Source organism: Neovison vison, chromosome 4, assembly GCF_020171115.1.
Source record: "Neovison vison isolate M4711 chromosome 4, ASM_NN_V1, whole genome shotgun sequence".
NCBI lineage: Eukaryota > Metazoa > Chordata > Mammalia > Carnivora > Mustelidae > Neogale > Neogale vison.
In genome coordinates this window covers 391978-495826 of record NC_058094.1, presented here as the reverse complement: position 1 = coordinate 495826, position 103849 = coordinate 391978, and the positions used below count along the sequence as shown (strand labels likewise).

The 103849-nt window shown below is 61.9% G+C and overlaps 9 protein-coding genes across 27 annotated transcripts; 3 read left to right on the top strand and 6 right to left on the bottom strand.

Moving 5' to 3' along the window:
* Nucleotides 1-2767: 2767 nt before the first annotated feature.
* SLC39A4 (solute carrier family 39 member 4) lies at nucleotides 2768-7611 on the bottom strand. 2 transcript variants are annotated; one of them, XM_044244749.1, is made up of 12 exons: nucleotides 6851-7611; nucleotides 6089-6373; nucleotides 5457-5652; nucleotides 5189-5340; nucleotides 4927-5098; nucleotides 4375-4547; nucleotides 4081-4215; nucleotides 3877-3999; nucleotides 3637-3688; nucleotides 3356-3508; nucleotides 3061-3248; nucleotides 2768-2968 (listed from the first exon to the last, which is right to left on the bottom strand). In XM_044244749.1, exons 1-12 carry the CDS (start codon nucleotides 7040-7042, stop codon nucleotides 2840-2842), a joined length of 1950 nt encoding a protein of 649 aa, XP_044100684.1. In that variant the 5' UTR covers nucleotides 7043-7611; the 3' UTR covers nucleotides 2768-2839. The 2 variants fall into 2 exon arrangements, with proteins under 2 accessions (XP_044100684.1, XP_044100685.1); XM_044244750.1 differs by lacking the exon at nucleotides 3061-3248 and having other exon boundaries at nucleotides 2788-2968.
* A 5633-nt stretch (nucleotides 7612-13244) lies between these two features.
* Nucleotides 13245-18390, bottom strand: VPS28 (VPS28 subunit of ESCRT-I). Of its 3 annotated transcripts, none has more exons than XM_044244747.1 (11): nucleotides 18265-18390; nucleotides 16516-16710; nucleotides 16050-16116; nucleotides 15410-15438; nucleotides 15263-15300; nucleotides 14973-15062; nucleotides 14514-14619; nucleotides 14313-14414; nucleotides 13811-13864; nucleotides 13624-13715; nucleotides 13245-13532 (listed from the first exon to the last, which is right to left on the bottom strand). In XM_044244747.1, the coding sequence occupies exons 3-11, from the start codon at nucleotides 16084-16086 to the stop codon at nucleotides 13415-13417; spliced, it is 666 nt and encodes a 221-aa protein (XP_044100682.1). In that variant the 5' UTR covers nucleotides 16087-16116; nucleotides 16516-16710; nucleotides 18265-18390; the 3' UTR covers nucleotides 13245-13414. The 3 variants fall into 3 exon arrangements, with proteins under 3 accessions (XP_044100682.1, XP_044100681.1, XP_044100683.1); XM_044244746.1 differs by having other exon boundaries at nucleotides 16516-16541; nucleotides 18265-18389; XM_044244748.1 differs by lacking the exon at nucleotides 16516-16710.
* A 295-nt stretch (nucleotides 18391-18685) lies between these two features.
* Nucleotides 18686-31015, bottom strand: TONSL (tonsoku like, DNA repair protein). Of its 4 annotated transcripts, none has more exons than XM_044244741.1 (26): nucleotides 30961-31015; nucleotides 30770-30865; nucleotides 30434-30576; nucleotides 29656-29839; nucleotides 29195-29324; nucleotides 28810-28981; nucleotides 28607-28721; nucleotides 28223-28368; nucleotides 27976-28128; nucleotides 27636-27761; nucleotides 27336-27516; nucleotides 26177-26259; nucleotides 25988-26077; nucleotides 25606-25678; nucleotides 25366-25529; nucleotides 24858-24996; nucleotides 23974-24722; nucleotides 23805-23881; nucleotides 23259-23415; nucleotides 23096-23174; nucleotides 22297-22598; nucleotides 21983-22154; nucleotides 21137-21312; nucleotides 20542-20615; nucleotides 20009-20142; nucleotides 18686-18938 (listed from the first exon to the last, which is right to left on the bottom strand). In XM_044244741.1, exons 1-26 carry the CDS (start codon nucleotides 30983-30985, stop codon nucleotides 18745-18747), a joined length of 4134 nt encoding a protein of 1377 aa, XP_044100676.1. In that variant the 5' UTR covers nucleotides 30986-31015; the 3' UTR covers nucleotides 18686-18744. The 4 variants fall into 4 exon arrangements, with proteins under 4 accessions (XP_044100676.1, XP_044100677.1, XP_044100678.1 ...); XM_044244742.1 differs by having other exon boundaries at nucleotides 23259-23412; XM_044244743.1 differs by having other exon boundaries at nucleotides 24858-24981.
* A 1499-nt stretch (nucleotides 31016-32514) lies between these two features.
* LOC122904212 (cysteine and histidine-rich protein 1) lies at nucleotides 32515-46687 on the bottom strand. The gene is made up of 4 exons (XM_044244739.1): nucleotides 46322-46687; nucleotides 37969-38207; nucleotides 37031-37242; nucleotides 32515-35439 (listed from the first exon to the last, which is right to left on the bottom strand). Exons 1-4 carry the CDS (start codon nucleotides 46685-46687, stop codon nucleotides 35048-35050), a joined length of 1209 nt encoding a protein of 402 aa, XP_044100674.1. The 3' UTR covers nucleotides 32515-35047.
* Nucleotides 46688-47820: 1133 nt separating this feature from the next.
* CYHR1 (cysteine and histidine rich 1) lies at nucleotides 47821-49792 on the bottom strand. The gene is made up of 3 exons (XM_044244740.1): nucleotides 49269-49792; nucleotides 48845-49133; nucleotides 47821-48626 (listed from the first exon to the last, which is right to left on the bottom strand). Exons 2-3 carry the CDS (start codon nucleotides 48935-48937, stop codon nucleotides 48141-48143), a joined length of 579 nt encoding a protein of 192 aa, XP_044100675.1. The 5' UTR covers nucleotides 48938-49133; nucleotides 49269-49792; the 3' UTR covers nucleotides 47821-48140.
* Nucleotides 49793-50311: 519 nt separating this feature from the next.
* KIFC2 (kinesin family member C2) lies at nucleotides 50312-57467 on the top strand. 6 transcript variants are annotated; one of them, XM_044244734.1, is made up of 18 exons: nucleotides 50312-50446; nucleotides 50685-50766; nucleotides 50947-51107; nucleotides 51225-51363; nucleotides 51508-51632; nucleotides 51714-51779; nucleotides 51863-51991; nucleotides 52351-52428; nucleotides 52545-52659; nucleotides 52736-52845; nucleotides 53244-53352; nucleotides 53441-53598; nucleotides 55321-55425; nucleotides 55505-55626; nucleotides 55717-55840; nucleotides 55970-56099; nucleotides 56194-56450; nucleotides 56531-57467. In XM_044244734.1, exons 1-18 carry the CDS (start codon nucleotides 50348-50350, stop codon nucleotides 56783-56785), a joined length of 2364 nt encoding a protein of 787 aa, XP_044100669.1. In that variant the 5' UTR covers nucleotides 50312-50347; the 3' UTR covers nucleotides 56786-57467. The 6 variants fall into 6 exon arrangements, with proteins under 6 accessions (XP_044100669.1, XP_044100668.1, XP_044100666.1 ...); XM_044244733.1 differs by having other exon boundaries at nucleotides 51845-51991; XM_044244731.1 differs by having other exon boundaries at nucleotides 55970-56450.
* On the bottom strand, nucleotides 57395-59263 carry FOXH1 (forkhead box H1). 2 transcript variants are annotated; one of them, XM_044244738.1, is made up of 3 exons: nucleotides 58952-59263; nucleotides 58500-58565; nucleotides 57395-58411 (listed from the first exon to the last, which is right to left on the bottom strand). In XM_044244738.1, exons 1-3 carry the CDS (start codon nucleotides 59246-59248, stop codon nucleotides 57578-57580), a joined length of 1197 nt encoding a protein of 398 aa, XP_044100673.1. In that variant the 5' UTR covers nucleotides 59249-59263; the 3' UTR covers nucleotides 57395-57577. The 2 variants fall into 2 exon arrangements, with proteins under 2 accessions (XP_044100673.1, XP_044100672.1); XM_044244737.1 differs by having other exon boundaries at nucleotides 57396-58411; nucleotides 58500-58604.
* A 2472-nt stretch (nucleotides 59264-61735) lies between these two features.
* PPP1R16A (protein phosphatase 1 regulatory subunit 16A) lies at nucleotides 61736-98767 on the top strand. Of its 5 annotated transcripts, none has more exons than XM_044244724.1 (11): nucleotides 61736-61812; nucleotides 93064-94120; nucleotides 95334-95404; nucleotides 95487-95632; nucleotides 96675-96778; nucleotides 96846-96970; nucleotides 97061-97186; nucleotides 97305-97380; nucleotides 97456-97585; nucleotides 97681-97846; nucleotides 98126-98767. In XM_044244724.1, the coding sequence occupies exons 2-11, from the start codon at nucleotides 93862-93864 to the stop codon at nucleotides 98504-98506; spliced, it is 1584 nt and encodes a 527-aa protein (XP_044100659.1). In that variant the 5' UTR covers nucleotides 61736-61812; nucleotides 93064-93861; the 3' UTR covers nucleotides 98507-98767. The 5 variants fall into 5 exon arrangements, with proteins under 5 accessions (XP_044100659.1, XP_044100663.1, XP_044100660.1 ...); XM_044244728.1 differs by having other exon boundaries at nucleotides 98129-98766; XM_044244725.1 differs by lacking the exon at nucleotides 61736-61812 and adding an exon at nucleotides 62172-63236.
* On the top strand, nucleotides 97799-103545 carry GPT (glutamic--pyruvic transaminase). Of its 3 annotated transcripts, none has more exons than XM_044244723.1 (12): nucleotides 97799-97846; nucleotides 100825-100970; nucleotides 101095-101184; nucleotides 101258-101366; nucleotides 101532-101665; nucleotides 101818-102061; nucleotides 102183-102262; nucleotides 102350-102486; nucleotides 102568-102742; nucleotides 102827-102982; nucleotides 103084-103196; nucleotides 103268-103545. In XM_044244723.1, the coding sequence occupies exons 2-12, from the start codon at nucleotides 100845-100847 to the stop codon at nucleotides 103356-103358; spliced, it is 1455 nt and encodes a 484-aa protein (XP_044100658.1). In that variant the 5' UTR covers nucleotides 97799-97846; nucleotides 100825-100844; the 3' UTR covers nucleotides 103359-103545. The 3 variants fall into 3 exon arrangements, with proteins under 3 accessions (XP_044100658.1, XP_044100657.1, XP_044100656.1); XM_044244722.1 differs by lacking the exon at nucleotides 97799-97846 and adding an exon at nucleotides 100008-100331; XM_044244721.1 differs by lacking the exon at nucleotides 97799-97846 and having other exon boundaries at nucleotides 100342-100970.
* The last annotated feature ends 304 nt before the right edge of the window (nucleotides 103546-103849 follow it).

Here is a 103849-nt window from a genome sequence, read left to right as displayed (position 1 = left end):
GCCCGCGTGGGCGAGGCGCCGTGCGGGGAGCTGGCGGGCGCCGGGAGGGACGGGGCGCCCGGAGGCGGACACGCGCCGCATGACGCCCCGGCAAGGGCCGCTGGCAGGGAGGAGGCCCGACGAGTCCGAGTCGGGGCCCGAGAGCTTACGGGGAGGACCCCCGCGGTTCGTGCGTCCGCCCTCTAGGACGCGAGGGCTCGCCCCAGGGCCGCCGCTCTGCCCTTCTTGCCCCCCGCTCCCTCCCCAGGCCGAGCACAGCGCACGGACCTCTCCTCGCTCGGCGGGGACGCGCCCTAGGGGCCCGCGCACGGACCCCGGACTTGGAAATGGAATCATAAATAAAACGGGGGAGAGAGCGTAGTGACACCCAAGGAAAGGGCGGGTCGGCAGCCCCAGGCGGTGCTCAAGGGTTCGCTGGCGGCCCAGGCCGGTGTCTGACCCCTGAGCCACGCCAAAGCCTTTGAAGGTAAGGAAAACGGTAACCAGGACTATGAGATGTGCTGCAGGAGACGCAGGGGCGGAACTGGGGCCCCAGTCGGACACTAACTGTTGGGGTCTCTCTCAGATGGGCACCGTCAGAGGTGAGCACATCATAGGGTGTCTTTGATGACTGAAAGAATCAGTGCCCAGGGAGCTCTTGGGCTGGAGCTTGGCACGTGGCAAATGCCTCACCCAACGAACCCGAGCTCATCTGTGGGACAGAGGTGGTCAGTGTGGAGAGGGCTGGAGATGCTGACGGAGCACAGTCCCTGGGAGCACAGCGGTGGGCCGGATGAGGGGAAGGAGAAGGTGGGGGGAGGGGAAGCACACAGGAGAGCCTACCAGGTGGATCCAGTCTCTCGGTGGGAGATGAAAGTGGGGGCCTGTCAGTGGAGGTGGGGGTTGAAGTTGCTGGGGAGGGGTAGTGTGGGCAGGAAGATGGTCCAAGGCTTGGGGTGTGGGTGGGGAATGCCGGTACACGCCCCGGGCAGCTGGGGCTTTCAGCTCCCCACCTCCAGAAGGCGGGGCCTCTTCCGGCTCTCCTCCTCCTCTTTGCCCCCCAAATGTAATTGTTCTCCCCCATACCCTGAAGCTTGGTCCCTGTGGCTAGTGGACACTATAGTCCAGACCACGCTCTTCATGTTCCCCTGGGGCAACATTGTTCCTTCCATGCCAGGAGGCCATCTTTACGTTCAGTATTATAGATTGAGTTTAGGAGGGAAGTGGTAATGCTCACACCTCTCTTCTGTGGGCTTGCTGAAGATTCTTGGAGAATCAATAGCTCTTGGAGAGGCTGGAGCATCTGCCTACCTGTGTCAGGACAGGGAGCTCTCAGATACGGCCCTTCCTGCCCAGTTTGCTACAGATTACTGGGGTGCAGCATACACCTCCTCTAGCACAAATGGACCCATGGAGCATAGCATGAGACTTCCACTCTCCTACTTTTGTGTCTGTGTATTGGGTAAACGACAGGCTGAATCTGATATCCCCTGGACCCCTTCCTCTTTTTGCTCTTTCTTCCTACCTCCTTTCTGCTCCCTGGAGACTGCGTTTAATGGCTGGCGCTCTGGCAGCCATTTCGGACCATGAAGGGTGTTATGGATTGAATTGTGTCCCCCCAAAAAGATACGTTAGAAACGTAACCCCTAGTACCTCAGAATGTGACTTTTGTTTGGAAATAGGATCATTCCAGATGGAACTAGTTGAGATGAGGGCATACTGGAGTAGGGCGAGCTGGTAATCCAACAGGACTGGTGTCCTCATAAGAAGAGAAGAGACACAAGAAGGAAGATCATAAGGCAGAGCAAGACACTGGACTTATCTGCCACAAGACACGGAACTCTTGGGCCCACTAGAAGCCAGTAAACTCTCATGTGACAACTTCTTCCTGCAGAGCTGAGAAAGAACACAGCTTACTGACACCTTGATTTTAGACTTCTGCCTCCAGAACTGTAAGGAAATAAATTTTAAGGTACCCAGTTATGGTGGACTGTGTGACAGCCCCAGGAGACTCAGAAGATGAACACTCTGGAGCAGAGTCAGAAAAAGCCCAGGTGGGGCGCCCAGGTGGCTCAGTGGGTTAAGCCTCTGCCTTGGGCTCAGGTCATGATCTCAGGCTCCTGGGATTGAGCCCAGCATTGGGCTCTCTGCTCTGCAGGGAGCCTGCTTCCCTCTCTCTCTCTCTTTCTCTGCCTGCTTCTCTGCCTACTTGTGATCTCTCTCTGTCAAATAAATAAATATTAAAAAAAAAAAAAAGAAGAAGAAGAAGACGACGACGAAGAAAAGGAGGCCCAGGCCCCAGGACGGTGAACTGCCACACTCCGGTCTGCCTGGCCCCAGGCTCTGGGCCAGGTTTCATCCGCGAGTAACTAGCCTCGTGTGTGAGCACTGCTGGCTGTCTGGGTCTTTCCGCAAGGAGCAAACAAGTCAGAGTCCTGACTGGAGACCAGGTCCCACCCGCTACCTGCAGACCCTGGCTAGTTTCCCTGACTCCACTCCCGACCCAGGGATTCCACCTCACAGAGGGACCGGGGCTAGCTGCCTGGAGGGTCCCTAACCCAGTTCTCCTGGCTACTCATCAGAGCTCCAGGGCGGGAGAGAGGTACTGCCCCATCTCTCTGCCCTTCTCCGGGGGAGACACTTCCCTAACAGCAAGGAAAGTGCGGCTGGGCTCCAAGGACAAGAACGTCTTTATTGAAGGATGCTAGGGCGAGTGGGAGGGATACTCCAAAAGCCCGGGTCTCTCTGGGTACCCCACTGCAGGCGCCACACTGGCCGGCAGGTGCAAGGAGCCCAGAGAGCTGTGGGCCGGCAGCGAGCAGCCAGGGCCCGAGAGTAGGGCGAGGGGATGGGAAGGCCATCAGAGGGTGATGTTGTCCTCATACAGCGACAGCAGCAGCAGGACGGTCCAGCCGCCCAGCAGGCCCATGTTGTGCAGCAGGAAGAGGAGCCAGGGCCGCTGGTCCCGCACGTGCAGCATGGCCGGGAGCTGAGAAAGAGGCAGGCCCTGGGTCAATCACCAGCTCCCAGACCCTGCTCAGCTCACCCCCAGGACAGCCGACTCCTGCCCTCCGCCCTGACCATGTCACAGAGCGCCACGTAGAGGAAGAGGCCGGTGGCCACCGCCAGGATCCAGGCCTCGCTGTCCTCGCCGACGTCGACAGCGAGCGCCACGTAGAGGCCGGCGAAGGCCGTCAGCGCGGAGGCCAAGTTCAGCAGCAACGCCTGGCGCACCGACAGCCCCGCGTGCAGCAGGGCCGCGAAATCCCCTGCGTCGGGTGGGGCGGGGTCAGGCCGAGCGCCCCGCCCCCACCCACGCAGGCCCCGCCCCCGGCGCGGCAGCACCCCCCCCCCGGGGTGGGCGCGCGCAGCTCACCCAGCTCGTGCGGCAGCTCGTGGCAGAACACGGCCAGCGAGGTGGCCAGCCCGGTCTTCCAGGAGGACGCGAAGGCGGCGCCCATGGCCAGCCCGTCGGCGAAGTTGTGCAGGGCGTCGCCCAGCGTGATCACGTAGGGCAGCAGCCTCAGCTCTGCGGGCGCGGTGGGCGAGGGTCGGCGCCGGCCCGGCCCCCGACCCCGGCGCCCCCGGACCCCCCGGGCCCCGGCCTCCGGCCCAATCCGTGGCCCCTCATCCCCTCTGGGGCTTCCCTGGGCTCACCTCGGCTCAGGCTCCGGGGCGAGCTCAGCAGCTCCGGACTCCCCTCGGCCACCTGTGGGGGTGGGGGGGTCCATGTGGATGAGCCTCTGGGCGGGCAGGTGAGGAGGGGCGGGGTCCCGTGACTAGCATCCGAGGCCAGGGACAAAAGCCCTGGGGTGGGAGCAGGGGTGGGGGCAGGAAGGGGTCCTTGGCGTCATTGTGGGATGTGGTGTGGGGTCGCTGGAGGAAGGGCCATCTCACCAGGTCGGTGCGCGAGCCTTCCTGGGGCTGCTTCGTGGGCCGGAGCTCCCTGGGTGCCAGCTGCAGGGACACTCCGTGGCTGTGGCCACCATGGCTGTGGCTGCAGGCCCCATCCTTTGAGTCCTGTGGGAACAGTGGCTCAGGGCCTGCCAGGCCTCCACACCTGGGTCCCATCCACCCACCCACATCCAGCTCCCACCTGACCTCTGGGTCCAGGGGCAGCAAGAGATTAAAGAGGTTCTCAAACAGGAAGAAGGTGTAGAGGCCACCCAGCATGGCCACAAGCCGCCAGGTGGTCTGGCCAGGGCCCTCTCCGTGGTGGGTGTGCAGCCCCAGCACCTGGGGGGAGAAGGGAGCTGAGAAGGGTGCGTTAAGGCCTCCCCAGAGCCCTTTCACCACCACCACCCCACCCCCGCCAGAGGCCAGGCCAGGGAGGCCTCCGGGAGGACTAGGCAGGGGAATTCCTGGCCGGGGAGGGAGCCGAAGGCGGAGGCTGACTTTGGGTGTCAGGTGCAGGATGGCGTCCCCCGTGAGAGCGCCCACGGCCATGCTCAGGAAGGTCTGGATGATGTAGTGCGAGGCCATGCGGTGGCTGGAGCAGCTCAGAAGCAGGAGGCCAGAAACCGCACAGAGGCAGACGAGCAGCGTGGCCAGGGAGCCGTACAGATACCCTGGGGAGGAAGCCGAGGTCATGAGCTGGGCTGAGAGCCCCTCCCTCAGCCTGTCCCCCACCCCTACTTCCCAGGGGAGGGGGTCCAGGTGGGGTCCAGGAGTGAGCAGAAGCTCACCAGGGAGGCAGGGGGCCAGGTTCGGGCCCGACCTCGGCTTACACTGACCCTTACAGCCTCACTCCCTTCCCACCTGGGCTCCCCCCACATTTCCCTGCGACCCCTCTACTCCTAGGCCACTTCCCCTTGCCAGCCCTAGTCAAGCTTTCCCCACCCCCGCCCTGGCCCAGTGGCCACTCTCCTCCCTGTGAGGTCATCCCTCTGCACCCCCAACACCCATGGACACAGCCAGGCGGGCACTGCTGGGGAGACAGGCACTCACTCTCTGCCTGGCTGAGCTCGTCCCGGGGGGGGGCCCTGGGCTGGGGGCTGCAGGCCCCACTCAGTTGCTGCTGGAGCAGGGCAGGGCTCAGCTGGGCCCAGGACTCTGGGGTCACACCAGCCTGGTCAGACAGCCCGTACACAGCCATCACTTCCTCAGCACTCAGGCACACCTGGGGGGTGGCAGCACAGGGGATCAGGGGCCTGAGCAGATCCCGGGGGACCCCATCTCTCCCCAGGACTATGGTGCAGGGGCTGCTCACTGTGTCCCACAGGCTGGAGCTGCTGTTCAGGGTGGCAAGGGACACAGGGTCCTGGTGGTTGGCCCCATTTCTCAAATGGCTGTGGTCACTGTGGTCGTCAGGTGTCTCAGCCACTCTGCCTACCCCCAGGCGCTGCATCAAGGCCTCCAGCTCTGGCCGGGAGAACAGAATCACAATGTCTATATGGGCTCCAGGCCTGCCCTCCCCAGGGACATGGCGGCTGGGGACTCGGGGCACTGCCCACTCTCGGGCCCAGCTGAGGCCTCACCCGCCAGTGTGATGTTGGGAGTCTCGCCGCTGTGCTGCCGGAACACGAAGTCTACAAAGTACTGGGGCGTCGGCAGGGCGCGGAGACAGGACCCGCTGCTGACATGGTCCACTAGGGCGGCCAGCACCAGGCCAGGGCTGCTGGGAGCCCCTGCCCCTTCTGCCTCCTCCAGCAACTGAGGCAGGTCCACGCAGGCCTGGGGGAGGAGCCGGGGCTCAGCCCTCCCCTGCACCATGGCTTTCCTGGCCTCCAGCTCTTCGTGTTCCCAGTGTCACTGACCCCAAGATCTGCCCCAACCTGGACCCAGATCGGCCTTCTCAGAACACCACCACCAACTCCCACCTGCTTTAGGGCCTGCACTGGGCCCGACCCCTCCCTGTGGCCCCTGTCTGATGAGGCCCCCCCTGGGGCTCCCCAGGTTTCTGCCCTGACTGATGGTGGACGTCCACGTGTGATCCCTCAGCCTAACCCAGCTTCCCAAGCCCCTCCCTAGACTCCCCCAGGTACCCTGAGAAGCTTTAAGGGATGTCCTGCCCACTGCAGCCTGGCCCAGCCCCCTAAGTGGAATCCTTCCCTGCTGATCCCTTTAGAACCTTCTCGCCCACTCCTGGCCGGCCTGCCTGGGCCCTCACCTTCTCTGCAGCGGGCCAGCCAGCAGCCTGGGCCTGAATCTTCTGCAGCAACCTGCTCAGGCCTGGGGTGAGGGCCTTGGGGCCCTCCAAAAGGGCCAGGAGATGGTCAGCACGAGTTGCCCAGTGGCCAGCCCGCACATCCGTACACGTGCCCTTGGGGTCACTGAGGTAGAGGGCAGCAGCAGCACTGAGGCGGGCAATGTGTCTGTGCTCTAGGACGGGCTCCGAAGCAAGTCCTGGCTTCTCGGGCCTGCCCAGGGCCAGGGCAGCATCCACAGACAGGCACTGGGGGCACACAGGGGTGTCTGTGCTCGGGAGGCTGCCCGCTTCCGTGTGGGGTCCACGCACACCGGTCTCGCCCTCCCCCTCGCCCGCCCTCCCCGGCCTCATGGCTCCTTCTCATGCTCCCACTGCCATCCCCTCGATCACGCGAGGTCACGGGCGCACACGGAGGCCTTAGGCAGGGGCCCCTCTATCCCCGGGTGGCTTCTTCCTGGAACCGCGGCCAATCTGATGGCCTGGGGGTGACGGGGGAGGCTGTCCTAGAGCCTGGAGCTGTCTGTGCGTAGCACAGCCCCCAACCGCAGGAGGGTCTGTCTGAACCCAGAGCAGACGAAGGTGGGCTCTGGCCGGCAGGCAGGGCCTGGGAGCTTGGCCACCCAGCCTCCCCTCGACCCGCCTCCTGGAGTTTGCCCAGGGCCCTTTGCTTCCAGCCCTGGGGTGGAGCGGGCCAGCTGGGGACCCGTCGGGTGGGGCAGTTACCTTTCCACACGGCCCTTCGGCGCAGTGCACACGGTCCGCTAGTGTATTTAACAGGCTGCCCAGCGTCGCCCGGCCCAGAGCACCCCTGCCGGAGGACAGCAAGGGCAGCAGGCGGGGAGGCCGAGCGGCTGTCTCGGTGCCCAGCATTGAGCCAAGCAGCAGCCCCAGCCGGAGCCAGACCAGGCCAGACATGCTGAGCCCCCCCCCCCGCCGCCGACGCGCTCCGAGCTCTGGGCCCGACTGGGGCTGGGCTCGGACCCGCCCGCACCCACGGGACCTCTCCCCGGTATTTGCTGCCGGGCTCTGTGATTGGCTGCCTGAGGTGGTGCGGGTTAACCATTCCAGCAGTGGGTCCTCCCCACCGTGGCCGTCCGTTGGAGGTCAGAGGCGCTGCTTGTGGGGGGCGAGGATGGGTCTCCTTGGGGCAGCCTTGGCACCTGCTCGCTGGGCTGCGGCTCCTGGGAGCAAAGGGGCAGAGACGACGGTCGTGGCCAGCGCGACGAATGGACCAGGGTAACCGTGGGGGCTAAGAGGATGATGAAGAAAAGTTAAGAAACAGAGATGGGGGCAACAGGGACACTGAAGAGGGTGTCCATCAGTGCCACATGTAGTCCACATCTTACAAGCATTTATATGGCAGACCGCAGTAGCAGCGATACATCAGTACCTAGTCAGATGACCGCAAGTTTCTATAACAAGTCTTTAACTACAAACAAACCTCGTGATGCCGGTATTCTCGGCTAAAGCCATTAGCAAGACAATCAACCAGGGAGCCGCCCTGGGAGGTACAGAACAACAAGGACCACTAAGAACTCATGACCCTGGCCGCATTGTCCCTTACTGGAGGCAGAGCGTGTGAGAAGTCACGTAGGCGAGCACATGACGTGTAGCTCAGACCCTTTCTGTGTTCCTCAACTTTTCCCGTCCTTAAGCTTGTCAAGGTGTCCGGACTTGGAAGGAGACACAAGTCAGGGCCTGGTTGGATCCTCGACTCCGGCCATGCCATGGCCTCCAACAGTTGACCCTCTCTCCCGCGGCTGCTGCCAGCAAGGGGGGCCTGGAGCAGAGGTGCAGGCTGCCCCCCAGCCCCACAGGGCCCCATCCCCAGCCTTCTGCCTCTCAGGCCCTGAACTCAGCTCTGCCCCACTCCCCTCCCAGCCACTTCCCTGCTTGGCTTCCTTGGCTTGGCCCCCACCCCTAGCCTTGGAGGCCCCAGCTGGGGGTGGGGAGGTGGGGCTTTCTCCTCCCAGGCCTGGGCTGCGGTATCCCTGTTGGGGGTTGGATTCTGAAGGAACCGAAAAGGTGCTGGCTGAGCCACGCTCCCCTTCCCAAACCCTCCAGGGGAGATTTCCCGAGGAGATAGTCAAAGCCCCACAGCCCAAACGGGGAACCTGGGCCTTCTGCTCGCTGCCACCAGGCAAGGGTGTCTTGGGCTGGGTAGGCGGGAGCCCAGCCTTCAGGCCCAGGAGCTGGCAGAAGGGCTGTGACTCCCCGTTCTGCACCTGCCCCTCCCTTTTGGCTCCCTCCCTGGTCTTTGAACCCTTTGGCTTATCTCTGTCTGGTTGGCAATGTTGGGGGAGGGGCCGGCCCCTCCTGGAGCCCATGGGTCCCCTTCCCCACCTGGTGCAGCCGACCAGTGACCCTGAGCCCTGTGAGGTGTGGCTGGGAGCTGCAGGGCTTCTGGGAGCCTAGACCTGAGGACTCTGTCCCCAGAGTCGTGTGGTGCCCAGGGCAGGGCATCACGCTGAGCGCAGTGTCTTGGGCCTGAGGTCACCCCACCCACACGCGTGCTGGAAGGCGCCACAGCCGGACCACACAGCAGTCTGAGGTCTCTGGGTCCGGAGAGGGAGCTGGGCCAGAGAAGGGGACAGGAACATCCTGCAGGGGTGTACAGGGCTCTTGGTGCTCTGGGTCAACAAGCCGACTCGGGCACAGTTCTGAGGACCAGGGGCCCAGAGTGGCCTCTTTCCTACCCCACTGCTCTGGGGTCCCTGGAACGGTGGAGCAGGAGTCTGGCACCTGTCTGCTGCCTCGGGCCATCCACCGGTCAGCCTGGGAGCTGTGGGCAAAGAGCGCAGACCAGCTGTGCAGGCCGCCCTCCTGGGTCCCGGGGCCGAGTGGTGGAACTGAGGAGCCCTTGAGGGGCAGGCATGTGGCTTGTCCTTCGCAGCCCCTCTGACCTCAGTAACGTTCGTGCTGGACCACGTTCCTTTGCTTTGTGCGGCTTTCCTGACGCGTGGGAGAATGACCCACAAAGAAGTCAGCTGTCGGAGAACGGGAGCCAGGGAGGACACTGGACTGTGGCCCGGGAGCCGGGGAGGCCACGGGAAGGATGGTGGCCCGGGACAGCTCCTCAGTCCCGTATTTGTTAGATACAGGACAGCAACAAAGGAGGAGAAACGAAGGTGGTAACAGCCGAGGGTTGGTAGGAAGCAGGAAGGAGCGTGAGTCATGTTGGTCGTGGTCTTAGAGGTGAAGGAGGGAAACGGGGGTGGGGGGCGTCCGGTCCAGCGGACGATCCGTCGTCTCCCAACGCACTTAAAGGGACTCCCGGAACAGGCATTCTTGGAGGCAGGGGAGACAATGAAAAGGGGAAGTGGGCGGCGTTCCCAGCCGCTGGGCTTCAAGGACGCCCCAGCCGGTCCAGGTTCTTCTCAAGGTCATGTTTCGGCGGCGACCAGCACGACGCCGTCAGTTCAAGTTCCAGTTGAAGCCGTGTGCTGCTCTGGGGGACACTTACAGCGTCGTGTCCCCCACCTCTCCCCGCGGATGGCTTCCTGCCCGGCCCAGAGCAGCCAGAGAGCCCGTCACCAGGCCCCCCACACCTCGGACAGCTGCCTGTGCCGCCCGGTCCCAGCACCGTCCCCGCAGGGTCCCATCACCCGGCGAGCACACGGCGGCCACCGCTCTCCAAACACACCCTGAGTCACCGTGTTCACAACCCCAGCAGCAGCAACCTGGGGCGCCCGCTGAAGGACCACGGGAGCAGATGTGGCCTGAGCTCGCAAGCGGCTGTCATTCAGCCTTCAAAAGGACGGACACTTCTGGGTGCCCAGCTGGCAGAGTCTGTCACTCTTCATCTCAGGGTCATGAATTCAAGCTCCACGTTGGGCGCTTAAAAAAAACGGGGGAGGGGGAGGCAATTGTGACACCTACACAACAGTGAGAAATACACCAACCACCGAAAGACACACCTGTGTGACCCGTTTGTGTGAGGGGCTGGTGGAGCCCGAGGGCCTGGAAGAGGGCGGGGGCTGCGAGGGGCTGGGGGCCGGGGAATGGGGAGCTAGTGTTTGATTTCTGGAGACAGACTTTCCGTCCGGGAAGATGGAGAAGCTCTGGGCTTGGGGGAGACGGGACCCGTGGCAGTGGACTGTACCACAGCGGTTCACACCGTTGGGCCCCTGGCAGGCTGCAGCGGAGGAGCCTGGGTCTCAGGGTTTTGAGTTCAAGCTCTACGTTGGGTGTAGAGACGCCTTAAAAATAAAATCTTCGGGGCGCCTGGGGGGCTCCGTGGGTTAAAGCCTCTGCCTTCGGCTCGGGTCGTGAGCCCAGGGTCCTGGGATCGAGCCCCGCACCGGGCTCTCTGCTCAGCGGGGAGCCTGCTTCCCTTCCTCTGGGGTGACCTCTCTGCCTGCTTGTGATCTCTGTCAAATAAATACATACAATCTTTCAAAGACAAATCAGGCATGGAGTGTTTCGGATGGAGTTCAAGTGCGGGTAGAGGTTGCTGTTCCACATGGGACAGTCAGGACAGCGGAGCAGGCCGAGTGGGGCGGCCAGGGGAGGCCTTGGGATTGTACCTGGAGCCCCGGGCGCCAGCAGGGTGCTCCCAGCAGTGGCGGGCACATTCCTTGGGTCTTACCAGACAAAGACGGTAGGGAGGAGACTGGTGGGGGTTGAGGGCAGGATCAACAGCCGGCAAAGAGGGGCCCTGGGGTTGTGGGTGTGGACTTGGCCGTGTGTTGCACACATGCTGTTGCCACAGGCTGGACGCATGGGGCACGGGGCAGCGAATAACCTGGCCCAGCACCGAACAGCCGGCTGGAGGGGGTCCTGGCGACACGCGGACACCTGTGGGAACAGGCTCTGGGGAGAGGGCAGCCGGCGAGGTTGGCCGAGGCCGACTCAGACTTGGGCCAGCTGGTCAGGGGACTTGTCAAGCGGGTGGCTGGACATCAGAAGCGGGACTTCCGGAAGGAAGACGAAGGCTTGGCCTCTCCAGGGCAGAAAACCAGGAATTCTATCCCAGAGGCCCAAGGACCAGCTCTGTCACGCTCGCAGGCTGGGCAGAGACCGGCAGAGGAGCCCAAGAAAGGGTGTCCGCGGCCCAGGAAGCCCGGAGAGGCCAGAGGCAATGAGGAGCCCGTGGGTCCAGGGCCGGGAGGAGGAGGAGAAGCTCCACTGGGGTCTGGCCCGCAGAGCTTCGGGGAACTTTGGGACCGTGACAAGACTGGGGGCCAGGAGCAAGGGTTTAGGGGAGCCTGGCACAGACCACCAGACCTAGAAACCGCAGTTCCCACAGTTGCGGCTGAAGAGGCAGGGAGGGTTGTTTTGCTCTATTTTTTTAAGATTTTATTTATTTATTTGACAGAGAGAGATCACCAGTAGGCACAGAGGCAGGCAGAGAGAGGGGGGAAGCAGGCTCCCCGCTGAGCAGAGAGCCCGATGCGGGGGTCGATCCCAGGACTCCGAGATCATGACCTGAGCCGAAGGCAGCAGCTTCACCACTGAGCCACCCAGGCGCCCTGCTCTATTTTTTTTTTTTTTTTTCCCAAAGATTTTAGTTGCCAGAAAGAGACACAGCAAGAGAGGAAGCACAAGCAGGGGGAGCAGAAGGAGCAGCAGGCATCCCACTGGGGCTCCATCCCAGGACCCCGAGACCATGAGCTGAGCTGAAGGCAGAGGCTTAACTCACTGAGGCCACCCAGGCTCCCCTTTTTTAAAAAATTGTAATAATATGTAATATAAAATTTGCCATTTTAAATACCTTTTTTGAGGATTTTATTTTTTTTATTTTTTATTTTTTTAAAAGATTTTATTTATTTATTTGAGAGAGACAGTGAGAGAGAGCGTGAGCGAGGAGAAGGTCAGAGAGCGAAGCAGACTCCCCATGGAGCTGGGAGCCCGATGCGGGGCTCGATCCCGGGACTCCAGGATCACGCCCTGAGCCGAAGGCAGTCGTCCAACCAACTGAGCCACCCAGGCGTCCCTATTTTTATTTTTTAAAAGATTTTATTTAGGGGCGCCTGGGTGGCTCAGTGGGTTAAAGCCTCTGCCTTCGGCTCAGGTCATGATCCCAGCGTCCTGGGATCGAGTCCGGCATCGGGCTCTCTGCTCTGCGGGGAGCCTGCTTCCTCCTCTCTCTCTGCCTGCCTCTCCGCCTACTTGTGATCTCTCTCTGTCAAATAAATAAAATCTTTAAAAAATATATTTTTAAAAAAAAATTATTTATTTATTTATTTATTTGACATACAGAGATCACAAGCAGGCGGAAGCAAGCAGAGAGAGAGGAGGAAGCAGGCTCCCCGCTGAGCAGAGAGCCCGATGCGGGACTCGATCCCAGGACGCTGGGATCATGACCTGAGCCGAAGGCAGAGGCTTTAACCCACTGAGCCACCCAGGCGCCCGTCTACGCCTGATTTCGATGCCACGGACACCCAGAAACACAACTAGGAAAAGGAAAACTGAGCTCTGGCAGGTCCCTTAGCCCATGCCAAGGTCTGGAGCCTTGGTCTTGTGGTCTGTGGCTGCCCATCCGTGGGGATGTGGGCGGATGCAGCGCTGCAGGTAAGGGCGGCCTGTGGAGCTGGTATGACGAGCGTGAGTAAGTGAACCAGCTTCGGCCTTTGAACGCCCACGTCCTCAGTGGCAGACTGCAGCTCCCCCCGGTCCGGGCAAGATAGGCCGAAGGGGTCCTGGGGTACCCACCACCCCAGCCTTGCTCCTGACGGAGGAACACCCTCTTCGGGGGCAGGACAAACTGCCTCCCCCATCTGCTATGTACTGGGGCCCTGGTCACCCAGTAGGAGGACAAAGCCCTGCGCTGGCCTGTGGCGTCTCCCAAGGTGAGGAGAGAGAGGAGGGGCAGCACAGCAGCCTCCGTCTGCAGCCAGCTGGGCCCCCCAATGCCCAGAGCTCTCAGATGAAGGGGGGGGTGCAGATGTGGCGGGCAGCTTCCCGCGTGGTCAGAGTCAAGCCATACATGGCCAGGTGAAGTCTCGCCTCTCTCCCGTTCGCCGAGTGCCCACTGGGGAGGCTGCGGGCCCTAACCTGGGGCTCAGAACCTGCCCCGACGAACGGGCTCCAGTGAGACAGGATGCCACCCCGCGGCCCAGAGGGAGCACAAGCGGGCCGCGCAGACCCGGTCGGGGGAGAGCAGTTCACAGAGCAGGGCGGTCAGAAAGGGTCTTTATTGTAGGGAGGGTGGGAGGAGACAGGGTTGAGACACCGGGACGGGCATCCAGATGGAGCCACTGTGGGTGGCAGGACACAGGAGGACTATCCGGGGGACAGGCACGCGGCGTGCTGCAGAGCCCTCCCGGGGACCCCGGGCCGGGCGGCTCAGGCGTGCAGGAAGCGGTTGAAGGCGTTGTAGGCCGACTCCAGGTCGAAGAGCATCTGGCGCACCTGGGAATCGTCCAGCTCGTCGGAGGCCGACATGCCGCTCAGGGTCTGCAGCCTGGGGGAGCACAGCGCTGAGGGCATGCAGGGGAGGGCCTCACGGTCCCCTACAGAGGACAGGGGTCAGGGGTCAGGGCAGGGCTCCTCACCACTGGCTCACAGTCTGGCGGCCCTCGAAGTCCGGGGGCAGGTGGCTCATGCGATGCATGGTCTCCATCAGCTCCCGCAGGTCAGGCTGGATCTGTGGACGGGACGGCGGGCTTCCTGCACCGGGAGCCCTCCCCTCCCCACCGCCATGCCACCCCTCTGTCCCCCGGTCCCCGCCGGGGGCCCCACCTCGTCCATGGCACGGATCTCCAGGCGCAGCTTGTCCATCACTGTGATGAAGAGCTGGGGACGGGTGCGGGGGTGAGCCTGGGGCCGAGGGTGGGGGCCGTCTGCAGGCCCAGGCCGGCCCCCACCTAGCCCGTCTCGGGCCTCGAGAAGCCCCTGGCTCCCTCCTCAACGCTCTGGTTACTTGGGTCCCTGCTGCACCCGTTCCCACAGCCTGTGAGGTCCTCCACGTGCCACCTGGCCCACCTGCTGCTGTCCGTGGCCCCGCTTTGGCTGTGCCCCCCAGGGCAGTGGGTGCATGGGAGCCCTGGCTGGGCTGACCCTGGGTGCGTCCAGGGAGGAAGACCTCCCCACCCCTTTTGTTCCGGGCTGTGGAGAGCCCTGCCCGATGGGTGTGAGCGCTGTGCAGCTCTAGGAGCCCTGGGCTTCCGTGGCCACGTGTGGCCGCAGCGGGCGGCAGGGGCCCTCCTGACCACCCCAGCCCCCGCAGGCCCCGAGGCCGCACCGAGACCACATCCGCGATGCAGCGGTTCAAGTTGCCCTTGTCGTCCTTAATGGTGATGGGCCGGTCCTCCCGGATCCTCTCCATGGCGAGCGGGCAGTCCAGCTGTGGGGCAGAGCTGCCGTGGGCACTGGGGCTCCCAGGCCCGGCACCCTCCCAACAGCTCCCCTCCCGACCCCCTGCTCCCTCGACCTGCTCACTCACACGGAACTTGCGGCAGAATTCATCAATGGAGCTGATTTCTGCGCCCTGAACCTGCCGGAAGGCGGCTTTGTACTGGACCAAGAGCCGGGAACACGCGGCGGTGTATCTAGGGAGAGGGCCAGGCTGCTGCCCTCAGCACCAGGCCGGCCCAGCCCGGCAGCCCTGCTCACCCTCGGCCCATCCAGACACAGGACAGCTCTCCCGGAGGGCTGAGTGGCAGAGCAGAGACGGGCCACCGAAGGCTGCAGCGTCCCGAGGGACCTAGACAAGCGCGCTGGAGAGGAGGAAGCAGAAAGGAGCGGGCGGCCCCCGCACGGCCCCCACACTGAAGTGAAACCGCATGAACCCCCAGCCCCGGCCTCAGTGCCCTGTTCTTGCTTCCCACTGAGCACCCGGGCCCCGGGCAGAACACGCCTCCCACAACCGGTGCTCAGGACCAGCGCAGGGACAGAGGCTCACTCGTTGGGGGTGACGCAGTCCTTGATGTACGCCTTCTCCAGGGCCTGCACGGTCTTCACTACGGCGAACAGCTCGGCCATGTTGTCGTACCTGAGGGCAGCGTGTCCATCAGGCCGTAGCTGCAAAGCCCCTGGCGCCCGCCGTTGCCAGGGTGAGGCTGTACTTGGGCACACCTGGCAGAGGCTCCCTGGGGACTTTCTGCAGCCTGACCCCATGTCCTCCTGACCTCAGTGCGGGGGTGGTTTGGAGGCTACGGGACATGATGTGCATGGGGTGGGGGCTGGACTCACTTCTCCCGCTCCCGGGCATTCTTGTACAGCTTCACTTCCTGTCGGCGAGAGGAGGCAGTGTGTCGGCAGGACCGCGTGGCCGCAGGCCACAGCTCACACAGGCTCTGCTCTTGGCCGCTGCTGGCCAGGCGGGCGTCCGCGGCTCACCTCGTAGAGCTCCGGCTTGTTTCCAGGCGCTGCAACAGAGCAGAGAGTAGGCTGACCGCCACGGCGACGCCAGGGGGCTGGTGCACTGGCCCCGGCCCCGACCCCATTCCAGCGGCCCACACAAGGGCTCACCCCATGAAAGGTCCCGAGGAGCCCAGAGGGAACCGAGGGTGGGACTCTAATTTCCGCACGCCCCGTCTGTGGGCAGGGAGCTCCGAGCAGAAGACGATCCACTGAGGTCAGGAGGCCACACGTCGGGCCTGCCCACCCCCCCCCACGCCCCCCTGCGCCTCAGCGACCTCCCGCTGAAGCGAAGGGACCACACCTTGCTTATGGTATAGTGAAAGGACACATATGACATCTGTCACATGCTTTGTGACCTTTCCCCTGGCTTGACTCCAGGATGCCCCCCCCACCACCCCGAGGTTCCTAGTGCAGTGAAGTCATTATCTCTGCTCCCAGCTGGCATCGCCTGGAGGTCTCCTCTGGCACCCCTGGGGATGAACGGCACCAGAGCCCGGCCGCCCACTGAGGCTGCGCGGGGGAGACACTTATAGACCTCCCCACGACCCCTGGCCTCTGCAGCAGGGGTGAAAGCTTGGCCCTTTGGGTCCCTGGGCTCACCCCGGGCCCCACTCACCTCCGATGCCCGGAGTGGCTGGGATCCCATGAAACATCCTGCAGGCTCCGGTGGCCACAGCAAAGACCTAAGGAGTACAGCCAGCGCCAACTTGAAGGTGACCTCGGACACTCCCGGACCTCACGAAGACTCTCCCAGCCCACAGCAGTCAGATGAGAAACACGGGCCACAGGAAACTGAGAGTCCCAGGAAGAACTGCTTTTTTGCTCTTTGTCTCGCTCTTCCCTTGCTAGGCTCTGCACCCCCCTTTGCACATGCCTTACAGTGCAAATAACATCTGTCCTCACTGGTCAAGGTCAAGGAGTTAATGATTTCTTTGTGGTCTCCCAGCATAGTAGGTAACTTCCCAGGAGTGACTGGGTGAGGCTGTCCTGTGCCTGTTCCATCCACAGACTCCAGACGCCGTGACGCCAAGACCCCCTGGTCCGGGGACTAATTGATTTATGGAGAACACCTGGACACTTACCTTTGTTCTAGGCGGTTCCTGGATACCTGAGAGGAGATAAACAGCAGACCCCAGTCCTCAGTAAAACTTCAGACACAAGCACAGAGACTCACTCTTCTCGCCTGTCTGAGTTTCCCAGAGGCTCCGTACGGCCTCTCACTTACACACTCGGTAAACTGCTCTCACTTCCTCCTGCCTCATGTCTGGTTCTGCGCCCTGTGTGAAGGCAAGGACCCTTTAGGCGAGTCCTGCAGGACCCCTCTGGGCCCTCAGACCTGGCTGGCCTACATCATAGTGATGAACACACAGGGCACTACCCACGGTGGTGGGAACACGGGCTCTGCCTGAGACTGTCAGGACAAAGCGGGCGCAAAAGCGCATCTCAGGACAGCAGGGCAGTGGCGGCAAGGGGTCAGGGCTCCCTGACCACTACTGGGAGCCAGGAGAAAGATGAGAAGGCGGCAGCTACCAGAAGACCTGGGGAGGAGCCCTTGGGCAGAGAGAACAGCACACGTAACTCGTAACTCAAGGCCTTTACAGAGAAACAGGTAGAGGAGCAGACCCGTGGGGAAGACGGAGAGACGGGATGAGAGCCCACAGCCCCACAGGTCAAGAGCGGGCGTGTGAGGTTCACACCAACAGGGCAGAAGCTACGGATGGCCTGAAGTCAAGCTCTTGAGGCTCCCAGCCAGGCAGTGGGCCGAGAAAGAGAAGGCAGGAGGCCCCTGGGAGGGTCCTGCCCGCTCAGGAAGCTGATGCAGGGGCTGGAGCCAGTTTGACACGCGCTGGACTCACGAACCCACCGCCCACTGAAGTATCTGAAAGGGGACGTTAGTTAAAAAGGAATCAAGAGCGGGACGCCTGGGTGGCTCAGTTGGTTAAGCAGCTGCCTTCGGCTCAGGTCATGGTCCCAGGGTCCTGGGATCGAGTCCCGCATCGGGCTCCTTGCTCAGCTGGGAGCCTGCTTCCCCCTCTGCCTCTGCCTGCCATTCTGTCTGCCTGTGCTCGCTCGCTCTCCCTCTCTCTCTCTGATAAATAAATAAAATCTTAAAAAAAAAAAAAAAAAAAGGAATCAAGAGCGATACCCCTGTGCCTGGCCCGACCACCATAGGGTGCCCCTACTGCCCACTCCCAGGGAGCTGGAGAAGCGGGAAGAGGAAGCGGCCGCAGCAAAGCGCCCGCCGGGGTGGGTGTGTGCAGGCAGCCGAAGTCGGCGGAGAGGCCCAGGCCAGCCGGGCTGACCCGGGACCCTGGGGCTGGGCGGGTCACAGGCGGGGCGACCAACAGGGAACGGAGAGAGCGTGGCGCCCCGCGGTGGCCGGAAACGGAGGCTGGGAGGGGGCGGTGCGGTGCAGCCAAGGAGCGCGCGTGCGAGGCAGGGTGTCGTCTGGGAACGCGGATGAGGGGCAACAGCCCCCTGGGCGGCGGCAGGGACTGTCCAGCCGTCGTCCGGGAACTCGGGAGGACCGGGCCGCCAAGAGCGGGGGCGCGCAGCGAGTTCCACGGGGGACTCCACTCGGGCGCGGAAACCGTGCGGCCCGCGGGCCCGAGAAGCGAGTTTCCCCACGATGCCCACGCCTGGTCGCGATCCACCGCCTGGCGGCTCCCGGGTCCGCGCGAGCGAGGAGGCGCCCCGAGCGCGGCGCACCCCGGGAGCCCGGCCTGGGACCGGGACGCGGGAGTCACCCCGGATGGCTGCGGACGGGCCCTCCGCGGCATGACGGCGCCCGCGACCCTTTCCCCGCCCCACGCCCCCCACCAGCCCGGTACCTGGGCCGACTCGGCCGGTCGGGGACACGGCGCCGCGGTGCGCGCCCCGGATCGACCGCTCGGCGCTCCCTTGTACGTCTGCGCCTGCGCACGCACGGCCCGCCGCCCCCACCCAGCCCCGGCAATCTGCGCTCGATCCCCAAGGTCTGCGTCTGAGCGCGCCTCTCCCCCAATCGACGATCGCCCGACGAGCGCGCATGCGCGCGTCCCAACCGGCTGGGCCCCGCCCATGCCCGACGAGCGCGCATGCGCGCGTTCCAACCGGCTGGGCCCCGCCCCCTGCGGGAAGAGGCTCGGGCAGGGGAAGGCGTGGGCTTCGTGGCGCCGCCGCCTCCAAGTGACCGGAGCTGCCCTCCCGTCCCTGCCGCAAAACGAACCCCGCCTTCCGCCTCCCACCCGTCTTTCAGGCAGCAACAGGGGCGGCAGCAGAGTCCGTTTATTTGAGGCGTTGGGGGAGGGGGCCAGGCAGCGCCCCCGGGGTCACAGGCGCCTGAAAAAGAGCTTGGACCCTCGGTCCAGTGTGCACGCGCCGGGGCCCGGCCGGCCGGGCAGCAGCTGGCGCAGGGCGGCCCGGTCGTCGGGGGAGAGGCGGCGGCTGCACAGCTCCAGCTCCTGCACCCGTGCGGTGATCTCGCGCCAGAGGCCCAGGCTCAGGGGGCCCTGGACAGCACAGCCTGCAGAGGGGAGGCAGGAGCGGGGTCTCAGGGAGCTGGAAGCCTCTGCGACTGCCGCGCCTGTGTTCTCTTCTCTGTACCCGGGCGGCCCCCCGGAAAAAACGCACTTCCTCTGAGGCCAGGAGGGCCACAGCACAGTGCGTGGGCAGAAGCCCAGGCGAGGCCCAGAAACACTCTAGGAAGGGGTTCGTGGGCCCTTGTCGGAGCCAGGGGTCGCGCAGGGCGGTCCCTGGCTCAAACACACAGGCAGTCACATGCATGCCACTTTCTAGGACAATGCCTGGATTTCCGTCCATAAATGGGCACAACAGCGGTGCCTGTGGGTCTCCAGAGGCCACTGAGCTGTCAAGGTCTAAGCTCCAGGGAGCCCAGAGTGCCCAGTGGGCTCAGGACCCTAGGGAGCTAGGGGAGAGGATGGGTCCAGATGCTGGTGTGCAGGGAGCAGCCCCTCAGCCGTGAGCAGTGGGGGGTGAGGAGCAGGAAGAAGCCAGGGGTTGCCTGTGTGGATACCCACTCCCGGTCCCTGTCCTCCTGGAGGGCAAAGCCTAGACTCTCTCGCCCCAGGCCCTAGCTGGATGTGCAGGCTACCAGGAAGGCCGTTCACCAAACAAGCATCCCCTGGCATCATCTTCAAGCCAGCACGGTAGGGCACTGTGCCTGGGCGTGGCCAGAATGAGAACAAGCTAAGACACCACAGGCTGGGAAAGTCAGGGTCCCAGCAGCCCCTGCCAGGAAGTGGGAAGGTCCCTCGGTGGCAAGGTTTTGCCATCCTGACCTAGAGCTCCTTCCTCTTGCCAAGGTAGTGAGGAAATCCTCTTGGAAGGGGATCCAGCCCTCCAGCCACCATGGTCTCTTGAGGGTCAGGCTGAGCAGGTTAAAACCAGAGATCCCATGTTCCTCCTGCCTCACTGTTTTAGGAGCTGGGCTCACACCCACTTTGAGTCACATGGGTCACTGTCCCCCACTGTGTCAATCTCAGGGGACCCAGTCCCCCCCTTGCCATCTGGCTGGTGGCAATAACAGCCCATTTAGAGGAGGCACCTGGACCTTAGGTAGGTTCCCAAGCTCACCTGACAGGCCAAGGAAGCTGAGGCCTTGGGGCCGCATCTGGAGTGCAGACAGGAGCTCCTCCAGACCCACACAGCTGACGTCAGGGTTGGCAGACAGGTCCAGTGACACGAGTGAGGGGCAACAAGGAAGGCACCTGCAGTGACGGGAGGGAGGGGGCCCCCAGTGCCGGAGAAAGCTGCCCCAGACAAATCGCAGCCCTGGGAGCCACAGGCCAGGCCCCACAGGCGCAAGTACTTCTCCCACGCTAGCTGCACAATGCCAAGGCCCAGGCCTGGGAAGGCCTGTCTGGCTCGAGGGCCCAGCACTCCCGGGAGCCAGTTGAAGCTGGAGGGTCAGGAGTTGCCCTTGTGTGGGTTGTTGCACAAAGGGTGATGGGAAGGCTCTCGGAGCCTCAGGGGCGTGACAAGAACAGGAGGCAGGGCTGAAGCGGGAAGGAGCTGGGTCCTGGGACACATTTGGGGGAGAGCTGGTGCCCTTTCCTTGCCCGACCCAGCTCCCCCCCGGGTTTGGGCTTGAGATCAGACCCTATTACCTGCTCAGGTCTCTCACTGCCTTGTCGCCCAGATGGTTTGCAGACAGGCTCAGGTGAGCTAGAGTGCAGCCTTCCTAGACAGAGCAGAGATCCGAGGGGGGCTGGGGTGAGTGGGGTGCCTGCCCTCCCTGTTTCCCAGTAGAGGCCCCACATGCAGGTCAGATAGCTTCCTTCATCCTTGGGAACAAGGGGGCAAAGTCTGCCTGACTGCCCGTGCATCAGAGGGGGCCCTCCAATTTACAGATCACAAGGACACACCTCCCCTTCCAGGGGTAAGCCACACTTGCCCGTGAAAATCACGGGCACCAGACCCACAGGGAGGAGCCAGGGAAGAGAGCCCTGGGAGGCCTGGCAAGACGTTGGGACCTGCCTGGGGCAAGGAGGCTGCCCTGGGTCCCGGGCACCCTCGCTGGCCAGGAATTCAAAGCCTGAGGCAGGCAGCTAGCTCTCCAGACAGGTTCTCAAACAGATTTTCCTTCTGAAGGCACCACCCCCTTCCCAGGCCACTCCCACCCCTGCCTGGTATCTGCTGTGGGACCGCAGGCTGGATGGCCCAGGGCTATCTGCTTCAGCCAACCCCCTCAACCAGACATACTTTGGCCAGGTATCCGACCACCGGCTCCACGAGGTCCGAGTCACTCTTGCCGGCTGCCACAGAGCTCAGCTCCAGGCGCTGGAGGGTACGGGCAGGCAGGTTCTGCAGGGCGTGAGCCAGGGCGTCGGGACCCAGGATGTTGTAGGACAGAGACAGTGTCTTCAGGTGCTTGGCATCTGCACAGGGGACCAGAACCTGTCAGCCACACATGACGGCCACCCCAGCTCAGCTGCAGTCCCGGGCCCCACGCCCTCACGACCCCCAGATGAAACTATCATCCCTGAGATTTCAGTGCGCGCGGAACTGGAGGAACTTCTGTCCAGGGTGTCCCAGGCAAGGAGAGACGGGGCCATTCCTCAGCCCATCTTCTCCCCGACATCCCTGGGCCACCTGCCTCCCCATACCTGAGACAAGAGGGGCAACCCAAGACAGGCCCTGGGCCTGGAGGTCTGTGCACCATCGGACGGGGGCTGGGAACGCCATCTGCTGCCCAACCCCACGTCTCCTCTGCTGTTGTGCTCATGTTCCTGAGCCCTACCTCCTGGCCCATCACCTCTGCAGAAAGGCCCCTAGAGGACTACCAGTTCCCAGTTTCTCTGTACTGGGACTGGGGTTCTCTGCAGCCTCAGTGTGTCTACAAGAACACTCAGGGCTGGCGAGAACAGCAGGACTACGACGGTGGCCCATGGCATGTCCTAGGGGAATGCCCGAGCCCAGGCAGGCCCAGCACGTCTAGCGATGTGCTCCTAGACAGCAGGGCCTCTGGCTCAAGGCCCTCTGTGCCCCTGGACGTGCCCTTCTGATGACAACCGGAACCCTGGGACGCGGACGAGCCCGTCAGCTTACCTTGGAAGGCACTACCTAGGGCTGCCTGGTGGCTCAGGAAGAAGCTGGGGCCGAAGCCACAGGCCTGGAGATGCAAGGTACTGAGAGAGGGGCAGCCCTGCAGGATGGACGCCAGGGCCCAGCCACAGCCGTCCCCGAGGGGGTTCATGCTTAAGTCCAGCTCCTGCAAGTTCTGTGGAAGACACAGGCCCCTCTGGAGGATCTGGTCTCCTTGGCGTCCCCGAGCAGGCCAGCGGCTCTCTCCCAAGTGCACCTTTCCAACCGATGATAGGCCAAATGCCAGCCCTAGTACCCGCTGCTCCCCACGCCTCTACCTGCAAGGTGGTCTTCCCCTGGAGGCCTGCGGCAAGCTGGCGCAGGCCTTCGGATCCCAGGTGATTGGAGGACAGATCCAGGAGCATCAGGCTGGGCATGGTGCCCAGGGCGGCCAGCAGCTCGGCGGCACATCCATCCCCCAGCCGGTTCCCTGCCAGGTGCAGCTCCCGGAGCGCTGCGTGAAGCTTGAGGGCCCGCAGCAGCGGGGTGAGCTGGGTCTGACGCAGGGCCAGGGAGCCCACGCTGAACGAGGGGCCGGAGCCCTGGCGGTCCATGGCCTGCAGCACCTGTGGGTGCTCCTCTGGGCGGGGAGGGAGGGGGTGTCACCAGCGCCAGAATCTACTGCTCTGCCCTGGGAGTCCTGGGGACCCCATCAAACATCCCTCTGACTTGTGAGCCCGCGGACACCCACCAAAGGGACCACAGAGGCCACTCCCACATGCCCGGAGACCCAGCATTGCAGGAGACCCAATGCGTGGCCGGTGGGTGCCACTGACCCCTCTCTGCATTCTCACGCCCTCCTGGGCAGGGCCCTAACCTCTGCCAGGCACCCCCACATCTCACAGCGCCCAAGCCAGGTGGGTCTAGCCTCCGGTGGCTCTGGTGACTCCACCGTGCACTGCCGGCAGGACCGACCTTCCTCCACCTGCCACCCACAGTGTGGGCACTGCGTAGAGGAGGAGGGAGTATGCCTCGCTGGCTAGCCATCTGGGGCTCTGGATGGTAGGCCCCAGACCTGAGAGGGCGCAGGGATGCGCCCATCCGCCCAGGCCACCTCGAGCTCTCTTGGGCCCTTACCTTGTTCCAGGCTCCGGCAGGCCCTGCGGTAGCGGTCAGTCAGTGGGGGGAGGTCCCACGAAGTGACTTCTGCCAACACCTGCAGAGCACTAGCAGTAAGCAGCCAGAGGGGCCCCTGGGGCCGGGGCACGCTCCGCGTGGGGCCCAGGCCCCGACTGCTCACCTCCTCGTTGCTCTGCAGCACATCAGGTATGGGGTCCTGCGGGGCCAGCAAGGCTCCCTCCTTTCGCAAGACGAGCCTTGGCAGCAGCCCACAGGCCTGGCAGTAGCGCTGGGCAGCCTGCTCGGTTAGCCAGGCCACAGAGTGGGTCTCCCCGCTGCTGGCACAGAGGGAAAGCAGAGCTGGCTGGGACACTGGGCACACTGAAGAAGGCCCCCACAGTCCTGCCGTCCCCGCTCTGGGTCTATGGTTCCTTCATCAGTGTCCGCCCTCCTCCTGGCCCTGCTCGGACGTGCCCGCGCCCCCAGCAGCCTGACACACTTCCAGGCTTTCCCTAGGGGCCACAGGGCTTGAGACAACCGCTCTAGGGCCCTGCCTGTGCATCTTCAAGTCCCCCTGGCCCTGGTCTGCCACCTCTCCCCAGCCACAGCAGCGGTGACACACCCAGTCTGAGAGGGCCCTCGCGGCCCCCGCCATCCGATATGCAAACACAAGGCTTCTCCCAGGGGCACAAGGGGAACAGGGACTTGGAGGGCAGGTACTGCTCACCCATGTGGGACGGGAATGAGGAAGAGACTGTCCTGCACGCGCACTCGCACGCGGATGGGAGGGGGCAAAGATGGACCCTGGTGGGTGGGGACAAGGGGCGGCAACAGGCTGAGTCAGAAAACAGTCACCATCCTCACCGCCCACACTTCCGCCTGAGGTGTGCACCCACCGGAGGCTGGCCTGCCGCTGGGCTGTCCCCACTGGGCCCTGAGGTCCTGGAGAGGTCAGGGCTCCGTGGAGGCTCTGCTGCTGGGCTGCCGTCTCCCCCCGCCCCGCCCAGTGCATTCCAGCTCCTGAGACGGGGCAGCCGGCTCTGCCTGGCCCGGGCCCGGAGCCCGTCGGGGCTCTTACTGCGGCCTGAGCCCGAGCCACGGGGCCTGGGGCTGTTCCCACTGCCCTGGGGGTGGGGCCGAGAGCCATCCTGGCGGCTGCGGGTCAACGGGGAGTCGTCCTCCAGCCAGTCCCCGGCCAGACACTCCTCCTCGGGCATGAGCGCCGCCCGGGGCGTGGTGGGCTCCCCTGGGCCCCGCAGTAGGCTGGGCCCAGGGCGGCAGATCTGGGCACCAGCCACACCTCGGATGGCTGCCCGGGCAGCACTTGCTGCCACTGCCTCGCTGCCGCAGAGGTAGCCAGGCACCCTGGCTTTGGCCTGCTGTATGGGCACACGATGCCGGGGCCTCTTGTGGACGGGCCGGCAGGGGCCCGGGGAGTCCTCGCCCTCCGAGCTGCTGCTGCTGGCCAGCTTGGGCCTGTTCCTCCGAGGCCTGGCCACAGCTGGAACTGTGTGCCCTGGGGAAACCCTGGCATGGGCCTGAGAGGGCTCTGAGGGTCCCGGGCTGGGGCTCAAGGGAGGAGAGAGCTCAGGGTCGAACAGATGGTTCCGAGGAGGGGTGTGGGGGGCCGCAGAGCTGTGGGGAGCTGCGGAGAGACAGAACATAGCATGACGCCGTGCCCAATCCTGGCCACCCAGGCTGGAATGTCTGAGAAGCAGGGGCTAGGGGACTCGCAGGCCGGGGATGGGTGTCCCCGGGGGAACAAGAGGCCTCTACTTGCCTTGGCCTGAGGAGGCCACTCGGAGCAGCTGCTCCATGGCAGCGGCCTTCGCTCGGGTCTCGCTGTCCAGATCCTTGCCGTACAGCTTCACCCACTGCTGCAGCGTCTCCCGTGGGCTGTGCCCCTGCATGGCCGCCAGCTGAGTGGGGTTGGCGGGGGCAATGCTCCGCAGCCTGAGCCCGCCCGGACCACAGCCCCCCGCAGCCGGAGCCCGCCCGGACCACAGACCCCCCGCTACAGCCTGAGCCCGCCCGGACCACAGCCCCCCGCAGCCTGAGCCCGCCCGGAGCACAGCCCCCCGCAGCCGGAGCCCGCCCGGACCACAGCCCCCCGCAGCCGGAGCCCACCCGGACCACAGACCCCCCACTACAGTCTGAGCCCGCCCGGACCACAGCCCCCCACAGCCTGAGCCCGCCCGGACCACAGACCCCCCGCTACAGTCTGAGCCCGCCCGGACCACAGCCCCCCGCAGCCTGAGCCCGCCCGGCCCGCGCTCCCCTCCACTCACCTTTGTGGTTCGGAGCGTGACAGACGCTCCCCGTTCGACGAGGAGTTGAGCCACCTCAAAGTGACCGCAGTGGAGGGCATCATGAAGGGGAGTGATGCCCTCACAGCCCGGGCCGCCCGGGTCATCAAGCCGAGCCCCGTGGTCCAGCAGGAAGCGCACGATGTCTGTGGGCCAGGGGACACGAGCTAGCTCCCAGTCCTGGTCGGCCCCCTCCCTAGGACGTCCTGGCCCCGTACTCACCCACGTGCCCATAGTTGCAGGCCTCGTGCAGGGGCGTCCAGCCACAGTAGTCCCGAGGGTTCAGAGGGTGGCCCTGTGAACGAGGATGAGAAGTCCAGCCTTGCCGCAGGGCCCTGAGGCTCCAGGAGGGCCAGGCCTGGGTCTGGGTCTCAGAGCCCAGAACGGGCCCCACGCCAGCCCTGGCCCAGATCCCAGCAGAGAGAGCTGGTCTGCATAGAAGACACAGCATCTCAGGGAGGCCTCTGTAGGGGCTTGTGCAGGGCTGGCGCTCCCTCCAGCCCCCCTGCCCTATGCCACCCCCTTTGCGGGGAGGGGGGACTCTATACCCCAGGGCAGAGTCCCCGCTATGGCCCACAGGGGACGTAGGAGACGGCAGGCCGACCTGTCTTACGAGGTCCCGGACACGGCCCAGACGGCCCTCGATGCAAGCGCGGTGCAGCAAGGTCTCCCCAACGTCATTGCGCCGGTTCCACTGCGGGCCGTGGTGCCAGGACAAGGAGCAGAGGTGTGAGGGGACCGGGCGGCCCTGGCAAGCACGGGGGACCCCACGCCACCCCCACACCATCCTCACCTTGTTCACCCTCGGCGGGCCCAAACAGCCCTGCAACTCCTCATCCTCCTCCAGCCGCTGGGCCTCGCTCTCGGCCTCCCCCTCTGGAACAGAGCCAAGACCACTCCAGGTAAGCCAAGCCCCAGAGCCCTCTGCCCTTCCGGGCCTGGAGGATGATGGAGGTCCGGTGCCCACAGCCACCCCACTGCCAGCCCTGCCTGTGGCTGTGCCCACCCACCACCCTCCTGCCCACAGGGATGCTCCTGTCCACCACGTGCTGACCTCTCACCCCGCGCTCAGACCCTGCTCTGGGTCGTCCCAGCCCACATGCCTGTCCCCGTCCTGGGAAGCAGCTTTGTCAGCTGAAGTCAGGTTCACGTTAGGAACAGCGTGTCGCGTGAGCCCAGGTGCCTTCCGCCTGTCCATACCCAGCCTTCCCCCCGTACCTGCCTCCAGCTCACACCGCCTGACCCCTCTCCTCCTGTGCCTCTGGTCCTTGTAAGAAGCTTCTTCTCCTTCATGCACTCCTGAGTGGTGTCACTTGAAGCTCCTGCTTTGGTCTCGGACTCCTGTGGCTCCCCACCCCTGCACGGCAGGACACCCAGCCTAACCCGCTTCTAAAGCACGGCACAGCCTTCCCACCACCCTTGGCTTCTCGCGGAGAGGTTCTGGAAGCCACTCAGGTTCAAAACTGAAATGATTCCTCCTGGCCTGAGGGACAGGTCTCCAGCCCCGCCTCTCAGCCAGAAGCCAGGGGCCTGCCTGCACCCACCACCTGGGCTCCCAGCCCCAGCCTGCTCAAGGCCACCCCTCGAAGCCACTTTCCACGGGGCAGCCCACGCCAGCCTGGGCACGGCAGCCCATGTGTTGTCTCCAGCCCCATCTTGCCTGCCCTGTGCCCCCGTCTCATGGTGCCATTTCTCCAGGTCTGACCCTGCATATCCCTCACTCACAGACGCCCACTAGCCTTCCCATCACCTGCTCCTCCAGGAGCCGCTCCAGCCTCTCTGCACACAGCCGTCTTCCGTCTATCAGCGCTGAACACCCCTTCCGCGCGGGGTTGAACCCTCCTGTCCCCAGCCGGTGAGCAGCCCCCACAAGGGCCCCAGCCTAGGGCCCAGCCCGGAGGGCATCAGGGAGGAGGGGCCAGGGTGGCTGGCTCGGCTGCCCCGGGCCTCACCGCTCTCTGAGAGCTCCACGTCACTGAGCTCGGGAGTGGCCTCGTCCTCCTCTTCCTCTTCCTCGTCATCCACCTCCTGCTCTCGGGGCGTGCTCAGCTCCTGCAGGCTGGCTGCGGTGGCCGGGGCCTCCTGGGGCCGCAGCCTCAGCTGCACGGCATGGAGGTGCTGTAAGATCTGCCTCTGAAGGGCAGGGGACACCCGGCTCAGGGCCACAGGGCCACCAGACCCCCGCAGCAGGGGAAGGGGGGTGCAGAGCAAGGGCTGCGGGGACACCGTGCTTGGGGGTCGTCGCTTCGTACCTGGAGCTGGGGCCGCTGGGCCTGCCGGGCGCAGCTGAGAGCCTTCTGGAAGCACGGGGCCAGCTGCTCGTAGGCGTCTCCGGCCTCCTCCCGGGACAGCGCGATGTTTAACCAGGTCTGGGCCTCCTGGAGCAGGAGGAGGAAGGATGAACTTGGTGGCTGCCGCCCACCCCACTGAAGCCCAGCCAGCGCTCCAGCTCCCCACCGCGGCACACACGGAACAGCCCAGGGAAGAGAATGCTTGTCCTGCCCAGCACTCGAGGGTGGCAGTGCTAAGGCAGAGCTGTGGGGGCCGACTCGGAGCCCCCTGCAGCCTGGGCCGGGTGCCATCGCCGCTCACCTCCAGAGCGTCCCCACCGCGCAGGCTCAGCTCCTGCTCATAGTGGGACACGGCCCGGTGGTGGTCCTTCATGTCTCCCAAGGTGGTGGCCAGGGACACGTGGATGACGGCCAGCTCGGGCCCTGGCCGGCCCAGCAGCTCTGCGAGGTGCAGCTACAGAGAGCAAGGGCGAGGCCAGGCCTGCCTGAATCGTGCCAGCCGGGGCCGTCACCACCCTCTTCCTCCCGCCTGGGCAGGGGAGGCACACCTGCTTCTGGTAGGCCTCAGCCGCCTTGGGGAAGTCCCCCGCCTTGGAGAACAGGTCCCCCAGCTGCTCACAGATGTCCATGGCGCCCTGGGGGTCGCTGCCCTCGGCCTCCCGCAGCTGCTGCTGCAGCCGCACCACGGCCAGCACTGCAGGCAAGAGCTCCACATGACGAGGGGCACAGTGTGCCTCTGCCCGAACTGCCCCTTGTCAGCTGTGTGCCCGTCGGGGGGCCATCCACCCTCTCCGTGCCCCCGCTCTCCCCTCAGTAACGGGGGGTGGCAAGAAGACCGCAGCCCATGGGGTCGGGGGGGGGCAGGGAAAGCCTCCACACTGGTGCTGCCAGCTCCCCACCCCTTCTGGGGGACTTCAGGTCCCCGGGCTCACCGTATTTGAGGGTCCGGCAGACTGCCGCCTTCTGCAAAGGCGTCTGGAAGCCCAGCCTGTAGGCTTTCTTCAGGGCTCTCTTGGCAGCCAAAAAATCCCCCAGGTCTTGGAGGATCTGGGAAGGCGAAAGAAGGTGAGACTTGCAGACTCCCCGGAGCCCGAGGTCCTCTGCAGGCTACGCCCAGGGCCGGGCGGGCGGGCACCTGGGAGATGAGCACGCAGCACTCGCTCTCCATCCGTTCCCTCCGCAGGACGCGGGCACACTCTCGGGCCCCCTCCAGGCAGCGCATGGCTTGGGAGTGCTGCCCTCGGCGCCAGTGGACGGCACCCAGGTTGTAGCGGGCGCGGAACAGGTCCTCGAGGAGGTGGTTCTGCCTGCGGGTGGCGACCGGTCTCAGAGCGCCGCAGGGATGGCGCAGAGGGCACCAGACGGTGCCGGGGTGCGGACGCCAAGCCAAGCCTGCTCCCTCCCCAGCACGCGCTGCCGTGCTCTAGGCATGCAGGGGGGCTCCTCGGCTCATGGGAGACAGCACGGGGGTGGGGGGCGCCCTCTCACAAGGCTCCTTCCTCTGGGCACAGGGGACTTACTCGGCGAGGAAGATGCTCTTCCGGAAGTAGGCGTCGCAGGGGGCCGCCTGCTGCAGGCTGTCGAAAGTGAGCCCCAAGTTCAGGTAGAGTCGGGTCCTCATTTCACTCAGTTCTCGCTTGGCCAACGTCCCTGGAAGGTGCCCCCCCATTCGCACATTCAGGGACTCACACCCACGTGGGCTACCAGCTCTGGGGCTGTGCAGCTTCTCCCCCACCAGTCTCCCGGTGTGGGGGGCCAGGGGTCCTGCCACAGACAGGGCACAGGACAGAGCAGAGAGTGCCTAGACCGGAGGCTGTGAGGAGCATGAGCCTTGTGTCTCCTCCGGGAAGCTTTACAGACAGATCTCAGCCTGGCAAAGGGAGGGTCCAGACTGGCAGAACCTGCTGTACGGGGCAGGCTGTGGGGCCCCCTGCAGCTCTGGAGTCAGAGGCGGGGGCAGCTGGGTCCCAGGCCCACTCACCCTGCAGCTTCTCGTCCACAATAGCCAAGCTCTTCTCAAAGGCAGTCTGTGCCTGCAGCAAGGTATCCTGTGACTGGCAATGGTCATAGATGTCCAGGTAGGTGCGGCCAATGGTGGCCCAGGCCCTCTGCACCTCAGTGTGATTGGACAGGGAACGGGCCAGCTCCAAATGGCGATGCTGATGCTACGGCGCAAAGGAATGGCCATTGTGAGCCAACCCCCACCTCGGGCAAATCTCCTCTGTACGCCAAACCCAGGAGGTCTCTACCTTTGCCCAGGAGAGTCCCCCACTCCCCCAAGTCCCCACAGAGCAGACCAAAGCCGGGCTACACATGTCCCATCTCTTCTATGCCAAGGGCTGCCTGTGGGGACGGTGGAGCCACACTCTGCCCAGCCAGTGTCGTGGTGAGGAAGACATGAGTGGGAGTCAGCTAGGCGCTGCAGCCGGACTCCCAGGACCAGAGCAGGCCCTCTGCGGACGGGAACAGCTGAAGTGTTACGTTCGAGAATGGCTGCGGGGAGCCGGCTCCCACGACGCGACCAGCCCCCAGGACCTGCCTACAGCCCCCTGGCGCAGGGCTGTCCGAAGAACAGGCCGTGTCCATGCGTGTCCTCCCCCAGCCAGAGGTCAGACGCTGAAGACTGTGCTTCTCTCCTCACAAAGGGACCGGCAGGAAGTGGGGACTCTGGAGGGCTGGACGTGGTTGCCAGGGGGCTGGGGGTGGGGTGGGGCTGGGGCGTGGGGGTGGGCCCTGGGCCCTGCCCTGCCCCTGCCCACCTTCAGGGCGGCTGAGTAATCCTCCAGCTCGGCCAGTCGCTCCCCGATCTTGCGGTGGGCCACGGCGCAGCCCAGCGGGTCGTCGACGCTCTCCAGGAGCTGGAGCTCATGCTGGTGCTCTCGCAGGGCCTCTGCGTAGCGTCCTGGGCGGGAGGCACGGCAGGCTTCAGCCCCCGCCGGGCAGTCAGCCAGGGGCCGCGCGGGCGAGGCTGTGGCTGGCCCCGGGCTGTCCGCTCCGCAAGGTTCCCGGCCCCCCTCCCCGCCGCCGGTCCCGGTCCCCCCCCCCCAGCTGTCCCGCTCCCGGACCACGGCCCGGGGCGGCCGCGGAGCGCGCACCATGGCTGGCCAGGAGCTCCCCCAGCTGGTGGCAGAGGGCGGCCTCGTCCCGCAGCTGCCCGTTCCTCTGGGCCTTGGCCTTGGCCTTGCTCAGCTCTGCAGAGAGAGGGAGACGGAGCCGGGAGGCTGGGCTGCTCCGCTCGGGCGGGCCGGACCCGCTCCCCGCCCCGCACCCGGCCCGGGACACTCACGGCGAAGCTCGCGCTCCACGCTCATGCTCCGGCAGCCGCGCGCGGGGCTCCGGACTTCCCGCGCTCAGGCCGCGGCCCCGCCCCAGGCCCCGCCCCCGCCGGGGCGGAGCCTCCCGGGAAATGTAGTCCTGCCGCCCGAAGCATCCTGGGAGCTGTGGTCCGGGTGGCGTCCTGATGGGAAGGGCGGTGAGAGAGCGGCGGGAGGATCCGCACCCCCCCCCGACCCCCAGGGCCGCGAGGGAGCTGAGCCGCACCCCACGCTCCACCCCGGCCCCGCAGCCGCCCTTGGCTGGGGTCTCCTGGCGAGTGCCCGCGGGCTGCCGCTAACCTCTCCCGCGCGCGCTAGCCCCGCCCACACCTGCGACCTTACCTGGGGGACGCGCCGCGAGGAGATGGAGGGGTTTAGGGCCCGGGACCCGGGAGGACTGGAGAGATGCGCGGAGTCCAACCCGCCCCTTTCACGGAGCCTGCGGAACGGCCGCGAAGGCAGCCACAGCGGCGTCCCGTTCGCGGACGCAAACCCCCAGGGCTTGGCCGGGGAGAGGGGCGTGGACGTGTTTTCCAAAATGAACAGCGTCGAGTGCTTCCTCCTCGATGCACACGCACTGGCCCCTTGTGGGCGCGGTGCACCCGGGCCGCGACCTCTGAACGCACGTCCTGTCTCCCGCTTGGAGAGCCAGACACCTGCCACTCCACGGCAGGTCCGGCCCTGGGCCCTGGGTACCGAGGCCGCTGTCCAAAGGCCCCAGAGGAGGGCCAGAAAGGGTGGATGGTGGATGCATTAATTTCTGTGGAAATCGAAACAGACCCAACAGGGTAGGCCCCCTCAGGCCGTGACTGGACCTTAAGACATGTAGTGGCGGGAATGATGGGGAGCGTGGATGGGTCTCTGGGTCCGGGGAAGACTGCCCAGGGCCAGCGGCCAGGCTTCAGGGATGCGAGCAAGGCCAAGCCCGGGGAAGTTTAAGAGATGGGAAGTGGGACCCAGGTAACCCTCTTCTCTTGGAAGGGTAAAGCGCTCTTGGGTCCCTAGTTTGGTCTGGGGGTGGGGAGCTGAACAGGAAGGCCCTGAAACCAGGAGAGCTGCTTGGAGGGCCGGCTGGGGGAGTGTGAGGAGCACAGCCAGGGGCAAGGTGGAGCCGGGGCGGGGGTGGCAGAGCAAGGGTGCGGAAGTCTAGATGGGCCCAGCTCAACAGGCCAACCGCAGAGGGAGTCTCCCCAGGGCTGCTGGGAGCACTCAGCATTCACAAGACAGCCAGAGAGGACCCTGCTTCTCTCTGCCCACTGATCTGCGTATACCAGGCACAACTGAGCAAGGGCTGTGGGGGGAGAGGGGGGTTTGGTGGTAGCAGCTTCTGACTCTTGTCCAGGCTGCTGGCAGAGCCCAGGGACACTCGTCCATGAGGCCGGCCTCTCATTTAAGGAAACACAGACAAAACGTGGTTTGGAATTTTTTTGAAACCATAGTTACATACAGAAAATATCCAAAGAGAACACAGACCACAATAGTGACATGTAAGTCATTTCCCACAGTGATAAAAACATCTCTCTCACTTTACTCTTTAAAAAATTACTTTTATTATCTTTGTAAATGTCTCACTTGGGTGAGCCGAGGGATGTAGTGCCCATAGGGGAGGAGTGATGGCAAGGACTGGAGGGGCCCCCAGGACTCCCCCCACATCTGCCACAGTTCCTCCTCCTCTCTCTAGGTCAGGACACCAAGATGGCAAGGGGTCCTGGAGAAAGACCGCGGGTGTTTTCTCCTTTCTAACAACATGTAAATCAACCCCACCAGTGAGATGCCACAGGGAGGTTTATGGAGCCAGCTCCCAGGAGTGGCTGAGATGCACCACAATCTCCCAGGGTACCTGTCTCCAGCAGCTGAAAGCCTCAGCTGCTGAGCTGACCGTCACCGGGTGGGGGCCGTGCTGGGGACAGTTGCTGGGATGTAATACCACTCCTCCCGGGCACCCCCATACACATACTCCTACAAGGAGAACCTTGTGTGGGTGCCACTCTGTCCCCCGCACGCCCTGGGCTGCCGGAAATAGTGGGCTATGCGCCCGCAGCACCCAGAAGCCCCTGGTGTGCAGATCCCAGCCCACCTGCCACCCCCATCCCAAAGGGCTGCTAAACCCGGGGATGCAGAAACAGGGCTGAGGGGGCCCGGCCACGTACCTGACCTGCATAGAGATCTGCTGCCCCCAACCCTGCCCCACTTGGGAGAGCCTTTGGGCACCACCCCTCTGCGGGCTCCGATCTCTCGTGCATGCACCCAGACAGGCAAGCCCGGCCTGTCCTGGCTCCTCAACCATATGGTCACCCTGAAATCCAGCAGCTCTAGAGATGGTGTCTACCCCTGAGAGAGGCTGAGATGCAATGACACAGCACCGTCTCCTCTACACACGAGACCTGGCACACAGCACTCTGAACGTCCTCCTCCGTGCCTGCCAGGAAGGGGGCAGCCCCCAAGGGCAGTGGGACTCATGCCAGGGGGTGCCCCCAAGGATGTGCTGGGGGCTGGCGAGGCATCTTTCTTTGTGGCGGGTAGGAAAGCAAGCATAGCACCTCTGGGTGCCCTCAGCAGCCAGGCACAGATGGCCTTGCAGGAGGGGTTCCCTCGCGAGCCCCGTGCCCTAGGCTGGAAACGGGAGGCTAAGCAGTCTTCTCAGTATAACTGGGCCAGCTGCCCCGGGGGGAGAACTGGCTCAGAGGCCTGCCTGGGCTGGGCACTGGGATGAAGCTGTCAATACCCCAGGATTCCCTGCCTCCATTTCTCAGCTTCAGAGCTGGGAGGGGGAGGGACAGAAGAGCCATGCAGGCCTGCGGCTCTGCACTCTTGCTGCCTGGGCTCCCCTGCATGCTGAGCCGACTCGGCCCGGGAAATGGGGTGGTGGGGACGTGTCGGGGGTAAGGATTGAAGCACGGGGCAGGCCAGGCCAGGGGCAAAGGAAACGGTTCTTTGGTATTGAAGCAACAGAACCCTATCGCAGAAGAGCTGTGTCTCCCAAGCAAAGGAGGGGGGCCAAACTTCCCCTTTCTAGCAGCTCTGAGGGTCTCAGGGTCCTCCAGGCAGGGCTCCTTCCCCCGGTGTGAGGCCCACACACTGAGGCCTGCTCTCCCCAGGCCAGGGCCATGGGAGCAGCCAAGTGGAGGCTGTGAAGAGCCCCCTCCAGTGAGAAAGCGTGCTGCCCAAGGACTGACCTCCACGGGGGCCCCCAGAACACAGGGCCGGCAGCCAGTCCCTGACAGCAGGCTGGGGATGGCCGGCCCACTCCAACTTTCACCCAGCCAGGCCGGCTTGTCACCAGCAACCCCCACAGCTTCCCTCAGGCTGGGGTGCTGCGCCCTCAAGGCTCAATACAGAAAATAGATTCTCTCTTGCTAAATTTCATAACTTACAGAAGAGCCTGTGAAGATTTCAATCGTTTTCCTGGGAAGAGACAGAGCTTCACCCTTGATTCTGAAGCATCTGCTGAGCCCAGGGGGCCTAGTCCTGCCCCTCTGGAGCAGCTGGTTGGGGCGGGGGGCGTGCACTGGGGCCGCTGCAAGGCGCCGGCTCAGGCTGCTCCCCTGTGCAGGCCTGTGGCAGAGGGAGCAATGCCTCCAAGTCTCCGTTGGGGGTGTGCACGGGGGCGGAGGGACAAGGACCTCTGGCCCTGGCCCAGGCCCAACCAAAGCTCCCCCAGTGTCCAGTCGCAGCTACGCCTTTCCCTCAAACAAAACAGAAAGTAGGAAACAAGGGTGCCTTTTTAATTGCAATCAAATATGCCGTCTGAAGTCAGCGTGCTCCCTGAGCCCGGCCCAGCGCGGACAGTACGCCTCACTGTGCCGCTGGGGGCCAGGGCGTGGCCGCTGGGCTTAGCCCCATCGTGTCCGGAACCACCGTCTCCTCCGCAGGTAGCCCGGCCTCCGGTGCTCGGGACAGGGGAGGCAGGGCAGAGGGCGAGCGCGCGCACTCACACCTTCGCGCACGCATGCAGACTTTCCCAATGTTCGCGTTGGCTCCTCCTCCTCCCTCCGCTGAAGCGGTCAGCGGGCGCGGCGAAGCCGCTGTGGGCAGGCGCGGGCAGCCGGGCGGAGCCACCTACTTCTGGATCTGGAACAGGAAGAGCCGCAGGTTGATGTTCTTGGCGGCCAGCAGCTTGTTGCACTCCACGGAGTCGACGATGGGCAGCGGCACGTAGTCCGTCTCGTTGCTCTCGTTGGTGAAGACGAAGTGGTAGATGACGGGGCTGATCTTCACGTCATCGTATGGGCCCTTGAGCAGCAGGAAGGAGCACTCCAGGGGCGCCGTGACCTTGCTCTTGAGGAGGAGCTGGAAGGACAGCGTGCGCTTGCACGACAGGTTGGGGTTCCGCTCCGAGTCGTTCACACGCGCCTTCAGGACCCACGTCTGGTTCAGCACCGTGAACCTCGGCGTCTCGTAGTACAGACGCGTGATGAAGTCATCTGTGCGGTACGGCCGGAACTGGACCTCTGTGGAGACAGACAGGCCGGGAAGAGCCGGCAGTCAGTGCAGGCGGGGCCGGGGGCGGCGCCTTCCAGAGGCCGAGCGAGGACAGAGGCTCAGCCGGGGAGGAAGGCAACTTACCCGCAGGACAGAGCGTGCTCTGCTTGTCACAAGGCAAATCAAACGCAATTATGGCAAACGGAGGCGCACACAAGCTTGGGGGAAACAACTACAAACAGAAGTAACACGCATTAGCTGCAGGGAGTCCAGGCGCTGAAAGAAGTGAGCGGCCCGACCCTTGCTGGCCTCCCGCTCTGCCTCCCCCAGGGCCCAGCCCAGGCACAGGGAGGCCCACCCGGGGGCGTGGGTAAGCAGACACACAGACAGGATGCGTTCTGAGAACAAGTGCACTTTATTGGTTCGGATACAGAGCTGCCAGAAAAGCCGGCGGGCGGGCACGCGGCCCGAGAGCCTGTATGGGGCGCAAGGCGGAGCGCCGGTGTGTGGCCCGGTGCTGGGCGCCTGTGCTGTCACACAGTTCTCTCAGCACAGCCCGGGGCCTGTGGCCCGCGAGTCCCTCCATGGAGGCGGCCAGTCCTTCCTGTGTGCACGGGGATCCCTGCCCGGCCACCGCCACCGTCCTGATGCCTCGGCCCGCCCAGACCGGCAAGGCCTGGCCTGGACTGTTTGCGCCATGGCGCCCAGCAGGGCGGCTGAGGCTGCAACTAACCATGGGCCATGACCTTCTGGTGCTGAGGCTGCCGGGCCCTTCGCCTCTCAGGCCTGTGCAGGCCCGCACCTAGCCAGGCCCAGTCCAGGCAGCATGGCATGGCGTGACCGGTTGCCTGTGGCCGCCCTTGATGCTGAGCCGGCTGCCTGCTGTGGGCTGAGCAGTAGAGGGCCGCAGTCTCCCTCAGCGGCCCCTGGGTCAGCAGGTGCTTCTTGCTGTTCTTGTGTCTGGACCAGGCCCTGGCCTGGTTCCTGCTCCCCAACATGTCCAAAAGCAGTGGCCGTGGCCAGGAGAGCCCGTGAGATCCAGCGGGCCTGAGCGCGGTCCAGCCTGCCCGTCCCTGGGCGTCCACTCCCAACTCTGCATTTTGAGCGGAGCACCCTCAGCTCACGCAGGAGCCCTGCCCCTGGGCATCTTCTTGATGGCCTCAGGAGCCCCGCGGCCACGGCAGTATCTGCCTGCAGGCAGGACCGGATGTGCTGAGTGCTCTTCTCGCCTCTGGCTCCACAGGGCAGGCCCCTGGCTGCCGGGCCCTCCAAGATACACCCACCTTCTGCTCAGACACTGACCGTCCCAAGGGCTGTGCAGCCCCGCGCAGTAGGACGCCACCGTGTGAGGGCAGTGGGGCCAGGGAGGGGAGGACAGGTGAGAGGGCCTCTGAGAACCACGCAGGTGCCCCCAGGGTCCTGCCCCGGCCCCTCCCGTGCTTGGCCTCTGGCACGTCTTCTCCCCCAAGGTGTCCTCCCATTCACTGAGAGCTTGTCCAGAGCCTGGCTACCCAGCACGGCCTGTGCCTGCTGCTCAGAGCCCACCGCTCCCTCAGGTCCCGGCCGCCGCACACCCCCCTGCCCCCCGTGCGGCATGCAGTGGGCGGCGGGGCGCCTCACCTGTGTAACCGATCTTCTCAAAGCTGAGCAGGCTGAAGATGCTGTTGTACAGCTGCATCTCCTTGCGGTGGCTCTGGTCCATCTCGTCGAGGATCTCCATCAGCTCGTTGCCCGTCTTGGTGGGGTGGGCACAGGCGGCCTCGTGCACCGTCAGCTCGTGGAAGGGACCGTGCCACGGGCAGCCGATGCGCTTGTATTTGCACTGGGTCACCCTGGGGAGGAGGCGAGCACCGTGGTCATGGGCTGCGCCCCGCAGGAGGTGGCTCTGCCCAGCGGTCCTCCAAAGGTGGGCCCCTGTCCAGCCCTACTCCTACAAACTATCCCTTGAAGGACATATTCACCGTGTGCCAGCCCCCAGGAAGGAGTCCGCGTGCGTGTGAGAGACTGAGGGAAAAGGGGCACAGGAGAGCTATGAATCCACGTGCCACCTACATGCTTTGCTGGGAAGACTGTTTTGCTTGGCAACGGTGGCCACTGACCATGGTCTCGGACCCAACGCAGCTCTGCCTCACGTGAGGCTTGCGGGCCTGAGCACCGGCGGGCAGCAGGGTTGGCCGGAAAGGTCTGGGTCGGGCGCCCGTGCAGCTTCGTGCTGAGCTCCCAGAGCTGGCCGTGCTCTCCTGGGCCCTCTCCTAAGAGGCCCCCATGCAGCCAGGGAACCCTGGAGAGCCAGGGGCACGTCCAAACAGCCAGTGGGTCCAGAGTGGGGCCCACTCCTGCTCCCCACCAGGGCTCAGGTCCTGAGTGGCTTCAGCCCGGCCCATTCCGGCAAGGCTGTCCCTGGGCTAATGTGTGCAGAACCCAAGGCCAGGGCAACAAAGACCGACCAGAAGATCCCGCACTCTGGGGCCACACCTGCAGCAGGCTGGCCTCCAGCCCCGCCCCAAGCCCCGGCATGCGGGGAAGCCTCTGGCGGCCAGGCCGGCCCCGCAGGTCACCTGTCCTGGCACTCCTCTTTCTGGTGCCTCTCCAGGAGGGAGCGGGGAAACTGGCGCAGGCAGAAGCCACACTCGGAGGGCAGCTCGCTCACGGCCTTCTCCACGGCCAGGTTGCGGCAGCAAAGGCTCTTACTGATCTCACAACGACAGTTAGGGCACGTGGCCTGCTCCTCCTTCAGCCGGGCATCTGCTAGTAGGTGGATAAAACAGCCAGCGCACATCAAGTGACCGTTAGTACACTGCGAAGAAGGAAACGGAGATGAGCTCACAGACCTGCAGGACGTGCACACGCACGCACCAGCCCGCCCCGTGGGCTCCCGCTGCAGAAGGGCCTGCAGGTGCAGAGAGGCAGCCAAGGCCACTGCTCCGGAGGGACGGGCCTTCTCCCTGGAACACGGCCAACACACGGCCAGTAGGGCTCCTGTGGAGAGGCAGGTGACACAAAAGTGGCCCTTGGGGGCTTGCAGAGGTAGGCCCACTAGTGGGGACGTGCTGGGCCACACTGGGGCTTGGAGCCTTTTCCCGACCCAGGGGCCCGGGACGGTCTCAGGGGTGCCCTGGAGGCCCAGATTTCGGGACACCTATGGGAACACAGACTCTTGTCCAAGTCTGGCAGTGGCACATAGCCAGCAACTATCAAGTAGCAGCAGACAATGCTCCCCTGTGCTGGGGGCTGGGGACCTGGCTCAGACAGACCCCTGGCCTGGCCCTTCCACTCCAGCTCTCCTTGGCCAGCACAGGCAGGAAGGCAGCTGCCACCCACGCAGCGAGGCTGGCGTCCTGCAGGGACCCTCCTACAAGCTAGCGGCGCCGAGCTGTGGCAGGTAGAGAGGCCTAGCTGGCCTGGGACAAGGGTGTGCGGGCACAGGGCTTGCCTGGAGGAAAGAACTGGGGCCACGGGCAAGGCAGACTGCCCACCTGGCTCCGCAGGCGGCAAACCCCCTTCCTCTGGGAACCTGCACACCTGAGGCCCAGACACTGCCCGGAGCACCCCGGCCCCTCCCGGGAGTCCTGGCACATGCTGACAGCGGGCCGAGGCTCAACTCTGGTCTTGGGTCTCTGGTTCCACACATACGTCCTAAGTGCCCATTTGGTGCCTTTCAGAGAAATACACAGGCTGTGGGCCTGGCCCTCCAGGGGTAGCAGAGACCCACAGAGAAACCAAGAGATACAAGAGCAAAGACTTGAGCTGAGCGTCCCCTTAGGGCAGACACAGCTCCCCAGGCCTGGCCCTGGCTGGTAAAAACCTGCAGGGGCAGAGGTCAGGGAATGCTGGGGGTCGGGGGGAGGCGGGGTTCTGCTGAGGGTTAGCTGGATGTCCACTTGGGAGGCTCTCCCACAGCCAGCGGAGGGTGAGCGGGCAGATGGCCTGGGCTCATCAGCTGCGGCAAACGTCTGGAAAGCCACCAGGCGCAAGGTCCCGGACACTCCCGGGGGGGGGGGGCTGCGTAGCCACACCCACACCCACGGGACCCTCGGTCAACACCGGCTGCCATCCCATCGTCTCAGGGCTCTGCGTACCCTGAGCCAAGGAGCTGCGGGAGGCCGAGGGAGTTCCGGGCACCTGTGTGCCAGGCCTGGGGCTAGTGAGGGATGGGACTTGCGCGCTGAGCACCAGTGCGGGTGGGGGCGCTGGGTCTGACAAAGGCCTCTCTCACAAAACCCACGGCCACACAAACAGCACAGGATATCTACTAAAAGTCTCCACTTCTAAGTCAGGCCAAGAATTCAAATGTGTATCATGAGGACGGGGAGCTAGCTGGGCTCCAGCTGGAGGAAGGGGCCTGGCAGGGGTGGGCCAATGCCAGCTCCGGACACGAGCGTGGCGGGGAGTGGGGAATCCCAGGAGCAGCTAGGACGGGCTGAGGCTGCTCACGGGGGCAGCAGGCTGGGAAAGCACCATATCCTGTCCACCCCCAGGGGCCGATGGAGAAGCCAGACAGGCGGCGTGAGTGAAGGGCAGGGCACAGCCACAGGCACCACGGGACCCTTCCACCTGGCGGGAGGGGCGGGAGGCACGGGCTTGGTCACAGGCCCCCCCCAGGGCCAAGCGCAGCACAGGCCTGGCTTCGCTAGACCACAGTCCCCGAGAGAAGACTGCTGCCGCCCGCCGAGGCATGGGGGACGGCGTTTGTGTCCTCTAAGTGCGTCTTCCTGGTTGGAGGCGACTTCAGCCCCCGCCAGCCGAGGAAGTGAGGACACACCCACCGCCGGGCGCCTCCGGTGAGGAAGCCCGACTGGACAATAAGACCCTTCACTTCCAGGGCCTGCAGGGGCTGAGGGGGCCCCCACCACAGGCTCTAGCTCCAGCGCCTTCTAGGGGAGGCTACGTGGGCAGGGCCCCGCTCTGCAGCCACCACTCGCCTGAGCAGAGCAACAGAAGCCCGCTGGCTTCTCTCCTGCGTCCGGGTGGCCCGGCCAGGGTGTGGGGTGTAGGTGAGAGGCCGGGACGCCGTCCAAGGGCCTCCTGAGGAACACCCATGCTGCCGAGCCTACGCTGCGAACCTCCCAGCACTGCCCTGGGCCGGGGGCTGACCTGCACACCCTCCAGCTGGTCTCTTCTAGAGCCCGTGGGCCGCACGAACGCCCAGGCTTCCAGGCTAGCTCCCACCCCCTTCCTCCTGGAGCCTTTAGATGCAACCCAGGCTTAGGTGATAGACACCACGGAGAAGCAGCACCCGGCCCTGCCCTTCTCTGGGGAGAGGTGGGGTCACTGCCCCTTAGGCCCCAGGAGCTCAGTTAGGAGCTGGCGAACAGTGAGCCAGCAGGAAGCTGCACAGTGCTGCTGGCACAGCCAAGGGACAGCTGATGTCCACATGCGGCCATTATCTGGGATGTTCTTGGGTCCAAACCAGGTGCTGGTCTGGGCCCAGGAGGTCTGTCCACACAGGGTGCATGACCAGCTCCAGGACCCTGCCCGCTCTCCAGGTCTTCCCTGCCCTCCTGAGCAAGACTCCAACTCCATAGGCAGGTCTGGGCACCCGGTAAGGCAGACTTAGCCTCCTCAGCGGCCGGGCTGGACTGCACCTACCCCAACTTGCCCAGCTGGGACCCGGCTCCCCGGGGACGCCGCCGCGTAATGCCAGCTGCACACCAAGCCTCTCATGGACAGTGAGGGCAGGCCAGAATGCCCCACTCCCCATGCTAGAGCCAAGCCCCCAAGAGCCTGGGTACCTCCAGAAGCAGCCCTGCAGCGCCCACCCAGGCTGCCAAGAAGATCCTGCCAGTGGGAGGGGCAGGCAGAGGGGCCCCCCAACTCAGAACATGACAGGGCTTCCCAGGACGGATGCTGGCTTAAACTCTAGCCTACAGGTCACCAGCGGCATGACCCTGGGCTGGCCGCTTTCATCTCTGCGCCTCCCTTTCCTCAGGCACAAAAAGTGACAAAGACAGGACCGGCCGCATCACGTGCTGAAGACGCGGGGTGAGACGCATATCACCGCACGGCTCAGCCCCCAGCATGCGACAGGAGCGGAATAAACACCCACCGTGGCCATCGCACGGCAGAGCCTGCCCAGCCCCTCACAAGGCCCCCACCTGCAGAGCAACCCCACCCCAGCCACAGCAGTACCCCCACGCCCCTCCGCAGATGCCCCAGGAGCGGGCACGTGTCCCTCCCAGGACAGAAACCCATCCCTCCACCTGGCCGCAGGCAGCTCCCGTGCACCGGCCAAAACCCCCGGGTTAAGGGGGACTGAAGATACCATCCACACGCATGAAGACGGGTCCTAACCCCAGGCCTTGGGCTGTAACGGGCCTTAGCAAATACCCCTCAACTCCTGGAAACCGAGACTTGGTCAAGAGGCTTTTAAGCCCTGTTTTGCGCTGGGGCTCTAGGGAGGCTCGGCCCCCAGACCCACGTGCACAGCCCACCCTCCGCAGCACGGCCAAGGGCGCTAACCTCAGAGCTGTCGCTCAGCCCAGCTGGAGGCCCCCACCGCGCTCGTCAAGGCTGCGTCCCGAATCCCCGAGGTCTGGCCCCACACCTTGTCAATCTCTGTACTCAAGGGACCTAAGAAGAGACCTCACAATGTCCAAGGAACTCAGCTGTTCCCGGGAGGGCCAGGCCTCTAGCACTCAGCAGGTTTCCGGTTTGAAATCCTGCACAAACAGCCTCTGACGCCTCAAGAGCTAGGACTCCGGCAGGAACCCGGCCTTCCCACAGCCAGGCTCGTGGAGCCAGAGTTCAGGCCCTTTCTCCCCCTACGCCCGGTCTGGACACCGAAGCGGGTACGTGTCCGCGGCTCCACGCTGCTACCTCTCACCTCGCGGCAGGAGGCAGGAGCTGGGAAGAGGATCCCGGGCCAGCGGGGTGGGCAGCCTCACGGGGGTTCCCTAAACATCACTCAGAGCAGAGCCTGCAGCGCCAAGCGCCCTGACAAGGGTCACTGGGGCTGGGGCCCGGGCAAAGATGGGCCCACCCTGCGTCCTGGGCCCTTTACCAGTGTGACTGCCAATCAGCGAGTTTCCTCGAGTCAAGGCCTGAGCCGAGCGCTGGAGAAGGGAGACCCGCGGGCTGAGAAGCACCGCAAGGTACTCCCAGCCCTCCCACAGGGCAGAAGCGGGCCAGCGCCCAATCAGGTAAAGACAAGCACCCTGCTGCAGGAGAGAGGGCCACCGCACAGGGCCATGGCCGCTGTGGGGCCCCAGAACAGACAGTGCAGTGGGAAGAGAGCGCCCGGGTGGAAGGGGCACAGCTGCCACACGTGGGAGGAGGGGCCGTGCTGCCGGCAGGGCAGAAAGCCAGTCGGGGGCCCCCACTACGACTCCTCCTTCCCGATGGGGGTCACAGGGAACTTCTGAGAACCCGGTAAGAGTTCGGGGAGCTCTGCGGCCCCCCCAGACGCTGGCCCACAGCTCAGGGCCTCAGCTGACACCAGCACGGTCCTACCAGGTGTACCATCCGGACAGCAGATGGGGCCCCAGGTGAAACGCTGGGGAGGGCCTGGGAAGGAGGTCAGGCTGTAGTTCTAAGACTCCAGGCACTGCCAAGGCTGTCTCCTCCAGAGAAAGGCACTCCTACACACGCCGGGGGGGCAGGCACACTGCTGCCACAGTTCTGCCCCCACAGCAGGGGTCCTGCTGCCCGCCCTGCACCAGGATCCCTGCTCCAACTCCAGCCCTCCTGCCCCCACCTGGGAACCTGCTCCAGTGGCTTCCTGGGACTCTGGGAAGTGGCCCCGTACCCTGTTAGGTCAGTCACCAAGGACACACCCAACACCCGCACAGAGAACATCAAAGCCAGCACCTGCTGTACCCACTCCATCCCTAACCTGACCTAACTTGAAGTAGGCCACGGTGAGAACCACCTGCATGAGTGCCTCGCTTACTCCAAAGCAAGCCCCAGCCCACGTATGCGGCTTGACGTGCTCCACGTGCGGGAGCAGCTGCGTGGGGCCAGGGCTCCGACTCAGGAATAGGTGGGCAAGTCGGCTCCAGGCGAGCTCTGGCCACCACCACAGCCCCCCTGGTGGCCACAAGGCAAGCTCTCCAGTTACGGTGTACTCAGCCCACTCCAGAGGCCCATGGAGCTATCCCCCCAGATTCAGCCAGGCACAGCGCCCGGGACTCGGCATGGCCCGTGGCTATTCTCCTCACCCCCGAGCTGGGCACCATCTAGGACAATCCCCAGACACACAGTGTGGCTGGTGCCTGCCCCCCAAGTCACGTGTCCTGGCCGGGGGTGGGGGGGTGGACGGAAGAAGTGTTGCCGGTAGGAACAGAGAACAGAACACATCACATGCCCGAGACTAGCCTACCAGAAATGGCCAGTCAACGCGGCTCACCAAAGAAGGCCCTCAGAAATGGAGGGGCTGAGCCCAGGCCAAGAGGTGGTGGCCAGTAGTGGGCCCCAACCAGAGACACACAGAAAGCTGTGTGCCTGCCAGTTTCAAAACAGTGTGTGTAGGGCCCAGGCCATTCATGACCAAACCCTCCTGGGAGTAAACCCAACTCAGATACCACCAGGCAATGGCTCAGCGTCTCCAGGCCCATCCCAACCACTACCCTCAATGACCTCATCCAGGGTCGTATGCAGCAGGAGCCACCAGGAACCCTTCCCTCCTTCCTCTGGCCCCTCATGGGCACTGCTATGCATCCAAGTCAGCACCCCACCCCCCAACGGCACGGCTTCCAGCACCGAAAGCAAGTGCTGATCCGTGGAAGGACTCTAGTCAGCCTTTCCAGAGTCAAGGGCTCTGTTACTGATCACATGTTCTAGAGCTTTCTCCAGGCCTCCAGAGGTGAGAGGAAACAACTCCCTACCAAGACCTGGCTGTCACTTGGGGAGAATGGACGTGGAGCCGGGGGACCCGTACCACAGCACACAGCTTAGCGTCACGGATTCCTCTTGCTTAGCACCCTGCTTCCAGGGAAGCTGCTCAGCACAGCCCACTAGGCCACGGGGAAGGCCACAGGGAAGGCCACAGGTCAGGGCTGTCTCCGCGCCTTCACGCTCTCGTCACAGCTGCTTAGCCGCCTGCCTCTAGCCTGCCCAGGACAGAGCTCTGCTTCCAGCTGTGTGTGTGCCGGTTTGAACCAGCCAGGCTCCTAGGCCAGGGACCAGGAGGCAACACTAGGCAGCCTATTACCATGTCATTATGCCGGGACCAGGTCTAGCCCACTCACAGGATGAGAGTCCCCCAAATTCCCCCGGGACTCTCCCCGCACCCATCAGTGGCTTGGCTTTTTGGGGCTCTCATTTAAGACCCAAGGAAGGAAGAACTCTTCCACCTGAGACCAAAGATCACAGGCAGGGGAAAAAGGGGCTGCAGAGGGCACAAGTCCTATGGGGTACCCCCAAGGCTGAAGGACTATGGGAAGCAGTCCCCAACTGTATCAGAAGACCTGTGGTATTCCTGAGCTAGGGCCTCTTGCCAGGAAAGGCTGAGAGCCAGTACCCTCCACCCAAAGAACTCAACCCTTTTCCCTGCCAATGCCTTCTCTTTCCTCTCTGTCACCTGGGCACACCAGGGTCCTCCTAAGCTATGTCATGCCAAAGCAGGAAAGGACGTGGAGATCTAGAGGCTACCCAGACTAGCCTCATGCTGCTTACTACAAAAATGGCCCTCTCTGGGCGCCTGGGTGGCTCCCTGATTAAGCAACTGCCTTTGGCTCGGGTCATGATCCCAGGGTCCTAGAATCAAGCCCTACATTGGGCTCCTTGCTCCGAAGGAAGCCTGCTTCTCCCTCACCCACTACCCCTGCTTGTGTTCCCTTTCTTGCTGTGTCTCTGTCAAATGAACAAATAAAATTAAAAAAAAAAAAAAAAAAAAAAAGGCCCTCTCATCCCTGGTCCGCAGTTTAACAGCAGGGAAACAAGGCCCCATCAGCTAGGACCAGCTCCCCTAAGTGCAAAGAAAGGTGACAGAGAACCTGTTCCGTTCCTCAAAGGGGTTCTGGGAAGAAGGGGTGTCCAAGTCAGGGTGGGGAGGAGGTGCTGAGAGAGAGGGGAACAAAGAAGGCCGGGCAAACTGACCCAGCCAAGTGTGGCCCCTGCTGCTATGGGACGCACGTGTGAGACCCACCAGGGCCAAGGACGCTCCCTGACGGCCGTGGCTGGCTAAGGACGGAGTCCAGCCACCATGCTGAATTGTCACGTGGGCAAAGGAGGCTGGACACAATTCCTGGAGCGCTGGTAGCCCGAGAAGCCAGCCCCGGTGTGGATAAGGCTGGAGGGGGTGGGAGTCCACCTTAGGGCACAGCATGAGGTCAGGCTGGGAAGAGGCTTTGCAGCTGGTTCATCCACACCAGGGAGGAAAAAAAGGGAGAGAGGAGGGAAAGAGATGACCCTGGCCCTTCAGTGTTCTTCCAAGACGAAAGGAAAAGAGAGTCCTTTCAGCCGCGAGCTAGAAGGTGCGCAAGAGAAGCCTGGAGACGGCTTTCGGGGGTGTGGCTGCTCCAAGAACAGAGAAGGTCTGGAGTGAAGAGGGAACCCCAGGGTCTCCCTGAGTCCCGGGAGCTCTGAGTGGGGGGTGGGAGTCTGGGAGGGGGTGGGCGCCTGTCGCCAGCTTTCTGGGGGGTCAGCTTGAGAGGGCGCGCTGGGGGCTGCTGAGGTGGGGGCAGCGGGGAAGGCTGGAAAACAAGGACGCAGAAAGACGAGATTCGAACCGAGACAGAAGGGACGTCGGGCCGAGAGAGCCGGACTACGACTGGGAGACAAAGTCCTGCGAGGAGCAGAGCGCAGCGCTTCCGAACGGACGCCAGGAGCCGCGACCGCTGGGGCCCCGGAGCTCAGACCCGGCTTCCGAGGGCGCGCGGTGCGCGGGCTGCGGGTGGGGGTGGGGGTCGGGAGGGGGGGCGGCCGCGGCGGGGCTGGAGCCGGGCTGGGTCGGGGTCGGGCCGGCGGCCCTACCTGGTACACGGAGGCCTTGGGCAGGTCCAGGCAGACGGTGCAGCACAGCACCGAGTAGAGCCGCTCCTCCAGCTTCCCGCTGCCCGCCGCCGCCGCCGCCGCCGCCGCCTCGGCTGCCTCGGCCGCCCGCAGCCGCTTCTTGGGCGGCGCGTCTGGGTCGCCGGCCGCTTCCTGCAGCTGCCGGGCGCCGGCCAGGCCCGCCTCGTCCGGGAGCCCGGGCCCCGCCGCCTCGCCCAGCGCGGCTGCTGCCGCCGGCCCCGCGGCCGCCCCAGGCCCGGCCCCGACCCCGACCCCGGCCCCAGGCGGCACGGCGCCGGCGGGCCCCGCGGCCGGCCCGCCCCCGCCGGCCTCCTCCGCGCCGGACATCGCGGCCGGTCGGCCCGGCGGGCGGGTGCCGGCGCGCACCCGCGGCTGGAGGCTAGGGGCGCCGCGCGCTCCCGCCGCCCTCTCGCTGCCGCTGCGACCCCGCAACCCCGGTCCCTGCGCCGCCGCCTCAGTGGGCCCGGCCCGCGCGTCGCCCCGAAGCCGCCGCGGCCACCGACCCCGGCGCGGCCGCCATCTTTGTTTTCGCTGCGCGCTCCCCGGCCGCCGCCACCGCCCCCTCGGCCTCCCTGTCACGTGACCGCTCGAGCCAATGGGAGCGGCACCCAGGGCTAGACGGCACGTCCGCCAGACCCAATGGGTGCGCAAGGACGCCCGAGGGCCTGCCCCTGCAGAAAGTGGGCAGGAAGGGGGCGGGGCCAGGGAGACCGGCGGTGGGGCGCGCGCCGGGGGCGGGGAAATCCTGGGGTTGGGGGCGTGCGCGCCGCTTCCGGTCCGTCTAGGGTGCGGCCCACAAGCAGAGTGCCACTCGGATGGACCCCCACGTCGGGGTTTACTTGCGCCTTTGTCCTCCCACACTGGGGTTTTGGAGACGCCGGGGAGAGAACCCCTGCTGGCCACTCCTGTCCCTCTTGTGTGAGACCAGGTGTCTTTCCACCGCACCCAAGCATGTGTACTCCCCGAGAAAGGGCTCCGGACCTGGAATTTAAACCACCCTTCTGCCTAATCCCGGGGTTGGAAACCGAAGAGGGGTCCGCTAAGGAAAGTGAGGGTCTTGGGAAATCAGGACGTGCCTTGCACAGGCCAGAGGGCAAATAAGCCCATGTCAAATCAGCTCTGGGAGGGGACGTGAGCTCTGAGGACAACTAGCTGTAATACAAGTGTAATATAGTCTTGTCCTCTCCCACGCCTACCGGCAGCCGGTGAAGGTCAATGTCCTGGAGGGCTACCTGCAACACTGTGCAAGGATATTCAGAGCTTCACCAGGTCGTGGGGCCCGGGACTAGGTCTTCTCAGTCTAACGGTCCTTGACAGGGTCGTCATTAGGAGGTTAGGCTGAGTGAGGCCCAGGGCTAATTCCAGGACATCCCTTTTTTTGCACAAGGAAACCAGCTGCTGCGCTGAAGTTTTAGAAAGCTCACTGGAGGACCCCTCCATCCCTTTCAAGAATGGGCAGATTCCATATTCCTAAGGTTTATTGGAGACCAAGCCTCTCTCTGGATCCAAAACCATGGCCTGCCCAGCATCAGGTCCCAACATGTGCCTGGGGCCCCATCTCTTTCATTCCAGTCTAGGCGAGTGCCCACACTCAGCCAGAGGAGGGACAGTGCCCAGACTCGGCCTCCTGACAAAGGCATCCATCCGGGCGCGAGCCAACCCTGCAGCAAGCTCTCTTTGGGAGGCAAGAGAGTCCATCCTAGGGGAGGAGGCCCACAGGGGCAGCCCTGTGGGAGGGGAGGTGTAGCCAGGGCAGAAGCCCCACTTTGATCCCCAAACATCACTCCCACTGCAGTCGCTGTGTGTGCAGGGCTCGGTGGTAGGCCCAACTGCCTGCGGCCAGGGCCCAGCGGCAGACGTCCTCCTTTGGTAGCAGCAGCAGTCTGTCCTCCTCCAGCCGGCTCAGGAGGCCCGCAGCACCCAACATCGCGCCCCCCCACATTCCATAAGTGTTGGTTGTGAAAACGGCCACAATGAGGATGGTTACTGCAACCACCAGCACCACTGCCTGACCAGCCACAGAGCGGCCCTCAGCACCAAGGTGGTCACCGGCCACTGCCAGCACCATCCCTCCTCCCAGAAGCAGGTTGGCAGAGGAGCGATCTCCGTTCACCCAGTGGAAATCAAAGGCCAGAAGGGGCAGGCCAATGACAGTGGCCACCCAGGCTCCAGCAAGACAGTCTTCATCTGTGCCCAGCCCCGGGGCCAGCACGGTGGCAGAGGCCAACGCCTGGAGCAGGAAGCCAGCAGCGGCCCCTCGAGTTGCCTGTCAGTATAGGGATAGGAGGAGATGTGGGAAAAAAAAAAAAAAAAAAAAAAGCCAGGGCTTTCCTTTAAGCAGGGAAAGGTCTGGGGGTCTCATGCAACCCTGGCCCTCAGACTCAGCCGCCCACCACCGTCTCCCTGGTCGGGGCAACGGGACCTGATGCAGGTGCTTACAGTTCCGGAGTGGGACACACCCCTACCCAACCCCAGTGTACTCACCTGGGCGGTGCTCACGGCTGCATGGAGAGACACCACTCCCAGTGCCAGGTGGGACAGGGTCGTGCTCCACTCACTCCAAGGCCTGGGGGCCATGGCACCTCTGGTGGTAGTGAATGTGACAGAGGAAGGGGATCCAAAACTTTGGAGAGGAAGAAAACGCAGAAGCCGGCGACCACAGCCCTAAAGGCAACTCTCCTGGACTCCCAGGTTCCAGAGCCCCATTTCTAAGTGTTGGGATAGGCTCAGGCTCATCCGAAACTTTCCGGACCCCTGGGACCCCTGGACGCAACTGTGGGGAAGAAGCAGCTAGTTAGGCCGGCAGAAGAAGGGAGAAAGCGAACCTGACCTGGGTGGGCGTGAGTTCTGGGGCCCTGGAATCGAGGTGCCGGGCCTCGGGGAGAGTCGCGCGCTAGGCCCACTCGACCTCGTTCCTGTGCTTGGGGAGGCGCCGTCTTCGGAACCGGGCTTGGAAGCAGCTACGGCGCAGGCTCTCAGCGGCGGCTGAGCTGCGAGGCCCCGACGCAGAGGCGAGCTGTAGGCCAGAGTCGCCCGCCCGCTAGCTCCTCCGCTCCCCGGCTCGCCGGTTGCTGCCCGGTCTCCAGCCCAGCGTTGGCCGGGTGCGAGCCAACGAGAGGAGTGGAGGCTAGAGCGGCAGGGGGCGGGGTCTGGGCGCAGGGGGAGTTCTAGGAGAGCCGGAGGAGGTTGTGAGGGCGGAGAGGGGACTAGGAGGAGGAAGCTCTGTCCCACGACTGAGGTATATAATACGCTGATGGTTTGGAGGGATCTGTAGTGAGGGGAGGGGCTGTGAAGGTAAGGCCCCATGAAAGGGGAGGGTCGTGGGCGGAGCTGTGAGGGGAGAGGATGGGCTGTTAGGGGATGTGGGCGGGACTGAGAGGCGTGTGGGCGGTGCTGCGAAGAGGTCTGGGCGGGCCTGAGAGGGGAGGGGGATTCTGGGCGGAGCTGGGGGGGGCGGTTGCAGGAGGCGGGGCTGAGAGGGGAGGGCGGGTTCTGGGAGGAGCTGGGAGGGAAGGGGCTGTTCCAGGGGGCGTGGCTTGGCAGAGGGGCCGGACAGGGCTGAGAGGGGAGGCGGGGTCTAGGCGGGTCTGGGCGGGTCTGGGCGGGTCTATGAGGGGAGGGAGTTACGTGGGGCTGACAGCCTGGCCTCCCACGGGCTGTGTGCTCTAAGGGGCGAGGGAGATAGGGTCCCCCCCAGAAAGCTGGGAAAGATTCGGAGGAGGGGGTGTGTGGAGACCGTGGGTGCCCCAAGCCTGGGGTCTCAGCGAAGGACGGGGGGGAGGCGCGGGGCCGGTGTCGGGGTGCGGCCCCGGGGGCTCCGGTTCCGGCACCCCCTTTCTTCGGGCACGCGCCCTCCACCCGCGGGAGCGGGGCCGTGGGGGCGGCCGCCCCGAGCATGCGCACGGGTCTCGCAGCGCGCGGGCGCGGAGTCTGGGCGCTGGGACGCGGGGCGGCGCGAAGCGGGGCCCTCCGCCGCCCCGCGCGCCCATGTACGCCTTCTACTCGCTGCTCATCTACATCTTCTACAGCCTCTTCCGTAGGGATGGCGGGGCTGCGGCGACCGGCGACCCCGAGGACCCCGCCCAGGTGAGCGGAGCGCGTGCGGCGCGGCCGGCGCTCCCCTTCCCGGGAGCGGGTTTGGCGGGCCCGCGCAGCGCACGTTCCCGGGGTGCTGGCGCGGGGGGAGGGGAGCCGTGCGGAGGACCCCGTCTCCGATGTGGTGTTGGAAGCGGAGACCTCGACTCCCTTGGCCCCGGGTCTCGGAGGGAGGGGGCCCCACGAGCTGCGCACTCGATGCTCAGAAGTCCCGCTGCTCCCTCCCCAGAGTGCGGGTTGCAAGCGCGGGGGTCGCCGCCGCCCCGACCAGCCCACGGCGGAGCTGTGGACCGAGCTGACAGGCCTGGTCGGTAGGTGCTGTCGGTGCGCCGAGAGCGCAGCGTCCCCGGGGCCAGGAGGGAACCCGCCGCCCGAGAGAGGAAGGGGCTGCCCGCGACCTCTCGGGGGGCGGGGGAAAGGGGCCCAGCAGGTGCTTCCCGGTGGCCCGGCCTCCGACCCGTGAGCCGCGAGCCTCGCTGTCCCGCTACCAGGCCTCCCTGGGTGCTCCGAATCTGAGGATGGGCGGGAAGAGGGAGCCGAAGGCCGCGCTACGGAGGTCTCCCTGGAAGAGGCTCTCGTGCGTCTTGCTGAGTTCCTCTCCGTCCAGCTGGGGGCGGAAGAGAGCTCCGGGAGTCCTCCTGACCTGACCAAGGTGAGCGGGGCTGAGGGTCCTTCTCCCGCTGACCCTTCCTCTCTGCACAGTCCTCTGGTCTCCCCGTGCGTGTCACAACCTCAGTCTCCTCTGGTCTGGTTCTTATGTCCTTTCCAGCCGAGCGATGTCCCCCCACTGTTGACGGTGACTGGTCAGCTCTTGGCCCTCCTGGCATGGATTCGGAGCCCCAGGGGAAGGCAGGCCCTGTCCCAGGGGACTCAGCCGGCGTTGGAGGGGCAGTGCCCCACTCCCGTGGGTGCGTCAGGCGTAGTGCGTTGTAGAGGGTGCGTGTGGAGGGAGTGAAGCCCACACAAACGGAGTGGCCCACAGTTGGGGGGCCCATGCCCACCTGTTCCTAGGCGTCCCCTCCTCCAGGTCAGTCTTAACTGCCCCTCCCCAGGATCCCCATCTCGAGAAGAAAGCCCTTCCCTTTCACCAAGGGATGAGGCCCAAGGGCAGAACCCTCCCCAGCTGGAGGAGGACCGGAGGGCGTGGCAGCGGCTGGAGCAGCTCATCCTGGGGCAGGTAAGGGGTCCAGCAGGCACCCGGGACTGGAGGGGGGGTTAGGAGGAGATGCTCCATGCCGTGCCCTCCTCTCCTTCCCAGCTGGAAGAGCTGAAGCAGCAGCTGGAACTGCAGGAGGAGGAGCTAGGCCGCCTGCGCCTGGGAGTGGTGAGGCGTCCGGTGGGTTCCAGGAGGGGCGGAGAGAGACCCCTGACTCTCAGGGGCGTCTCCAGGGTTTCTCTCTCCGCCAGGGGGCGACAGACTCAGAGAAGAGGGTCCAGCATCTGACCCTGGAGAACGAGGCTCTGAAGCAGAGCCTGAGCCTCATGCGGGATCTCCTGCTGCACTGGGGCCCCGCACCCTCCACCAGGGCCCCCCAGGTATCCTCCTTAGCCACTCCCGTTCCCACAGTCTGGGGCTCCTGAACACCTGGCTACCTGCAACATGGCCCAGGGCCTGATGCTGCTGGAACCCTCTCTGACCTCTCAGGGCCAGAGCCCCAGGGGGTGGACAGGCCTTGGTAGTCCCCTCCAGGAGACCAGTGCCTGGGGGAGGACACCTCTGCCCTGTCCCGTGGACCTGTATAAAGTCGGGAGACGGGGACTCATGACCAGTTCAGTCTGCTGTTCTCGACTTGACGTCCCCATCCCTGAAACGGGGCTGCTGGCATGCCCTCCCCCCTTGGTTGGCTCCTGGCTTCACGGCTGACCCGCCCACCTGCCCCCCCACACACACGCAGGAGGAGGCAGAGGCGTTGGTGGAGCTCCAGGGTCGGCTTCAGGAAGCCCAGGACACCACAGAAGCTCTTCAAGTCCAGGTGGGCACTGAGCCCAGGGGCCGGGAAGGCTGAGGCAACTGGGAGGGGGGTTGTCTGAGGCAGGCCCGGTAAGTGCCCTGTTTCCTCAGTGACAGGGGTGGGGTGGGGCGGGGCAGCTGGGGGTGCAGGAGGTGCAGCTGCAGGGCCTTCGGGGGGCCCTTCGGCAGCTCCAGCAGGAGACAGAGCAGAACTGTCGAAGGGAGCTGCAGCAGATGCACGGGCAGCTGGCAGGTAAGGGCGGGGACCAAGGGCTCACGGGAAAGCCAGAGCGTGCGGGCTTTCCCTCACAGCAAGCTCTCCCCGCCAGGACTCCGGGCACGGATGGCTAGCCTGCGCCAGGGCTGTGGGGACCTCCGAGGCCTGGTCAGCACATTTACCCAGAGCTGTCAGTGTTCGCTCAGTGAAGCCCGGGGTCAGGTCAGGACCATCTGCCCCCTCTCCGGAACTCACTCTCTGGGCAGCCTGGTCACTGTTCGCCCATGGGGAACCCCTTATTCTTTCTCCCCACCTCAGGGGGCTGCTCTCTGTAAGGGGGGTGGTAGGCGCTGGAATCAGAACAGCTTGTGATCTCACACACCCTGGGTGTGATCTCATTTCTGTCTGTGCAAACTGGGGTAATAGTGAATCCCTCGCAGGGTTGCCAACCCCACAGGAGACAGGTGTCTTTCTCCCTTGTTGTTCTCAGGTCCTGGGTCTCCATCCTGGGCCCACAGAATGCTGCCCGTAGGGGCCCAGAGCCACTGAGAGTTATGTTCTCAGCACCCCACCCCCAGCTCCTCAACTACACCCACTTCCTCACATCCCTGTTCCACCAGGTGTCCTGGGCCCTGGGAGCACTGTCAGCTGGCAGGGGTGGGACTCAGCTCCCTGAGGAGCAGCGGGGGCCCCCGACTGGATGCCCGGGGCGGCTGCTGGAGCTCAAGGGTATGGCAGGCTTGGACAGCGGAGGAAGGGGGGCCTCCCCATGCTTTCGGGCCTGGGAGGCAGACCACTGATGTGATCTCCCTCCCAGGAAATATCCGTGTGCTGTGTCGGTTGAGGCCAGGGACACCCTCCAGCCTGGTGAGCTCGGAGCCTGGCCCCAGTGGCACGGTCACCACCTGCTATCGAGGGCGCCAGCGTCGCTTCCGCCTGGACTGGGTCTTCTCTCCAGAGGCCAGCCAGGAGGAGGTGATGCTCTGCCCTCCGTCTGGGCTGCCCTTCCCTCCTACTGCCCCTGAGTGAGAAGAGGCTCTGGGTTCCCCTTCATTTGCCTTCCCAGTGGCTGAACTCCACCCATTGAAGGGAAGGGAGCAGGAGGTTCTGGGAGGCAGGACTGAGAGCCTAGCTGGCCATCTCCTTTCCTTCTGGAATTTTCTCTTTGCATCATTTGACCAAGCTCTGCAGTGCCAGTGGAAATAAGCCTGCTGGTTTAACAGAAAGGTTAACAATTGAAAAAGCATTTTTTTTTTTTTAACCAGGAAACTAAGCAAAATGATCTTGTCTGAGATGATGGCCACTGCTCAGGGAGCTGGCTGCCGAGCGCGGCTCCGGTGCTGCTGTGATGGGGACAGGGCTGTAGCCTCCTCCATCCAGGCTTGCCGGCTGCTTACTCTCCGGGCCTTGGTGGAGCAGGCGGCTGTGAGGGCAGGCAGGAGGCAGCGGGGCAGACTCTGCTCTCTGGTTGCCCGCTACAGACCCGCTATAGATCCGTTCTCCTTCCCTCCTCCCCTTTCCTGCCCACCGCTCACCACCTTGCTTCATACACTCCCTGTCACTGTCCACATGGAATTTGCCATTAGAACTTCTCCAGAGTTCAGGAACCAGAGGCGATCGCATAAGGGAGGGAGCAAGCAGACCTGTGTTGGCCTCGCAGGGACACAGTGTGAGGAGAGGGTCTGCTGGATGGCCAGGGCGCCCTCCCCCACTTCCTGGAGCACCACAGCTGTTTTTCACCCTCTCTCTCTATCTCACATGCCACCCCTGGTCTCAGCCTGCGTCCCAAACTTCAGCCCCGTGCAGGTCCCGTCTGCTGTCTTCTGGGCAGTCCTCTGCACAGGGCCCTCCAATTCACTGTGTCTGAACAGAGGAGCCAAAGGCATATTTCACTGAGCCCGCTCACTTGTGCTTGCCATCCGTGCCAGGGCACAGAGTCCCCCTATCGGTCACCCGCAGTGCTTCCTTCTGGTCACAGTCTTAGTGAGCTCATGGTTTTTCTGGGTTCTGTCCTCCTTGCCAGCCATGAACACGTTGAGCAGAACTTGCAGGCTTCTTGGGTATCAGCCACCTTCTGGGCACAAGAGCCGGCCATGTTTTGCTCAAAAGGCTGCTGCTGGGTCTGGAGGCCGACAGGAGCCGGGTCCCAGTGCCACCTGCTCTTCAGCGGCCTCTCCGTGGACCCTTGCAGGCCAGGGTCCCAGTGAGCTTGGCATCCACCATCCCGCACAGCTGGGGAGCCCTTTCGGGCTCACCCGTTATGCACCGAGTACTGCTCCAGTCCTCAGGCGCACGCTCCCCTTGACCTCTTGCGACAGGTGGCCCTGTACTCATCGCCTCAGCGAGCGAAAACCTTAGCCCAGAAGGATGCCATGCACTCTGCTTCCCAGCACACCTGGAGTTGGAACCTGGCAGCCAAGCCCAGCATATGGGCCCTTGAGTGCTGCTCCCCTGGGCCTCCCAAGTGGCCCTCGGAATCCCAGTGCTCCACGTTGCTTGCTCCTTTTCTCTGTTGCGTTCCTTCCCATCTTTGCTGGCAAATTCTTGTAAATGCCACCTCCTCCAGGGAGCCTCCTTAATTTTTTGGGAGATCCACCCTTCCACCGTGCCCCCAGACCCATCCTCCCGGAATCAAGCTTCGTTCGCTCTTTGTCCCAGTTCTGGGGCTTAGGACCCCCCCACCCCTCCCACCCCTAGGTCTTCAGGGAGCTGGAACCAGCTGTGCTGTCCTGCCTCCGTGGCTACAGTGTGTGCATTTTTACCTACGGTCAGACGGGGACAGGCAAGACCTACAGTATGGAGGTGGGAAGGGGAGACCCTGGGTGGCTCCTGGGGCCAGGGGCTGGGATGGGAGTCTGATGTGGTGCCCCACCCTGTCCAGGGCCCACCTGAGGACCCTGGCATAGCTCCTAGGGCACTGCAGTCGCTGTTCCAGGAGATGGGGACCGGAGGGCAACATCGCGTGACTCTCAGCATGGTGGAGATCTACAACGAGGCCGTCAGGTCAGAGCCCTGCTACAGCGCCTTCTCCTCGCCTGTGCTCTTCCGTTCTCGTGGGAACCTCGGAAACCAAGCCCTTCCCTTTCTCATCAGGGATCTCCTAGCCCCAGGGCCTCCTGAGCGGCTGGCCGTGAGGCAGGGCCCAGCAGGCCAGGGGGGCATTCAGGTGGCTGGCCTCACCTACTGGGATGTGCCCAACCTGGAGACGCTGCACCAGGTAAGGCTGCCCAGTGGCAACGCACCCCCGCCCCCTCCCACCTCCCAGCAGCCCTCCGAGGCCCCGCCTGTGCTCCCACCTATGGACGCAGACCCTGCAGCGGGCAGGTCCTGTCGCTCCGCCCTCCAGATGCTGAGCCTGGGGAGGAGCAACCGGGCCACCGCCGCCACCTCCAAGAACCGGCACAGCTCTCGGTCGCATGCCTTGGTCACGCTGACCTTGCGCGCGGCGTCCCCACCGCGCGGGCCAGGCACCGCAGGTACCGAGGCGCGCACCCGAGCCCCGCGGGTCGTGGGGGCTCACAGCACCCGAGACCAGGGATCCCTCCACGTCGGGCTGGCTCGCCCCCGCAGGCACGCTGCATCTGGTGGACCTGGCGGGATCCGAGCGTGCCTGGAAGGCGGGGGCAGCCGGCCCGTCGCGGGGAGACCGAGACGGCGCCCAGCGTCTGCGGGAGGCCCGGACCATCAATCGCTCGCTGCTGGCCCTGGGGGGCGTGATGGCCGCGCTGCGGGCCCGCCGGCCACACGTGCCCTTCCGCGACTCGCAGCTCACGCGCCTGCTGCAGCCGGCGCTGGGACCCGGCGCCACGGCGGTGCTGCTGCTGCAGGTGGGCGGCGGCGGGGCGGCGGGCGGGTGGCACAGCCCCCGCCGCCTCGGGGCCCGCCCACCAGCGCCGCTCCCCCGCAGATCTCCACGCGGCCCGAGGACCTGGGGGAGACCGTGTGCTCGCTGAAGTTCGCCGAGCGCGTGGGCCGAGTGGAGCTGGGGCCCGCCCGGCGCTGCAGGGCCCCGCGCTCTGGGACGCCCTCCTCCCTCAGCACCGACACGCCCCTCACCGGGACCCCCTGCACGCCCACGCCGTCCCCCGGCAGCCCTCCGAGTCCCGGCGCGGAGAGCGACTCCGGCTCGGCTCTCGGGACCCAAAAGAACGTGTCCTCCTAGCCTGGACTCGCACCTCTGCCGACAGAGCTCCTACACCCTCACAACCTCCTTGATCTCTGAGACCCCCTCTCCCCCCAAGTTGGTTCCCCTAACCCAAGAGTGAGGAGTACTTAGCGCAGCGACAGAACTGACCCTCCCTCCCCCAGGCCCTCCGCTCCCTCCTTATCACCATTTGCTGTTATCGCGGCACACAGCGGGGGATGCCAGACCCGCGGGAGGTGGACCCCGCCAAGTGGTTAGCCCAATCACCACCCCATCACAAAAAATCAGACTTGGCATTAAATTGTTGTCTACTCCTTTACTGTTCCATTCCCCAGGACCACCACCAAAACCAAGTAGGATTTTGATTTCCTTTTCCCAAAAAAGGTGCTGCTACCTCATTCCCAGGCAGATGAGGGAGGACAGGACTTGAGGCTGGAGCTGAGATTTAGGTCCTCCCTCCCCCCAGCCCGGAGCCAGGGAGGGGAAGTGACACACGGTGATGGATGGGTAGAAAGAAGGACAGACGGACAGAGGAAGTGGGATCAGGAAGGGGCTGCCGCAAGCAAAGCCCCCACTCTTTCCAGTCTTGTCTCTGGGGGTAAGGGAGGCATGACGACCATCAGGGCCAGCCAGGGTGGTGCCCGCTGGATCACAGCCCTTTGGGGGGGGGCAGTCCAATAAACAGCATGGATTCCCAGTACCGCTGGTGCCTGATGCTTCAGGCTGCCGTGGCCACCAACTCCTTTTGGACCTCCTGGCCTTGGTTCCCCAACAAGCCAGGGGTGGCAAGGAGAGGAAAGCTCCCGTGCCCTAGGAGCCTCCCCGGCTGTACCAGGAGAGTAGCCAGCCTGGGGTGGAGGCACCTGGGGCCCGGGAGTGGCTAACCCACACATCATAGATGCTCTTGTTGGGTGGTACCCCCTGGAAGAGGGCATCTAGATCCCAGAGCAGCCCTGGGGGACCCTGACTTTCAGGGGCCACCCCCCAATAGGCTGAGCTGGTTGAAGGTGGACACTGGGGACAGGATGTGGGCGGCGGTATTGGAGCCAAGGGCATCACCACATTGGGAGTGTAGATGGGCAAGTAAGAGGTGGGCAGCTGCCCCCAAAGTGAGGCCCTGTGACTCCCACCAGACAGCGCCCCAGGATCTGGAGAACCTTGCAGTAAGTGGAGGGGCCAGGCTCTGTGCTCAGGGGAGAGGGGCGAGGGCCTGCTGGTTCCCCTCTGGGAAGTCTCCACATCTGTTCTCCTGGGCCCAGGAACAGGGCAGAGGGGCCACAGAGGCCTCTCAGAGGGCAGGGGTGGAGTGGGCATCACCTTCTCCCCACTGTGCCCAGAGCCTGCAGGACCTGGGCTGCTTTGTGGTGCCCCCTCCCTGGGATCGCCTAGCAAACACTTTATGCTGAAGCCCTCACTGGGTGGTGGCTGGGGACTGGGTGGCGGCTGGGGACTGGGCGGCCGGTAGGGCCAGCCGTGCAACACGTAGGGGCCCAGGTCCTTGACGAAGGCTCCCCGCGTGCCCCTGCTCTGCCAGCGCCGGCAAAGGGCGGTGTTCTGCAGCCGCAGCGCTTCGGCCGGTATCAGGCTCACGTCGACTGCCCAGAAGTTGCCCTTGGCCTGCGGTTTGGCGGGATCTTTAGGCACCTGGAGGGGGTGGGGAGGCTTGAGTGGGGCCGTCCGACCCCAGACACACAGGATTTCCGCCCCAGCTCCGACCCTCGCCCTACCCCACCTTGCGGAAGCATCGGTTGGAGGAGAGGTTGTGGCGGATGGAATCCTTCCAGCCCTCGTAGTCGTCCTTGAAGAAGGGGAAGGCGGCCTGGACCTGACGTATGATCTGAAACCACCCACCAATCGGCCAGTCGGCCCCGTGCGCCGCGAGCCGGGACGCAGTGGGCGGGGGGCCAGCACCGCCCCTCCCCCCACAGCCGGGCTTAGGGGACTTGCCCGCCCCCACCCCCCAGAACACGTCGACGACGGAAGGAAAAAAGCCCCGAGGGAAGGGTCCTGCCTCTGCACCTCCGCTCTTTCCCCTGTGCCCAGGCCTGAACTGGCAGCACTGAGCTCAGCTGGGCAGGGCCAGGTGGGGAGCGAAGCCGGAGTCTGAGCCTCGGAGTAGGTGGGGGACGGGTCTGTCGAAAGATCCGATTCCCTAGTGTGAGGGGAAATGGGGGTCCCTCTCACCTGGGCCAGCTTCAGTCTGCGGGAGGGTGCGGCCTGGATCACCAAGGCAATCATGGCCAAGTAGGTGTAGGGTGGCTTGTCATGCCGCAGGTATCTCTTCTTCCTCCTCTTGGGGGGCTGGGAGGACGAGTCCGACCCAGGAAGCCCCAGACGTGGGCTGCTGCAGGGCCCCATGTAGGGGAGGCACGCAAGCTGGGCAGGGGCCTGGCCCCGTGGAGGCAAGGCAATGGGGCAGCGCGGTGAGGAAAGGCTGGGGGCCTGAGGCCGGCGGTCCTGGCGGGCCAGACCCTTTATCATTCGGATGGAAGGGGGAGGGGAAGGGAGGCAGAGGGAGGGAGGAATAGGCGGTGGGGGAGGGGAGCATGCAAGGGCTGCCACAATTAGCAGGTTTCAGTTAATCTGGAAGGGAGGGGCAGGGAGGATTCCAGTGGGGGCTGCAGGCGGCCACCCAGGCCTCATTCCTCACCCCTGGGCTGCCTTCAGCACCCCCTACAAGCTGGAAGGAAAAGCCTTTGGAACGGGCCTTGTGACTTATGGTTACTTTATCCTGTCTGGGCTGGGCTGGGCTTCAGGCGCCCATTTAAGAGCTGATGGGGTTGATTTACCCACAGTTGACCTGCCAAGAATAGGTGGGGCCTGCCCAAAGTTCAAGGCTGAGTAGCTTCCGGGACCTAGGTGGTCGTCGGAGGGCCTCCTGGAGGAAACCGCGGGAACAAAATAGGGACACGTTTAATTCAAGTAATTTTCGCAGGGGCTGCTGCGGGTCCCCAGTGGATTCCCAAGGCCTAAGAGGTCTCTTTTGTCCCCTCCCTGGTGCCTGTTAACAGCGGGAGCTGACCAGCTCTCCTTACTCCCTGATGTACCTCACTGGCTCTTCCTGGCTCCAGAGGACTTTTTGGAGGCAGGCTTACCTCCCTTCTCTCTTTTGGTCCGTTGGACCCAGAGCTCTAAATGTTGTTATCCAGGAGGATGTCCCTCGTTCTTTCGGGGCACTTGGGGAGTGCTCTTGGGTGTGTTTGTAGGAAGAGGAAGAGGTCTCCTAGCTGGAGGGGTTTACTGGACACTTCTTGGGGCCAGGCCTTGAGGATACAGCTTCATGGGTCATAGTTCCTGTCCAGGGGAGCATGAAAGGACCACCTGGCTTCTCCCTGGATAGGACTGAGAGCACAGGTGTGTTGTGTGAGTACACAGGAAGGCTTCCCAAGGAGCCACAGGGCCCTGGGGCTTCCTCTAGGTAGAAGAAGATGTTCCCCAGGCAAGTGGGGGTTGGCCTGAGTGGAGGAGGGGCATAGGGAAGAGAGTGGAGGCTCAAGACTGGGGAGGCCTGAGGGGCGAGCATCCTCTGCTCAGGCCTGCCTATAACCTCTGAGGGTTTTAGCAGGAACAGGACCTGTCTCAGAAGTGTGGTCCCAGAAAAGTGCCTCTGGCAGGTGCCCTGAGACTTACTGGTTCTCTTGATTCCCAGACCCGATTCTGTCTCCTCCCCTTCTCTCTGGCCATCTGATCCATCAAGGATTTTTAGTTAAGGCCTATGGTCTGTACCATGAAGGGAAGACCAGCCCTGCCCTTTACCAGCAAGTTTGCCCAAGGGGGTACTGGGCCCAGGACACCAGCAGTGGTGGCTGGTGCTGGTGTCATGGTCCCCAGACCCAAGGGAAACCACAGGAGCCCAGGGACACACTTTGTACCACTCTACTCCAAGAATTCGGCTTTTCTTGAGTGCCCCTCCCCCCGCAACATTACACTTTTTTTTTTTTTTTAAGATTTTTATTTATTTATTTGACAGACACAGATCACAAGTAGGCAGAGAGGCAGGTAGGCAGAGGGAGAGGAGGAAGCAGGCTCCCTGCTGAACAGAGAGCCCGATGCGGGGCTCGATCCCAGGGCCCTGAGATCATGACCCGAGCGGAAGGCAGCGGCTTAACCCACTGAGCCACCCAGGCGCCCAACATTACACTCTTAAGTGGTTGGGAGTCCGCAGCGCACAGCCAGCCGGTGGTGAGGGAAGGCGCGCTGGGGAGTGCGGGGCGAAGTGGATGATGTAATGCGGGGCACCACACCGCCCCCTTCACTCTCACACTCCTCTCAGACGTCCTGGGGATTCCTCCGACACTGTGTCCCTTTGCTCCGTCCCCGGAGCTCTAGCTGAGCTCGCGTCTCACGGCGCGGCCACTACGGACGGGCTCCCAGCCCCGCTCCACCAGCGGAGAGGTCTTCCCCTTCGAGTCTTAAGGCATCACGTCCCCCTCCACAGGTCCTCCCTTGCTTGGCCTGACGTTCAGGGCTCCCCGAGCCCCGCTACTCCTAAGTGGCCGCTCTCCCCCGCCCCCTCAACCACCGCCTCCGTGACTTCCCCTGGTCCCGGGGTACCCGGTCCTTCCCCGTTCAGGTATGCTTTTCCCTCCGTCCGGGAGGACTCTGCTTTGTCGGGTGGACCCCGGCCATGCCTTGGAAGCCCATCCCAGACGGCCGCCCTCCCCAGCGGGGCCCCTCTGACTGCTCGCGCCTCCCGACCCATCCGCGCCGAGGACGCCCCCGCCACCGAGAGGCTCGCGCCGCACGGCCGGCAGCCCTCCTCTCGGGGCAGGCCCCGCCCCCTGGCAGATCGGGCCCGCCCCCTGGCAGGTCGGGCCCGCCCCCTGGCAGGTCGGGCCCGACCCCTGGCAGGTCGGGCCCGCCCCCGGGCTCCCATGGGGCGCCGCGGCTTCCGGCTCTGGGCCCCGCGGACCGGAAGTGTAGCGTTGCCATGGCGAGAGCCGGGCGCGGGGCCCGCCCCCGCGGCGCCCAGAGGAGCGCGGGGCCGCGGGAGCGGTGGAGCAGCACGGGTTCCCGGCGCTGCGGCGCGGTGCGCGCGGCGGAAGGTGAGGCGCGGACTTCCGGGGCCCGCGGCGGGAGAGGACGCCGGCCGGGGAGGGAGAGGCGGCGGGGGCGCAGGGCCGAGCGCGGCGTCCTCGGGAGCCCTGGCCGGCCGGCCCTCGGGGAGGCGGGCGCCGGCGCGCGAGTCCCTGCAGGCCCCACCTGGGCGCCCGGTGCCGCGGGTCGGGAGCGGCTTCTCGGGTGGCAGCCTGTGCGGGGAAGGCCGCCCGGAGGGCTTTTCGCCGCGATCTGTGTGCGAACTCGTCTTCGTTTTTGCAACCTGTTGGTCGGGTCGCGCCGGGAATTCGGGCCGGCGGGAAAGGGACGAGCCCAGGCTTTGTGAGGTCTTTGGAGCGAGGCCAGACCAGAAACTGGAGCTTCTCCGGGGTTCCGGTGGCCTCCGGTGGGGATCCTGGGCGCCACCTCGCAGACCAGGGTCAGGCTGAGAAGCACTAGCGCGCCCCAGGGCCCGGCCCCGCGCTCCAGGCCTGTGGGGGAGTGTCCAGGACTGGTTGGGGCCCTTCAAGGCCCTGCAGCAGGGCTGAGGCAGCCGGGGGATTAATCTCCATGGGTGCAGAGAGCCGAGGCATGCATGGAGTCATTCCAGGTTTAGGGACGCCGGAGAAGGGCTGTCCCTCCTCGGAGCTCTGGCCGTGCTTTCCTTCCTGGATCTTGAAGTTGGGAGTGGAGCGGGCTGTGGGGGCACCACTTTGCTCTTCTCAGTCCCTGTCTTGGCTCAGCAGGGAGCCCTCATGTTCTCTCTGGACGGGACTGGGGTTGTCCTGAATCCCAGAAGAGGCCTCTGCTCCTGGCTGTGCTGCCTAATGCACTTCCGGGGCGGTGAGGGGAGCCCCATCGTGGGGCCCTGAGGCCAGGTTCTCTAAGTGGCTGGTGACTGCGGGAAGGAGCCTGCACAAAGGCTAGCACTGGGCTCCTCATTGTGATGGTGGTTTTCCCCTTTCCCAGCTCCCCAAGCTCTTGTTCCAAGCTGGGGTGAGGAAGCTCCAGAAGGTCCTTCCCTCCTTCCCTCCCTATGCATGGGCTGGATTTCCTCCCAGTTGGCTGAACCACCCCCCACTCCCCCGCCCTGCTCTGCTGTGTGTCCTGGCCTCATCTCTCAGCTGCCTGGGGTGTGCCTGGACTTTGGTCTCCCCTGGCAGCAAAGGGCTGGCAGGCACCTGGGAAGAGGGTTTCTGATTCTGTGGACTCAACACTGAGATCTGTGTTCTAGGGATTTCCGAGTCTTTGGTCTCTCTCAAAAGCCTGTGTCCACCGTGTGTGCTTTTGGTACTTCAGGGTGAGGCGAACCTGCTAACGTCCGGTGACCCAGCACACCACATACGGTGAAGTGTTTGGCTGGGTGGACATGGATGGCCCTGGCAGCCGTTGATCTGTCCCCACTCTTCCTGGTCACCAGGTGACACTCAAGGTTAGCAGTCGATGTTGTTGGCTTCTTATGAGGAAATGTCACAACTGAATCACTGTTTTAAAGAAAGATTTTACTTATTTATTTATTTAACAGAGAGAGATCACAAGTAGGCAGAGAGGCAGGCAGAGAGAGAGGGGGAAGCAGGCTCCCCGCTGAGCAGAGAGCCCGATGCGGGGCTCGATCCCAGGACCCTGAGATCATGACCTGAGCCGAAGGCAGAGGCTTAACCCCCTGAGCCACCCCAAGTGGCCGTAGTATCTTTAACGGCTTGTGCCATTGCCGGACACAGGCTCCTGCTTGAGTGAGTCTCCACACATCCCACCCCAGTGCCTCTGCCACGGTCTCCGCGGCGCCAAAGCAGGACACGTGGGAGGCTCTTCCCTCCCCTCCAGGCTCTCTGAGAACCTCTTCCTCACTGTCTTTGATTCGGGCCCTTCCTGTCCATCCCTTCCACCAAAGAGCCGGCCTCCGTGACTCCTCCTTAGCCTCTGGGATCACAGCACTTTCCCCTGGCTGGTCTTGGCTCTGTCTTCGCTGCTTGCCTCAAGAGTGACTGATCTGAAATGCAGCTCGGATTCTTGTACTTTCCTTCTTGAAACCCTTCCTCACAGACTTGGAATAACACTCAGCGGCCCCTGCCGACCAGTCCCCACCCTCTGCCCCCTGCCCCGGCCTCGGAGCACTTTTCCGTGCGTGCGTTCTGCCGCTGCTGTACTGAACCCACGAGGTGGTGGAAGGGACAGAGCAGGCCTTCCCCACCCTTCCAGGTTCTGTGGCCTTGGGCAAGGCTCCTCCGCCCCCCAGCGGGGAGGACAGAGATGTGGGACTCTTCAGCTCTGCGGGGGCGGGGGTGCCACGGAGGAGCAGGAGGTCAACCTCCAGGAGCCCTGTGAGGGCAGTTATGGTAAGGTCTGCTGGTGGATGTTGGATTCCGGGCTGTGTCCTTTCTTAGCGGCCATGACAAACCCAAAGACTGAACAATGGGTACCGGCAGAGGAGCGCCTGGGACCAGGTGAAGCCATGGGGATGGAGGCTGCAGACAAGTCTTCAAAGAAGTTTCGGTGTGAAGGAGCTGAGTGTGTGGGGGAGGTGGGGGTTGGAGTTGGTTCGAGTGGGGAAGTCTGTGGAGATCCAGAAAGATTAGGGAGGTTGTGGGCTGGAGCAGAGGAGTGACTGTATCTTCAAGGTCCCAGGCAGATAGAAGGGGGCTGGTCTGCAGGGTGGAGGTGGAGGGTGGGGTAGTTGCCCTGCCGAGGGGCTCCCAGAGCCTGAGGCCAGTCTCTGTGCTCAGCCCTGTCTTGCCGCACCGGGATTCCCTGTAGCCTGGGCTGTTCTGTGATGCGAAGGTTGTGGTTTTGTTGACTTTGTGTGGAATGTCCTATAAGCTTCATACCCCCCCCCCCCCCCCCCCGGCCTTTTCCTGTTTGTTTGTTTGTTTGTTTTTTAAGATTTTATTTATTTGACTCGGAGAGCCAGAGAGGGAACACAAGCAGGGGCAATGGGAGACAGAGAAGCAGGCTTCCTGCTGAGCAGGGAGCCTGATGTGGAGCTCCATCCCAGGACCCCAGGATCACGAGCTGAGCCAAAGGCAGACGCCTAATGACTGAGCCACGCAGGTGCCCCTCCCTTTTCCTATTTTAGAAGGAAGGGAGGGGGGCGTGGTTGCCCGGGACGCCTTGGGAGTCTCCAGGCCTCAGATGAAGGGTCAGTTTTCTGCTGAGCCCTGCCGCCGTCCAGTAGGTTTGAATGCCCCTCCTTGTGCAACCGGGCACAGGGCAGAGCCTTGCCATTGCTGATGGACCTCGCATTTTTGCAGGCCGGGTGTCCCTGCGGGCGCGGCTGAGTGATGGTCTTTTCCCTCAGACCAGCTCACCTGCAAGCGCGGAGGCCCCTCGGTCACAGTCACAGCCCGTACCAGCCTCCCAGCGCCGGGACCGCGGTTACCGAGCACTTCCTACAAGTCAGGCTCAGCTCTGAGGACACAGCAGAGGACACAGTAAATGGCCTGTCAAAGATTAGAACGGGGTGGGGAGGCTGGCTGGCTCAGTCTGTTAAGCAGGTGACTTTTTTTTTAAGTTGAAGTTTTTATTATTTGACAGAGGGCGCAGTAGGGGGAGCAGCAGGCAGAGGGAGAGTGAGAAGCAAGCTCCTTGCTGAGCAGGGAGCCGGATGTGGGGCTTGATCCCGGGACCCAGGGCCCGAGCTAAAGGCAGATGCCCAACGACTGAGCCACCCAGGCGTCCCGAGCAGCCTGCCTGGTAGTGATCTCAGGGTGGTGAGACTGAGCTCGGCATTGGCCTCCCTGCTCAGGGTTCTGCTTGAGGTTCTCCCTCTGCCCCCCCCGACCTGCCTCTGCGCACGTACGCCCGTGTGTGCGTGCTCACTCTCTGTGTCAAATAGATACATAAATAAAATCTTTAAAAAACAGTTAGAACAGGGTGAAAAGATAGGAGAGTGACAAGGTGACCACAGTAGTCCTCTAAGGAGGCAGTATTTCAATTGTGACCTGAGCTGCACAAAAGGAGTGAGTTATGCTACGATCTGGTGGAGGAACTTTCCAGACACGAGGAACAGTTAGTGCAAAGTGGGAGTGTTGATGGAGATGACCGCATCAAGTAAACACGGGACAGACACGGGGTCTGCAAAGCTGGATAGTGGGTCCTCCGGGTGGCTCAGTTGGTTAAGTGTTTGCCTTTGGCTCAGGTTATGATCCCGGGGTCCTGGGATCGAGTCCTGCATCAGGGAGCCTTCCTCTCTGCTCTCCTTCTACCCTCATGTGCGCGCGCTCTCTCTCACTATCACATAAGTAAATAAAATCTAAAAAAAAAAAGAATGTACAAGCCATCCTTAGCTCACGGGTCATCCAAAACCAGAGGGCGGGCCGTGGTGGCCAGTCCCTGTGCTAGACGCCGAGAACACGGTTACGGCCACTCACTGAGTCCTCATTACAAACTTACAAAGAAAATACCATTATCATTCCATTCGCAGATAAGGAAACTGAGTAAAAGAGGTCCAGGGACTTGACCGGTCTCCTCAGCTTCTTGCCATTTCAGACCCAGCTCCCGGCCTCTGCGGTACCTGGAGCTGGAGATGTCCGAGGTGTAGGAGTAGGAAGCAGGCCGGTGCTGAGCGTGCAGGGAGATGGCGAGGTGAGCAGGGGCCAGACGACGAAGGCTGTAGAGGCCGGGATAAAACTTCTGGACCGTGTACTTGTTTTTAATACCAAACTTGATTGGGGTGTAATTTACATACAGTAACGTGTACCTGTTGTAAGTGTGTGGTGGGTTTTGGTAGATGTACGTCGGGAAACACCACCGTAACCCAGATGTCGCACATTTTTCTCCCCACCCCCTCCCAGAGTTCCCTTGTTCTCCTGTGGGGTCAGTCCGCCCTCCCCTGGCCCCAGGCAACTACTGATCGGCTTTTCTGTAGATTCTCCTTTCTTAGAATTTCACATAAATGGAATCCTGCAGAATGAACGCTTGGTGTCTGACTTCTTTCACCAGACATGATGTTTTAGGAATTCAGGTTGGTGCAGGTATGAGTAGATAATTCTCTTTGCCTTCCTTCCTTCATTTTTTTTTTTTTTCCCTAACTAAACCCCCCCCTTTTTTTTTATTTAAAAGATTTTACTTATTTATTTGACAGATCACAAGTAGGCAGAGAGGCAGGCGGTGGGGGGTTAGGGGAGAGGGGGGAGGGTGGGGAAGCAGGCTCCCCGCTGAGCAGAGAGCCCAATGTGGGGCTCCATCCCAGGACCCTGAGATCATGACCTGAGCCGAAGGCAGAGGCTTTAACCTGCTGAGCCACCCAGGAGCCCTGAAAGCAGCATTTTTTGACAGAAAACCAGCGAGCTGGTTTCCTTCTGGCCTCTAGGGAGTCAAGGCTGGAATGCCCAGGAAACAGTAGTAGCCAGAGCAGCCAACAAAAGTATAGCCCGCAATAATACATTTCGGACATTGGAGCCATTGTAAATTTTATCCCCATTGTAGGTGAGGAACGCTCTCTGTTTCCGTAACATTCCAAAGTCATGAATACCACGAAGGCACACCAGCCATTGGTGTAAATGTTTATGGTTTTACCGCTGAGTGAGGTGCAGGTTAGAGCAAGGGCACCGAGCAGCTTGTGTGGTGGAGTAGCCAGAGGTCAGAGTGCCCGCTCGGTGACTGCTGAAGGGCTGGCCATAGCATGCCCAGCACCATACTTAACCATTTTCATCCTTTTGTTATTTTGTTATTTTAATTTAATTTTTTTTTTTTTAAAGATTTTATTTATTTATTTAACAGAGATCACAAGTAGGCAGAGAGAGAGGAGGAAGCAGGCTCCCCGCTGAGCAGAGAGCCCGATGTGGGGCTCGATCCCAGGACCCTGGGATCAGGGCCTGAGCTGAAGGCAGAGGCTTTAACCCACTGAGCCACCCAGGCACCCCCTTTGTTATTTTTTTTTTAAAGATTTTCACATTAAATTAAAAACTTTAAAGATTTTATTTATTTGTTTGACAGAGAGAGATGGCGAGAGCACAGCAGGCAGAGGGAGAAGCAGACTCTCCACTGAGCAGGGAGCCTGATGTGGGGCTCATTCCCAAGACCCAAGTGGAAGACAGTTGCTTAACCGACTGAGCCACCCAGGTGCCCCCCCATTTTTTTTATTTTTAAGTGATCACTACACCCAATGTGTAGTGATCCCAAAGCTCTGACTCCAAGATCACGAGTCATGCGCTTCGCCCCCTGAGCCCTGCCAGAAGCCCCGAAGCCCCGTGCTCATCCTTTCCGTAAGAACCATTGCCGAAGCGGGACACGTGGTCGGGGGTGAGTGGGAAGGTGAGCTCAGCAGTAAGCTGGGGGGTGGGGGGGTTGCGTCTGGATGCGAACGTAGTCTTTGTTTCAAGATCAGATGCCCCAGGATTGGCCCTGAGTCTGAGCACCTGCTGCTGTTTCTGCATGCCTGGGGAGACTTCATGGCTCTCCAAGGCCCAAAGTTTTAACCTGTGGGTGCTTTCTCCTATGAAGGGGGTTGAGGAGGGGAGCAGAGAAGCAAATCCTCTCCATATTGTGATAAAGTAGACCTTGCGGAAAACTCCGTCATCCAAATTAGCTTTTAAGGTTTGTGAAAAGTAAGGGCTCTTGCTGGCCCTGGGGCTTGATGTTCTTCCCGAGTGAAGAGAAAACGATCCTGGCTGTTCCAAGCCCTGGAACACGACCGGTGCCCTGCGCAGGGGTCCGTCCCAGGAAACACTGCTCTCCGTGGGAGCGGCTGTCAGCAGCTGGGGGTAGGAACAGGAAGGCGCTGGGGCCACTTACTGCTGGGGGCTTCTGGACAGACTTCTACCCTGTGCTGCTTAGGTTTTCTCAGGGGTAAAATGGGGACGTTACCGGGACCAGTGCCGTGGATAATGAGGCCCTGAGCCTTGGAGTGTATTACAGGTTTGATGCCTTAAGAGCTTCTTTCTAGGTATTGATTAGTCCGGGGAGACGTTTTGAGGCTCTGAGTCCTGATGGCACGTGCATTGTGCGTTCTGCCCAGAACATTTGAGGATTTTCCCCATAAACAGGGTGGTAGCTGTAGTCAGAGACAGCACATATAAAAGATAGCAGAGGGTCACTTAGGTCCCCTGGTTGGCTATTTTGATGACTGTTGTCAAATCCTAGAATCATTTCCCCCCTTTATGAGAAGGAAATTCTGGCATGAGACTTTTCTGAGCCCTCAGTCCAATAAGGAATAGGGGTGGAGGAACGGAGGAGGAAAGGGTGCGCATCTCTCAAAGGGCCCGGCGAGGGCAAGAGGCTCGGACACGCGCAGCTGGGGAGGCCTGTTGGAGGCCCCGCCGCGTGACCTCTTGCAGGACGGCCAGGCCGGGGTGGCTTTACGGCCGCGGGGCTGAGCGCGGGCTGTGGCTGTGCTGTCAGTAAGGACACAGAGACGTGTTTCTGGGCGGGGCAGCGGTTTCTCCAAGCTGATGAGGGAGGACGCTGGAGCCGAGTTCCTCGGAGTCTCACCCCGGGGACGCGGGACACTCGAGCGGCGGCTGGAGTACTTCCGGGGGCCACGGTCCTTTCACCAGCGCCTGGATCTTTTGTAATAACAGCAGAAACCAGACGGTTTGGTTTGCGTAGGGGCCTGCATGTCCTGGAGTTGAGAATTAGGAATATTATTGCTCGGAACGCCTGGGTGGCTCAGATGATGATCCCGGGGTCCTGGGATCGAGTCCCACGTGGGGCCTCTGCTCTGCCTCTCCACCTGCTTGTACTCACTCTGGCTCTCAAATGTATACATTTTTAAAACTCTTAAAAAATTTTATTGATCTTTTATGTTGGCTCACCCAGCATGTGAATGATACGGCTTGTCAGATGAAATCTGAGCGGACGTAGCTCCATCCCCGTCCTTCTAACTAAAGCAGAAGGACCCGGTTTGGCCTGTTCGTAAACAGAGTTACTGCTCCCTGGGTGGATCTAGCATCGAAAGGAAGGCCCGAATATTCTTTGAAGACAGCTTGGAGTGGGTCGTAATCATGAACAGGTCCATCGGGCTTCTGTGTCCAAGCCTGGATTTTGTTCCATCCGGCAGCTTGGAGAAGCCCCTGTCGCTGGTCTGTGATGCCTGGCCAGCCTTCTGGTATCTTGGCCAAAGCTAGTGTTTTGTTTCCGTAACATTCTTGGCGGGTGTCCCGTCTGGCTAGCTGCGCCCAGTGTTGCGCCTGGCTCTCACAGGTTCCCTGTGGCCCGGTGCGTAAAGGTCCGAGAGACCAGGCAGGGAGTTTGGGTCAGTGCGCTGAACTCCGCGGCCGCGCGAGGGCTGTGGGCGTTGAGCGCCCTCCAGCCGTGGTTCTGTTCGGCCTTGTCTAGGGGACATAAGAGACTTGGGGCTTATTTATGTGTTTGTTTATAAAGATTTTATTTGTTTATTTGAGAAACGGGGGGGCCAGAGAGAGCATGAGAGGTGGGGAGGGGCGGAGGGAGAAGGAGAAGCAGACACTCTGCAGGGCCGGGAGCTGATCAGGACCCGAGTGGAAGGGACACACTCAACTGCCTGAGCCCCCGGGCGCCCTGGGGGTTTATCCACAGTCTCAGAAGACTTAACTTTGTTTATTTAGTTATTTATTTGTTATAAAGATTTTATTTATTTATTTGGCAGACAGAGATCACAAGTAGGCAGAGAGGCAGGCAGAGAGAGAGGAGGAAGCAGGCTCCCCCAGGAGCAGAGAGCCCCATTCGGGGCTTGATCCCAGGACCCTGAGATCATGACCTGAGCCGAAGGCAGAGGCTTAACCCACTGAGCCACCCAGGCGCCCAATATATTTATTAATCTTTTATAGAGTGTACTTTGGGGTGGGGAGGAGTAGGGGTAGAGGGAGAGAGAACCCTAAGCAGGTTTTCTCCATCTCCTGACCCTGAAATTACCACCTGAACCAAAATCAAGAGTGACACTCAACTGCCTGAGCCCCCGGGTGCCCCAGAAGACTTCACTGTAAAGGGGCAGGTTTTTTTTTTTTTAAAGATTTTTTTTTTTTTTTAAAGATTTTATGTATTTATTTGACAGAGAGATCACAAGTAGACAGAGAGGCAGGCAGAGAGAGAGAGGAGGAAGCAGGCTCCCTGCTGAGCAGAGAGCCCGATGTGGGGCTCGATCCCAGGACCCTGAGATCATGACCTGAGCCGAAGGCAGCGGCTTTAACCCACTGAGCCACCCAGGCGCCCAAAGGGGCAGGTTTTAGTGGGTTCAGGAGAGCAGCCGGTTGGGAGTGGTTCAGAGGAAAAGGAAGTTTGGCAGAGAAGGAGGAAGACAGCACCAGAAGTAGGGCCTGAGCACAAGTAGTCGCTGCGGGGAAAGAGGCCTCAGAAACCATGTTGACGCCCTTCACTTGGTTGTTTGCTTCAGTTAATTCAGAAATAGTTTATTTGTTTTTTTTTCCAAGGAGACATAGTTAGAACCCTAAAGACATTCAGAAGCCTCAGGAAACCATTTACAATACCTGTCCAGTTCCGGTTTCCCCTTTCTCTTCCTCCCTCCCTCCCTCCCTCCCTCCATTAATGTTCTAAATTACTTTTGGGTAGGTCATCCCTTTGCTTACAAATGAGCATGGGGAGAGACCACAGTTATTAAAATGTAAAGCGGCCAGAGTCCCAGTAGGAAGGACTCCCCCACAGCATTTTGATCTCTGGGATCCAGTTTCTTAGTGGCTATTGTATAGAGCCAAGAGGTCAGTTCCAGAGGCACAGTTTCAGCAGGAACAGCCCGGCTCCAGGAGGAGTCAGCATGGTCCCCATAGGAACAGTCCAGTTCCAAGCAGGAGTTGGACTGAAGACCAAATGGGCATTCCCAGAAAAAAACAAGGCCTTCAGACGGATCTTGCACAAAGCATGGAGAGCAGAGCTTGAAATCTAGGAGAAAACTTAGTCTCCGACTCCAGGGCGGTAAGAAAGCAGTGAGCTCGGTTAGCTCGGTTAGCTCTGCGGGTGCAGGCACCTCGGGGCTGCTGGGAATCTTCTGGATCTCACTTCTGACCACCAAGTGATGCTAACCTTGCAAATAAAACTGCCGGTTACTTGGCAGCAGAGGTGGGTCTTTTGGGCACAGCAGGGACTCGCAGCCTGGAGCCAGCAAGCCGTCTGCTGGGCGAAGGAGAGCAAAGTCTTTCACGGGCGGCAAGGGGGAGCTGGCAGGGGCTGCTGTCAGGGACCTTGGTGTCCGGGAGGAAGCGCGGGGGCGGGGTGGCTTCTCCTCCTGGGCTCCCAGGCTGCGGGGAGCAGGAAGCCTTCCTCCTGCGGTGGGGGTGGAGGCGCAGGAGCAGGAAAGTGGCCCCCAAAGCAGTAGCCGCTTGGAAGGTCCCCGCCAGGCTAAGCTTGAGGGCAGAGCTCCTCCTGCTGGCCGCCGACTCCGCCCGACTGAGGTTTCCTTCACTGATTTTCATGTGCTCTTGTCTATTGCTGTGTGTCACCTTACTCCAAAATATAGTGACTTGGGGTGCCTGGGGGGCTCAGTGGGGTAGCCTCTGCCTTCGGCTCAGGTCATGGTCCCAGGGTCCTGGGGTCCACCGCTGCGTCAGGCTCCCTGCTCAGTGGGGAGCCTGCTTCTCCCTCTCCCACTCCCCGTTTGTACTCCCTCTCCTGTCATCAGATGAATAATAAAATCTTTTAAAAAATAAATAAAATCTTTTTTATTAGTTTTTTTTAAGATTTTATTTATTTATTTGACAGAGATCACAGCAGGCAGAGAGGCAGGCAGAGGGAGAGGGGAGGAAGCAGGCTCCCCGCGGAGCAGAGAGCCCGGTGGGGCTTGATCCCCCGACCCGGGGACCATGACCTGCGCCGAAGTAAGGTGCTTAACTGACTGAGCCACCCAGGCGCCCCTAGAAGAAACAGGTTTTAGTTTCAATATTTTCCTCTGTTTGTCTATTTTGTATTTCAGTATTTTTTGTCTTTATTAGTATTCTCTTTTACGTACTTTGGGTTTAATTTTCCCCTCTTTTTCTAGCTTTTTCGGTGGAGGCTTAGTTCATTAATTTGACCTTACTTCAGCAATCAAAGGTAAACATTTCCTTCTAAGCACTGTTTTAACTTTATCTCACATATTTTAATCTGTATGTTTTCATTTTTATTCACCTCAAAATATGTTCTAATTTCCATTTTGATTCCTGTCTTAACCTGTAGGCTATTTAGAAGTATGGTTTTAAGATTCCAAATATTTGGGAATTTTCTCAGATATATTTTTGTTATTGATTTCTTTCTCAAAAATTTTATTTATTTATTTATTTATTTATTTATGAGAGAGAGAGAGAGAGAGAGAGAGAGAGAGCGAGCTCAAGCCAGGAGAAGAGTCAGAGGGAGAAGCATACTCCCCACTGAGCAGAGTGTGGGGCTCAATCCCAGGACTCCCGGATCAGGACCTGAGCCAAAGGCAAATGCCTGACCAACTGAGCCACCCAGGCGCCCCTCTTACCTGTTTCTAATTGAATTCCATTGTAGTTGGTGAACACTCTGTTCTCATTCTTTATAAAGTTGCTGAATCTTGGATTATGTTTCAGCATATGGTCTACCCTAGTGAAATCAGGTTTTTTGGGTTGTTTTTTGTTTTTTAGCTTTATTAATGGAAAATTTCAAACATCTCTACAAGTAGGTAGAATACAATGGTCCTCATATATTCATCATCCAACTTCAACAATTACCAACTCATGCCAATTTTGTTGTACCTGTATCTTTTATATTATTTTGAAGTGAATCTCAAATATATTATTCACTCTGTCATATTTTTGTATCTATTTCTGGAAGTAATGCTTTTTTTAAAAGTAATTTCTACACATGGGCGCCTGGGTGGCTCAGTGGGTTAAGCCGCTGCCTTCGGCTCAGGTCATGATCTCAGGGTCCTGGGATCGAGTCCCCGAATCGGGCTCTCTGCTCAGCAGGGAGCCTGCTTCCTCCTCTCTCTCTCTGTCAAATAAATGAATAAAATCTTTAAAAAAAAAAAAAAAAAAGTAATTTCTACACTTAGCATGGGGCTTGAACTCATGACCCTGAAATCAAGAGCCCCCTGAGATCAAGAGTCACAGGTTCTGCCAAGTAGGCCAGCCAGACACCCCTAGAAGGAGTACTTTAAAAATACATCACAATACCTAGGGGCGCCTGGCTGGCTCAGTTGGTTAAGCAGCTGCCTTCAACTCAGGTCATGATCCCAGCGTCCTGGGATTGAGTCCTGCATTCTCCCTCTCCCTCTGCAGCTTCCCCTGCTTGTGCTCTCTCTCTCTCTCTGACAAATAAATAAAATCCTTGTTTTTTATTTTTTATTTATTTTTTTAAAAAAAGATTTTATTTATTTATTTGACAGAGAAAGATCACAAGTAGGCAGAGAGGCAGGCAGAGAGAGAGCGAGGAGGAAGCAGGTTCCCCGCTGAGCAGAGAGCCCGATGCGGGACTCGATCCCAGGACCCTGAGATCATGACCTGAGCCGAAGGCAGCGGCTTAACCCACTGAGCCACCCAGGCGCCCCTGTTTTTTATTTTTTTAAAGATTTTGTTTACTTATTTGAGAAGGGGTGAGAGGTAGAGAGCGCGCACAGAGGGAGACAACTAGACAAATCTCCAGTCTCATAAATGTCACTGTTACACATTTTATGATTTGCTTGAATTTGGATCCAAACAAGATGCAAATGTTGCATACAGTTCTGAAGCTTCTTGAAATATGTAGGTTCCCCGACCATCAGTTTCCCCGGATGCTCAGTTTATTTGTTGAAGAAACTCTGTCACTTGTTTATAGTTTCCCACCTCGAGATCCTTCTATTGTGCCTCTTTGGTGCCCTTTGACCGGCTCTGGCTCTGTCTCCCGCATTTCCTGGGAACCGGTGTCCCGGCAAGCCTCCATCGGATTCTCTCTAGTGTTCCATTGTTTACGGACACTGCTCAGTAGAAGGTGGCTGTCCCTCCACTGTGTGGCACAGTGTCCAGGTGTCTTTTTTGTGGCTGATAAAAGTTTCTGGGAGGGTTCGTGCAGGAGACGCGAGCAGACAGAGGCGGCCGGGGAGGAGCTGGGGGGAGGATGGGTGGACGAGGTGGGGGGAGCGAGGAGCGCCCCGGCAGCGATGGGAAAACAAAACAGGAGAACGCCAGAGTTCTCTGACAGTGAGCCTGTTTGGTTTTCGGTGTGGATGCCGGCGTCTGGGTTTGATGGGTTTCAGTCCGTCCCGCTTGCTCTTTGGACCGCCTCAGTCCCGAGGTGGCCCGGTGGCCGGCGGTGGGGGCGTCGGTCGCGGCCGCGGGCTCTGCCCCGTCCTGCTTGTGCTGTGACGAGATGCTGCGCCAAGTTGAGGTCCGGCATCTCCAAGCCCAGGCCTGGAATCAGCCTTTTCTACAAAGACGTTTGTAAGGAAAATGTTTTTATTATTATTATTTTTTTAAAGATTTTGTTTATTTATTTGAGAGAGACAGGGAGAGAGAGCAGGAGCGAGGAGAAGGACAGACGGAGAAGCAGACTCCCCGTGGAGCTGGGAGCCCGATGCGGGACTCGATCCCGGGACTCCGGGACCATGACCCGAGCCGAAGGCCGTCGCGCAACCTACTGAGCCACCAGGCGTCCCAGGAAAATGGTTTCTTGGACCCTCGCTGCTGGGCTGCTCACTGTTTCTGAGTCTTTCCCGTGGGCAGAAGTAGGAAGTTTGTTTTAAATGGAGTAGCGGGTGCTCGCTTCGGCAGCACATATACTAAAATAAATGGAGTAGCGGTACAAGACTCTGTTGGTAGTTCCAGGTCAGATTTAAGACTACAGGAATTTTATTTTTCCTGCTTGCTTTTGCTCTTGTATTTGTATCTTCTTCCTCCCACGCCAGGATCTTGGTTCTCAGTGACTCCGGGTGATGGAATTGTGACATGACCAGTGTTAAGTATGAACTACTTACCTGCTGCATCCCACAGGAAGCCTGGAACAGTCTTAGAGCAAAAATACAAACTTCACAGCTGATCACATGATTATTGCGAACAGGCCATTTTGGCAATTCCCCAAAGCCTGGGCGAACCTCTGTCCCTGCTCCTGCAGCCTCGTGCCAAGGCGGAACTGGAGCTGGCAGCCTGGACCTCCGCTTCCTCTACTCACCCCGCCTTTGCTTTTTTTTCCCCGTAATTGTGATAAAAGGTGCATGACACAATATCTACTATTGTAACCATTTTAAGGTACGATTCAATGGCACTGAGTACATCCTCTGGCTTGTGTAGTCATCGTCTGTATCTGTTACCAGAACCTTCTAACCTCTAACCTTCTAGAAGGTTAGAACCTTCCAACCTTCTAATCTCCTGAAATAGAAACTCTGTCCCCTTAATTTTTTAATTTTTATTTATTTATTTATGACAATGTTAGTTTTATTGATTGATTGATTAACACGTAATGTATTACTGGTTTCAGGGGCACAGTCTGTGATTCATCGGTCTTACACAGTTCGCAGCGCTCAGCGTAGCACACGCCCTCCCCAGTGTCCATCACCCAGCCGCCCCATCCCTCCCACCCCCTCCACTCCAACAGCCCTCAGTTTGTTTCCTGAGACCAAGAGTCTGTTATGGTTTGTCCCCCTCTCTGGTTTCGTCTTGTTCCGTTTTCCCCTGTGATCCTCCGTCTTGTTTCTCAGATTCCTCAAATCAGTGAGATCAAATGATAATTGTCCCTCTCTGATTGACTTATTTTGCTTAGCATAATGCCCTCAGTTCCATCCGTGTCATTGCAAATGGCAAGATTTAGGTTTTTTTTTATGACTGTAATATTCCATTGTATATGTATACTTCATCTTTTTGTTGTTGTTTAAAGATTTCATTTATCTATTTGACAGACTTCACAAGTAGGCAGAGATGCAGGCAGAGGTGGGGGGGGATGCAGGCTCCCCACCGAGCAGAGAGCCCAGAGTGGGGCTCGATCCCAGGACCCTGAGATCATGACCTGAGCCGAAGGCAGAGGCTTTAACCCACTGAGCCACTCAGGTGCCTCTTTGAATACCACATCTTCTTTATCCATTCATCTGTTGATGGACATCTGAGCTCTTTCCATAGTTCTGCTATTGTGGACGTTGCTTCTATAAACATTCGGGTGCATGTACCCCTTCGGATCACTATGTTTGTATCTTTGGGATAAATACCCACTAGTGAAATTGTTGGGTCATAGGGTAGCTCTATTTTCAGCTTTTCGAGGAACTTCCATATTGTTTTCCAGAGCGGCCGCACCAGCTCGCATTCCCACCAACAGTGCAGGAGGGTTCCCCTTTCTCCGCATCCTCGCCAGCATCTGTCGTTTCCTGACTTGTTAATTTAAGCCATTCTGACTGGTGTGAGGTGACATCTCACTGTGGTTTAGATTTGTATTTCCCTGATACCAAGTGATGTGGAGCACTTTGTCATGTGTCTGTTGGCCATTTTGATGTCTTCTTTGCAGAAATGTCTGTTCATGTCTTCTGCCCATTTCTTGATTGGATTATTTGTTCTTTGGGTGTTGAGTCTGATAAGTTCTTTTTAAAAAATTGTTTAAAAATCTGATAAGTTATTGATTTTGAATACTAGCCCTTTTTCTGATATGTCATTTGCAAATATCTTCTCGCATTCTGTGGGTTGTCTTTTGGTTTTGTTGACTGCTTCCTTTGCTGTGCAAAAGCTTTTTATCTTGAAAAAGTCCCAATAGTTCATTTTTACCCTTGTTTCCGTTACCTCTGGCGGTGTTTCTAGAAGAAGTTGCTGCCACTGAGGTTGAAGAGGTTGCTGCCTGTGTTCTCCTCAAGGATTTGGGTGGATTCCTATTTCACACTTAGGTTTTTCATCCATTTTTGAGTCTTTTTTTGTGTGTGGTGTAAGGAAATGGTCCAGTTTCATTCTTCTGCATGTGGCTGTCCAGTTTTCCCAACGCCATTTGTTGAAGGGACTGTCTTCCTTCCGTTGCATGTTCTTTCCTGCTTTGTCAAAGATTAGTTGACCATTGAGTTGAGGGTCCATTTCTGGGCTCTCTACTCTGTTCCATTGATCGATGTGTCTGTTTTTGTGCCAGCACCATACCGTCTTGATGGTTACAGCTTTGTAATAGAGCTTGATGTCCGGAATTGTGATGCCACCAGCTTTGGTTTCCTTTCTCAACATTCCTCTGGCTTTTTGGGGTCTTTTCTGGTTCCATACAAATTTTAGGATTATTTTTTCCATTTCTTTGAAAAAAGTTGATGGTATTTTGATAGGAATTGCATTAAATGTGTAGATCTCTTTAGGGAGCATAGACATTTTACAATATTTGTTCTTCCAATCCATGAGAATGGAACATTTTCCCATTTCTTTGTGTTTTCCTCAATTTCTTCCGTGAGTACTCTACAGTTTTGTGAGCACAGATTCTTTGTCTCATTGGTTACATTTATTCCTAGGTAGCTTATGGTTTTGGGTGCAGTAGTAAATGGGATTGACTCCTTAATGTAATCCTTAATCGACTCTTTCTTCTGTCTTGTTGTTGGTGTATAGAAATGCAACTGATTTCTGTGCATCGACTTTTATATCCTGTCACTTTGCTGAATTCCTGTATGAATTTCCTTAAGCAGTTTTGGGATGGAGTCTTTTGGGTTTTCCACATAAAGTATCATATCACCTGCAAAGAGTGAGAGTTTGACTTCTTTGCCAGTTAGAATACACATTCTTCTCTAGTGGACATGGAACCTTCTCCAGAATAGATCACATCCTGGGTCATAAATCAGGTCTCAACCGGTACCAAGAGACTGGGATCATTCCCTGCATATTTGTGGATCACAGTGCTTTGAAACTTGAACTCAATCACAAGAGGAAAGTTGGAAGGAACTCAAATACATGGAGGCTGAAGAGTATCCTACTGAAGACTGAATGGGTCAACCAGGAAATTAAAGAAGAATTTTAAAAATTCATGGAAACAAATGAAAATGAAAACACAACCTTTCAGAATCTTTGGAATGCAGCAGTGGCGGTCCTGAGAGGAAGGTATGCAGCGCTACAAGTCTTTATCAAGAAACAAGATAGCTCCCAAATACACAACCTAAACTATCATCTAAAGGAGTTGGAAAAAGAACAGCAAATAAAGCCTGAACCCAGCAGGTTTCTCTTTTATTCATGATTTTATTAATTTGGGTCCTTTCTCTTTTCTTTTTGATAAGTCTGGCCAGGGGTTTATCAATCTTATTAATTCTTTCAAAGAACCACTCCTAGTTTCATTGATCTGTTCTACTTATTCTTTTGGTTTCTGTTTCATTGATTTCTTCTCAGATCTTTAGGATTTCTCTCTCTGCCTACTTGTGATCTCTGTCTGTCGAATAAATAAAAAAATCTTAAAAAAAAAAAGTGCCAAAACTGAACCAGGAAGAAATAGAAAACCCATAACCAGCGAGGAGATTGAAGCAGTCATCAGAAATCTCCCAACAGGGGCGCCTGGGTGGCTCAGTGGGTTAAAGCCTCTGCCTTCTGCTCGGGTCATGGTCCCAGGGGCCTGGGATTGAGCCCCGCATCGGGCTCTCTGCTCCGCAGAGGGCCTGCTTCCTCCTCTCTCTCTGCCTACCTCCCTGCCTACTTGTGATCTCTCTCTCTCTCTCTGTCAAATGAATAAATAAAATCTTGAAAAAAATCTCCCAACAGGGCTCCTGGGTGGCTCAGTGGGTTAAAACCTCTGTGATCTCTGTCTGTCAAAAAAAAAAAAAAAATCTCCCAACAAACAAGAGCCCGGGGTCAGGAGGCAGCTTCTCAGGGGAATTCCACCAAACATTTAAGATTTTTTTTTTTTTAAATATTTATTTGACAGAGAGAGTGGGATCACAAGTAGGCAGAGAGGCAGGCAGAGAGAGAGGGGGAAGCAGGCTCCCCGCCGAGGAGCGATCCCGATGAGGGGCTCGATCCCAGGACCCCGAGATTATGACCTGAGCTGAAGGCAGAGGCTTAACCCACTGAGCCACCCAGGCGCCCCTCCACCAAAAATTTAAAGAAGAATTAATATCTATTCTCCTGAATCTGTTCCAAAAAATAGAAATGGAAGGAAAACTTCCAAACTCATTTTACCAGGCCAACATTACTTTGATCCTAAAACCAAAGACCCAGTCAAAAAAGAGAATCACAGACCAATATCCCTGATGAACACAGATGCAAAATTTCTCACCAAGATACTGTTAGGGTCCGTGATCAAAGGAACGAGACTGATACAAAGCGAAGGTCAAGCAAAGCTTTATTTCGCGCCAAGCATCATGAATCGCACTGACCGGTCAGGGCTTTCTTTTATAAAAGATGACAACTTTGACCCCGGCGAGCCTACTCCCAATGAGGTTGCTGACATCTAGGTCGTTTCTCACTGTGTCACTGCTGAGGGTCCTGGAGTGCGGGGCAGGGCCGCTGGCACCGCAGGCGTCAAGGGACCGCTGACAACTGGACCGCAGATGTCTCAGGACCGCAGGCGCCGAGGGACCGCTGACAACTGGACCGCAGATGTCTCAGGACCGCAGGCGTCGAGGGACCGCTGACAACTGGACCGCAGATGTCTCAGGACCGCAGGCGTCGAGGGACCGCTGACAACTGGACCGCAGATGTCTCAGGACCGCAGGCGTCGAGGGACCGCTGACAACTGGACCGCAGATGTCTCAGGACCGCAGGCGTCGAGGGACCGCTGACAACTGGACCGCAGATGTCTCAGGACCGCAGGCGCCGAGGGACCGCTGACAACTGGACCGCAGATGTCTCAGGACCGCAGGCGCCGAGGGACCGCTGACAACTGGACCGCAGATGTCTCAGGACCGCAGGCGCCGAGGGACCGCTGACAACTGGACCGCAGATGTCTCAGGACCGCAGGCGCCGAGGGACCGCTGACAACTGGACCGCAGATGTCTCAGGACCGCAGGCGCCGAGAGACCGCTGACAACTGGACCGCAGACGACTGGACTGCTGGGCCGCCGGAGGCTGCAGGCTGCAGGTGATGGCTCGGGGCCGCCGCCGGAGGCTGGAAGCTGCAGGCGGCGGTGCTCGGGGCCGCCGGAGGCTGGAGGCTGGACCGCCAAACGCGGTTATAGCTCTTACAAGAGCTGTTACAGCTCTTCTATACACCGTTTACTCCCCTGCTCTTCTGCGACTTCCATCGCTCTCCGCTCCACTTCACCGCTCTCCGCGGACTTCACCGCTCTCCGCCGACTCCATCCCTCCTGTAGCAGCCGCTGCTCTCCTGCAGCAGCCCCGGCTCTCCTGCAGCAGCCCCCCTTGGCAGCCTGGCAGAGCAACCTTTATGGGGGTGGTTGAGCCCCGCCCCTACACAGGTGGCCAATTGAATTCCAACCTTCCCAGTGGATATACATACGGCCTACTGATTGGATGACTCCACTCAGTCTGCCCCACCCTTACAATACTAGCCAGTAGGATCCAACAGTACATTAAAAGGATTATTCACCACGACCAAGTGGGATTTATTCCTGGGCTGCAAGTTTGGTTCAACATCCTCAAGTCCATCAGTGTGATACACCACATTAATACAAGAAAGGACAAGAACCATATGATACTCTCAATAGATGCTGGAATGGCATCTGACAAAGTACAGCATCCGCATAGAGGGTACATAACCTCAGTATGATCAAAGCCATCTATGAAAATCCCATTGCGAATATAATTTTCAGTGGGGAAAGCGGAGAGCTCTCCTGCTAAGGTCAGGAACACGGCAGGGATGTCCACTATCACACTGCTATTCAACGTCATACAAGAAGTCCTAGCCTTGGCAATCAGACAACAATTTTGTATTGTAATATCAGAAATATTTTTTAAAGGCCATTTTAAGAAATAAAATACTTATTTTTAAGAGAGAGAGAAGGAGGAGAGAGAGGAGAGGGGCAGAGGGAAAGGGAGAAACAGACTCCCCACTGAGCAGAGAGCCCAACGTGGGACTCTATCCCAGGACCCAGAGATCACGACCTGAGCTGAAGGCAGATGCTTAACCGACTGGGCCACCCAGGTGCCCCAGCTCTGTCCCCTTTAAACAATTCCCACCCCAGGCCCTAGCCCTGGATAACCTGCATTCTGTCTGTATCTGTGAATTTAACTATTGTCAGTCCCTCCTCTAGGTGGAGTCACATACTGTGTGTCCTTTTATCAGTACAGTTGTGGCATGCGTTGCAACTAACTCCCTTTTTATGGCTGAATATTCCAATGTATGGGTAGACCATGTTTCGTTTATCTTTCCATTGGCCCATGGACATTTGGTCCCTGCCTCTAGCTATTGTGAATCATGATGAACATTGGCGCACAGATACCAGAGTCCCTTCCCAGGCCGTTTGTGCGCACTCAGAAACTCGGTCACTTGTTTTTATAGTTTCGCACTGACGCTTCCCTGAAGTTGCGGGGTGTTTATCCCACACGCCATCACTGCACACTGCCAGGCTGATGGAGGCTGTGTTCTACCCTGTACCATTGTTCCTAACTCTGTGTTGCGGAAGTTGGAAATGGTGTCTGTCTGTCTGCACAGCTGGGCAGAGGGCTGCGCTGATGCTCTCTTCCCTTGTGTCCCGGCCCCCGTCTCCTGCACCCTAGAGGAATGGTGTTCTTGGCTGGCTTTAGGGCCACGGGGATTCTGTTGGCTTAGGTGTTACCAGTCCCCTTTATCATGTCCTTGGGTTTTTCTGACCCCTTTATTTCTTGGGGCACCTCCCCTTCGCCGTCCTCTCTGTCCAGTGGCTCCCACTGTTTCCCCTCCAACTTCAGGAGTTCGTGTCGTCATTGTGAATTCCCTTCTTCTCTGTTGGCGCTCTCGTTCTCCCACTAGGCTTCTGGGGGGCGGGGTCTCGCTGTGGGTGCAGGTGTGTGCTTTGGCTGCTCGCCTGCACCCACACATCTCTTGCTCTAAGGCTGTGTGGCCCATGGGTCTTGTGTACCGCTCCCTCCAGCTTCCCTACTGCTGTCCCATGCCCGAGGCTCGCTGTTGGGGTGCATGTTCCGAGTCAGAGAAGACCCAGGGCTACAGCTTTGTGGTGTTGACCTTGTACCTGACAGACCTTAATTTCCAGATCTGCGCAATGGGGTCCTGGCCCACTGGAGTGACTAGGCTAACGAGACTAAATGGGACACTGTGGCCCCCAAGGGGCTGGGGGCTGTGCTGGCCGCAGGGGGCACCAGGGCTCTTGGGAAGCCGTCTGTCTTTAATCTCTCCTAGCCAGGGGCTGAGTTTTCTTTTTGCTCAGTGAGACTCTTCTCTTTTCTTCCTTTCTTCCTTCCCTCCTTCCTTCCTTTCTTTCTTTCTTTCAAGATTTTATTTATTTATTTGACAGACAGAGATCACAAGTAGGCAGAGAGGCAGACAGAGAGAGAGAGGAGGAAGCAGGCTCCCTGCTGAGCAGAGAGCCTGATGCGGGGCTCAATCCCAGGATCCTGGGACCATGCCCGGAGCCCCCAGCGCCCGCTGAGCCTCTTTTCAAACGGAGATGCCTCCGGCCAGACTTCCTGGCCCTGACACCTGGCTGCAAGTTTATTAGCTTTGTTTTGGAGCTGAATGGCAGAGGGAAGGGAAATGGGGAGCCTCCCAGTATGGCGGGGGGCCTCCAGCGTTTGGGGAGAGGACTTCCCAGGTGCTGGCTCGTCGCAGGCACTTATGCTAGAGCTCACCATGGGCCCTGGCTCGTGTGGCCCCTGCGTGTCCACTGCCTACGCTGGCCCTGAGGCCTTACTCAGGTCCCCTCACGGGCTTGTCACCTGGGCCCAGTGAAATCCCATTTTGTAGGACAGAAACCAGGATAGCTTCAATTTCGTCTGGCTCTGCAGCTCTCCGTAAGGGGAGTCTAGGGTGGGGGGGGGCACTGAGATCACTGAGAAAGGACACAGGCTCTCTGGCAGGGTCTGGGAGGAAGCCGAGGCCAGGCAAGTTAGTCCTTGGCAGAGGTGTGGGGAGCTAGAGAGGCGACCGCTGACAGCCACAGCAGGTAGCACAGACCTCTCCTCTGGGCTCGGGGATCAGCCCGCAGGCCCCGGCAGAGTGGGGAATCTGGAAGAGGCCCGGGTATGGAGGGACCGTCCCGCTGCAGAGCTGCGGGGAGAGCGGCTTCTACAGCCGTGGTGCCCGGGCACGTGGGTGTCCTAGGGAGGAAGAGCACTGGAGCCCCCACAGGTGCAGAGCGCGCCGCTCCGTAGCAAAAGGCCACGCACTCGGAGCGGAGGTGCCCGCGCTCCTGCGTTGGGAAGGTGTGCACGGAGGTGGGAAACCTGATGACAGCGGAGGGGGCGACCGCGGGCAAGAAGGGCTGAGGGGGAGACCCTGGCGCCTGCGGCTGTCCTGGCAGGACGGTGCCCGCGTGGTCTTGCGTGTCCCGTTGGCGCGTTTGATGCACTTTCTGTGTTTGTGGCATGATCCGCACTACAAAGGGTTTTCAAAGAGGACCCTGATGTGCTGGGGGAATGCGGGGAAGCCTGTCTGGCCTCGGTGCAGGGTTCGTGGGACGGGTGGGAGGTCCAGCCCGGCTGGAGTGGTGGGCTGGTGCCCTGGGCGGGCGATGAACCGGGCTACTGAGTGCTCGGGGGAAACCTGTGCAGACCCTGGACCCAGGACCTCCGTGGGCTGCCTGAGAAGCTCTGGCCTTCCATGCCTGTTGGGACCCCGTGTGCATTTTCAGTGCCTTGGGGCTGCAGTATGGGGACAGGCTGGTGCCCCAGCTGGGCTCAGGACAGCAGGTGGAAGATGCAGACCCAGTGGGAAGCAGGGCCCGGCCTTGCTGCTGCTGCCTGCTTCCCAGTTCCCAGACTGTCCCAGTGTCTTCCCTCTGGGCCTTTACACTGACCCTTCCTTGGCCTGGGTGTGCCTCGTAGGTGTGTCAGTCCCCAACTGCCGTTCTCTTGAGTGCTGGCAGTGGTGGCCCTGCTTGTGGAGGAAATGGGTAAAAGCAGGAGGGAGCAGGAGATGCAGGCCTTTTGGAGCCGAGGTCTGCATCCGTGACAGTTGCGGTGTCAAGGTCAATGAGCCATGGGACAGGGAGGCGAGTTTCAAGTGTGTTCCCAGAGCAGGCACTCATTTCTTGGGGGTTCTCCCGGGAGTGTGGGCGGCTGGGAGCTGGAGGCCAGACCCAGGGGAGTCAGAGGGACCGTAGGAGCCCCAGGCAGTAGGGCCAGCAGGATGGGAGTCAGGGCCACCAAGGGGCCACCTGTAATGGGTCCTTGAGACCCGGTGGTGGGAGGCTGCAGAAGGACAGAGGGACAGGCGTATGCCACTCTGAGAGATTAGGGCATGCAGAAATGACCTTTTTGGGGTAGGAGGCCATTAAGCCCATTCCTGTATTGGCCTTGCGAGGCTCGTGAGCCGAGAAGCACAGGAGCGTGTCTAGCCGGCCGTGGAGAGTGGGAAGACGCGGCTGCCCTCCTGGGCCACGAGCAAGGACCGTGACCTCTCCAGCCTCGCAGGGTGGGTCTCCGAAGTGTGTTCTGACGCTGAGCCAAGCCAGGGCTTCGTGACTGCCGACCCCCCCATTCTGCTGCTGGAATGATCCCGGTGGCTCCCTCCTGCCCACGAGGCCAGGTGCTGGGGAAGCCGTTTGTGCCCTTCATCCTTGAGCGTGCATTTCTTTTTTTTTTTTAAGATTTTATTTATTTATTTTGACAGAGAGAGATCACAAGTAGGCAGAGAGGCAGGCAGAGAGAGCGAGAGGAGGAAGCAGGCTCCCCGCTGAGCAGAGAGCCCGATGCGGGACTCGATCCCAGGACCCCGAGATCATGACCTGAGCCGAAGGCAGCGGCTTAACCCACTGAGCCACCCAGGCGCCCCCGAGCGTGCATTTCTTGAAGGTCCAGGGAGCTAGATGTCCGTACAGCGCTTGAGCTCACAGCCTGGGGCCCAGGTGGCCAACTGTCCTGGGAATGTCCTATCTGGACGTGGCCCTGGAGCACTGGGGCTGTGCTTGCCGTGGGATGGCTCGCGGAGGACCTGGATATTAGGAACACCCTCGTGGTACGTAGTCATCGTTCCTCTGTGCCTTCTGCGCTGTTGGTCTCCGCTCTGGGGGCTGGGGAGGGGGGCAGACTGGCTGACGGCCGGGGGTACCCTCTGTGGGTGAGGTGAGGTGCTAGAGGAAGGTCTTGGCCCATTTCCCTGTTGGGCGGGAGGGTTCCTTTTGCCTTTCAGCAGTGCTGGCGTTCCACTGCCAATCCCAATCCCTACGCCAGGCCTGCCTCGCTCCTTTTACTTTGAGATCCCTGTAGGTTTACGTACATTTGAGAGAAGTAGATCAGAGAGACGGACCCCTGCCACACATCCCCAGTTCCCTTAGGGCATCTAGGACACCGACATCCACACACTCCACTGACCTTTTCAGATTTTACCGGTGTTATGTGCATCTCTGTGCAGGCACGTGTGTGTTTACTTCTGTCCAGTGTTAACTGTATAGGTTTGTGTGGTCACCAGCGTCCAAGTGCAGAACAGCTCCATGACCAGGACCCTGTGCTGTCCTGAGTAGCCATGGCCACCATCTTCCTCTGCCCGCTGCACACCCCGAGATCTTATCACATCAGGGATGCGGGGTGCGGCTGTTAGGGAGGAGCTCAGTGCTCTTGAGAACCACGTAGGCTGGTCCATCCTGAGTCGGGCCCTGCTTGCTGCTGGAGAGTTCCACGGGGTGGGGGACAGAGTTTGGTTAGCCGTTTGCTGGTTGAAGGCCTGGGACATTTCCAGTTTGAGCCTGTTAAGAATAAGGTCGCTGTGAAGTTCATGTTCAGGTTTTTGTCTATTTCTGTGGGGCAGATGCCTGAGAGGGCAGCTTCTGGGTCACATGGGGCGCCCCTGCGCAGTGTTTTTAAGGAACTGCCGGTCTATTTTCCAGAGTGGCCTCACCAGGTCATGTGCCCTGCGGTGTGGGAGGGTCTCGCTGTCCTGCAGGTGCACAGGGACACCTCCTGTGGCTTCAGGCCATGGTGTCCTCACGGTCATGCTGTCGCAGGTCTTTCCGTGGGCTTTTTTTGGTCATCTGTGTGTCCTCTTCAGGGTGATGTCTCTTCACGCCTTTTGCCCATTTTCTAATTATAGTATTTGGTTTTTACTGCTGAATTTTGAGTCCTTTAGGCGAGTGGGAGAGCAGTCCTTGGTCTGTGATTTGCAGACATGCTCTCCGGTCAGTAGCTTGGCTTTCCACCCTCTTCGTGGGTCTTCCGTGGACTGAACGTTTGTAACTGCGGTGCGGCTCCGCTTGTCCCCCACGGTCCGTGCCGTTGGTGGCCAGCCTGGAGAAGGCGTACGACCTCACCTTTAACGCTGAGAAGCACAGTGCCCCTGGGGTCGTGGTTTCGATGAGCTTTTTCCCATGTGGCTCTCCGGTTGGCCCAGCTCCATTGATCAGAAAGGTTCCTTTTCTGCTACTCTGCACTGTTTTAAGTTGTCTACACGTCGTGGGTCTGTTTCTGGGCTGTTCCATGGGTCTGTTTACCCCAAGCCAATACCTTAGAGTCTTACTTACCAGTCTTTATATGAGGTCTGTTATGGAATACTGTGGGTACTTAAAATTTGTTCTTTTTAAGGATTGTCCTGATGGTTCTTGGCCTTTTGAGTTTCACATAACATGGAGAAAGAGTTTTGTGAGTTTCAAATACAGCCGCGGTGTTTTGGTAGGGACCTCGCCGGAAAGGACATCCCGGGGGTTCTGAGGCTCGTGGCCCTGAGTGCTGTGCGCCCCGTTACTTGCTGGCTCTTCCCTCATGCTCCTGGAAAAGCTTTTGCGGTTTTCTGTGTATAGGTCTTGTGCCTCTTTTGTGAGACTCATTCTTAGACGTTAATGATTTGGGATACTGTCGTGTTACCATGAACAGCGTTGTAATTTTTCGTGGTCTAGTTGTTGCTAGGACTTGTGGAGACAGTATTGTTTACACTGACCTTGTATTTTCCAATATTGCTTTGTTTTAATTAACCCTAATAGTTTTTCTCTAGGATCATCAGGTTTTTATCATACACAGTGTCATTTGTAAATAGTGTTTTTTGTGTTCTTCCTGTCCTTACTCGGCTTACTTCTTTTTCTTGCCCCGGTGAAGTGGGTAGAACCTGAGCCCAAACACGAGTAGAAGCAGCGCCGGTGCACGTCCCTGTCTCCTCCAGCACCGTGCGTGCGCGTGTTTCCGATTAGGTTGGGATGATCATTGCGCTGAGGGGAAGCACACAGAGGCTGACAGGGATCCTGGAGGCGTCCTGGGGACATGGGTCCAGGTCCTTGCGGTGGGACGAAACATTGTGGGGGGGAGATAGAGGCAGGTGGATTGTTCTAGTAGGTGGATATCCTTGTCTGATGGCTTCCGTCTACTCATGAAGCATGGGAGCTGCTGAGCCTGAAAATGAGGGAGAAGAGGCAAAGGAAGCTGTAAGATTGTTCCAAGAAGTAGTGCCACTGCGGGGTGACCCAGTCGGGTGGAGGCAGAACAAAGGAGAGTTTACTGGACACGCTGCAAGGGGGCGGCAGGCAGGACAGCGTGCGGGCCAGGGAGGGAGAGACTGGCGGCCGGGACGTGGGGGCTGCGGCTAGCGGGGGAGGCGAGGCGGTGTGGGAATGTGGGAAATGTTCCGGTTTGGGTTCCTGTGTGCAGGTGTAAGGGGCCCGTTGGTCAGCTAGGGCTTATGGCTGTTGTGCGGTGGGTCACGTGACGGGCTGTTTGTGTCCAGCCGGGGGCCTGGGGGTGACTGCGGCGCTCTCCGTCCCCCAGTTTCCATGGCTCAAGTTGGTTGCCTGAAAGCGGCCTCTGCAGAGTGGGCCCCGCACTTGCTGGACGCGTGGTCTTGAGTCCGTGGCTCCGCTCGGAGCAGTCACGCTGGGGCTCCCGTGCGTGCGCAGGAGGAGAGAGCACAGCTTGCAGCTGAAAGCGAGGGCAGGAGGGTGCGGCGGTCAGCGTCTGCAGGACTGAGCCGGGGGTAGGCAATGGGGCGAGGACAAGGGGGTGTCGAGTTGAAATGGCCGAGCGGGGGTGGAGGAGACGGCTCCTGATGGTGACAGGGATGGGGCATAACGGGCAGAGGACGAGGTCGCTGGCAGGAGGAGGAGGTCAGGACCGAGGGGCAGGGGTTGAAGGGCGGTCACGAGAGGTTGAGGCCACCAGGAATTCGGACCTGGCGCAGCGACGGGGCGGTGCCCACAGCAAGGGCTGGTGTGGGCGGTTGGTTGGCACAGCGGATGGCTCACGGCGGCTGGGACTCCTGGACGGAGGAGTGGGGAAGGGGCCGCAGGCCACCGTGAGGAACAGGGCCGGTGGGGGCCCCCCTTCCAGGCCAGGGGGCGGAGGTGGTTTCAGAATTGGGGGATTGAGAGCAGGGTCAAAGCCCCTCCTTGACGCTGTTTCTCTGGTCAAGCCTTCTCTTCCTTCCCTCCCAGCTCGGCGGGGTTCTGGGCTGGTTCTGGTGGAGCCTCTTCTCCCTGGGGGGCCTCCTCCTCCTCTTTTCCAGACACGATCTTCGGGAAGGGTCACCTGTGCGCGGGGAGGCACACCCATGAGGCAGTGTCTTGACGCTGTATTTGGTCCAAGGCCTTTTCTGTTTCCCTGATGCCCAGGTATGTCCTTGAGGCTGGGACCCTTGGCTCTCTGGTCCAGCCACGTGTGCTGTCCAACTCGTGTCCTGCTGCCAGTTGTCAGGGACCCAAATATCTGACTGGGTATTTTCCGTGGGACCTTTGCCCCACGGGCTGTCTTGCGGGCCCATGGCGACCGGCCTGAGCGCTGCTCTGTCCGCTCCCTGCACGTGTGTCGTCCCGCTGGCCGGTTTCTTTTCTGCTTTTGTTTTGATTTGTTTCGCCCTTCAGTGCTGACATCGGGAAGAGCGCGTGTGACCTGACTTATTAGATCTTCAGCCGAGGTCAGGGTCCCGGGGTCCTAGGATGGAGACCCACGGCGGGGGGGCTCCCTGCTCAGCGGGGGGCCTGCTTCTCCCTCTGCCCCTCCCCCCACTCATGCTCTCTCTCTCTCAAATAAATGAATAAATAAATAAAATCTCTTAAAAAATAAAGATTTATTTATCAGAGAGAAGGGCGTGTGTGCGCCTGGGAGGAGGGGCAGCGGGGGAGGGAGAACCCCGAGCCCACTCAGCACGGAGCGCCGAGCCTGGCTCCGGCCCACGACCCTGAGACCCCAGACTGGACCCAGCGGAGATCAGAGTCGGGCGCTGGGACGCCTGAGCCTCCCGGGTGCCCCCGCGCGAGCTGTTTGTGCGCAGCCGCTCCCTGGGGGCACAGGAGACCCTCCCTCAGCACTCAGGTCTTAACCGCAGGGGACCCTGGGACAGACCTGGGGGGTCGTCACGGAGGCGGTCGCAGCAGGGCCCGATGGCAGCGCTGGGGGCCTGCCCGTGCGCGTGCCCCGGGGACGGCCTCTCTGTGCCGCATCGGTGCCACGGTCGGGAGGTGCCTGTGGCAGCCCCCCAGGCCCGGCTGTGGGCTCGCGGCACTTGTGCCTGCTTCCCTCTCCTCGGGGGCAGGGGCCTGTCCTCGGCTGAGCCCTGCGGTGGGTGGGCCGCCTCTGCACAGCATCCGGTCCTACCCCGACTGGGTGGTGCGGCCCCTGGGGCACCTTGGCCTGGAGCTGTGCCAGGCCCGGTCCCCCAGCCCCTCGCAGACGCGGACCGACGGCTCCTCCTGCAGGTGCCGGCATGCAGTGAAGGAGACGGACAGGGAGCGTGCCCTCCACGGGCTCGTCGCCTAGCGGCAGACTGGCGGGGACAGAGCGTGCCCTTGTGTCTGGCGTCCAGCTCCCAGCCTCCCCCTGCTCGGGAAGCTGTCGTGAGGCACGTGTGCCCTGGGCCTCAGGGACCCTGGGGGATGGGAGTCTTCCAAGGCGAGCCTGTCTGCCGTGGGGGCGGGTGAGCACATGGGCTATGGGCCAGGGGTCGCCCCGGAATGGGGTCTGGGCTGCGTGTGAGCCGTCGCCGCCCTGGGCTGCACTGACCGGCGAACCGGAGTCTGGGACGCCCACCTTACCAGGACGGCCTGCGCCGGGTTCCCCGGGGTCGTGCCGGCGCCTTGTTCCTCCGGAGAGGGGCAGTAGTGGGGATAACGCGGCACATAAAACCCGCTCTTTGGGTTGCACCTTACAGGAATCTACTCCGGAAGCCACACATAGCTTCCCATCTGCGAGGTGGGAAGACCCCACAACCAGAGGGAAGGCGGGTGACCGGCTCGGGCCTGACGCGGTGCGGCGGCCCCAGCCCCGTCCACGACGTCTTCCTCTCTCTCACGCTCCTCAGGGCGCGAGTGAGGACAGCGGCCCTTACCCGCCCCAGTCCCGCTCTGAGTTCCAGTTCCCGTCACTCCGTCACACAGACGCTGCGGCTGGCACCAGGGGGCAGGTGATGGGGTGGCTGGCAGGGGACTTCGGATGTAGGCGCGGCATCAGTTTGCCTGGGGAGCCAATGGGGGTCAGGACAGGGACCTGCGGGGAGGCCGGGACTCTGGGTGTCGCAGGGCGGCTGGGACCTCGGCCCAGCCCGGATGGCTTCCTGCCTGGTAGGGTCTGGGGACTGGGCCTCCCGTCCCAGAAGCCAGGGGCCCTGGCAGCGTTCGCAGCAGTCTCTGGGGACGATCGAGGGAGTGGCTCTGAGCGGCTCCAGGCGGCCTCTGTCCCTCCAGGAGGCGCCCCCCTTCCAGTCCCGTACTCTTGTGCGGCTTTCTTGGGCACAGAGCTGGGACCTGGAAAAAGTTGCCCAGGTCATCTGTTTGACATTCCAGTGAGACTTGGGGAGGGTTTGTGAGTGAGATGGGAGAGCCCCCCTTCCCTCTGCGGCCTGGGTGTGGCGCACTGGTCATTCCGGGAGACGCCACTGAGCCATCTGGGCCTTGGTGACTCCGTTGAGGGTCAGGTCTTTCACTTCTGGTGGGCTCTTCCTGGACTGTGGCGGGAGAAGGCCACCGAGTGAGGCCTGGGGAGGGGTGTCAGGCAGGGTCCAGGGGGCCGGGGCCCAGAAGGCGTAGGGCTGAGCCTGGAGGGGCCCTCCTTCAATGGAGACTGTCCTGGGGGGCGGGTGCCCACTGCAGCGTTTCCTGGCCACTCTCAGGCCACCTTAGGGTCACCTTGGGCTCAGAGAAGGTAGGCAGCAGCCCCAGGACCTGCCCAGAGTTACAGGGAGACTTCCCTGGGGCATCTTGCCGCACGGAGCACTGCTCAAGGGACCCAGAGCAGACCCGGGGCTTCAGGAGGGTCGGCCCCCCAGAGACGGGGGCTGAGGGCCTGAGTAAGCCGCCGCCGCCCAAACCAGGAGACCCCCGTGTCCACTGTGGGCTGGCCAGGGCTCTTCCCCTTGTGGCTGGGCTGGGGGAGGGGATGCTGAGGCTGATCCTTCTTCCTGCTTTGGGGTTATTTTCATGGATGGCTTTGAAGATGAGTAACCCAAAGACACGGAATCAGCTCAGACAGCTGCTTGCCCTTCTTGGTTGTTTTCCAGAGGGTGCACATCTGCTCCTCTGGTAGCCTGTAAAGTGGCAGGGCGGGTGACATCTTTTTTTTTTTTAAGATTTTTTATTTATTTGACAGAGAGAGAGAGAGATCACAAGTAGGCAGAGAGAGGGAGGGAAGCAGGCTCCCCACTGAGCAGACAGCCCTATGTGGGGCTCGATCCCAGGACCCTGGGATCATGACCAGAGCTCAAGGCAGAGGCTTTAACCCACTGAGCCACCCAGGCGCCCCGGGTGACATCTTTTAAATCCAGCCAGTGCTAACCTGGTCGGATGGCGGCTTTGGTTCCGACGCCCGGCTTCCAGAAGGGAAACCGGTCCCTACGACCCTGGAAGCCCACTTTCGGGGAGGCTTGGCTGGGGTCCCCACCCCTTGCCAGGGCTGGAGACCGGAGAGACCGGGTGCCTCGCTCCTTGTTTACGGTCTCTCGGGTGGTCTGCTCAGGTCGTCTTCCTGGAAGGCCAGAGAGGTGAAGGTCACGTGTGTGTGTTGGGGGGGCTGCCTGCTCCCTGGGGGTGGCGGGGAGGGCTCTGGGCGTGCTCAGGAGGGAGGCAGAGTCCTGCAGGGTGTGAGGTTCTATAGCCCTCAGGCAGTTGGGGGGGGTGGGCAAGGAAAAGGTGACCTTGTGCAGTCCACCCTGGGGGCAGATAGGTCAGCAAGGCGGAGGGAGCCGAGGCCTTGAGAAGCTTCCAGAAAACAGCTCCCAGAGGCCAGTACCTGGGCCGTGGAGAGGCAGCCTCATGGGGAAGGCCTGCGGCCCAGCCAGCCCTCCTTGCTCCCTGCTCTGAGTTGGGCTGCCCTTTCTGGGAACCCCAGGGGTGGTGATGTCAGGTGGCAAGTGCCCCCACCAGGATTCTGGTCCAACCGCGAGGGGTGTGGGGTGGGGTCTGTTGGGGGCGGGGCTGGCCCTCTCACCTGCTGGCCTGCGCTGCCTGCAGTGGCCATGATGGGCTCCGTGTTCCTCCCCCCCAGGCGAGTGGAGGCCGCCAGCAGCCTGCAGACTGATCTACTGCTCTTTGGAAGGAGGCCCCCGGGGGACACAGCCGCCAGGCCTGCCAGGCCTTTGGTACCTTCGCTGCTTTGACAGACTCACTCCTGGGCACTAGGGGCCGAGGCCGCAGGACTCAGAGGGCACAGCCTGCCCTGACCTCTCTGTGGCTGTGGGTCCGGCCCTCCGGCCCTCCGGCCCAGCTCCCTGTTAGCCCTCATGTCCTGACCCTGGAAGACAAGATAGGAGCACGGAGGGAAGGCCAGGCCATGGCTGTCCCCAGGCCCCACCCAGGATCCTGAGACCCGGAAGGGGAGGGGGCTTCTCGAACTCCCGGGCACTCCCGGGGCCTCTGCCCGTTGCCCTTTCTTCCCTTTGCCCTCATCGAACTGGCAGGACACAGCGACTCTGTTATCTGGGTAATTAGCTTCAGACCCGGGACTGAAGCTGCCTAGGTCCTGGGCTGCTTCCCACAGGCTGTGCACCCTGACCCCAAAAGCGAGGTGAGGCCCTGCCCGCTGAGCAGCCGAGGTGTCACCCTTGGGCACCTCCCACACTGCCCTTTCTGCCTGGGGTCCATGTCCCTCAGGACTGTCTGGGCCTGGCAGCGTGGGGCCTTGTGACCCAGCCTTGCCAGGGGCAGAGGGCGCCGCCAAGCCTTAGGGAGGGGATGCCCCCAAGGGTGCTGGTCCGGCCCACCGCCCCACTCCTCAGGCCCAGTCTGGCCCCGGTGCTCCCCAATCTGGTGCCCCGAGCTGCGCCCCCGGCAGGTCGCCCCCGCCATGGCCGAGCACCTGGAGCTGCTGGCAGAGATGCCCGTGGTGGGCAGGATGAATGCGCAGGAGCGGCTGAAGCATGCCCAGAAGCGCCGGGCCCAGCAGGTGAAGGCGTGGGCCCAGGCGGAGAAGGAGGCCCAGGGCAAGAAGGGCCACCGGGAGCGGCCGCGGAAGGAGGCAGCTGGGGGCAGGCGGCAGAAGCGGGTCCTCTTTCCTGCCAGCGTCACCCTTCTGGAGGCTGCTGCCCGCAACGACCTGGAGGAAGGTGAGCGTGGCCGAGCCCCAGGGCGCAGTGCCCTCCTTGGAGGCCCCGGGGCTGGCCAGCGTCCGCATCCGCATGACCCCTGTGGCGGGCCCCCCGCGGCCGGCCCGTGGTGGGCTGTGCACACGGGTGCTGCTGCGGGGCTTGGGCAGGGGCACCCGGACAAGAGCCCAGGGCTTCACTCGGGAACTGGGAGTGGCCCATGGCCTTTGCCACCTCTTGTCGGGGTGCTGGGTGACGATCGGGAGTGTCCTGGCCACCGCCTGCTTGGGTCCTCCATCTCCTCTGCCTAGGAGGACGGTAGCGCTCACCTCAGCAGGTCAGAACGAGGGGGCAGGGGTCACCTGCAGGCTAGCCCCCTTGGCACCTGCCTCTGGCTCCATCTTTGACTTCTTCCTCGCCATCAGGACCACCCGGCTAGGCCAGGGGCCTGAGCTTTCAGCAGCCTTCTCATTCCTCCCTGTACCCTGTGTGCTCACAGCCCCTCTGTTCTCCGGAGAGGCTCTCGAGGGTTCTTCCTGCCTTCCTCCGGGGGCAGAAGCTGGGGTGCAGAGGGCAAGGAGGGGAGGGCAGCGCCTTCAGGCAGGGGAAGTAGAGGAGGGCGCAGTGGGGGTGGTGCAGGCGGAACCGTGGGAGGGAGACTGAGTCCTCCTGGTGCCTGTGGAGCAGTCTGAGGGGCCCCGGCTGTTGAGGAGGTGACCTTGGCGACAGCCTGGGCCCACTGAACCATGAGGACAGGAGCTGGCTCTGCTCTGGAGGGCACTGGACCCCTTGGGCCCACACTGCAGGCTGCAGCTGGGCAGGGAGCCTGCTCAGGGCTGGGGCGCGTGTAGGGTTGGGGCATTCAACTAGTGGGAGAAACTCGGGGGAGCAGGGGCCCCAGTGAGGGTATTGTTGGAGGAGGGAGCCAGAACCCCAGCCAGAGTGGGATGCACCGGCGCCGTCGGGACCGCCCACATGCAGGAGCCTCAGGGTCGGAGCGCAGGGAGCCCTTGTCGGAGGGCTGGCTCCTGCTTGGCGCTGCAGGCAGGGGCGGGGGGTGTGCACTCTGGGGGCAGACAGAAGCCCAGTGCCCCGGCTCTTGAGCCCTCAGCCTGGGCTCAGGGGCCCCCTCTGGGCCCTGCACTGCTGTCCTCCTCCGGTGCCCTGTCCTGGGTCTAGAGCGGTGCCGGCCTGTGGCTCTGGGCCCTAACACACTCCCTCCCCCTTCTCGCAGTCCGCCAGCTCCTTGAGAGTGGGGTCAGCCCTGATCTGGCCAACGAGGATGGCCTGACGGCCCTGCACCAGGTCAGCCATGCGGGGGGTGGGGGCGTTAGGGAGAGAAGGGGGCGCTGGCCGGGCGCTGGTACTCAGGCCTTGTGGCTCGTAGAGCTGCATTGATGACTTCCAAGAGATGGTGCAGCAGCTCCTGGAGGCTGGGGCCAAGGTCAATGCCCGCGATAGCGAAAGCTGGACGCCCCTGCACGCCGCGGCCACCTGCGGCCACCTGCAGCTGGTGGAGCTGCTCATCGCCCGGTAGGGCCCCGTCGCTGCCGCGGGGGAGGGCGTCTGTATGGGAGAGGGCCGAGACTTGGGCCGGGAGAGGCAGGGCCTTCCTCACACAGGCTGGTTCATCCTGAGATGCGGCCCAGCTGTGTCCTGGACAGGACGCGTGCTTGGCCCTTGGCTTGTGTTTCCACTCCCCTTCGCCCGCGCTGACTTCACCTTCACCCCGGCCTGGAGATCAGGGCCTGGGCGGAAGCTGTGCCCCCAGGGGAACAAACATGTGCTGAGGAAAGTGCGGTGGTTCTCCTGGGGACTCCCTCCTGCCAAGCCCCCCTAGGAGTTTGGGGACTCTTGAGGGTGGGCCTCGAGCTCTACGTCTGGTCTCGATGGGGTCTGCACAGAAACGGGCCCTTCTGGACCGGTGATGAGGGCAGCCCTGGCGAAGACGGAGGGGGCACCTAGACATAGATGGGGCCTTTGACGAGGAGGGTGGGGCAGGCCTGGGCCTCTCCGCACGTGAGCTGTGGGGGACGGGAGGGGTGGTCGGCTTTCCAGGGTCTGGGAGCTCCCCCTGCTGCCCCAGCCCCTCAACTCTGTCTGCTGCAGCACAATGGGTGGTCAGGGGCTCAGGCTCTCCTTGGAGCAGTCTGGGTGCTGACGGTGGGTGGGTGTTCACGGCTCTTGTGCCCAGGGAGCACCATCTCTGTGTTCTGGGCTCCTTCAGCTCCCCGTCCTCCCCCGGGCCTTGCCTCTGCTTGAGCCTTGTTCCCTGTGGCCCTCTCTGGCATCCAGGCTCTCCTTCTCCCTCTCCTTTTTGCTCCCTGCGGCTCCGAGAGGCCTGGCACCCGCTTTTGGCTGGGAGGCCCCCTGTGTGGGCTCACAGGGTCACGTGGGTGTGGAACCTGTGCTCAGAGGCAGGTGGACGGCCCGCCTGGCTTGAGGGCCCGATCCAGGGCCTTGTCTGTCTTTGACCCGCACAGTCCACAGGCTAAAGGCCTCTGCAGAGGGTTGCCTAGAGACCTCCATGGGGGAAGGGCTTTGTGGCCAAAGCCTCTGTCCATTCCTCCCGCAGGGGTGCCGACCTCCTGGCCGTCAACACCGATGGGAACATGCCTTATGACCTCTGTGAGGACGAGCGGACGCTGGACTGCCTTGAGACGGCCATGGCCAACCGTGGTGAGTGTGACTCCCCTTGTCCACCCGGGATGCCCAGAGGGCCGGCCCTGAGCTCGCTTCCTTTCAGGCATCACCCAGGACAGCATCGAGGGGGCCCGGGCCCTGCCCGAGCTGTGCATGCTGGAGGACATCCGCTGCCTGCTGCAGGCGGGAGCCGACATCGATGACCCCCAGGACCATGGGGCCACGCTGGTGAGGACCCGGCCGCGTGAGGTGAGGCTGGCGGGCGGCGGCTACCGCAGGGGCTTGGCAGGGACTCAGGGCCCAGCTCTTTGCCTGTAGCTCCACATCGCGGCCGCCAACGGGTTCGGCGAGGCAGCCGTCCTGCTGCTGGAGCACCGGGCCAGTCTGAGCGCCAAGGACCAGGACGGCTGGGAGCCGCTGCACGCCGCAGCCTACTGGGGCCAGGTGAGTGCGGCGGCCGTGGCCGGCTCCGCGGCGGGGGCGCGTGGGGTCCTGGCTCCGGGCTCGGGGTCCTGGCTCCGGGCTCGGGGCCCTTCAGCAGCCCCGGCTCGCCGGCCCTCAGGTGCACCTGGTGGAGCTGCTGGTGGCGCACGGGGCCGACCTGAACGGGAAGTCTCTGACGGACGAGACGCCCCTCGGTAAGCCGGGGCCGCCTCTGCCAGTGTAGGCGCCCGGGGGGAGGGCCCCGGTGACCCTCCACCCGCCTCTCCTAGACGTGTGCGGGGACGAGGCGGTGCGGACCAGGCTGCTGGAGCTGAAGCACAAGCAGGACGCACTGCTGCGCGCCCAGGGCCGCCAGCCCTCCCTGCTGCGGCGTCGCACCTCCAGTGCCGGCAGCCGGGGGTGAGCGCCGCCGTCCGGGCCCCTCCCGCCCCCGCCCGGCCTTCGCCCCCCCTGCTGGCAGCCTTCCCCCCCACCCTGCCCTTGCCGTCCCCCAGGAAAGTGGTGAGGAGGGTGAGCCTGACCCAGCGGACCAGCCTGTACCGCAGGGAGCATGCCCAGGAGGCCATCGTGTGGCAACAGCCGCCGCCCACTGGCCCGGAGCCGCCCGAGGAGGACGAGGACGGCCGGACGGACGCGGAGCTGCGCTCCCGACCTAGCGAGGTGAGCCCCACGCCGTCCGCCTGCAGCCCGGTAGCCGCGGGCCCAGATGCTCCCCTCCGTGTGCGGAGCAGTCAAGCAGGCATGTGAGCTGGTGTCGGTGCACGTTTGTCCCACTGCACCCGCGGGGGGTCGGTGGGACCAGTGACCCTGTGCCCACACCGCGGGCCGGTGCCGCACGGGCATGGCTGCTGTTCCGGGCGGCCATGCAGCCTGGAGCCCGAGGCCCAGGGAGGCCAGAGAAGGCCTTCCCGACGGCCCCTGAGGCCCGCGCTCCCCCAGCAGGACGATGATCCCGAGTCGGCCAGGCCGCACAACGGCCGAGTTGGAGGCACCCCGGGGCGGCACCTGTATTCCAAGCGGCTGGACCGGAGCGTCTCCTACCAGCTGAGCCCCCTGGACAGCTGTGCCCCCGATGCTCCGGGCCGGGTCAAGGCCCAGCACACGCTCGCAGAGCTGAAGCGCCAGCGAGCCGCCGCTAAACTGCAGCGTCCCCCGCCTGAGGGGCCCGAGGGGCCCGAGCCCAGCCCACTGGCCGCCGCTGCTGCGAGCCCCCAGCTGGAACACAGCCCCGGGGCCGGTGGAGACCCGCCCCTGCTGAAGCTCACCGCGCCGTCGGAGGAGGCCCCCGCGGAGAGGAGGCCCTGCTGCCTGCTCATGTGAGGGGCTGGCACCCGGAGTGCCCCGGAGGCTGCCGCGGGGCCCCTGCTTTGGGGGCCCCGGTGTACGCCCTGCTGCTGCTGCTGCTGCTGGGAGAGACCCGGCGGGGGACCTCCCTCAGCTCCCCTCCCGGGGATGCCAGCGTCCTCGCTCAGGGATGAGCCTCTGGCAGAAGCCCTCCTGGGGGGCCGTGCGGCTGCAGAGACCTAGTTCCATGGTTGCCTCTTGATAAAGGGCTGTTCTGCCACCTGCCTTGTCGTGTGTGTCAGCGGGGCCGCTGTCCTGAGGGAGGGGAGCTGAGGTGCTGCTGCTGGGTGTGCCGGTCCCTCTGTGGGGCCTGTAGGGGCTTGCTTGGGGCTGCCTGGCCCTGCGTAGGAGTGAGGCCCACGGCCGCTGGGCGGGAAGCCTGGCCTGGCCTGTGCCCTGCCTCCCTGGCTTCCCAGCCTCCTGGAGACTCCTCTGTAACTCTTTCCTTCCCTGAGAGCAGCGGGGAGCTGCAGAAGGACCTTCCTTGGGGCTCAGGCCTGGGGGTATCCATGGCAGAGGAGCAGGGAGCCTGGCGTGGAAGGGGAGGGCCATTCCCACAAGACTCTCAAGCCACAGAGGGGAGAATCCGTATGAAGGCTGGAGTCAGAAACCTCCCTGGGGGATGAGTCCCCCCGCTCCTGGCACGTAGCCCTGATCCTGGGGCCTGGCTGCCAGGCTCCGCCTGGGCTGGCAAAGGGGACCAGAGGTTGGCTGCCCAGATCCTGAGCTGGCTGGGCACAATGTGTCAGGGTGACGGGGGCCCCTTAGGGGCCTCAGGTGGGAAGGCCGAGGGTGCTGTTAGCTTGCGTGTCAGTGGTGGGCAGCCCTGCGTGGCCGCCAGTGCCGGGTCACCTTCTCCTCGCCCATGGGACGGGTTAGCCGCATGTGTGCAGGGCCCATCCTTCTCGGAGCATCACTGCTTGGAGGGGTGTCCTCAGCAGAGCTGGGCAGCTGGGGCCCAGGCTGCAGGTTAATTTGGGTGTGGGGGCAACGCAGCTTCCAGTGTCCACCTGCAAACAGCTGCCAGCGCTGGGGGGGGGGCTGCCTCTGCCTGGGGCTGGGATCCTATTAACCTGTGCTCTGGTCTGAGGGCCCAGGGGGTTGGGGTAGGGGACAAAAGATGGCCCAGAGCCGAGAGGTGTGAGGGGAGACCGAGGCTGGCCGCCTGGGGCTCCTGCTCTTTCCTTGCTGGCAGAGGAGCCCGGGCTGGCGTCGGGCCCGGCCAGCCGCCCACAGCCTCTCTCAGAGGGCTGGCTCCTTGACCTTCCGCTCCGTGTCCGCGGCTGGGGTAGCCACCCCTGGGCATGGCCTATCCACGCCCTTCAGGGCCTGGGGAGGTGGGGCCCTGATGGCCTATCCCAGCTTGCTTCCCACTATCTCTGCCAATCAGGAGCAACAGGGAGGGGGAGCTTAGGTCACCCTGCCTGCGGTGTGGCCCCAAGGGCAGCTCCGGGCTGGGGCATGGTGAAAGGGCACAGCCGCAGCCCAGAGGAGCCCAGTGTCCGCGGGCCCAGAGCCGCCCCACCCTGTCGCCCAGCATCCCAACCCAGAGACTCTGGCCGCCTCCAACTGCGGAGCTGGGACCGAGGTCCAAGCCCAGGGCTCGTGGAGCCTGCGGGCCATGGTTGCCAGCCCAGGAGGGGCCGGCCGGATGGAAGCCCGCATCTGAGCTTCCGCTCCCCTCCCCCAGGAACGCCAGGATTCTATAGAGGCCCGACTCAGTTACCTGGGAGACAGGCCTGCTGGCCCAAGCAAAGATGGGGGGCCTGAGAGGGCTAGGACTTGGCAGAGCCCTGCTGGGGTAAATCTCCAGGGTCCCAGCTCCATTTCCCCTGGGGGTTTAGCTCTGCCCAGCTCTGCCAACCCGTCTGGGCACTTAGCACACCTCCCCTCCCTCAGGTCAGTCCCTCAGAGCTGCTTGAACCTGTCTGTCCCTACCCCCCACATAGGTCTCCTGCTCCCCTGTCATGGGGACACTGGGCGGGCACTGGGCCTCGCCCCAAGCCCCGCCTGCCTCCTCATGCACTCCCTATGGCTCCCTGGGGCCGAACTGTGCCCAGACGGGTGGGGCGGGGCCCAGCGGCCCCGACTTCTTCTTCAGCCTTTTCTGTCCCTTTCCGTGGGGCCAGCGGGCCGCCGTGAAGAGGGTGCCCTTCACTTTGAGCCCCTCTGCCCGGGCTCCCTCTTCCCAGCCCCGGCCCATCCAGTCTGGACCCAGCCTCCTTTTCCCCGCCCAAATCCTGCTGTCCTGATCTTCCTGCCTGGTCTGAGTAGTGTCCTGGCCTTGAGGGCAGGTGACCACAGCCGGGTTGCAATGAACGGGCTGAAGGAGAAGGTGCTGACGCTGGACACCATGAACCCGTGTGTTCGGAGGGTGGAGTACGCAGTGCGCGGGCCCATCGTTCTGCGCGCCCTTGAGCTGGAGCAGGAACTGCGCCAGGTATGGCCCTGGGCCCCACCACTGCTCTCCAGGCTGCACCTGGGCAGCTGCATCAGGCCCATTTCCATAGTCACACAGGACGAGGACCTGTCCTGTCCTCACGCCTGTGCCCTTTCCCTCCCAGGGGGTCAAGAAGCCCTTCACGGAGGTTGTCCGCGCCAACATCGGGGACGCGCAGGCCATGGGGCAGAAGCCCATCACCTTCCTGCGTCAGGTGAGGCTCGGTGTTTGCCCTGGTGCCCTCCCCAGCCCGCCCACGTGCTTGGCTCAGTGTCTGCTGCTCCCAGGTCCTGGCCCTCTGTGTGCACCCCGATCTCCTGAACAGCCCCGACTTCCCTGAGGACGCCAGGAGGAGGGCTGAGCGCATCTTGCAGGCATGTGGGGGACACAGCCTGGGTAAGTGCCGGTGCCCAAACTGGGCAAAGCCCCAGGGAGGAGCGGGAGCTGCTGGGAGGCCGTCCCAGGGGAGGGGTGGACCCAACTGCTGGGGGATACTCCGGAGGACGGCTAAGGAGCCTCTCCGGTCCTCTTCTCGCTGTCCTGCCCCACCCTCCGGCCCAGGGGCCTACAGCGTCAGCTCGGGTATCCAGCTGATCCGAGAAGACGCCGCCCGGTACATTGAGCGGCGCGACGGAGGCATCCCCGCAGACCCCAACAACATCTTCCTGTCCACCGGGGCCAGCGACGCCATCGTGGTAAGCCAGGGCCAGGGCAGGAAGATGCCGCGGCTCGTTCCTTGCGGCTTGGGCGGACCTTGCTCCTTCTGGCACAGTGCTCCCGGGCCGGGCGGGGAGCAGGTGCCGTCCCCATGGGCCCCACCAACCTGGCTTCCCCATCCCGCCGACAGACGGTGCTGAAGTTGCTGGTGGCGGGAGAGGGTCCCACCCGCACAGGCGTGCTCATCCCCATCCCGCAGTACCCGCTGTACTCGGCCGCGCTGGCCGAGCTCGACGCTGTGCAAGTGGACTACTACTTGGACGAGGAGCGCGCTTGGGCCCTCGACGTGGCCGAGCTGCGGCGCGCCCTGTGCCAGGCGCGTGGTCACTGCTGCCCACGCGCACTCTGCATTATCAACCCCGGCAACCCCACTGGTGCGCTGCCCGACCCCCAGCCCTCCCGCGTCCCCCTCCCCACGGGGTCAGTCTGCCCCGCCCCCCCGCGGGCGCAGAGCGCCAGGCTGACCCCGGACATGGTGCGTCTCCCGCGCCCTAGGACAGGTGCAAGCCCGTGAGTGCATCGAGGCCGTGATTCGCTTCGCCTTTGAGGAGCGCCTCTTCCTGATGGCTGATGAGGTGTGGGCGGGGGCTCGCCTGGGCTTGGGGTCGCAGGGCCCGGGTGACAGCACCCTCCCCTCCAGTGACGCTGGCCCGCCCGTCCAGGTGTACCAGGACAATGTGTATGCGGAGGGCTCGAGGTTCCACTCGTTCAAGAAGGTGCTCGTGGAGATGGGGCCGCCCTACTCGACGCAGCAGGAGCTCGCCTCCTTCCATTCGGTCTCCAAGGGCTACATGGGCGAGTGCGTGCGGGGTCACAAGGACTGTACCCCGGCTTGGGTCCCCTGCCCGGGCCGCCCTGACAGCTGCGCTCTGGCCTGCAGGTGCGGGTTCCGCGGTGGCTACGTGGAGGTGGTGAACATGGACCCGGCGGTGCAGCAGCAGATGCAGAAGCTGATGAGCGTCCGGCTGTGCCCGCCGGTGCCGGGCCAGGCCCTGCTGCACATGGTGGTCAGCCCGCCCACACCCTCCGACCCCTCCTTCGCGCAGTTCCAGGCGGTGAGCGGGACGGGCGGGGAGGGGGTGCGATCGAGCTACGCCAGCCGCCGCCCGGTCTGATCAGCTCACCCTTCTCGGCCGCAGGAGCGGCAGGCGGTGCTGGCCGAGCTGGCGGCGAAGGCGAAGCTCACGGAGCAGGTTTTCAACCAGGCCCCCGGCATCCGCTGCAACCCGGTGCAGGGCGCCATGTATGCCTTCCCTCGCGTGCAGCTGCCCCCGCGCGCCGTGCAGCGCGCTCAGGTGCGGCTCCACTGGCGACTGGCCTGGGGCGTGGGGGCGCGGGGGGGGGGCCGCCAACCAGCGCTGAGTGTGAGCGCCCCGCCCTGTCCGTCCGCCCCCAGGAGCTGGGCCTGGCTCCCGACATGTTCTTCTGCATGCGCCTTCTGGAGGAGACCGGCATCTGCGTGGTGCCCGGGAGTGGCTTCGGGCAGCGGGAAGGCACCTACCACTTCCGGTGAGGCCCAGCCCCGCATGGCTCAGCCCGGTCGCCCCCAGCACCTTCACTTACCCACCTCGCCCTTTCAGGATGACCATTCTGCCCCCCATGGAGAAGCTGCGGCCTTTGCTGGAGAAGCTGAGCCAGTTCCACGCCAAGTTCACCCGAGAATACTCCTGAGTGCCGCCCCGTTTGGGGCCAGGCTGGGCCGGCCCTGGACACCATGGCCAGGGTCTTCCCTGGGGGTCTCGGGAGCCCTCTGGACTTGCTCCCGCTGCCTGTGGGGCTGGGCCCCTGCCTTTCTGCAGACCCTTAATAAAGCTGAAGCAGCCTGACTACCTGGAGGCCGGCTGTGTGCACACCCGTAGAGCTGCCCCTGCCTCTGTCCACTGCTGACTTCCTGTCTGAGCTGGGGTTCGGTGGGGCTTGGAGACCTAGCCCCAGGCAGGACATGTGTCAGCCTTGAGGAGGAGTGGTCAAGGAGGGCTCCCAGAGGAGGGAGGTGCAGTGTCCTTTACTGCAGATATGGTGCCCCTCACGGGCTGGGTCTCTTCGTGGCCTCTGGTCCCGAGGCAGAGACGGCAAACTTCACATACAAGTGAGGAGGAGTGAAGGTGTGGAGGAAGGCACCAGGGCGGGCACGAAGCCGGACGAAGAAACCCGGGAGCTGA

Coding starts and splice junctions, on each gene's coding strand:
- SLC39A4 (XM_044244749.1), bottom strand. CDS start 7,042: ATGTCTGGCCTGGTCTGGCTCCGGCTGGGGCTGCTGCTTGGCTCAATG. Junction 6,374..6,850: donor CCGAAGGGCCGTGTGGAAAG/GTAACTGCCCCA, acceptor GTGTGCCCCCAG/TGCCTGTCTGTGGATGCTGC. Junction 4,548..4,926: donor CGAGCTCAGCCAGGCAGAGA/GTGAGTGCCTGT, acceptor CTTCCTCCCCAG/GGTATCTGTACGGCTCCCTG.
- VPS28 (XM_044244747.1), bottom strand. CDS start 16,086: ATGTTTCATGGGATCCCAGCCACTCCGGGCATCGGAG. Junction 15,301..15,409: donor ACAAGCCGGAGCTCTACGAG/GTGAGCCGCGGA, acceptor TCTCGCCGACAG/GAAGTGAAGCTGTACAAGAA. Junction 13,865..14,312: donor GCATCGCGGATGTGGTCTCG/GTGCGGCCTCGG, acceptor ACCCGTCCCCAG/CTCTTCATCACAGTGATGGA.
- TONSL (XM_044244741.1), bottom strand. CDS start 30,985: ATGAGCGTGGAGCGCGAGCTTCGCC. Junction 29,840..30,433: donor ATTACTCAGCCGCCCTGAAG/GTGGGCAGGGGC, acceptor TTTGCGCCGTAG/CATCAGCATCGCCATTTGGA. Junction 27,517..27,635: donor CCCAGCGGCCCCAGCTCCAG/GTACGAAGCGAC, acceptor CCTGCCCTTCAG/AGGCAGATCTTACAGCACCT.
- LOC122904212 (XM_044244739.1), bottom strand. CDS start 46,687: ATGTCCGGCGCGGAGGAGGCCGGCGGGGGCGGGCCGGCCGCGGGGCCC. Junction 38,208..46,321: donor CCAAGGCCTCCGTGTACCAG/GTAGGGCCGCCG, acceptor CCTTCTTCGCAG/TGTACTAACGGTCACTTGAT. Junction 37,243..37,968: donor AAAGAGGAGTGCCAGGACAG/GTGACCTGCGGG, acceptor CCTCCTCCCCAG/GGTGACCCAGTGCAAATACA.
- CYHR1 (XM_044244740.1), bottom strand. CDS start 48,937: ATGGCCCCCAGGCCTTGGAGTGAGTGGAGCACGACCCTGTCCCACCTG. Junction 48,627..48,844: donor CAGCCGTGAGCACCGCCCAG/GTGAGTACACTG, acceptor CTATACTGACAG/GCAACTCGAGGGGCCGCTGC.
- KIFC2 (XM_044244729.1), top strand. CDS start 50,348: ATGTACGCCTTCTACTCGCTGCTCATCTACATCTTCTACAGCCTCTTC. Junction 50,447..50,684: donor ACCCCGAGGACCCCGCCCAG/GTGAGCGGAGCG, acceptor CTCCCTCCCCAG/AGTGCGGGTTGCAAGCGCGG. Junction 51,992..52,350: donor CCTCCACCAGGGCCCCCCAG/GTATCCTCCTTA, acceptor ACACACACGCAG/GAGGAGGCAGAGGCGTTGGT.
- FOXH1 (XM_044244737.1), bottom strand. CDS start 59,248: ATGATAAAGGGTCTGGCCCGCCAGGACCGCCGGCCTCAGGCCCCCAGC. Junction 58,605..58,951: donor GCAGACTGAAGCTGGCCCAG/GTGAGAGGGACC, acceptor GGGTGGTTTCAG/ATCATACGTCAGGTCCAGGC. Junction 58,412..58,499: donor CCAACCGATGCTTCCGCAAG/GTGGGGTAGGGC, acceptor CACCCCCTCCAG/GTGCCTAAAGATCCCGCCAA.
- PPP1R16A (XM_044244724.1), top strand. CDS start 93,862: ATGGCCGAGCACCTGGAGCTGCTGGCAGAGATGCCCGTGGTGGGCAGG. Junction 96,971..97,060: donor AGGACCATGGGGCCACGCTG/GTGAGGACCCGG, acceptor CTTTGCCTGTAG/CTCCACATCGCGGCCGCCAA. Junction 97,187..97,304: donor CCGCAGCCTACTGGGGCCAG/GTGAGTGCGGCG, acceptor GCCGGCCCTCAG/GTGCACCTGGTGGAGCTGCT.
- GPT (XM_044244721.1), top strand. CDS start 100,551: ATGCACTCCCTATGGCTCCCTGGGGCCGAACTGTGCCCAGACGGGTGG. Junction 101,367..101,531: donor ATGTGGGGGACACAGCCTGG/GTAAGTGCCGGT, acceptor CCTCCGGCCCAG/GGGCCTACAGCGTCAGCTCG. Junction 102,263..102,349: donor TCTTCCTGATGGCTGATGAG/GTGTGGGCGGGG, acceptor CCGCCCGTCCAG/GTGTACCAGGACAATGTGTA.